The sequence below is a fragment of the Armigeres subalbatus genome, chromosome 3, assembly GCF_024139115.2.
Source record: "Armigeres subalbatus isolate Guangzhou_Male chromosome 3, GZ_Asu_2, whole genome shotgun sequence".
NCBI lineage: Eukaryota > Metazoa > Arthropoda > Insecta > Diptera > Culicidae > Armigeres > Armigeres subalbatus.
The window spans coordinates 43,210,562-43,354,740 of record NC_085141.1 but is presented as its reverse complement, the minus strand read 5'-3'; the positions used below and the strand labels follow the sequence as shown (position 1 = coordinate 43,354,740).

Sequence of the window (144,179 nt, the reverse complement as noted above, 5' to 3'; positions counted from 1 at the left end):
GACACATTTCTATAATTCTTGTATCGAAGTGGAATAAAAATAATTACCAATGGTTACAAGTCGAGTCAAGTACGAGACACTGAAGACGACCACACAGTTGTGGTCGAAATACGTATCCGCAAAGATATCGAAAATAATTGGTGGAATTAAATGGAGAATACTTAATTCGTCTTAGACGGTTGAATACATTCCACTAAAAGAGCTTAATATATTTTTCTGAATGGTTACAAATTAACATTCGGGGACATCCAGAAACCAACCCACTAAACCCACCCAAGTAACAGAGGGTTATTTGGGTTACCATCTCTTCTAATGCTCTGACCTCCCGGACCTACCTTCCAGTATTACTTCTGGTGGTAGCTACTCAGAAAGTTCCCGGCGGCGGATCTATCCTACTCCGACGAGGAGTTCCCCGATGTCGGAAGCTCCCCCGTAACCGACCCGTCTCAACGGGTGACCGGACGAGTGCCGAGGTCGATCCAAAGATTCCGGGTGGAGAGAACTTCCAGTTCAATGGTGCCCCGGCGACCCGAGGTCGGTGCATTCGCACGCCAACTCAGCTGGTCCCGGCGGTGGGCCTAGCCTACTCCGATAAATCAACTTTCGATGGCCTTGAGCCCTCGATGCCCTTGCCCTTATTCGTTGAGCCATTTAGCTCCCACCTAGGTTGCGATCGCGAACAACTCGGATAGTCCCCGACGGTGGATTTAAACTACTCCGACGAAAAGTTCAACGAAAGTGGGAGCTCCCCCGAAACCTACCATTTCGCCACGTTCTGCGGCTACGCTGTCGCTTATCGGTGGTAGTGTCCATTCCGCATGCCTCCAACATCGCACTCCTTTCCGTTTCGAACCGGGGACATGTAAACAGGATGTGCAGGTACCACCTGAAACATCCGTGGCCTATTAAGAGCTGGGTCAAGCCAAAGTTTAGCCCTCCCTGAGGTCTGCTAATCCACGCAGACACACTTGGGACTAGGCGATGGGTCCATCTTCCCTTAGCCGAGTTGTCCCACTCTTACTTACTTACTTATGGATCCTGTACACCTCCGGTGGTGCAAAGTGCCGACTTGAAAGATCTCCATCCTGAGCGTTTTCCATCTATCGCTTTAACCTGTTGCCAGGTTAGATTTCGGTTGACTTCTTTTATTCCTTTATTAAGGCTTTGCCGCCATGAGCCTCTGGATCTGCCTCTGCTGCGATGTCCCGCTGGGTTCCAGTCTAATGCTTGTTTACAGATTTCGTTTCCGCCCCTACATAGAGTGTGGCCGACCCAGCCCCACTTCCGATCCCGAATTTCTGTTGCTATCGTCCTCTGGAACTCGTTGTTTGAGATCCAGTTGTGAGGCCGCCAGGCCCGAATTATATACCGCAGGCATCTGTTGATGAACACCTGTAGCCGTTGAGTGTTCTCCACTGATACACACCATGTTTCACTAGCGTATAACAGCACAGATTTAACGTTTTCTGTTTTTCCAGATATTTCTTAAACTCGTAAGGGCAGCCCTTGCTTTCTTGATCCGTGCGCTTATGTCGATCTTGGTACCGCCGTCTGACGCCATTTGGCTACCAAGATATTGGAAGCTTTCAACATTCTCCCCTGGTTGCCCGGCTACTGTGAAACTGGAAGGAGTCACCGTGTTTACATCCAACGATTTGGTTTTGTTGACGATGATGACTAAACCTGCCAAAGAAGAGCGTTCGGCAAGATTGTTAAGCTTACTCTGCATATCAGAGCACCGTTGAGCGAGGAGTGCAACGTCATCAACCAATTCGAAGTCGTTTAGGTGCTCCATGGTTATAGGCTGCCATAACAACCCGCGGTTTGGCTCACGGTCAATCGCATCTACCTCGTCGATTACCAGCTACGACCCGTATAGGGTCGGACAAGACCCCATTGTGCAGCACTCTACACGAGAAGGCCTCGTACTGTGCCTCGATGAGGCCGATGATTTTCTCAGGAACCCCCTTGCGTCTCAGGGCGCCGCACATTCTCTCAATTGAGACGGTTAAAAGCTTTTTCGTAGTCTATGAATACCAAGTAAATGTACTCTTGGAATTCGTTGACCTACTCCAGAATGATACGGAGCGTGACAATATGGTCCACACAGGATCTCCCGGAATCCGGCCTGCTGCCACCGGAAAGTAGGATCGATCTTCCCCTGAATCCGGGCTAGGACAACTTTGCATAGAACTTTGAGAACGGTACACGGATACAAATTTCATCCATTTGCTTCAAAAATATACATGTTTATTTCCAAAATGGTAATATGTTTGAATCAAACATATTTATTTTTAAAACCAAATTAAATCGCTATTTGTTTTATACATTCACTAGTGGGCAGCCCCTCGCTCGCTCTTGCAAAAGTAAACAAACACTCGAGTTCGGATCGGATTCGATCGGAAGCAGCAGAGGAGTAGAAGCAAGAGTAGAAGCAGATGTTTTCTTGCTTCCAAATTAATGATAAGGATGTTTTTCAGGTACAGAAAGGTAAGTAAATGAAATATGAACGTTTGGAATTGTGAAATCTGGTAGTCAAATGCTACCAGAATATGAAAATTGGTAGAATTGATATCAAAATATTATGAGTGGTCGAACCAAAACAATAATATCCATGTTTGCTTCAAACATTTAGCTGGTTGAAACAACTTGAAACGCACATTTGATTCAAAAAAAGTTTTCGTTCGCTTCTAATGCAACAATATGTTTGATCCAAACATATTTATTTTTGATGCCAGAACAAACTGAATTTATGTTTGGATTTACCTAGAATATGTTTGTTTTTAACGTAGTTTTTTCTGCGTGTACACATCAACATAATGCCTCGCCAGTTATCGCATACAATCAGGTCACCCTTTTTGGTCACCTTCACTAAGACGATCCCCACCGATGTGTATCCAAATGAGTGTCTAGTATAGGAACGAAATGCGTTCATATTTTATTTATGCACTTGTTCTCGCACCGGTTGTTTCTATCAAGGTTGTTGAAGTGCAATCATGCTTCGCACCGGTGGTGAATATCCGGTTGCTATTGAGGCAAACACGGAAATAAATAAAATCAGGAAAAAAATATTATTTATTTTCAAATCTTTCAGAACGCGCTCCATCTTTTGTAATATAAATATGTGCGTAATGCGTGATTATCAGATTAGCTAGACACACATCTGGCGCTAGCTTATATGCAATAATTTAGTGAGGTGGAGATCTATATCTCGAGATCTATAAGACTTAGAAAGATTTTGTCTTCTACAAAGTTGTTCGGGTAGCCATAACATTTATGATGGAGACTAGTTTAGTTCGGAATTCATACGCATAGCGGCGCTAGTGTATAAGAAATAACCTGTTAGGTTAAATATTTCTCAATCCGTTAGAGTTAGAAAGTGGCCATCTTCTACAAAGTTATCCGAATTATCTGTTAGCACAGACAAACAGACATAAAACTCGTCAAATTTCCATCGTTCACTGATTTACTGGTCAATTCAAATAATCATTAGTTGGCCAATCGGTCACTAGTGGGGCGCGCATCGGATTTGCTCGAGTTTGACATATGCTCATTACCGCCATCTGGTTTATGATTTGCCCAACTAACTGAAATCAACAGATGTCGTTAGTGTTTAAATGACGATTAATTTTATGATTGAACTAGCTTTATGTACCCGGCCTTGCTCGGAATTGCCAGTTTGATTCGCAGTTTTTTTTTTCACAATCGGAAAATGAATAAACCAATTGGTCAACAGGATAATTGCGTTATCTTATCGATACTTCATCATTTGATCAAAAGAAGGCAGATTTCATTTGAAAACATTGACTGATTTTGGAAAAGGGAGCGAACCCATAATCGCCATATTCCGGGCAAACGTCTATTTCTAAAGAAGGACAAACATCCACCGATGCCTTATTCCGAGCAAACGTCTATTTTAAAGAAGGGATCACATTCACCATCCAGAAGGAAACACATTAATCATTGCTTTTACGTTGGGCAAACCATGATTTCGATAAATGGTTGAATTGATCGATAACTAAACAATACAATAATGGGTTCAGAAGTTAGGCTGGAGCACACACACAAACATACAAACATTGAGTTTTATATATCTCGGCAACTTATTCAAAACGACGTATGTGATTTTGTAAACAAAGATGCATACGTCGATTTGTCAAATATGATGACACTCCCACGCAAACCAATACAACGAACATGTAGCCGAAACCTCCCCTACCTGTATGTGGCGATAGTTTGCGTGGGAGTGCTATCAGATTGCAGAAATCAACGTTTAAATTTTTGTTTACAAAATCACATACGTCACATACGTTGAATAAGTATCCGAGATATATAGATAGCTAATAGCTATATGTATCCGGCTTTGCTAGGGACTGAAAAGTAAATTATAGAATTAAAATGTCCAATGCTGTAGCACGAAACCCACAGAGGTAGATCTACCGCTCATAGAATTGAACCTTTGTATCAATATATTTTTATATCTTTGTTTGGCCCTACCTTTTCAATAAACATCTTCCAAAATAGAGAATAAGTGTACCAAATCTGGTTGGAATTTATCCTGGGAGTTACACTGAATTGCTCATTTTTAAAGACAACCTTCCCCAATAACTTTCCCTTTTCCAAAATGACCCTCCCACCTTCTTTGTTATCTTCTCCTTAGAATAGAAAATGTGTGCACCAAATTTGGCTGAAATTGGTCCTGGGAGTTGGGTGTTACACTGAATTGCTCTTTTTCTAAAGACAACCCTTCCCCCTTACCCTCCCCTTTTCCCAATGATCATCCCACCCCTTTGTTATTTTCTCCTTAGGATAGAGAATGTGTGTACCAAATTTGGATGAAAGCGGTCCAGGGGTTCAAAAGAAACACTGAATTGCCTGTTTTCTGAACAATACCCCTCCCCCCAGACCCCTCCCCTCTTTCCCAAATTACACTTCCATGTGATCGACTTCTCTTAGTGAATATGTGTACAATATTTGGTTGATATGGGTACTGGAAGTTGGGAGTAACACTGAATTGCTCGTTTTATAAAGACAACCCCTCCCCCCATACCCTCCCCTTTTCCAATGATCGCCCCACCCCCTTTGTTATCTTTTCTTTATTGTAGAGAATGTGTGTATCACATTTGGTTGAAATCGGTGCAGGGGTTCAGAATTTACTCTAAATTACCCGTTTTCTGAACAATACCCTCCCTCCAGACCCCTCCCCTTTCCCAAAATCTCTCATATGATTGTTTCCTTATAGTGAATATGTGTACAAAATTTGGTTGAAATCGGTCCTGGGAGATGAAAGTTACACATAATTGTTCGTTTTCTAAACAAAACCCCTCCCCCTTTCCTAAATGACCCTCCCACCCCCTTTGTTAACTTCCCCTGAGGATAGAGAACGTGTGTACCAAATTTGGGTGGATTCGGCCTAGTGGTTCAGAAGTAGTTAGCGAACATACATACATAGATTGGTTTTTATATATAAGAAGAAGATAGATGTTCAATGTGTTATGTCTGTTTGTCTGTGCTGTTAGGTTGGTTATTATGTAAGATTTAAAAGGGTAGTCAAAACCAGAAGTTTAGTTTGAAACCGCAATACTCGTTGGCGCTCGAGTTGAGTCGAATCGAGTCAAGTGCGAGACACTGAAGATGGCCTTACTGTAGAAGTCGAAATAAGTATCTGTCAAAAGTACAACCAAGTGGTGGAATTAAATGGAATTATACGAACTCGTCTTATGGCAAGTTACTTTGTAGAATACGGCAATATTCTGAAAATTCCAGATTTTGAGATATTTACCCTATCAGTTTATTTCTTATACACTAGCGCCACTAAGCGATTGTGTTTAAAACTAAAATTGCTTGCATCATGACGGTTTTCACCACCCGAACAACTTTGTGGAATACGCCAATATTCTAAAAATTTCAATATTCTAAAAATATCTAACCTAGCAGGTTATTTCTTATACACTAGCGCCACCAAGCGGTTATATCTTAATCTAAACCTGCGTTGGTCATAATGGTTTTGACCACCCGAACAACTTTGCTGAAGGCGACAATATTCTAAAAATTACATATTTTGAGATACCTGACCTATCAGGTTATTTCCAATACACTAGCGCCGCCAAGCGGTTGTATTATTAACTAAACTTGCTTTCGTCATGATGGTTTTAATCATCCGAAAAACTTTGTAGAAGACGGCAATATTCTTAAGATTTCAACTATCGAAATATCTAACCTTTTAGGTTATTTCCAATTCACTAGCGCCGCCAAGCAGTTGTATTTCAAATTAAACTTGCTTTCGTCATAATGGTTTTGACCTCCCGAACAACTTTGTAGAAGACGCCAATATTCTAAAAATTCCAGATTTCGTGATATCTAACCTATCAGGTTATTTCATATGCACTAGCGCCGCCAATCAGTTGAAATCCAAACTAAACAGACCTCCATCACAAAGGTTTTGATGATGAATAACCGAACAATTTTTCAGAAGGCGGCACATTTTTTATTTATGCGTTACTCTTTATTTCCGTGTGATGGTTTGGCAACGGTTGGAGCGGGTCGCCAAATTTGCCAACTCGCTATTCACCGCAGGTTGCGTTTACATTTCCCAAACCCGTTTACCAACGACCGGTGCGAGTTCGCGTCATGATAGAGGTTGCTATTTTGGCTTTATTTACGCACTGGTGGGGATCGTCTAAGATACCTTGCCTCCAGTCGACAGGGAAAGTTGCGGTGTCCCAGATATTACGAAACGATGCAGTAGTTGAGCGGATGTCATGGGGTCAGCTTTGAGCATCTCGGCTGATATGCGATCGACCCCTGGGGCTTTATTCGATTTCATGCTTTGAATGGCTGTTTGAATCTCTAGCAGTGATGGAGCTTCGGTATTGACGCGTGTTATACGTCGGATCCTAGGCAGATCATGCCGAGGTGGTGATGGCCTTGCTGGCACTTGAAATGACGATTAATCGATGGAATTCTAATATCTACATGACACCCGGTTTGAACACAGAAATCCTGAACCGGTTGAAGTCAAGGACAGAAAATTTCACTAAGAAAGAGAAGGCCGTTACAATTTGTATTGACGGAATGTCCGTAACCGGTATTGAATATTACGTCGAAACTCCTTTTATTGCAATGAACGTGGCACAAGCTTGTAATTCTGTGGCAGCCGGTATTGAATATTATGTCGAAACTGATAAACTACCGTTGTCAGCATTGATAACCGCGGTTTTCTGTAATTTCACTCTATTGTAAGAGTGAAATCAGTAGTGATTCAGTTTGGTTGCAAATTTTCGAATACTATTCTAGTTTGAATATGAGCCAAAATAGAACAAACTCACAGGCTTCCCCAGTGGATTTATTGGCAACATAAATGCAATAAAATGGTTGTACCAATTGTGAACAAGGTTGCCATTATGGTAGATATATCTGGCACTGTATTACCAACAACTTTGGAACAATGGTTCGATCCAATATCGAATACTTTAAGGCTAGATTTGTTAGATTCAATTTCAAACTATGTATTTGAAGAAATTGTTGTAAATATTACTTAATTAGTATAGGTTAGCAAGACACTAAATATAATGTTACCAAATTGAATTTATAGAACAAACTTAACAAACAAATTGAACGATAAACTCAAAATACTGTATCCCCTTAATCACCTAATTGACAATCGGATGTCGTAAAGGTTGGCATCGATTCCTGCACGGAACCGCGAAACAACTCACTTTATGGTTCCTTTCACTCAAATCCGCCCTTGCGTGGAAGAAGTCAAAAATAAGTTAAATGCGAAAAAATCCGGTGAGTAATTTGCCTTTACTCCCGTATTGAATTTTCACCCACTATGAAGTTTCGCAAACTCAAATTTATGTTATTTTCACTCACTCAAGACTATGATGAAAACAACTCAAATTTAGCTTCTTCCACGGAACAGCACACGTTGGGTCGATGCAGCTCTCTTTGTTTATAATATCATTCATGAGAGGGAGTGGGAAAACTACCTACTATTGAGTTAAAAATTTGAACTTCGAACTCAAAGTTGAGTTCTTTAAACTTTTTTTAGATTCTTTATTTTTTCTGTGTGGAAAAAGAGATAGACAGGAGAGCAAAAGGGAAAAGGAGAGCAAATGTGAAGGTCTGGAGGAAGGGAGAAAAAAAGAAGAAAGGACGGAGGCACGTTAGTTTTCGTGGTGCAAAAATATAGGAGTTCTTCCGAAGAATTCCCGCCAAGAATAGGGAATTCGATTGGAGTTGGCCGTATAAATCGTAGGAGTAATCGTGTTTTATCAAGCCCCCATATGGAATGTTCAGTACAGTATAAGGAGTAGTATTGAATCCCGAACGGACGAACTACCACCCCCCCCCCTCTCTCGATAGATCGGCGAGTCTTGTGCTGGTGGTTACTGAGCCGCCGTAATTGCCACACCACACGCCCCGGAAAGCAGTAGCCAAAGCTATGGAGGTGAGGGTTCAGCAAGGCCCGGTGGGTTCGCCCCCGCTTGTTGCCACCCAATATCCGATGTGCCACTGCGCCGGTTGCTAGCACGCGGAACGTCGACATGAAGCTTCGGACGAAACAAGGGCCAACAGTTCGGCTACAATACCACATCAAGCCATCATCAAGGTAAACCGCCAATAATGCCTCTCTCGCCTATCATGCATGCACCAACCTGAGACTCATTACGAGACTTATAGACGTATCCTGAACGGCCACAACGTTAAAACGTTGTCTACAGGCCTGGTAGCGGGTCACTTTTTAGTGACTTGGTCACTTTTTAGTGACTTGGTCACTTTTTTCGGGCTAGTCACTAAAAAGTCTCTTTTTTCGACCTCAAGTCACTAAAGTCACTTTTTCTCGCAAAAAGTCACTATTTTCAACTATTTTTAAACTATTGACAAAGATTTTATATAAATAAACCTTCGTGTATCCGTCGGATGATGCTTTGTTCTTGGCGTAAATGAAATTACGGATCTTGGAAAAATGATCCCTCTGAAACTTCGCCAGCCATTTTAACCGCTGCTCTTGTTGGCATTTGGCTAGTAGCTAATTGTAGATGTTTTACGTCACAATATTTGAAATTGGTATATAGTCATACAAGCAGGAGACCTGCCGATTTCTAACTCAAGTTTTATACAGTACGGAAAGGTGGGAATGCTTGATTACTTGGGAGACTTATCCGTTTGGAGACTTGATCCTCCCCTGTTTTACCGAGAACTGAAGTAGTATTGTTATAGCGTATTTTTTTAAATGGATCCTCTAAACAAATGATCGCTATGTGACGAGTTATTTTTTTATTGACAACCTTATTTACTCTATTATTTACTGTGTTTTGACCCTCCTAAAGATTTTTTTAGTGGCCACGCAAAATTTGAACAACTTCTCCCAATAATGACCAAATGCCAGGCCAAATGCTGTCATTTTTCCACAGCACTAGGGATCCTATATTAAGAGATGTGCGAATACTTTTCCAGACGATTTAGCAACGCTGTTACCTTCGTAAACAAACGCTGCCAGCACTTGCCGTGGCGCAAAATGTTGGAGCTCGAACATGACTTTGCGTATAATGCCGTTTTCAGATTTCGTTATCTAACGTCCAACAGTGCATTATCACTAAAATAAAAGTGCAATACAAATGAACAAAGTACCATGCATAAACTAGGCTACTTCAACTTGCCAATATAAAACAAATTGTTTATTCGACAAAACTTTTCGTAAAATCTTTTTCGTTACAATCGCAATACCTTTCAATCCGCAACAATAACAATGTTCATTTGGCTCAGATTCTGACAGCTCTCAATGCTCGATTGGCTCAAGATGGCCGCTTTCGCATATCTCTGAATGTAGGATCCCTACACAGCACAATGCTAAATGATCTGTATTAATAAAAATGCCAACAATCCACCACAATTTCAGGATATTTGGATTTTGAGTTGTTGCCTCAATATAAGGAGTCTTGATTCCTCACTAGTCATCCATACAAAAATTTAGCGAAAAATTTAAGAAAATCTATATTGTCCTCATGCGATGTAGAATTGACAGATGTAATGAAGGGTTTGCTCTAAAAAAATATTTATTGAGTAATTATCATGGAAAGGGGATCAAGTCTCTCCAATTGTGGAGATTGTATGCGCTCTCGAATTCAATAGCAAAAATCGTTCATGAAAACGCGCAGCAAGTCGGAAAATCTGCGTATTTTAGAGGAAAAATATTTAAAAGTTCAGAGAGCATGGTTCTGAATTATAAGCAGGAGATCGAGCGCTCCTAGGTTCATTGTACCAGAATCTTCATAATTGTTGTTCCGTTTACTACCAAAACAATCCGTACTGTTGTTCCTTTCGCACTAACAATTTCTTAAACTTCCGTGGCACCTATGACAAATCGTAGAGTTCTCTGCATCTTTCTTAAGTAAGTGTTCAGCTAATCCTGTGGTCGAAATTCACACTCATTCTCACGAGAGGAGAATGCTCATTTTTCTGAGTCCATTTTAAGAGAAAATATTAATTAGTGAAAGATGTTTTCCGCCACAAATTACGAAAAAAAAATTTCCTTTGACCCGAAATTAATTGATTTCGTCTCATCAAACTTGCAATTGAAACTGGAAGTCACTATTTGGTCACTTTTTTCATCAGCTTTGGTCACTAAGATCACTATTTTGAGCGGCATCGGTCGCTACCAGCCCTGTGTCTAAAACAAGTGTGCTACTCGGGATGCTACAGCTAATCAGTTATACAGAGTGCATTAGCAAAAATGACCGGAACTTCATCTCGCTTCCAAAAATTCATTTTTGAATCAATTTCAATCTTTCATCATCAAAATGAAGGCATGATTTCCGCGGATTGCAGTTTGGCTGGTTCCCAGAAATCGGTTTTGAAGGAATTTTCTTGCGTTTCGAGTTCTGGAAATGCTTACATCGTTCTGTAACAATGATCCCAAAAAAAATGATTGGCCACCGGAGGTCCTACGGAATATTCGAGGCATACGTAATAGTGAAAAGTACATAAAACTCATTCGTCTCTGAATAACAAATGATTTACGTGGTCCGTTCTCATGAATCTGAGTGGCCACCGGAATTCCTTCGTAAAATCCGTAAAAGTGGTCAATTCATGATACTCATTACGATATACGATATGATACGCAATTTTGAAAAAAATTTTCATTATCGTACTCTGAGTAATAAATGATTCTCGTAACCCCTTCTCATTGACTTGTTACGCCCCGGAAGATCATTTCATAAAAAATAATGATGGCACTATTTTTTTTTTAAAAATCAATTATTAACTATGTTTATCAAAATTCTTTTTGGAATACCTATGGGCTTACGGGTATCGAAGACCATTTTTAATGAATATTTTTTAGTTTGAGCTCTGTTTTTGTTAATCGATCAAATTAAAATTGGTTTAAACGTCATTTAGTGATACATAGAAATTCAAAATAAAAGCGAACCCTGTCATTCTGAATAAAGTTAAGTTTCACAAACAAATATTTATATTCTTTTCATAACTTTCAGATATTTCAGAGCTTAGATTTCATTCAATTTTCGCAAATATCTAATTGCTTTAACGAATATCTTAGGCGGAAGAAGATATTCTTTTTAAGCATAAATTTTGGAAAACATGATCAAAAGCAAAAAATGATAAATTAATTCCCGAGTAGCACAACTCACACTGATTTGGTTGCAGTAACTCAAATGTGACCAAATTTGGTTGAATATGAGTTACTGTAACTTCTCTACAACATGTATGATCCAATCCAAGACCACTCGTACCAGTTATGCAGGAAGTTAATCAGTTTCTCAACCCACTCTCGTGTACAACTTCTACCGACTCACTCGAAAGCTCATCTAATATTCTTCGAGTCTACTACCAAAATGTGCGTGGACTAAGGACAAAAATTGATACCTTCTTTTTGTCTGTATCGGAGGCAGTGTACGATTTGATCGTCCTGACAGAAACCTGGCTTGACGATCGTATTTACTCTACTCAACTTTTCGGTTCACTCTACACCGTCTACAGGACCGACCGATCTAACCTGAACAGTAACAAGTCACGTGGTGGAGGAGTATTGATTGCTGTCTCCAATAAAATGGCCAGCTACATCGACCCGACGCCTATCTCCAAATCGCTCGAGCAGCTGTGGGTTGTTGTTGAAATTCCTCAAAAAAACACTAAGTGCCGGTGTAGTTTACCTGCCTCCCGGCCGAAAGAACGATTGCAAGATTATCAACTCGCACATCGAATCGAATCCATCTCATCTCGAATAAGTTTCCAGTCTCCTGCTCTTCTGTTCGATGACTATAATCAAGCAGGTCTTCATTGGTGCTTTCCCAACAATGGTACACCTTTCATCGACCCAATGCTATCGCACATGCCCGCAGCCTGCTGTGCTGTGTGTGTGTGTTGACGGATTCAACTTGCACGGATTCTTCCAAATCAATACCAACTTGAATCGCAACTAGATCTCGTCTTAGTGAACGTCTACGCTTTGCCGAGCTCAACTGTTTCCTTGCCGCTTGAGTCTTTTGTTGATCTTGACGCTGACCACCCCGCCCTAACTTTGTCATTAAGTTTGCCTTCGCCTGTAGTGTTCTCCCGGAAACTATTCATTGGATTTTCGGCGGACCGACTACAGTGCACTGAGCATCGCGCTTTCCGAAATCGATTGGCAAGTTATTGAAACATCCAGTCATATCAACGACGCTGTGGATTACTTCTGTAACAAGGTAGAAGGGCATTTTTCCATGTTACACCAGCTCGCAGATCTCCATAAAAACTGCCATGGTCTAACTCTCGTTTACGGACACTAAAGCGAGAACGATCAGCTGCTCTCCGAAAATACAGTAATTCACGATCAACTTATTACAAACGACTTTTCAATGTTGCTAGGCAGCGCTACCGTAACTATAACCATTGCCTGTACAATCGGTACGTGAAGCGAACGGAAGCTAGTCTGCGTGCTAATCCAAGGAGATTCTGTTCATTCGTGAACGAGAAGAGGAAAGAATCAGGGGTGGCATTGTGCATCTCGATTCGAACGTAATTCTATCGAGTCGAACATGTTTGGCATTACGGCTTTCGATTCGATCTCGAAAACGACTCATCGTTCGAGTATGCTCGAGGAGGTACAAGAATAACGAGATGTTTTGGCATTATGGAGACTCGATAGCACACTGAAAAACGACTCAAGTCGAATGAAAATCACTCGTCACCTTTATAGCTTTCGAATGTTGTTCGAGAGTCATTTCTTGCTGAAAGTTTTTCATTATATTTGTTATTTTTTCTCTACAGGAAGAGTATAAATGTTTCATTATTGTATCTTGAAGGAAAAAATGTCATTAGTATACCTACTTTTATAGTTTCCAGACAATATGCAATCTCTAATTATCCCGAAATCCTCGTAAAAATGACTTCAACTTAAATCGTTTTTTTTTTGCAGTTTTCACGTATTTCTTGACAATTTCGATAAACCGCGTGCAAAATCTATGGGGAAAATCTGCGTAAAAACGTATATATTCCAAAATCTACGTAAAATAGTTGAGTTAAATAAAAAAAACGCGCAAGAGATGACCCAAGTGCATCTAACTAAAACACATGGAAACATCAAAGTAATTTACTGCCCATGATCGCATATTTGTAACATTTACATTTTGGTTGATTTTGTAAATCGTTTGCCAATCCTCCCCACAAACTCAATCATTTCCAGCTTACCACAGATAAGCAAGATAGTAAAGCCTATTTTACTGTTGTGGGATAAAATGCAGTGAATTGCGTTTTTTTGGACGATTTACATGCTTTTTACAAAATGATCAAAAATGCGAGTGTTACAAATATGCGATCATGGGCAGTTTATTATCGAATCCTTTTTTAGCTTTAAATTATTTAGCTCAAAATTGGATATGTGGCATAAACTCGAATAAATATAATAAATGCTAAAGTATTTGATGAGTTTGATTGCTCTACGCATGCGGTCGCGTGTACTCAGACGACTAATGACAGTGGAAGACTGACACTTGATTACATTAGAGCGACATTTAACAAAAACAAAATGGTTTTCGTACGGCCGAGAATTGCTTATAATTTATTATAACTTATAATTTGTGTCGTAACTATATCTCAATTTATTAAACATGTCGTATCGGCATAATGTTTTAATCGGTTTCACCTGCTCAATAAATAATATTGCTTTTATAGTCACTGAGCACGATTTGCTTGTTTATAAATTATCTGCCAATTCATGCCATGGAGGATGCCTTTCCAACAGGCAACATGCTACCACCCCCCTGAAATGAGATGTAGTTCTTGAAGCCGTCTACCGATTGGGTGGCGCTAGTGTTGCCTTTCCTATTTTAAGCTCCGTTCATACCGCCGCGAGAGCATTGGCGCTTTGATGTTGCATGAAGAAGAAGAAGCAGAAAGATGATAATCAAAAATATTCGCACGGGAAAACATGCGAAGAAATTTTTGAAACACTAGAACAATTTCTAGAAGCAATTTAATTAAAAACGGTAAGCAGTACGGGGTTAGTCTTGTTTACTACTATACAATAAACACAATATTTCAATTGCAATTTTTATTCTGTGATATCATACTTAATACACAGTATAAGAAAAGTCCAACCCCGTACTGTTTACCGTTTTAATTAAATTGCCTCTAGAATATCAGAGAAGAGTTTCATAAATATCCTCGTACTAGTCGACCCGGCAGACGTTGTCCTGCATAGTAGGCGAAAATGCGCGTTGTGAACTGCCCTTGCGAAATTCCCATACAAATCTTTGTTTTAGTTATTTATAATTTACTCGACCTTATTCTTGATTTTCGCAAGAGGAAATATCATATAAACCCGTTGGAAACGATAACCATCATACCTATTGAAGGAATGAAAAAAATTTATCGAGCCGTTTTTGAGTTATGCTGATACGAACACAGACCATTTCATTTTTATTATATAGGGGGGAAATGACGGCTTTGGCAGGTTTTGTTCTATTATTGGCAGGGGGTTTTCTATATCCAATTATGCTCAAATTTGACCTAAACATTCTTTGCATATCATAAAGAAATTTCATAAAATTTGGTCAACAAAAACCCCCCTGACAATAATAGAACAAAACCTGTCAAAGCCGTCATTCCCCCTAGATGTTTTCTCGTGCGAAATTTTTTAAATATTATCTTTCTGCTTCTTCTTCTCGTCAAAAATCACGCAACAATGCAATACATCTCGTTGAATATAATTTAACAATGCAACACATGCCGCTTACACCGCTTACGCATCCGACTGACTTCGTGTGTTTATTGCTTAACCGGCAATGTTTACATCCAGCACCATGTTGCAGCACCATGTTTTTGGCTTCAGGCGAGTTGTTCGTGGATGACAGCCGTTTCATAGGGGTGCATGCTACACGCAAATGAAATTACTCTTATTCTCTTTGTTTACTCACATTCGCAATGCGCTGAAGGTTGTCTCTCCAGCGGGCGGCATGATAAACACGGAGACAGCTATCTCTTATTCTCTCTGTTTACATTTCGTTTGACAGAACATACTCGATTGAGCTGGTACAAGACCATTCGAAATCTTGTACTTCGACTGAATGAAGTCGAACGAAATACATAATGCCGCAATTTTTACGAAACGAATGCAAAAACGTACGAATCGAGTGATTCGATTCGAGATGCGCAATGTCACCCCAGGACTGCCATGCTCAATGTTTCTAGGAGACACGACGGCCAACAATGAACGCGAGAAATGCAATCTATTTGAACGTCATTTCCAACGCGTTTTCAACGAATTTTCCGCATCTGAAGTGCAAGTGGACGATGCAATCATTGATATGCCAGGCGATGTCTTCAACTTCGAACTTCCCCGCATTACAGCTGGCATGGTGATAGCAGCAACGCAGAAATTGAAGCTATCGTTCGCTCCAGGTCCCGACGGAATACCCGCATCCGTGCTAAAGCTATGCAAAGACGTTTTGAGCCACCCATTAGCAATGCTATTTAACCTGTCAGTTCAGCGTAGTGAGTTCCCGACACACTGGAAATTTTCCTTCATGTTTCCGGTTCGCAAAAAAAGGAGACAAACGCGATATTGCAAACTATCGGGGCATGACTTCATTGTGCTTTTGCTCCAAGTCATTTGAAATGATAATGGATGATTGCCTATTTAGGTGTTGCAAAAACTACATCGACAAAGAACAGCATGGATTATACCCGAAGCGTTCTGTACCACGAATTTGATACAGTTTACTTCCTCCTGCTTACGGAGCATGGACTTAGGTTGGCAGGTTGATGCTGCATACATGGATTTGAAGGCAGCGTTCGACACAGTTGACCACGGAATTCTGCTTGCCAAACTGGAGAGACTCGGAACATCCTCAAGGAGCGTAGACTGGTTTAGATCCTACTTGCGAAACCGTTCAGTCAGCGTAAAAATAGGTTGTTCGGAATCCCAACTGTTTGCCAATAATTCTGGAGTCCCGCAAGGCAGCAATCTTGGGCCACTTCTATTTTCTATTTTCATAAATGACGCCTCCCTGTTGCTGCCTCCTGGATGCCGCTACTTATTCGCAGACGACACAAAAATAGTCAAAATAGTAAAATGTTACTCGGACTGCTATTATTTACAAAACATGGTAAACATCTTTGCTGAGTGGTGCTCAAGAAACTTGCCAAGACTAAGTATCGAAAAATGCAACATTATTTCGTTTCATCGGAAAATCAGCCATTCACATTCGACTACGTCCTCAACGGACAGCCTTTTCTTCGGGTTCAGCTAGTTAAGGACCTTGGTGTTATTCTGGACTGTGCCCTCACATTCCGTGTCCACTATAACGATATCGTGACCCGAGCTTATCGTCAACTTAGCTTTATGTTCAAAATCGCTGATGAGTTCAGGGTTCCGATGTACCTCAGGTCTCTCTATTGCTCGATTGTGAGATCTTTATTGGAATCGAATGCTGTTGTATGGTGTCCTTTTCAAGCCAATTGGATTGCTCGAATAGAAGCCGTTCAAAAAAAAATTGTGCGGTATGCACTACGCTTTATTGGTTGGCGTGACCAATGGAATTTGCCACCGTACGAGGAGCGATGTCGTCTTTTGAGAATCGAACCACTTGACGTGAGAAAAAGATTCGCTCAAGCAACGTTTGCAGGAAAATTGCTCACAGGTGACATCGATTGTCCACCATTGCTGGCCCAAATTCAAATATACGCACCAGAAAGACCTCCTCGTCATCGTAACTTTCTTTTTCTGGAATCGAGGAACAGCAATCATGCTTTGAACGAGCTCGTCCGTGCAATCTGCCATCAATTAAAATTTAATGATTTAATCATTTTTTTTTCATACTTTGACTACAATGTTTCTGCTGACGTATTTTGATAACGATTACTAGAAGTTTTCCGTACCGCCGGACGTTACCAAATAGATTTAGAATAGAATAAGTCATATTCATTGAGACAATCATTGTCAGTTGGATAATAAACAAACAAATAACAAATAACATGTGTGTTGATTGGGGCCCTCCTTAGCCGTGCGGTAAGACGCGCGGCTACAAAGCAAGACCATGCTGAGGGTGGCTGGGTTCGATTCCCGGTGCCGGTCTAGGCAACTTTCGGCTTGGAAATTGTCTCGACTTCCCTGGGCATAAAAGTATCATCGTGTTAGCCTCATGATATACGAATGCAAAAATGGTAACTTGGCTTAGAAACCTCGCAGTTAATAACTGTGGAAGTGCTTAATGAACACTAAGCTGCGAGGTGGCTTCGTCCCAGTGTGGGGATGTAATGCCAATAAGAAGAAGAAGAAGAAGAATGTGTGTTGTTTGGGTGTTATAAATTTAAAAAAAAACACCTAAATAAAGACTAAGAAAAAATGATAAAGACTAATTTCTTCGCCAGATTTTGCCAGATTTTTAATTTGTAGCATGCCAGACTTTTCCCAAAACGTAGTGGCAACCCTGATTGTGAACCAAATAAGGCGATGCCTTTATGTGACGAAAACGACATGGTGAATGAAGAAGAAACTGTTAATCGCAACTTACAAGAAACATTCCGACATAAGTTACCACCTCTAAAAAAACGATACCAAGCAACACATAGAGAAACAAATGGTCTAGCTTATATTTTGGGAGCAGCTATTCGTAAACTTAAACACGAAAAATGTCGTAAGCAACTTACTATAAGACACAGTGAATTCAAATTCGGTTCTGATTCTATTCATAGTTTCTGTAAAATCAAGAACGTGAATTGTTTCCCAGGAGCACAGGCTTTTGATATCAGTTTATTGGCTTTTAAACCATACAAGCCATTTTTTCAAAGGTTTTGCACAAAAACCGGCGAAATGTTAAGACTAGACTCAAACAATATCTCAAGTACGAACCATTCATTGAAATCATTTGCAATAACAGTTTCCAGCTTCTTGTCGATAAAATATTTAACACTCTTTTCCAATGTTTCTTGCGTGACGCCAAAAACAAGTTACAAAATTCAATTAAAACGAAACGCATGCAGGCCAAAGGCAAACGAAATAGGAAAGCGATCCGAATGAATTTGGCATTGTGATGGGTATTTTGATTATTTTTATGAAGCATTTTATATTTATCTCGTTCATGGACCATCCCTCTAGTAGCAGCAAAGGTTACAAGTCGCAGACCATTATCATTGGTAGCGGAATGAAGGCTTTCCGTACCAATGACAGAGAGAAAGAAACTTCCTCTGCCGATCTGCGCATTTGCATCCCCGATGACAATCTCAACATCGTGTGTTGGACACTCTCCGTAGGCCTTATCAAGGCTCTGAGTTCTATCATTCTTCACGTCATCTGGCTTATCATTCGTTGGGGCATAGATGCTGATCAAGCTATAGTTGAAGAACTTGCCCTTCATTCTCAACACGCAAATGCGGTCGCTTATCGGGTTCCACCGGATAACAAGCATATGGCTTCCCGATCACCATGAAGCCAACTCCTCGTTCTCCTCTGTCACCGCCACTTTAGTAAATGTGGTACTTGAATGAAGTGTTCGCTATGGGATCCACCGCCCGGAATTCACGTTCTCCAGTTCTGGATAACTGTCACTCTCACGCCGACCTTCTGCAGCTCACGAGCCAAAGTTCTCACGTTCCAAGATCCGACTTTCCAATCGTTGTTCTTTATTCGTTGCCGTTGAATCAATCCGTTTGCTCTACTTTTGCCTTTCTTGGTAACTCTTCAGTAGGCTACCTTACCTACATCGCGTTGAAGGGCCGCCTTCTCGAAGCTGACACGGTGCAGCATGATGTGCACAGTTTTATTTAGAGTCCCTCCCTGGCACTCGGACGATGATCAGCCGCTTCTAACATGGGGAACAAACGCTGTTGTAAGCCGCTCCTAACGTTTGTTACATACTGCATTCCAAAATTCTTTGTGGAAATTATGAATAAGGTCTTAATCGTTTAACTTTTTTGGATAGAAATAGTATCTAAAGATGCGCTTTGCGTTCATTGATTTATTGATGTGTACTTCAGACCGCATCGTGCTTTCGTGCTGTGCGGTTCTTTCTCTCTTTGCGGAAGGAAGTTTTTAATACTACCCGAAGCTATTTAATTTCAACGGTGCTTCTTAGCGCTATTTGTACCCACTGATCCCGTTACGATCTTTGCAAGGACCCGTGCCTTCGTTTTACGTTGGACCCGTTTGCGGAAGTAAAATTCCGACAAGCGGTGGTAATCCTGCAGGGACACCGTTCTGGGAAAAAACCTCTTAGAAGGTCACGTCTCCACGCTCAGCCATGAGCATTAATAAAAACAAGAGGAAGGGGGAGTCTCTGAATTCTCCACTTCCTTCAAAGAAACAAGGTTTCAAGACCGTCCTGCCCAAGCGCGGAAAAAATAGAAGGAAGCTGGAGAATTCAGATATTCCTTCTAACTCTAATATCGGAAATAATGCTTCTCCAATCGAACTGCGCAATCAGTTCGATTTGATTAATGATGATATTGAGCAAATCGAATCTACCTCTAGCCCAGGTGATTCGATTCATGCGAAAAAGCAAAGGATTCCGCCAATTGTGGTATCTGTTGCCGAGTTTTCTGGCTTCCGGAATGAGATTTTGAGTAACCTTCAGGGGATCAAGGTTTCATTTCAGATTGCTAGGAAGGGTGACTGCCGCGTTTTGCCGGGATCCTTTGACGATCGCAAACGTCTTCTTCACTATTTAACTGAGAAGCGCCATAAATTCTTCACATACGACGACAAAACTGAGCGATTGTTCAAAGTCGTCTTGAAAGGTCTCCCAGTGATGACAAATCACTGGATGAGATTAAAATTGAAATTTCTCAATTACTTGGATTTTCACCAGTCCAAGTAATTAAGATGAAAAGAAATCTCACTCTGGTACTTCCCAGAGGGCATTTCTCAAGAATTTTATTTAGTTCATTTTAACAAAAGTGAACTAAATGAAAAAGTTTGGAAAAGGCCTGTATTATGTCCCATGTCCGTGTTACATGGGAACATTTCCGCAGGCCTGGGGGAAATTTCAAAACCCTACCCAGTGCCGTAAGTGCCAAAAGTGGGGTCATGGAACCAAACATTGTCACATGGATGCTAAATGCATGATTTGTGGTGGAACCTCTCACGCCAAGGACGCATGTCCTGTGAGAGAAGATTCCAATAAATTTAAGTGCGCAAACTGTGGGGGCAATCACAAATCCAATTTCTGGGAATGCCCTTCACGCAAAAAAGTTTTGAATTCCCGTGCAAAATTGATGACGGGAAATTCCAATCGGATCCCAGATTCGAGAAATTTTTCAAACGCTCAAATTTCGAAACCGGTTACCGGTCGAGCAATTCATACCCACCACAATTCACAAACAAATTTTGCCGCTCGTCAACGGGTAGCAAGCACTTCAGTAAATTCCAATTTTTCCAATGTACCTACGTATGCAAACATCGCTGCTGGTAGACCAAATTTCTCTTCTCAAAATGAGGTTTATACCCATGTCCCAACGGAAAATAACGGTCATGTTGCCGATTCAGGTAGCATGACTGCTTCCGATTTTGATTTTTAACTGAACAATTGCATCACATGATTGATGCAATGTTCAAAGCAAATACCATACCAGAAGCTGTTCAGGTTGGTATAAAGTACACACAAAAAATTGTTATCGGACTCCGTTTCAATGGATCCAAATAATTGTGTGAAAGTTCTAAATTGGAATGCCCGCTCTCTAAAGGGTAAGGAAGATGAATTATTCAACTTCCTTTCAGTTCATAATGTGCATATTGCCATTATAACTGAAACATATTTAAAACCAGGACTCTCCATTAAAAGAGATCCAAACTATTTTATCTACAGAAATGATCGTCTTGACAGCGCCTGTGGTGGGGTCGCCATTGTCATTAATAGACGTATCAAACATAAATTATTTTCTTCGTTTGAAACCAAAGTTTTTGAAACCTTGGGAGTTTCTGTTGAAACAAATTTTGGACAATTTTCCTTCATTGCAGCCTACTTGCCTTTTCAATGCAATGGGCAGCAAAAGAATTTGTTGAAAGCTGATCTTCAAATTCTGAATCGCAACAAATCAAAATTCTTCGTAATTGGTGACTTCAATGCCAAACACCGTTCATGGAATAATGCTCAAAGCAATTCCAATGGTAAAATTTTATTTGAAGATTGTTCTGCGGGATATTATACTATTCAATATCCCAATGGACCAACTTGTTTTTCTTCCAGTCGAAATCCTTCTACAATTGATTTAGTTTTAACGGATTCAAGTCAGCTGTGTGGCCAATTGGTAACTCATGCTGACTTTGACTCTGATCACCTTCCTGTGACGTTTGAAATCTCACAAGAAGCCATTTATAATCCAATCAGCTCTACTTTTAATTATCATAGAGCTGATTGGGATTCTCTCAAAACATATATCGATAGGAATTTTGATGTTGATATTCCTCTCGATACCAAAAGTGATATTGACAATGCGCTCGTATCTTTGACAAATTTAATTGTCGAAGCCAGAGGCATTGCAATTCCGAAATGTGAAGTTAAATTCAACTCCATTATTATTGACGACGATCTTCAGCTACTGATCCGTCTTAAAATGTGAGAAGAAGGCAATACCAAAGAACTCGCGATCCCGCGTTGAAAGTTATTTGGCGAGATTTGCAAAATGAAATTAAAAAACGTTTCGCTATTCTGAGAAATACCAACTTTGAGAATAATGTCTCGAAGTTGGATCCCAGTTCGAAACCCTTTTGGAAATTAACAAAAATTCTTAAAAACCTCAAAAGCCAATTCCAGCGCTTAAAGAGGGAAATAAAATTTTATTAACAAATGGCGAAAAGGCTCAAAAACTTGCTCAGCAGTTCGAGAGTGCCCATAATTTTAGTCTAGGTCTCACTAGTCCAATTGAGGATCAGGTTACACGGAGCTTCGAAGACATTCTCAATCAAGATAATGTTTTGATCCTTCGTTGGGAACTAATTTGGATGAAGTGAGATCTATTACTAGAAAATTTAAAAATATGAAAGCCCAGGTGATGATGGTATTTTCTACATACTTATTAAAAAACTCCCTGAGAGCTCTTTATCCTTTTTGGCTGATTTATTTAATAAATGTTTTCAATTGGCATACTTTCCAGATAAATGGAAAAACGCCAAAAGTGTTCCAATTTTGAAGCCGGACAAAAATCCAGCTGAGGCTTCTAGTTATCGCCCAATCAGTTTGCTTTCTTCAATAAGCAAACTGTTTGAAAAGATTATTTTAAATAGAATGATGGTTCATATTAATGACAATTCTATTTTTGCTGATGAGCAATTTGGTTTTCGCCATGGGCATTCAACCACTCATCAGTTATTAAGAGTTACGAACTTAATTCGGCTCAACAAATCTGAAGGATATTCGACTGGAGTTGCTCTTCTTGATATAGAGAAAGCATTTGACAGTGTTTGGCATGAAGGTTTGATTGTAAAATTGATGAATTTTAATTTTCCTCTGTACATTATTAAACTGATCCAAAATTATTTATCAGATCGCTCACTGCAGGTAAACTATCAGAATACTAAATCTGATAGATTACCTGTAAGGGCTGGTGTTCCCCAAGGCAGCATACTGGGGCCCATATTGTTTAATAGTTTTACATACTTCTGACTTACCTGATTTACCATCAGGGTGTCGAAAATCGTTATTAGCAGATGACACGGGCCTCTCAGCCTAAGGACGAAGCCTTCGTGTCGCTTGTAGTAGATTGCAAAAAAGTTTAGAAAATTTTCTCCACTTACTTGCAAAAATGGAAAATTTCCCCGAATGCTTCCAAAACTCAGCTTATAATTTTCCCACATAAGCCGAGAGCTTCTTATTTGAAACCTTCTAGCAGACATATTGTCACTATGAATGGGGTTCCAATTAATTGGTCTAGCGAAGCTAAATATTTAGGACTTCTGCTAGATCAAAAATTAACTTTAAAAATCACATTGAAGGCCTTCAAGCCAAATGTAACAAATATATTAAGTGTCTATATCCAATTATAAACAGAAAATCAAAACTTTGTCTTAAGAACAAACTTTTGATTTACAAACAAATTTTAGACCTGCCATGTTGTATGCTGTGCCAATATGGACTAGTTGCTGCAATACCAGAAAGAAGGCACTCCAGAGGATTCAAAATAAAATTTTGAAAATGATTCTGAAGTTGCCTCCGTGGTATAGTACCAATGAACTTCATAGAATTTCTAATATTGAGACATTGCAACAAATGTCCTACAAAATAATTTCCAATTTTAGACAAAAATCGTTGCAATCTTCTATTGCAACGATTAACTCCTTGTACTCTTAGTATAAAATAGGTTAAGTTTAGTTTAAGTTGAAAACATTGTAATTCCTACATGGTTCAATTCAACCAGAGGAAAAATTCTAACTGCCAGAGGCAATTGAAATGTATTAATAATAACTAAAAGCGTAACATAGCAAATAAGGATGATAGTGTTAAGAAAACACGGAACACCTAGTCTAAGAGATGAATGCATGTATTAGATAATTAGCAAATAAAATTAGTTAAAAAAAAAAAAAAAAAAAAAAAAAAAAAAAAAATTGATGTGTACTTTTCACACCGCTTTTGTAATTCACCAAGTTTTCGCGTAAAAAAAATAAATTTAAAAAACCACGTTGTTCGGGAGCTAACCCCTCCTCCCCAATGGTGCTTATCGTGATCCAGATTAAATGCGCGAGCAAGGCTGCTCGACCCATCGAGCAAGATTGCTTGATGACCCATTGCTGCTCGATCCATCGAGCAAGATTGCTCGAAAGCCCAAGCAAGTGAAGTTGCTGATAGGGCATCTTGCTATACGAATTGTGCCGCTGAATAAAAAACTATACCACCCACCGCTGCCAGCATCCAGCCGCCAACAAAAAATATGCGCAAACAGCAGCATGAAACAATGCAATGGCTTGTTTTCATTTCGCTAATCATATCGGACAATGCACTATCCGATAAAATTGTTGTGAAATAAACATAATGTAAACGGTTATTAGCATGTGAAAAATCCTGTTTACATTATGCTAATGTCGCGCTAGTATTGTTCGATAGTGCATTGTCCGCTAGAACCAGCGAATATGACCACCAACCAATTGAACGGCGGAGAAAAGTAAACGCTTGTTTTCTTTGACACATAATTCATATGGACCAATGCAGGAAATTTGCTGAATAAAATACAGCAATGATACAACTATTCAAGCACTTCTTTCTCAAAACCCCTGGCCTAGCCAAACATATGACACCCGTAGGCACCATCATTGGGGTGTCTTTTGCTGCCTCTGTGAATTCCAGGAGGGTGTTTTTCCAAAAATTGAACTTTTCAATAGTTCGAGCACTGACGATTTCGGTGGAAATCATGAGGAAAATTAGCAAATATTTAAACACTTTTTTCTCAAAACCCCTGGCCTAGCCAAACATATGACACCCGTAGGCACCATCATTGGGGTGTCCTTTGCTGCCTCTGTGAATTCCAGGAGGGTGTTTTTCCAAAAATTGAACTTTTCAATAGTTCGAGCAAAGACGATTTCAGTGGAAATCACAAGGAAAACATGGCAAATATTTAAACACTTTTTTCTCAAAACTCCTAGCCTAGCCAAACATATGGCACCCGTAGGCACCATCACTGGGGTGTGCTTTGCTGCCTCTGTGAATTCCAGGAGGGTGTTTTCCAAAAATTGAACTTTTCAATAGTTCGAGCACTGACGATTTCAGTGGAAATCATGAGGAAAAATAGCAAATATTTGAACACTTTTTTTTCTCAAAACTCCTGGCCTAGCCAAACATATGGCACCCGCAGGCACCATCATTGAGGTGTGCTTTGCTGCCTCTGTGAATTCCAGGAGGGTGTTTTTCCAAAAATTGAACTTTTCAATAGTTCGAGCACTGTCGGTTGCAGTGGAAATCGTGAGGAAAAATATCAAATATTTAAACACTTTTGTTTCAAAACCCCTGGCCTAGCCAAACATATGACACCCGTAGGCACCATCATTGGGGTGTCCTTTGCTGCCTCTGTGAATTCCAGGAGGTGTTTTTCCAAAATTGAACTTTTCAATAGTTCGAGCAAAGACGATTTCAGTGGAAATCATAAGGAAAACATGGCAAATATTTAAATACTTTTTTCTCAAAACCCCTGGCCTAGCCAAACATATGACACCCGTAGGCACCATCATTGGGGTGTCCTTTGCTGCCTCTGTGAATTCCAGGAGGGTGTTTTTCCAAAAATTGAACTTTTCAATAGTTCGAGCACTGACGATTTCGGTGGAAATCATGAGGAAAATTAGCAAATATTTAAACACTTTTTTCTCAAAACCCCTGGCCTAGCCAAACATATGACACCCGTAGGCACCATCATTGGGGTGTCCTTTGCTGCCTCTGTGAATTCCAGGAGGATGTTTTTCCAAAAATTGAACTTTTCAATAGTTCGAGCAAAGACGATTTCAGTGGAAATCATGAGAAAAATAGCAAATATTTAAACACTTTTTCTCAAAACTCCTGGCCTAGCCAAACATATGACACCCGTAGGCACCATCATTGGGGTGTCCTTTGCTGCCTCTGTGAATTCCAGGAGGGTGTTTTTCCAAAATTGAACTTTTCAATAGTTCGAGAAAAGACGATTTCTGTGGAAATCATGAGAAAAATAGCAAATATTTAAACACTTTTTCTCAAAACCCTGGCCTAGCCAAACATATGACACCCGTAGGCACCATCATTGGGGTGTCCTTTGCTGCCTCTGTGAATTCCAGGAGGGTGTTTTTCCAAAAATTGAACTTTTCAATAGTTGGAGCACTGCCGATTTCGGTGGAAAACATGAGAAAAATTGGACACTATTTAAACACTTTTTTCTCAAACCGCCTGGCGTAGCCGAACATACGACACCCGTAGGCACCCTCATTGGGGTGTCCTTTGCTGCCTCTGTGAATTCCAGGAGGGTGCTTTTCCAAAAATTGAACTTTTCAATAGTTCGAGCACTGACGATTTCGGTGGAAATCATGAGGAAAATTAGCAAATATTTAAACACTTTTTTCTCAAAACCCCTGGCCTAGCCAAACATATGACACCCGTAGGCACCATCATTGGGGTGTCCTTTGCTGCCTCTGTGAATTCCAGGAGGATGTTTTTCCAAAAATTGAACTTTTCAATAGTTCGAGCAAAGACGATTTCAGTGGAAATCATGAGAAAAAATAGCAAATATTTAAACCCTTTCTTCTCAAAACCCCTGGCCTAGCCAAACATATGACACCCGTAGGCACCATCATTGGGGTGTCCTTTGCTGCCTCTGTGAATTCCAGGAGGGTGTTTTTCCAAAAATTGAACTTTTCAATAGTTCGAGCAAAGACGACTTCAGTGGAAATCATAAGGAAAACATGGCAAATATTTAAATACTTTTTCTCAAAACCCCTGGCCTAGCCAAACATATGACACCCGTAGGCACCATCATTGGGGTGTCCTCTGCTGCTTCTGTGAATTCCAGGAGGGTGTTTTTCCAAAATTGAACTTTTCAATAGTTCGAGCACTGACGATTTCGGTGGAAATCATGAGGAAAATTAGCAAATATTTAAACACTTTTTTCTCAAAACCCCTGGCCTAGCCAAACATATGACACCCGTAGGCACCATCATTGGGGTGTCCTTTGCTGCCTCTGTGAATTCCAGGAGGGTGTTTTTCCAAAAATTGAACTTTTCAATAGTTCGAGCACTGACGATTTCGGTGGAAATCATGAGGAAAATTAGCAAATATTTAAACACTTTTTTCTCAAAACCCCTGGCCTAGCCAAACATATGACACCCGTAGGCACCATCATTGGGGTGTCCTTTGCTGCCTCTGTGAATTCCAGGAGGGTGTTTTTCCAAAAATTGAACTTTTCAATAGTTCGAGCAAAGACGATTTCAGTGGAAATCATAAGGAAAACATGGCAAATATTTAAATACTTTTTTCTCAAAACCCCTGGCCTAGCCAAACATATGACACCCGTAGGCACCATCATTGGGGTGTCCTTTGCTGCCTCTGTGAATTCCAGGAGGGTGTTTTTCCAAAAATTGAACTTTTCAATAGTTCGAGCACTGACGATTTCGGTGGAAATCATGAGGAAAATTAGCAAATATTTAAACACTTTTTCTCAAAACCCCTGGCCTAGCCAAACATATGACACCCGTAGGCACCATCATTGGGGTGTCCTTTGCTGCCTCTGTGAATTCCAGGAGGGTGTTTTTCCAAAAATTGAACTTTTCAATAGTTCGAGCACTGACGATTTCGGTGGAAATCATGAGGAAAATTAGCAAATATTTAAACACTTTTTTCTCAAAACCCCTGGCCTAGCCAAACATATGACACCCGTAGGCACCATCATTGGGGTGTCCTTTGCTGCCTCTGTGAATTCCAGGAGGGTGTTTTTCCAAAAATTGAACTTTTCAATAGTTCGAGCAAAGACGATTTCAGTGGAAATCATGAGAAAAAATAGCAAATATTTAAACACTTTTTTCTCAAAACCCCTGGCCTAGCCAAACATATGACACCCGTAGGCACCATCATTGGGGTGTCCTCTGCTGCCTCTGTGAATTCCAGGAGGGTGTTTTTCCAAAAATTGAACTTTTCAATAGTTCGAGCAAAGACGATTTCAGTGGAAATCATAAGGAAAACATGGCAAATATTTAAATACTTTTTTCTCAAAACCCTGGCCTAGCCAAACATATGACACCCGTAGGCACCATCATTGGGGTGTCCTTTGCTGCCTCTGTGAATTCCAGGAGGGTGTTTTTCCAAAATTGAACTTTTCAATAGTTCGAGCACTGACGATTTCGGTGGAAATCATGAGGAAAATTAGCAAATATTTAAACACTTTTTCTCAAAACCCTGGCCTAGCCAAACATATGACACCCGTAGGCACCATCATTGGGGTGTCCTTTGCTGCCTCTGTGACTTCCAGGAGGGTGTTTTTCCACAAATTGAACTTTTTAATAGTTCGAGCACTGACGATTTCGGTGGAAATCATGAGGAAAATTAGCAAATATTTAAACACTTTTTCGCAAAACCCCTGGCCTAGCCAAACATATGACACCCGTAGGCACCATCATTGGGGTGTCCTTTGCTGCCTCTGTGAATTCCAGGAGGGTGTTTTTCCAAAAATTGAACTTTTCAATAGTTCGAGCACTGACGATTTCGGTGGAAATCATGAGGAAAATTAGCAAATATTTAAACACTTTTTTCTCAAAACCCCTGGCCTAGCCAAACATATGACACCCGTAGGCACCATCATTGGGGTGTCCTTTGCTGCCTCTGTGAATTCCAGGAGGGTGTTTTTCCAAAAATTGAACTTTTCAATAGTTCGAGCAAAGACGATTTCAGTGGAAATCATGAGAGAAAATAGCAAATATTTAAACACTTTTTTCTCAAAACCCCTGGCCTAGCCAAACATATGACACCCGTAGGCACCATCATTGGGGTGTCCTTTGCTGCCTCTGTGAATTCCAGGAGGGTGTTTTTCCAAAATTGAACTTTTCAATAGTTCGAGCAAAGACGATTTCAGTGGAAATCATGAGAGAAAATAGCAAATATTTAAACACTTTTTCTCAAAACCCTGGCCTAGCCAAACATATGACACCCGTAGGCACCATCATTGGGGTGTCCTTTGCTGCCTCTGTGAATTCCAGGAGGGTGTTTTTCCAAAATTGAACTTTTCAATAGTTCGAGCACTGACGATTTCGGTGGAAATCATGAGGAAAATTAGCAAATATTTAAACACTTTTTTCTCAAAACCCTGGCCTAGCCAAACATATGACACCCGTAGGCACCATCATTGGGGTGTCCTTTGCTGCCTCTGTGAATTCCAGGAGGGTGTTTTTCCAAAATTGAACTTTTCAATAGTTCGAGCACTGACGATTTCGGTGGAAATCATGAAGGAAAATTAGCAAATATTTAAACACTTTTTCTCAAAACCCTGGCCTAGCCAAACATATGACACCCGTAGGCACCATCATTGGGGTGTCCTTTGCTGCCTCTGTGAATTCCAGGAGGGTGTTTTTCCAAAAATTGAACTTTTCAATGGTTCGAGCAAAGACGATTTCAGTGGAAATCATGAGGAAAATTAGCAAATATTTAAACACTTTTTTCTCAAAACCCCTGGCCTAGCCAAACATATGACACCCGTAGGCACCATCATTGGGGTGTCCTTTGCTGCCTCTGTGAATTCCAGGAGGGTGTTTTTCCAAAAATTGAACTTTTCAATAGTTCGAGCACTGACGATTTCGGTGGAAATCATGAGGAAAATTAGCAAATATTTAAACACTTTTTTCTCAAAACCCCTGGCCTAGCCAAACATATGACACCCGTAGGCACCATCATTGGGGTGTCCTTTGCTGCCTCTGTGAATTCCAGGAGGGTGTTTTTCCAAAAATTGAACTTTTCAATAGTTCGAGCACTGACGATTTCAGTGGAAATCATGAGGAAAATTAGCAAATATTCAAACACTTTTTTCTCAAAACCCCTGGCCTAGCCAAACATATGACACCCGTGGGCACCATCATTGGAGTGTCCTTTGCTGCCTCTGTGAATTCCAAAAATTGAACTTTCCAATAGTTCGAGCCAAGACGATTTCAGTGGAAATCATGAGGAAAAATAGCAAATATTTAAACACTTTTTCTCAAAACTCCTAGCCTAGCCAAACATATGATACCTGTAGGCACCAGTATTGGGGTGTGCTTTGCTGCCTCTGTGAATTCCAGGAGGGTGTTTTCCAAAAATTGAACTTTTCAATAGTTCGAGCACTGTCGGTTGCAGTGGAAATCGTGAGGAAAAATATCAAATATTTAAACACTTTTGTTTCAAAACCCCTGACCTAGCCAAACATATGACACCCATAGGCACCATCACTGGGGTGTGCTTTGCTGCCTCTGTGAATTCCAGGAGGGTGTTTTCCAAAAATTGAACTTTTCAATAGTTCGAGCACTGACGATTTCAGTGGAAATCATGAGGAAAATTAACAAATATTCAAACACTTTTTTCTCAAAACCCCTGGCCTAGCCAAACATATGACACCCGTAGGCACCATCATTGGGGTGTCCTTTGCTGCCTCTGTGAATTCCAGGAGGGTGTTTTTCCAAAAATTGAACTTTTCAATAGTTCGAGCACTGACGATTTCAGTGGAAATCATGAGGAAAATTAGCAAATATTCAAACACTTTTTTCTCAAAACCCCTGGCCTAGCCAAACATATGACACCCGTAGGCACCATCATTGGGGTGTCCTTTGCTGCCTCTGTGAATTCCAGGAGGGTGTTTTTCCAAAAATTGAACTTTTCAATAGTTCGAGCAAAGACGATTTCAGTGGAAATCATGAGGAAAAATAGCAAATATTTAAACACTTTTTTCTCAAAACCCCTGGCCTAGCCAAACATATGACACCCGTAGGCACCATCATTGGGGTGTCCTTTGCTGCCTCTGTGAATTCCAGGAGGGTGTTTTTCCAAAAATTGAACTTTTCAATAGTTCGAGCAAAGACGATTTCAGTGGAAATCATGAGGAAAATTAGCAAATATTTAAACACTTTTTTCTCAAAACCCCTGGCCTAGCCAAACATATGACACCCGTAGGCACCATCATTGGGGTGTCCTTTGCTGCCTCTGTGAATTCCAGGAGGGTGTTTTTCCAAAAATTGAACTTTTCAATAGTTCGAGCAAAGACGATTTCAGTGGAAATCATGAGGAAAATTAGCAAATATTTAAACACTTTTCTCAAAACTCCTGGCCTAGCCAAACATATGACACCCGTAGGCACCATCATTGGGGTGTCCTTTGCTGCCTCTGTGAATTCCAGGAGGGTGTTTTTCCAAAAATTGAACTTTTCAATAGTTCGAGCAAAGACGATTTCAGTGGAAATCATGAGGAAAATTAGCAAATATTCAAACACTTTTTTCTCAAAACCCCTGGCCTAGCCAAACATATGACACCCGTAGGCACCATCATTGGGGTGTCCTTTGCTGCCTCTGTGAATTCCAGGAGGGTGTTTTTCCAAAAATTGAACTTTTCAATAGTTCGAGCAAAGACGATTTCAGTGGAAATCATGAGGAATATTAGCAAATTTTTAAACCATTTTTTCTCAAAACCCCTGGCCTAGCCAAACATATGACACCCGTAGGCACCATCATTGGGGTGTCCTTTGCTGCCTCTGAGAATTCCAGGAGGGTGTTGTACCCAAATTAAAACTTTTCAATAGCTGGTGCAAAGACGATTTCAGTGGAAAATCATGAGGAAAATTAGCAAATATTCAAACGCTTTTTTCTCAAAACCCCTGGCCTAGCCAAACATATGACACCCGTAGGCACCATCATTGGGGTGTCCTTTGCTGCCTCTGTGAATTCCAGGAGGGTGTTTTTCCAAAAATTGAACTTTTCAATAGTTCGAGCAAAGACGATTTCAGTGGAAATCATGAGGAAAATTAGCAAATATTCAAACACTTTTTCTCAAAACCCTGGCCTAGCCAAACATATGACACCCGTAGGCACCATCATTGGGGTGTCCTTTGCTGCCTCTGTGAATTCCAGGAGGGTGTTTTTCCAAAATTGAACTTTTCAATAGTTCGAGCAAAGACGATTTCAGTGGAAATCATGAGGAAAATTAGCAAATATTCAAACGCTTTTTCTCAAAACCCTGGCCTAGCCAAACATATGACACCCGTAGGCACCATCATTGGGGTGTCCTTTGTTGCCTCTGTGAATTCCAGGAGGGTGTTTTTCCAAAAATTGAACTTTTCAATGGTTCGAGCAAAGACGATTTCAGTGGAAATCATGAGGAAAATTAGCAAATATTCAAACGCTTTTTTCTCAAAACCCCTGGCCTAGCCAAACATATGACACCCGTAGGCACCATCATTGGGGTGTCCTTTGCTGCCTCTGTGAATTCCAGGAGGGTGTTTTTCCAAAAATTGAACTTTTCAATAGTTCGAGCAAAGACGATTTCAGTGGAAATCATGAGGAAAATTAGCAAATATTCAAACACTTTTTTCTCAAAACCCCTGGCCTAGCCAAACATATGACACCCGTAGGCACCATCATTGGGGTGTCCTTTGCTGCCTCTGTGAATTCCAGGAGGGTGTTTTTCCAAAAATTGAACTTTTCAATAGTTCGAGCAAAGACGATTTCAGTGGAAAATATGAGGAAAATTAGCAAATATTCAAACACTTTTTTCTCGAAACCCCTGGCCTAGCCAAATATATGACACCCGTAGGCACCATCATTGGGGTGTCCTTTGCTGCCTCTGTGAATTCCAGGAGGGTGTTTTTCCAAAAAGTGAACTTGGCAATAGTTCGAGCAAAGACGATATCTCTCGAAAATATCAGGAAAATTAGCAAATATTCAAACGCTGTTTTCTCAAAACCCCTGGCCTAGGCAGACATCTGGCGCCCGTAGGCAACATCATTGGGGTGTCCTTTGCTGCCTCTGTGAATTCCAGGAGGGTGTTTTTCCAAAATTGAACTTTTCAATAGTTCGAGCAAAGACGATTTCAGTGGAAAATATGAGGAAAATTAGCAAATATTCAAACACTTTTTCTCAAAACCCCTGGCCTAGCCAAACATATGACACCCGTAGGCACCATCATTGGGGTGTCCTTTGCTGCCTCTGTGAATTCCAGGAGGTGTTTTTCCAAAATTGAACTTTTCAATAGTTCGAGCAAAGACGGTTTCAGTGGAAAATATGAGGAAAATTTGCAAATATTCAAACACTTTTTTCTCAAAACCCCTGGCCTAGCCAAACATATGACACCCGTAGGCACCATCATTGGGGTGTCCTTTGCTGCCTCTGTGAATTCCAGGAGGGTGTTTTTCCAAAAATTGAACTTTTCAATAGTTCGAGCAAAGACGATTTCAGTGGAAAATATGAGGAAAATTAGCAAATATTCAAACACTTTTTCTTATCTCTCCTGGCCCAGCCAAACATATGACCCCCGTAGGCACCATCATTGGGGTGTCCTTTGCTGCCTCTGTGAATTCCAGGAGGGTGTTTTTCCAAAATTGAACTTTTCAATGGTTCGAGCAAAGACGATTTCAGTGGAAAATATGAGGAAAAATAGCAAATATTCAAACACTTTTTCTCAAAACTCCTGGCCTAGCCAAACATATGACACCCGTAGGCACCATCATTGGGGTGTCCTTTGCTGCCTCTGTGAATTCCAGGAGGTGTTTTTCCAAAATTGAACTTTTCAATAGTTCGAGCAAAGACGATTTCAGTGGAAAATATGAGGAAAATTTGCAAATATTCAAACACTTTTTTCTCAAAACCCCTGGCCTAGCCAAACATATGAAACCCGTAGGCACCATCATTGGGGTGTCCTTTGCTGCCTCTGTGAATTCCAGGAGGGTGTTTTTCCAAAAATTGAACTTTTCAATGGTTCGAGCAAAGACGATTTCAGTGGAAAATATGACGAAAATTAGCAAATATTCAAACGCTTTTTTCTCAAAACCCCTGGCCTAGCCAAACATATGACACCCGTAGGCACCATCATTGGGGTGTCCTTTGCTGCCTCTGTGAATTCCAGGAGGGTGTTTTTCCAAAAATTGAACTTTTCAATAGTTCGAGCAAAGACGGTTTCAGTGGAAAATATGAGGAAAATTTGCAAATATTCAAACACTTTTTTCTCAAAACCCCTGGCCTAGCCAAACATATGACACCCGTAGGCTCCATCATTGGGGTATCCTTTGCTGCCTCTGTGAATTCCAGGAGGGTGTTTTTCCAAAAATTGAACTTTTCAATAGTTCGAGCAAAGACGATTTCAGTAGAAAATATGAGGAAAATTTGCAAATATTCAAACACTTTTTTCTCAAAACCCCTGGCCTAGCCAAACATATGAAACCCGTAGGCACCATCATTGGGGTGTCCTTTGCTGCCTCTGTGAATTCCAGGAGGGTGTTTTTCCAAAAATTGAACTTTTCAATGGTTCGAGCAAAGACGATTTCAGTGGAAAATATGACGAAAATTAGCAAATATTCAAACGCTTTTTTCTCAAAACCCCTGGCCTAGCCAAACATATGACACCCGTAGGCACCATCATTGGGGTGTCCTTTGCTGCCTCTGTGAATTCCAGGAGGGTGTTTTTCCAAAAATTGAACTTTTCAATAGTTCGAGCAAAGACGATTTCAGTGGAAAATATGAGGAAAATTAGCAAATATTCAAACGCTTTTTTCTCAAAACCCCTGGCCTAGCCAAACATATGACACCCGTAGGCACCATCATTGGGGTGTCCTTTGCTGCCTCTGTGAATTCCAGGAGGGTGTTTTTCCAAAAATTGAACTTTTCAATAGTTCGAGCAAAGACGATTTCAGTGGAAAATATGACGAAAATTAGCAAATATTCAAACACTTTTTTCTCAAAACCCCTGGCCTAGCCAAACATATGACACCCGTAGGCACCATCATTGGGGTGTCCTTTGCTGCCTCTGTGAATTCCAGGAGGGTGTTTTTCCAAAAATTGAACTTTTCAATAGTTCGAGCAAAGACGATTTCAGTGGAAATCATGAGGAAAATTAGCAAATATTCAAACGCTTTTTTCTCAAAACCCCTGGCCTAGCCAAACATATGACACCCGTAGGCACCATCATTGGGGTGTCCTTTGCTGCCTCTGTGAATTCCAGGAGGGTGTTTTTCCAAAAATTGAACTTTTCAATAGTTCGAGCAAAGACGATTTCAGTGGAAATCATGAGGAAAATTAGCAAATATTCAAACGCTTTTCTCAAAACCCTGGCCTAGCCAAACATATGAAACCCGTAGGCACCATCATTGGGGTGTCCTTTGCTGCCTCTGTGAATTCCAGGAGGGTGTTTTTCCAAAAATTGAACTTTTCAATGGTTCGAGCAAAGACGATTTCAGTGGAAAATATGACGAAAATTAGCAAATATTCAAACGCTTTTTCTCAAAACCCTGGCCTAGCCAAACATATGACACCCGTAGGCACCATCATTGGGGTGTCCTTTGCTGCCTCTGTGAATTCCAGGAGGGTGTTTTTCCAAAATTGAACTTTTCAATAGTTCGAGCAAAGACGATTTCAGTGGAAAATATGAGGAAAATTTGCAAATATTCAAACACTTTTTCTCAAAACCCTGGACTAGCCAAACATACGACACCCGTAGGCACCATCATTGGGGTGTCCTTTGCTGCCTCTGTGAATTCCAGGAGGGTGTTTTTCCAAAATTGAACTTTTCAATAGTTCGAGCAAAGACGGTTTCAGTGGAAAATATGAGGAAAATTTGCAAATATTCAAACACTTTTTCTCAAAACCCTGGCCTAGCCAAACATATGACACCCGTAGGCACCATCATTGGGGTGTCCTTTGCTGCCTCTGTGAATTCCAGGAGGGTGTTTTTCCAAAATTGAACTTTTCAATAGTTCGAGCAAAGACGATTTCGGTGGAAAATGTGAGGAAAAAGGGCAAATGTTCAAACGCTTTGTTCTCAAAACCCCTGGCCTAGCCAAACATATGATACCCGTAGGCACCATCATTGGGGTGTCCTTTGCTGCCTCTGTGAATTCCAGGAGGGTGTTTTTCCAAAAATTGAACTTTTCAATGGTTCGAGCAAAGACGATTTCAGTGGAAATCATGAGGAAAAATAGCAAAAATTTAAACACTTTTTTCTCAAAACTCCTGGCCTAGCCAAACATATGACACCCGTAGGCTCCATCATTGGGGTATCCTTTGCTGCCTCTGTGAATTCCAGGAGGGTGTTTTTCCAAAAATTGAACTTTTCAATAGTTCGAGCAAAGACGATTTCAGTAGAAAATATGAGGAAAATTTGCAAATATTCAAACACTTTTTTCTCAAAACCCCTGGCCTAGCCAAACATATGAAACCCGTAGGCACCATCATTGGGGTTTCCTTTGCTGCCTCTGAGAATTCCAGGAGGGTGTTTTTCCAAAAATTGAACTTTTCAATAGTTCGAGCAAAGACGATTTCAGTGGAAATCATGAGGAAAATTAGCAAATATTCAAACGCTTTTTTCTCAAAACCCCTGGCCTAGCCAAACATATGAAACCCGTAGGCACCATCATTGGGGTGTCCTTTGCTGCCTCTGTGAATTCCAGGAGGGTGTTTTTCCAAAAATTGAACTTTTCAATGGTTCGAGCAAAGACGATTTCAGTGGAAAATATGACGAAAATTAGCAAATATTCAAACGCTTTTTTCTCAAAACCCCTGGCCTAGCCAAACATATGACACCCGTAGGCACCATCATTGGGGTGTCCTTTGCTGCCTCTGTGAATTCCAGGAGGGTGTTTTTCCAAAATTGAACTTTTCAATGGTTCGAGCAAAGACGATTTCAGTGGAAATCATGAGGAAAATTAGCAAATATTCAAACGCTTTTTCTCAAAACCCTGGCCTAGCCAAACATATGACACCCGTAGGCACCATCATTGGGGTGTCCTTTGCTGCCTCTGTGAATTCCAGGAGGGTGTTTTTCCAAAATTGAACTTTTCAATGGTTCGAGCAAAGACGATTTCAGTGGAAAATATGACGAAAATTAGCAAATATTCAAACGCTTTTTTCTCAAAACCCTGGCCTAGCCAAACATATGACACCCGTAGGCACCATCATTGGGGTGTCCTTGGCTGCCTCGGTGAATTCCAGGAGGGTGTTTTTCCAAAATTGAACTTTTCAATAGTTCGAGCAAAGACGATTTCAGTGGAAAATATGAGGAAAATTTGCAAATATTCAAACACTTTTTCTCAAAACCCTGGACTAGCCAAACATACGACACCCGTAGGCACCATCATTGGGGTGTCCTTTGCTGCCTCTGTGAATTCCAGGAGGTGTTTTTCCAAAATTGAACTTTTCAATAGTTCGAGCAAAGACGGTTTCAGTGGAAAATATGAGGAAAATTTGCAAATATTCAAACACTTTTTTCTCAAAACCCCTGGCCTAGCCAAACATATGACACCCGTAGGCACCATCATTGGGGTGTCCTTTGCTGCCTCTGTGAATTCCAGGAGGGTGTTTTTCCAAAAATTGAACTTTTCAATAGTTCGAGCAAAGACGATTTCAGTGGAAAATATGAGGAAAAATAGCAAATATTCAAACACTTTTTTCTCAAAACCCCTGGCCTAGCCAAACATATGACACCCGTAGGCACCATCATTGGGGTGTCCTTTGCTGCCTCTGTGAATTCCAGGAGGGTGTTTTTCCAAAAATTGAACTTTTCAATAGTTCGAGCAAAGACGATTTCAGTGGAAAATATGAGGAAAAATAGCAAATATTCAAACACTTTTTTCTCAAAACCCCTGGCCTAGCCAAACATATGACACCCGTAGGCACCATCATTGGGGTGTCCTTTGCTGCCTCTGTGAATTCCAGGAGGGTGTTTTTCCAAAAATTGAACTTTTCAATGGTTCGAGCAAAGACGATTTCAGTGGAAATCATGAGGAAAAATAGCAAAAATTTAAACACTTTTTTCTCAAAACTCCTGGCCTAGCCAAACATATGACACCCGTAGGCTCCATCATTGGGGTATCCTTTGCTGCCTCTGTGAATTCCAGGAGGGTGTTTTTCCAAAAATTGAACTTTTCAATAGTTCGAGCAAAGACGATTTCAGTAGAAAATATGAGGAAAATTAGCAAATATTCAAACACTTTTTTCTCAAAACCCCTGGCCTAGCCAAACATATGAAACCCGTAGGCACCATCATTGGGGTGTCCTTTGCTGCCTCTGAGAATTCCAGGAGGGTGTTTTTCCAAAAATTGAACTTTTCAATAGTTCGAGCAAAGACGATTTCAGTGGAAATCATAAGGAAAACATAGCAAATATTTAAATACTTTTTTCTCAAAACCCCTGGCCTAGCCAAACATATGACACCCGTAGGCACCATCATTGGGGTGTCCTTTGCTGCCTCTGTGAATTCCAGGAGGGTATTTTTCCAAAAATTGAACTTTTCAACAGTTTATAAGGTCAGTGCAAAATTCGATACATTGAGTTTGTCTGAAACCGCAGAATAGAAAAAGTTTGCTAGCGCAATTCAGCGGCACCATGTAGCAACATATCAGGAACATCAAATTGCATATATTTAGGCTCAAACGTAAATGACTGCACATTGTATTAACACGTTTTTCCGAATTTTCATCATTATTCTTGTCTCGATTGCGGAATGCATTTTCGCAATACACATATAGGTTAATTGGATACCCTTCCTAATAGCTGACTTTCTTGCGTAATCGCAGTTTCAATGGATGATATGAATGCATGATATATTTTATGAATAGTCGGAAGAAGCTCACAAATCTTCAAACAATCACTTTTGCTAAAAAAAACTTCTGGCCAAGCCGGGCATATGATAGCCGTAGGCACCAGTAGTCTTCAGTAGCCCTGCGAGCAACGGCGGAGGATTGCCAATCCGGAGATGGCGAGTTCAATTCTTGGTTCGGTCTAGGATATTTTGGGTTGGAAACATTCTCGACTCCTTGGGCATAGAGTATCCATTGTACTAGCCACATTACATACTCATGCAATGGCGAATATAGAAAAGCTTTTAATTAATAACTTTAATTAAAAACTAATCACCACCCACCAATCGTTGAGTTTCTGGCGCCATTTTTTTCGTGTAGAACATTATACCACCAAAAGTATCCGTGTTTTAGATACAACCTGCAAATCATGAAGTGGAAATAAGCGGAATTTAAATCGAAGGGATCGCTTCTCAAGGTGCGTATTGAACTATTTACAGTGGTAGTTTAGTTAATCAGTCTGTTTCACATTTATTATTTAGTTAAAAAAAATGCTGTACGGATTTTGATCCTTGGTTCGAAATCCGTCCACGGTGGACGTATCGCGATTCAGGATTTGGTTCATTAGTTTACCTTGTTTTTCGTAGTTTTTAATGTGTAAATGTTGTACACTTCAGAACTAGAGGCCTTTGTGCATTGATACAGATGAAAATCGTTTCATTTGGATTTGATTCCAATTTTGCGCAAGCATTTTCATACTGATGAGCTTAAGTGTACGGATTTTGATGCCCCAGAAGTTCCAGTTGGAATGTAAAGCCACTGAAGAAAAAATTATAAGGGTTGTGTACAAGACACGACCGCCCGACGTTAAGGTCACTCCTGACAGAATCCAAGTTTTAAAGTGCTCGCGTTTTCGGGGGCACACCACTCGATACGGAAGCAACGCACAACTGTCATTTTTATTTTTTCACGCATGCTGAATCAACAAAAATTACGCCTCCGTATCAAGTGGTGTGCCCCCGAAAACGCGAGCACTTTGAAACTTGGATTCTGTCAGGAGTGACCTTAACTACGTAAAACAGTTTGGCGAAATGAAGAACCTAGCAAAAGTCCCATTATTCATGAATATTACAAATTTTTTCTTTTGATTCCTTTTGAGACAACACTGGTTTCGAGCAATATTCAAAACATGAAATTTGTTGGATACGACTATTAAAACCTCGAATTTACATTTTGAAAGTAACTGATATTATGTAATTAAGTCAAAATTGTTAAATTCTCGAGTTTTGTATAATATGAGAAGTTTAGTTTTGTTTGTTTAATTTGTTAGGGTTTTCACTTAAAAAATTCAATTTCATTGTTGACGGAATCCTTCACCTACCTATTGATGGTGTTGGTTTGCGTGGGGGAGCTATCAGATTCGTCAAATCGTCGTTTGAATCTTTGTTTACAAAAGCAGATAAGTCGTTTTGAAAATTTTGTCTTGAATTTGTCATTTGCACTTTCAATCGCCGTGGGAGGTTGAGTAGTTTTATCTCGTTTTAAATACTGGAGTCTGAAAATATTTCCTTTTAATTAAGGAAGGGTCAAAATCTCACTGTTGGTGGATTAATCTGTTTTTTTTTATTTTTCGAAAAATCTTCTAAATGAGCTTAACTTAATTTTGGTATTTCTATTGCAAATAACAATTTGTCAGGTTAAATTGCAATTTTTACTGTTTTTAACCATTAAAATGTCAGTAATCAAGGATAATTACCGTCAAATCGCTGAAGGCGCACCTCGCACTTTCGCAAAGCGCACTCGCGATTTCGCTACTGACGGCATCGTTTTGATTGAACTGTCGCCATCCCCATTTGCACTTTGAATAAATATAGTTTCGGATAAATATTCTCTTGTATAAAATTTTGGTTATAAAAAGAACCGATTAACCTTGGATTATGCACAATTTCAATCCCCAACAGCAAAAATGAAAATTTTAGTTGACTGCTACTGATATCATCCATGCAATTGAATTTTTTAACTAACCGAAGTTCTGCGTAACTAATCGAAGTTTGTCTCCAATTGACCAATTTTATATTGTTATTTATCTCAATGGTACGCATTGAAAATCACTAACAGAACATAACCAAATTCAGAATCTTGCTAGATGATTTTACTGAGCTCCAAGAGTGTGCTGGTCACTAGTTGTTGCACTTCGGAAAAATCCTCTCAGCTTAACAACATTTTTCCAAGGTAATGATGGTAATCAAAAGAATCGATTTACTCCATTTACTATCAACAATTACCGCAGCTCCACCATTGACGACGCGACCAACATCAACGCGGTTTTCACTCCAGTGAGGCTGGCCGACCGTCGCTCCACCATCGTTAACTGCCGCCTATCGCCCAACGTGAAGCAACAAAAGTTGGACTGGTGGTGAATGCGTCAAAGACAAAGTACATGCTTGTGGGCGGAACCGAGCGCGACAAGGCCCGCCTGGGAAGCAGTGTTACGATAGACGGGGATACCTTCGAGGTGATCGAGGAATTCGTCTATCTCGGATCCTTGCTAACGGCTGATAACAATGTTAGTCGTGAAATACGAAGGCGCATCATTTGTGGAAGTCGGGCCTACTACGGGCTCCAGAAGAAACTGCGGACAAAAAGATTCGGCACCGCACCTAATGTGTCATGTACAGAACGCTAATAAGACCGGTTTTCCTCTACGGACATGAAACATGGACAATGCTCGAGAAGGACTTGCAAGCACTCGGTGTATTCGAGAGACGGGTGCTTAGGACCATCTTTGGCGGTGTGCAAGAAGATGGTGTGTGGCGGCGAAGAATGAACCACGAGCTCGCCCAGCTCTACGGCGATCCCAGTATCCAGAAGGTAGCTAAAGCCGGAAAGGTACGATGGGCAGGACATGTTGCAAGAATGCCGGACAGCAACCCTGCAAAGATGGTGTTCGCTTGCAATCCGGCAGGTACGAGACGGCGTAGAGCGCAGCGAGTGAGATGGGCAGACCAGGTGCAAAACTTGGCGAGCGTGGGGAGTCTCCCCCGGTCTGGGGCAGCTGAGAGCTCTCAGCCTTCCATAACCCCTTACCACCGTCTTTCCTGGGTGGACAGACCTTTCCAGGTCCTTCCTCCCCCGGTTTTGGAGGTACCTGGCCGGGGTTCAGCTTCCCAGCCCCTCTACCCGTGTTCGGGGTAATAACCCTCCACGTTTTGGAGCGGCCCCCAGGGAGCTCATCCCTGGAGACTGTCTCCCCGTTTTTGTGTCTGCTCCGTTGGAGCAGTCACCCCTGACGTGCCCGTGAATACTTGAGCCTCAGTCTGGGTAGACTTTGGCACCACCGTCTTCGTTGGCACGCCCTCGGTCGATTCGACCTTGCCCAATTCCGCGAATTCTTGGGCCTCAGTCTGGGTAAATCTCGACTCCACAGATTTCACGGGTTCGCACTTGGCCGCGATCGCCTTTTCCTGCTTAGCGTCCAACATCGAATTTCGAAGTTTCAGCAAGATCCTCTTGAGGTCCTTACTGATATTATGCTTCGATGACGCAAAGTCGATGATGGCGTCCAGCTGTTCCGTCGCCACCTCGAAGGCCGAAAGCCCATCGCGTTTGCGGTTCGTCGCCTCCACAAGCCATGTGCCGTCCATAACCACTACCGGCGTAGCCGGGGAGAAAGTGAAGTGACCCACGCTGGCGCTGCGCACCGAGCTGCCGACTATTGCCTTTGACCTCCTAGGCGGAGACCTGAACAACTCACCTCTTGCGAAGGGGTTGTCACCTACACTACTATCACTAATTGAAGAAGAATTGACTTGGTTTTCCATTTTGATCCCACGAGTTGCTCGTGAAAAGAGGTCCACCATGCCAGAGCCCAGCATGACGCGGTAAGGGACAATTACTGTGGAGGGTGCCCAGGTACCCCACAGGGTGCCTAGCTCATTATTCTCGGCGCGGGTCGCTTAACGCCTTGGGATTAGGGGTTAGGGACGATGATCCCCTTGGTCGCACCCTCTCACTCTAGCTGATGTCACAAGGACAACAGTGCCCAGGCTGCACTACTAGTTAAGTACAAAATCCTTAGCTGGCGGTCGATTGTCATCGGAAGACCCGTGAAAGCGTGAGATTGGAACTTGTGAGGACCTGAGCTGTGTAGGTCGCTCCTTCCCAGATGTCAGCTCACCATTTCGCAGCCCGTGTGTGTATGTGTGTGCGCAAAATAATCTCACTCATTTTTCAGGCACTTATCCGATTGACCGATTTACTCGCAACAAGTTACATTCGACGCGGAATCTTGTTTCGTATTGAAAATTGGCCCAATCGGACAATGGGCTTCGGAATTATGGCCAAAATATATTTTTTCATGAGAAAAATTCTCACTCACTTTTTCTCACTTAGTCTTAGCTGATTTACTCGCAACAGGTTTCATTCGACGTAGAATCTTGTCCAATTGTTTCGTATTGAAAATTGGACAGATCGGACGATAAGTTTCGAAATTATGGCCAAAATTCATTTTTTACATAAGAAACACATACAAAATTCTCACTAATTTTTCAGGCACTTATCTTTAACGCAACAAGTTGCATTCGACGCGGAATCTTGTCCCATTATTTCGCATTGAAAATTGGCGGAATCGGACTATGGGATTCGGAGTTATGGCCAAAATACATTTTTTTACAAAAAAAATCTCACTCATTTTTAGGCACTTACCCTTGGCCGATTTGCTCGCAAGTTACATTCGATGCAGAATCCGGCCTCATTGTTTCCTGTTGAATATTGGCCGGATCGGACTATGGGTTCAGAAGTTATGGCCAAAATACTTTTTTTTAACCAAAAGTGCGTAGAAATTACTTTCTCGAAAAAACGAGAAAGGCACCATCACCGCTAGGTGGATTAGTCTGGGTTTTATTTTCTTTATGGAAATTTTCTTATTTTTTTATTGCTCTTTATTGATCATTTTATGGAAAAAAATTATATTTTTATTGTAAAAATATATTTATTTGGTGGAAAATTTTGTATTTTTTTATTGCTAATATTACTTTATTTATGGAAATTTTGTTTTTTTTTTCGTGGAAAATTTTAATTTCTTTATGGAAAATTCTTCTTTTATAATTGCAAATTTTTGCTTTTCAAAGTGCTTATTTATTTTTGTTTTGTGGAAAATTCTTATTTGTTTATGGAATTTTTGTTTTATTTGTGGAAATTTTAAATTTATGTATTGGCTTATACCCTGATTTCTTCATGGCAATTTTCTATTTTTTTATGGGAATTTTCTAATTTTTTAGGGGGAGTTTTTATTTTAGTCTGTCTTAGATTAATCCTTTTAGGTTTCTACAATACTTTTTCCCGCAGATTTCTATTAATCCATTAAAACGAATAAAACGTTAACTCCCTAAAATTTGATTATATTATATATCAGACAGTATTGCAAAAAAAAATACCTGAATGATGTGCTCTCACTAGAATAATGGGTAACACAATACCTTGACTGTTCCACCCAGGAAAATTCGTGCGTAGGACATGTCCTGCTTGTCCTACCCACTCCCGGCGCCACTGAACAGAACTAAGAAAATAGCGTAGGGGTTAGAAATTGTCTATTTCTATCATTCCCAAAGAAATTGAATGAAATAATAAATTGAAAATTTCACTTATCTGCTCTTTTAGAGAAGTGCGTACGGCTCCGGTGTTATTCATAGAGGAGATCTTCCGTCATACTACGGCGCGCTTTATGCTTGAACCGCATCGTTGCCCGTCGGCAGAATTATAAGAAAACGTCGCACTAGGATCTTTTATGTCGTCGATCCTTCCGTCCTATTTTATTGTTGATTTGATCACTTTCTCTCCAGCAACTAAACTCCAGGTCTTCATATTTGATAAATCTATCGACTGACTTCACAGTGCTTTACCAGCTCTCAATGGCATTGGAAAGCTTAGAAAAATACGACGGGGCGAATATTCCGTTGCCGACCTATAGTAAAGAACCATCGGAAGAAAACCTTCTGATACACGGAGGCATCAAAGAGTACCCCAATCGATATGTACTAAAATATTATCAATTAAGTGCAAAACCGAATTATAACCGCTAACGAAGTTGGATTTTTCTCACAATCCATACGTTAAACCTAACTTCGGAAGTGGTGCGCTGTTTTTATTTGGTGATGTGCTATACAGCGCACTACTTCCGAAATTAGGTTTAACGTACGGATTGTGAGAAAAATCCAATTTTGATAGCGGCTATAATTCGGTTTTCTACTGAATTTATAATAACAAAAAATCTCACAAACGGATCATATCATGCACTTCTCATGCATTTCGCAATCGAAACAAGAATCATGATGGAAAATTCGGAAAAGCGTGCTAAAACGTGAAAAGCCATTTACATTTGGGCCTCAATATATGCAATTTGATGTTCATTAAATGTTGCTACATCGTGCCGCTGAATTGCGCTAGCAATTTTTTTCTATTCTGCGGTTTCAGACAAACTCAATGTATCGAATTTTGCACTGACCTTATAAACTGTTGAAAAGTTCAATTTTTGGAAAAACACCCTCCTGGAATTCACAGAGGCAGCAAAGGACACCCCAATGATGGTGCCTACGGGTGTCATATGTTTGGCTAGGCCAGAGGTTTTGAGAAAAAAGTGTTTGAATATTTGCTAATTTTCGTCATATTTTCCACTGAAACCGTCTTTGCTCGAACTATTGAAAAGTTCAATTTTTGGAAAAACACCCTCCTGGAATTCACAGAGGCAGCAAAGGACACCCCAATGATGGTGCCTACGGGTGTAATATGTTTGGCTAGGCCAGAGGTTTTGAGAAAAAAGTGTTTGAATATTTGCTAATTTTCGTCATATTTTCCACTGAAACCGTCTTTGCTCGAACTATTGAAAAGTTCAATTTTTGGAAAAACACCCTCCTGGAATTCACAGAGGCAGCAAAGGACACCCCAATGATGGTGCCTACGGGTGTCATATGTTTGGCTAGGCCAGGGGTTTTGAGAAAAAAGTGTTTGAATATTAGCTAATTTTCGTCATATTTTCCACTGAAACCGTCTTTGCTCGAACTATTGAAAAGTTCAATTTTTGGAAAAACACCCTCCTGGAATTCACAGAGGCAGCAAAGGACACCCCAATGATGGTGCCTACGGGTGTAATATGTTTGGCTAGGCCAGGGGTTTTGAGAAAAAAGTGTTTGAATATTTGCTAATTTTCCTCATGATTTCCACTGAAATCGTCTTTGCTCGAACCATTGAAAAGTTCAATTTTTGGAAAAACACCCTCCTGGAATTCACAGAGGCAGCAAAGGACACCCCAATGATGGTGCCTACGGGTGTCATATGTTTGGCTAGGCCAGGGGTTTTGAGAAAAAAGTGTTTGAATATTTGCTAATTTTCCTCATGATTTCCACTGAAATCGTCTTTGCTCGAACCATTGAAAAGTTCAATTTTTGGAAAAACACCCTCCTGGAATTCACAGAGGCAGCAAAGGACATCCCAATGATGGTGCCTACGGGTGTCATATGTTTGGCTAGGCCAGGAGTTTTGAGAAAAAAGCGTTTGAATATTAGCTAATATTCGTCATATTTTCCACTGAAACCGTCTTTGCTCGAACTATTGAAAAGTTCAATTTTGGAAAAACACCCTCCTGGAATTCACAGAGGCAGCAAAGGACACCCCAATGATGGTGCCTACGGGTGTAATATGTTTGGCTAGGCCAGGGTTTTGAGAAAAAGTGTTTGAATATTTGCTAATTTTCCTCATGATTTCCACTGAAATCGTCTTTGCTCGAACCATTGAAAAGTTCAATTTTTGGAAAAACACCCTCCTGGAATTCACAGAGGCAGCAAAGGACATCCCAATGATGGTGCCTACGGGTGTCATATGTTTGGCTAGGCCAGGAGTTTTGAGAAAAAAGTGTTTGAATATTTGCTAATTTTCGTCATATTTTCCACTGAAATCGTCTTTGCTCGAACTATTGAAAAGTTCAATTTTGGAAAAACACCTCCTGGAATTCACAGAGGCATCAAAGGACACCCCAATGATGGTGCCTACGGGTGTCATATGTCCGGCTAGGCCAGGAGTTTTGAGAAAGATGTGTTTGAATATTTGCTAATTTTAGTCATATTTTCCACTGAAATCGTCTTTGCTCGAACTATTGAAAAGTTCAATTTTTGGAAAAACACCCTCCTGGAATTCACAGAGGCAGCAAAGGACACCCCAATGATGGTGCCTACGGGTGTCATATGTTTGGCTAGGCCAGAGGTTTTGAGAAAAAAGTGTTTGAATATTTGCTAATTTTCCTCATGATTTCCACTGAAATCGTCTTTGCTCGAACCATTGAAAAGTTCAATTTTTGGAAAAACACCCTCCTGGAATTCACAGAGGCAGCAAAGGACACCCCAATGATGGTGCCTACGGGTGTCATATGTTTGGCTAGACCAGGGGTTTTGAGAAAAAAGCGTTTGAATATTTGCTAATTTTAGTCATATTTTCCACTGAAATCGTCTTTGCTCGAACTATTGAAAAGTTCAATTTTTGGAAAAACACCCTCCTGGAATTCACAGAGGCAGCAAAGGACACCCCAATGATGGTGCCTACGGGTGTCATATGTTTGGCTAGGCCAGAGGTTTTGAGAAAAAAGTGTTTGAATATTTGCAAATTTTCGTCATATTTTCCACTGAAACCGTCTTTGCTCGAACTATTGAAAAGTTCAATTTTTGGAAAAACACCCTCCTGGAATTCACAGAGGCAGCAAAGGACACCCCAATGATGGTGCCTACGGGTGTCATATGTTTGGCTAGGCCAGAGGTTTTGAGAAAGAGGGGTTTGATCGGTTGCTAATTTTCCTGATGTTTTCCACTGAAACCGTCTTTGCTCGACCTATTGGAAAGTTCAATTTCTGGAAAAACCTCCTCCTGGAATTCACAGAGGCAGCAAAGGACACCCCAATGATGGTGCCTACGGGTGTCATATGTTTGGCTAGGCCAGGGGTTTTGAGAAAAAGTGTTTGAATATTTGCTAATTTTCGTCATATTTTCCACTGAAATCGTCTTTGCTCGAACTATTGAAAAGTTCAATTTTGGAAAAACACCCTCCTGGAATTCACAGAGGCAGCAAAGGACACCCCAATGATGGTGCCTACGGGTGTCATAAGTTTGCCTAGGCCAGGGTTTTGAGAAAAAGCGTTTGAATATTTGCTAATTTTAGTCATATTTTCCACTGAAATCGTCTTTGCTCGAACTATTGAAAAGTTCAATTTTTGGAAAAACACCCTCCTGGAATTCACAGAGGCAGCAAAGGACACCCCAATGATGGTGCCTACGGGTGTAATATGTTTGGCTAGGCCAGAGGTTTTGAGAAAAAAGTGTTTGAATATTTGCTAATTTTCGTCATATTTTCCACTGAAATCGTCTTTGCTCGAACTATTGAAAAGTTCAATTTTTGGAAAAACACCCTCCTGGAATTCACAGAGGCAGCAAAGGACACCCCAATGATGGTGCCTACGGGTGTCATATGCTTGGCTAGGCCAGGGGTTTTGAGAAAAAAGTGTTTGAATATTTGCTAATTTTCGTCATATTTTCCACTGAAATCGTCTTTGCTCGAACTATTGAAAAGTTCAATTTTTGGAAAAACACCCTCCTGGAATTCACAGAGGCAGCAAAGGACACCCCAATGATGGTGCCTACGGGTGTCATATGCTTGGCTAGGCCAGGGGTTTTGAGAAAAAGCGTTTGAATATTTGCTAATTTTAGTCATATTTTCCACTGAAATCGTCTTTGCTCGAACTATTGAAAAGTTCAATTTTTGGAAAAACACCCTCCTGGAATTCACAGAGGCAGCAAAGGACACCCCAATGATGGTGCCTACGGGTGTAATATGTTTGGCTAGGCCAGAGGTTTTGAGAAAAAAGTGTTTGAATATTAGCTAATTTTCGTCATATTTTCCACTGAAACCGTCTTTGCTCGAACTATTGAAAAGTTCAATTTTTGGAAAAACACCCTCCTGGAATTCACAGAGGCAGCAAAGGACACCCCAATGATGGTGCCTACGGGTGTCATATGTTTGGCTAGGCCAGAGGTTTTGAGAAAAAAGTGTTTGAATATTTGCTAATTTTCGTCATATTTTCCACTGAAATCGTCTTTGCTCGAACTATTGAAAAGTTCAATTTTTGGAAAAACACCCTCCTGGAATTCACAGAGGCAGCAAAGGACATCCCAATGATGGTGCCTACGGGTGTCATATGTTTGGCTAGGCCAGGAGTTTTGAGGAAAAAGTGTTTGAATATTTGCTAATTTTCGTCATATTTTCCACTGAAATCGTCTTTGCTCGAACTATTGAAAAGTTCAATTTTTGGAAAAACACCCTCCTGGAATTCACAGAGGCAGCAAAGGACACCCCAATGATGGTGCCTACGGGTGTCATATGTTTGGCTAGGCCAGGAGTTTTGAGAAAAAAGTGTTTGAATATTTGCTAATTTTAGTCATATTTTCCACTGAAATCGTCTTTGCTCGAACTATTGAAAAGTTCAATTTTTGGAAAAACACCCTCCTGGAATTCACAGAGGCAGCAAAGGACATCCCAATGATGGTGCCTGCGGGTGTCATATGTTCGGCTAGGCCAGGAGTTTTGAGAAAAAAGTGTTTGAACATTTGCTAATTTTCGTCATATTTTCCACTGAAACCGTCTTTGCTCGAACTATTGAAAAGTTCAATTTTTGGAAAAACACCCTCCTGGAATTCACAGAGGCAGCAAAGGACACCCCAATGATGGTGCCTACGGGTGTCATATGTTTGGCTAGACCAGGGTTTTGAGAAAAAGCGTTTGAATATTTGCTAATTTTAGTCATATTTTCCACTGAAATCGTCTTTGCTCGAACTGTTGAAAAGTTCAATTTTTGGAGAAACACCCTCCTGGAATTCACAGAGGCAGCAGAGGACACCCCAATGATGGTGCCTACGGGTGTCATGTGTTTGGCTAGGCCAGGAGTTTTGAGAAAAAAGTGTTTGAATATTTGTTAATTTACCTCATATTTTCCACTGAAATCGTCTTTTGCTCGAACTATTGAAAAGTTCAATTTTGGAAAAACACCTCCTGGAATTCACAGAGGCAGCAAAAGGACACCCCAATGATGGTGCCTACGGGTGTCATATGTTTAGCTAGGCCAGAGTTTTGAGAAAAAAGTGTTTGAATATTTGCTAATTTTCCTCATATTTTCCACTGAAATCGTCTTTGCTCGAACTATTGAAAGTTCAATTTTGGAAAACACCTCCTGGAATTCACAGAGGCAGCAAGGACACCCCAATGATGGTGCTACGGGTGTCATATGTTTAGCTAGACCAGGGGTTTTGAGAAAAGTGTTTGAATATTTGCTAATTTTCCTCATATTTTCCACTGAAATCGTCTTTGCTCGAACTATTGAAAGTTCAATTTTTGGAAAAACACCCTCCTGGAATTCACAGAGGCAGCAAAGGACACTAATGATGGTGCCTACAGGTGTCATATGTTTGGCTAGGCCAGGGGTTTTGAGAAAAAGTGTTTGAATATTTGCTAATTTTCCTCATGATTTCCACTGAAATCGTCTTTGCTCGAACCATTGAAAAGTTCAATTTTTGGAAAAACACCCTCCTGGAATTCACAGAGGCAGCAAAGGACACCCCAATGATGGTGCCTACGGGTGTCATATGTTTGGCTAGGCCAGGGGTTTTGAGAAAAAAGTGTTTGAATATTTGCTAATTTTAGTCATATTTTCCACTGAAATCGTCTTTGCTCGAACTATTGGAAAGTTCAATTTTTGGAAAAACACCCTCCTGGAATTCACAGAGGCAGCAAAGGACATCCCAATGATGGTGCCTACGGGTGTCATATGTTTGGCTAGGCCAGGAGTTTTGAGAAAAAAGTGTTTGAATATTTGCTAATTTTCGTCATATTTTCCACTGAAACCGTCTTTGCTCGAACTATTGAAAAGTTCAATTTTTGGAAAAACACCCTCCTGGAATTCACAGAGGCAGCAAAGGACACCCCAATGATGGTGCCTACGGGTGTCATATGTTTGGCTAGGCCAGAGGTTTTGAGAAAAAAGTGTTTGAATATTTGCTAATTTTCCTCATGATTTCCACTGAAATCGTCTTTGCTCGAACCATTGAAAAGTTCAATTTTTGGAAAAACACCCTCCTGGAATTCACAGAGGCAGCAAAGGACACCCCAATGATGGTGCCTACGGGTGTCATATGTTTGGCTAGGCCAGGGGTTTGAGAAAAGCGTTTGAATATTTGCTAATTTTCGTCATGTTTTCCACTGAAACCGTCTTTGCTCGAACTATTGAAAAGTTCAATTTTGGAAAAACACCTCCTGGAATTCACAGAGGCAGCAAAGGACATCCCAATGATGGTGCCTACGGGGGTCATATGTTTGGCTGGGCCAGGAGTTTTAAGAAAAAGTGTTTGAATATTTGCTAATTTTCCTCATATTTTCCACTGAAACCGTCTTTGCTCGAACTATTGAAAAGTTCAATTTTTGGAAAAACACCCTCCTGGAATTCACAGAGGCAGCAAAGGACACCCCAATGATGGTGCCTACGGGTGTCATATGTTTGGCTAGGCCAGGGGTTTTGAGAAAAAAGCGTTTGAATATTTGCTAATTTTCCTCATGATTTCCACTGAAATCGTCTTTGCTCGAACTATTGAAAAGTTCAATTTTGGAAAAACACCTCCTGGAATTCACAGAGGCAGCAAAGGACACCCCAATGATGGTGCCTACGGGTGTCATATGTTTGGCTAGGCCAGGGGTTTTGAGAAAAAAGTGTTTGAATATTTGCTAATTTTCCTCATGATTTCCACTGAAATCGTCTTTGCTCGAACCATTGAAAAGTTCAATTTTTGGAAAAACACCCTCCTGGAATTCACAGAGGCAGCAAAGGACACCCCAATGATGGTGCCTACGGGTGTCATATGTTTGGCTAGGCCAGGAGTTTTGAGAAAAAAGTGTTTGAATATTTGCTAATTTTCGTCATATTTTCCACTGAAACCGTCTTTGCTCGAACTATTGAAAAGTTCAATTTTTGGAAAAACACCCTCCTGGAATTCACAGAGGCAGCAAAGGACATCCCAATGATGGTGCCTACGGGTGTCATATGTTTGGCTAGGCCAGGAGTTTTGAGAAAAAAGTGTTTGAATATTTGCTAATTTTCGTCATATTTTCCACTGAAACCGTCTTTGCTCGAACTATTGAAAAGTTCAATTTTTGGAAAAACACCCTCCTGGAATTCACAGAGGCAGCAAAGGACACCCCAATGATGGTGCCTACGGGTGTCATATGTTTGGCTAGGCCAGAGGTTTTGAGAAAAAAGTGTTTGAATATTTGCTAATTTTCGTCATATTTTCCACTGAAACCGTCTTTGCTCGAACCATTGAAACGTTCAATTTTGGAAAAACACCTCCTGGAATTCACAGAGGCAGCAAAGGACACCCCAATGATGGTGCCTATGGGTGTCATATGTTTGGCTAGGCCAGGAGTTTTGAGAAAAAAGTGTTTGAATATTTGCTAATTTTCCTCATATTTTCCACTGAAATCGTCTTTGCTCGAACTATTGAAAAGTTCAATTTTTGGAAAAACACCCTCCTGGAATTCACAGAGGCAGCAAAGGACACCCCAATGATGGTGCCTACGGGTGTCATATGTTTGGCTAGGCCAGAGGTTTTGAGAAAAAAGTGTTTGAATATTTGCTAATTTTCCTCATGATTTCCACTGAAATCGTCTTTGCTCGAACTATTGAAAAGTTCAATTTTTGGAAAATACCCTCCTGGAATTCACAGAGGCAGCAAAGGACACCCCAATGATGGTGCCTACGGGTGTCATATGTTTGGCTAGGCCAGAGGTTTTGAGAAAAAAGTGTTTGAATATTTGCTAATTTTCGTCATATTTTCCACTGAAACCGTCTTTGCTCGAACCATTGAAAAGTTCAATTTTTGGAAAAACACCCTCCTGGAATTCACAGAGGCAGCAAAGGACACCCCAATGATGGTGCCTACGGGTGTCATATGTTTGGCTAGGCCAGGGGTTTTGAGAAAAAAGCGTTTGAATATTTGCTAATTTTCGTCATATTTTCCATTGAAATCGTCTTTGCTCGAACTATTGAAAAGTTCAATTTTTGGAAAAACACCCTCCTGGAATTCACAGAGGCAGCAAAGGACACCCCAATGATGGTGCCTACGGGTGTCATATGTTTGGCTAGGCCAGAGGTTTTGAGAAAAAAGTGTTTGAATATTTGCTAATTTTCCTCATGATTTCCACTGAAATCGTCTTTGCGAACCATTGAAAAGTTCAATTTTTGGAAAAACACCCTCCTGGGATAGTGCATTTTCCGAAATAAATATGAAAACGATATATTTGAATATGAAAACGAGCCATTGTTTCATGCTGGTGTTTGTGCATATTCGTTGGCACCTGGTTGCTGGCAGGGGCGGCGGGTGGATTTGTTTTTCATTCAGCGGCACATTTTGTATATCAAGATGCCCTATCAGCAATTTCGCTTGCTTGGGCTTTCGAGCAATCTTGCTCGATGGATCGAGCAGCCTTGGGCCATCGAGCAACCCTGCTCGATGGATCGAGCAGCCTTGCTCGCGCATTTAATTGCGATCTTATCGTGGTTATTATTAAAACTCCCCCTCCTCCCATCTACAACCATGTGGTTTCTGGACGGAGATTATCGATACTGAAGTGCTTGCCTTATGGAACGTACACACGGTCAAGCAGTTCGACCAACATTGACTCCACCTCTCGTTTATTCAAACATTCATTAATTTTTATCAACACCGACACGAACAATCAATTTATTCGACCAACAATATCACACACGAACGACCGAAGCACCAACTCGAGCACCAACCATCAAAAAATATATGGGGGTTTGTGCAACTTCACTACAAATGCTCAAACATGTTCGGCGAACCTTGACTCCACCCCCGACAACTCAAACCAAAATCAAACCGTTTTAATTTTTTCCAACCGAGCCGCCAACTGTCAAATGGTTGTTCGAACAACTTCACACACGTTCCAACAAAGCAGCAACCGAAGCGTTTTCTTGGGGGTGGAGTCAATGTTCGTCGAACTGCTTGACTGGTGTGTACGTAGCATTATGGAACGTACACACGGTCAAGCAGTTTGACCAACATTGACTCCACCTCTCGTTTATTCAAACATCCATCAAGTTTTACCAACAGCGGCACGAACAATCAATTTATTCGACTAACAATATCACACACGAACGACCGAAGCGCCAACTTGAGCACCAACCATCAAAAAATATATGGGGGTTTGTGCAACTTCACTACAAATGCTCAAACATGTTCGGCGAACCTTGACTCCACCCCCGACAACTCAAACCAAAATCAAACCGTTTAAATTTTTTCCAACCGAGCCACCAACTGTCAAATGGTTGTTCGAACAACTTCACATACGTTCAAACAAAGCAGCAACCGAAGCGTTTTCTTGAGGGCGGAGTCAATGTTCGTCAAACTGCTTGACTGGTGTGTACGTTGCATTATGCATTGGAACAAACGATTTAACAGCAAACGTGCTGTTCCAGTTCTGTCCTCGTTAGTCGATACGATAAAAACTAATCCGACTGTTCACCCATTACAAAAAGATGCAACATCTGGAATTTTTGTATGGACCTTCTCGTGGATAAATTGTCAAAACGTACGCAAACGCGTCTATGTATTCATTTGCTGAATAGGTGCTTTCCCTATTAAACTACGAAGGAAAGGACCTCCGTCGCTAAAACCCCATCGAAGGAAAGTGATTACCGTCAATCTATTTTCCGAACTAAAATATCACATGATGTGCATGTGCACTTCGAGTTTCTAAACATTTGTAATTCATGTCAATGTCGGGTAGTCAACATCCGAAAAATCCGACAATATCCAGCAATCAACTTTGCACGAACTGAACTGTTTTTTGACATTTTTTCTTTTATGTAGTCTGTTCGAAACATTGCTAAGATGTTTACTACTGTTGTTACAATTATCAAGTAGTAGTATTTTTCTTCCAGAAGGAAATTAATCTCAAGCAAACAAACTAGATTTATATCACTTCTTTCCCCATTATCCTGGTCATCAGCACCATCATCATCGCGCGGCCATTCATGCTCGTCCTTTTGGGATATTCATTGTTCTACTGTGTGTGCAAACTCACTTACGCACTCATACACTACGAGTATAGTGGATACAATGGGCTATCCGACAAGTATGGGCTTTAGGGCTATAGGTTTTTCACCCTGCGTCGAATGAAACACGCTCGTCCTACTCTATTTCTAACCCCACTGACTGTGCCTTCACCCAGGAAATGGCATCATCGGGGATGCATAAATTTATTACGAAACAATAGCTACCCAGATATCCGTTGCATGCACCACCCGGTTTCATATATGCAAAACCAGTGAAATAAACTCGTCGGCAGCTCACCTCTGTAGAGCACTAAAACAAAGTCTGCAATCAAACAGAGAGAGAGTGTGTGTAGTTACAGTAAACGTTATTGTTTAATTCTGTCATGAACACCGCATGCAGCTACCAGCTAGTATGTTCCCTATCTGCTGCAAAGTTCACTCCAATCTGCAGTTTAACATTTTGATCTACGGAGCTCACGAAACGACCACCAATCATTTCGATACAATACACTTACCGTACCATCAACGATGCGTACTTTATAGTCAACCTTCAACCATAACATCAGTAGGATCTATTATTAATGTCTTCTACTTCTTTGGCTCTATATTCTAACTGGAACTTGACCTGCTGTTCGACATGAAGTTCTATCAGTATTTCCTCTGTTATTAATTGATAGCTTTTCTATACGCGAAACTGATTCGCTCGCCACAAGTGAGCACTTGGCCAAATAATGATTATTTAAATTGTTCGGTAAATCAGTGTACGACGAAAAGTTCCTGAGTGTTATGACTGTTTGTCTGTGATCGTAGCGTCTTGTAGAGTATGTACGACTTCGCCAGCCAAGAAGCAGCTCCGAACTTCTGTGCTGGTATCGTGTTTCGGCGGTCCGCAGTGTGACCAAGTACACGAATTCTCGATTTCGTCACCACCGATACAATCGTGCTCGGTGCTTCACGCTGTCTTCTCTTGAGCCTCTTCTAATCCTGTACTTCGTTTTTTACGTGTTGATGGCTGGTTCGATCCGCGTAGCTTCCCTCTTCAGTCTGATGTAGGCTTCCTCCATTTTCTCAAAGTTATAAGCCGAATTATGATTGTCGTCGGTGGAACCAAATAACTTGATGAACTTCGTGAAAATTGTATCACTTGTGTCAATCCCTGCCCTTCGTATTACTCCTTCCAAAATGCGATGCTGAATAGCAGGCACGAAAGACCATCACTTTGTCGTAGCTCGCTGCTCATTTCAAAGCGACTCGAGAATGCCTCTGAGACTCGAACTACGCACATCACTCATGTTGAAGCCATCGACAAGCCACCGGGGTGTTTCAAGCACACCGCACCAGTGGACGACATGCCATATGCCGAGGCCCTTACAAGTCATCATATCGCCACTTTAATTACATTAGAATACTTACCCTGGGGGCAGCGGAGACTATGTCCAAGGGCTTGACGACCTCTCTCCAGCTGTCTGCGAGTCAGGGAGAACTCCCTAGGATGTTGTGGGGTTTATCCGTTTATCAGTGGGCTCTGCTAAATCCCTCCCAAAAAACCACAAGTGTCCGTAAGCAGACTCTTTCAAAGCGACTGTGTGCCGCTTCAAAAGCACAAGCCCAGGGAGTGCCATTGGCACATCAGGATTGATACCAGTAAGATCCTGATTATGGCATACTGGCTGCATGTTACTGGACTCTGTTTTGAATATTGTAATACTGTGAAGCGAGGGCTGGTAGTTTGGAATTCTATTCTCTTAGTAAGGCCGGGTGGCACCGACCTGAAACGGCGAATGGGCTAATGGTCAGGCCTTCCGTCCCATAAAACCGTGGCGAGTTTTGTAGCACGCGGTACAATCCTGTCACCCAGTTGTCAAACTGCGTGGGGTAGGCTCAGATGCTCCTTCCAGACTTCCTGACTGATCTGGCTCTGAACACGCAAGTGTCAACCCTCGCATGGCCTTCCTGCATGCCATAGATAACCATGGGATCAATAAGGCGACTACACCAGCAGGATTCGACAGCAGCCGCAAGGAGTGTAGCAGGATTCGACAACAATGATCTAGTGGTAAGGAGGACCCTTTCGCTAGACGAAGTGGCCTTAATCGGTCACCCCAAAGATCGCCGGGGAGAGGCGATGGTGAAGGTCGTTGTGTGTCAGATGAGGTGCCGGTTGATGTAAAAATGGACGGTCCCACTCTGACCAAGGTCATAAACTCGGTGATGACCAACCACGAGGACAGTGGAGGCCAGACAATGGAGGTGATTACGGACGTTTCGGACGTAATCATGTCCTTTCTGGGTAACTGGGTCAATTATAGCAAGGATCTGAAACAGGCCGTACTGACCCTCTGCGCTCTAGTCGTGGAGGCGAAGTCGGAGTGGAAGACCCTGCTGAAGGCCAGTAAGAAGGGGTAGCACAAGATCCTCCCTTACTGAAGAGAAGGATTTGGCGGTGAACCAGGCGGTGAAGACCTCGAAGGAGGCCGAATCGAGGATTCGCCTCCTTACATAGAGGAAGCAGCTGGCGGAGAGCCAGACTGCAGAGCTTCAAAGGCGGATGACAATCAGCGGAGCAACTCTTAAGCTAAGTAAGGTCACGCAGGAGTCGGACCTGAAAGAATGCTAAAAAGACGCGATTCGGACAGCCGAGAGGGTCCGAGCGGATAGGACCGAGAGGAAAATGGTACCTCCACCCAGGGAGGTTACCAGAGGATCGCCGGGAGGAGGACCTGCTTCAAAAGCACAAGCCCAGGGAGTGCCATTGGCACATCAGGATTGATACCAGTAAGATCCTGATTATGGCATACTGGTTGCATGTTACTGGACTCTGTTTTGAATATTGTAATACTGTGAAGCGAGGGCTGGTAGTCTGGACATTCTATTCTCTTAGTAAGGCCGGGTGGCACCGACCTGAAACGGCGAATGGGCTAATGGTCAGTGGCGGGCCTTGTAGCACGCGGTACAATCCTGTCACCCAGTTGTCAAACTGCGTGGGGTAGGCTCAGATGCTCCTTCCAGACTTCCTGACTGATCTAGCTCCGAACACGCAAGTGTCAACCCTCGCATGGCCTTCCTGCATGCGTCAAGGTAAGCATAGATAACCATGGGATCAATAAGCCGACTACACCAGCAGGATTCGACAGCAGCCACAAGGGGTGTAGCAGGATTCGACAGCAATGATCTCTTCGAACAAACAAAAAAAATGGACGGTGGAGCGGTGTCTAGTGGTAAGGAGGACCCTTTCACTAGACGAAGTGAGCCAGGCGGTGAAGACCTCGAAGGAGGCCGAATCAAGGATTCACCTCCTTACAGAGAGGAGACAGCTGGCGGAGAGCCAGACTGCAGAGCTTCAAAGGCGGATGGCAATCAGCGGAGCAACTCCTAAGCTAAGTAATGTCACGCAGAAGGCGGACCTGAAAGTAGCTAAAAAAGACGCGATTCGGACAGCCGAGAGGGTCCGAGCGGATAGGACCGAGAGGAAAATGGTACCTCCACCCAGGGAGGTTACCAGAGGATCGCCGGGAGGAGGACCTGCCGTGGACGGAGGTCGGGAACCCAAAAAAGGCGAAACGGAGTCGTCAGCAGGTCGCAAGGAGTGCGACACAAGGAGCGGAGCAGGTCACTGCTAAGGGTAGAGCCCGTGAGAAAAAGGGTGCGCCTTTCAATGGCAGTGACAAGCGAAAAGACCGAGTTGAAGCGATTATCGTCAAGACTGACGATAAAAGCTACGCCGATGTCTTAAAGACTATGAGAGGCAACGAGAAGCTCTCTAGTCTAGGAAGGGATGTCAACTGCATCCAAAGAACGCTGAAAAGCGAGATGATTCTCGTCTTGAAGCGGGATGCTGCTCGGAGTATAAAAAGTTGACAGAAGAGGTCCTGGGTGATGGGGTTCAAGTTAGAGCCCTGTGCCCAGTTTTGAACATCCAGTGCAAAGGCATGGATGAGATAACCGAGACCGGAGACCTGGTAGACGCACTGAGAGATCAGTGCAATGTCGAGATCCAGGAATCCGCGATTCGGCTACGCAAAGGCTTTGCGGGAATGCAGCTTGACTCAATCCAAGTACCTATGGCCGAGGCCAAGAAGGTGCTGGATAAGGTAAAACTGAAGGTGTGCTGGTCTTACACTTATTTATTTATTACCAGACTAAGGCCGGAGTGGCCTGTGCAATACATAAAAGTCTTCTCCATTCAGCTCGGTCCATGGCTGCACTTTGCCAACCACGTCCTCCACCTGATCGATCCACCTCGCCCGCTGTTGCCTTCTTGTGCCCGTCGGATCGTTGTCGAGAACCATTTTCATCGGATTACTGTCCGACATTCTGGCTACGTGCCCGGCCCACTGCAGTCTTCCGATTTTCGCCATAATGCGTCTCCGAATTTCTTTGCGAGTGCGTGTTGGCTCTTGTTTCGGACGGCCGAACGATCGCGCGATTTGCCGAAATTTTGTGATTTGGATTCCGCGGCCGGTAGTAAAGTTAATTAGTTCAGTGCGTGTTGGCTCTTGTTTCTGTAGAGAATAAGACTTGATAAATAAAGATAAATAAATTCTACATTAATACAAACATATTCCTATTGTAACATCATTTCGTCCAACAATAAAGAAAAATGGAAATCCGCCAGTCTATGATATTTCTGGTGTTTGCATCACAACAGGCGGATTTCCATTTTTCTTTATTGTTGGACGAAATGATGTTACAATAGGAATATGTTTGTATTAATGTAGAATTTATTTATCTTTATTTATCAAGTCTTATTCTCTACAGTTTCGAGTCAGCGGATCGACCGGTCGTCAAAGTTTAGTTTTGCTTTGTGTGAGTGAGTAAATAAATCAGAAAGTGAAAGTTTGTTTCTTGTCCGGTCGTGTTTCTCCAGTCAGCGGATCGGCCGGTCGTCGAAGTTTAGTTTTGCTTTGTGTGGAAGGCAAAACGATCGGCTGGTCGCCGTAATTTTGCTCTGATTTGCGCGGGTGAGTAAATGAATCAGAAAGTGAAAGTTTGTTTCTTGTCCGGTCGTGTTTCTCCAGTAAGCGGATCGGCCGGTCGTCGAAGTTTAGTTTTGCTTTGTGCGGAAGGCAAAACGATCGGCCGGTCGTCGTAATTTTGTTCTGGTTTGCGCGGGTGAGTGAATAAATCAGAAAGTGAAAGTTTCAGACAGCGAGAGTGTTATTTCCCATCCCATAGATCGCATCACTTACCGAAGTGAATCCAGATAAATTATCCTTTGTAACTAAAACGATATCCTATCCCAAGACAATCGTGGAGATGCAGAGGTGTTCTCGGTCTCTAGTAGCAACGAGAGTCGGACTAACAATCCTCGCCTTCCTATATGACCGTAAGGACGTGGCCGGCGCCGTTATTGACTTTAGATATTTGAGCTCCCGAAACGTGTACATTGAGAATGGGTATCTAGTCCCAAGCCCCATTTATTGTGTTCTCTGTACAATTTCGCAAGTTCTAGTCAATCACGGAGTAGCAACTACGAATTGTGCGGTCATAATGCTCATGCTCATGCTCATGCTCATAATGCGTCTCCGAATTTCTTTGCTGGTATCATTATCGGCGGTCACTAGTGAGCCCAAGTTCACGAGTTCTTCAACCACCTCGATTTCGTCACCACCGATAGAAACTCGTAGTGGGTAGCTTATATTGACCTCTCTTGAGCCTCTTCCTATCCTGTAATTCCTATCAAATCATCCGGAAATCCGTTTTCGTGCATTAGCTGCCATAGCTGGTCCCGATCGATTGTATCATATGCGGCTTTGAAGTCGATAAATAGTTGATGTGTGGGCACGTTGTATTCGCGGCATTTCTGCAATACCTGACGTACGGCGAACACCTGCACTGTGGTAGAGCGTTCACCCATAAATCCCGCCTGGTACTGCCCCACGAACTCCCTTGCAATTGATGCTAGTCGACGGCATAAAATCTGGGAGAGTACCTTTTAGGCGGCGTTCAGCAATGTGATTGCGCGGTAGTTGCTACAATCCAGTTTATCGCCCTTTTTGTAGATGGGACACACGACACCTTCCATCCACTCCTGCGGCAGAACCTCATCCTCCCAAACCTAATCACCCAGTGCAGCGCTCTAGCCAGTATGCCTCACCTTCGTGTTTAAACAGCTCTCCTGGTAGTTGGTTCATTGCCTTACAGCCACCGTTGTCTGCCATATCGCCATTCAGGTGCTCTTCGTAGTGCTGCCGCCACCTTTGGATCACCTCACGCTCGTTTGTAAGAAGGTTCCCGTTTATGTCCTTACACATATCGGGCTGTGGCACGTGGCCCTTACGTGAACGGTTTAACTTCTCATAAAACCTCCGTGCATTATTAGCGCGGTACAGTTGCTCCGTTGGCACGGCGAATGCTGGTAAAGCGTACCATTGGTACTTCGCGTACCTGAAGGAATAAAATAGACCCCATCTCGCGGTCCTTAGCCTCTTACCCAGCAACTCCTATCCCTACCTCCCCGCGGTACTGGCCGGGATACGAGCAACCTTAGGGAAGATCGGGTAACCAACCCCGGTGGGAACTATGGTCGTATGCTGACAGGGAAGGGGGGGTTTGCTCCTCTCCGGAGGTGGAAATCTTATTGAGCGTCTGTTCTCCATGTCAGGATCGGCTCACAACAGCGTCTGTTCTCAATGTTAGGGGCGGCTGATCATCGTCCGAGTGCCAGCGAGGGACTCTAAGTGAAACTGTGCACCATTGTCCACCGGGAATAAGGAGGAATGGTCCTCCAGAAGCTTAGGGGTTTGGTGTCAGGCCCTGCAAGCCAGCCAAAAAAAACTCACGCAACGAACAATCAACCAGAGAGTACGTACCGGAACCATCGGCGAACACCACAGCGTCGAAAAGGGACTAGCTACTGGAAACTAGGCCCGTGGAACTGCAAATCTGTAAACTTCATCGGGAGCACACGCATACTCGCCGATGTGCTTAAGGACCGTGGATTCGGCATCGTAGCGCTGCAGGAGGTTTGTTGGAAGAGATCAATGGTGCGAAAGTTTAGAGGTAATCATACCATCTACCAGAGCTGCGGCAACACACACGAGCTGGGAACAGCTTTCGTAGTGATGGGCGATATGCAAAGGCGCGTGATCGGGTGGTGGCCGATCAATGAAAGAATGTGCAGGTTGAGGATCAAAGGCCGGTTCTTCAACTTCAGCATGATCAACGTCCATAGCCCACACTCCGGAAGCACTGATGATGATAAGGACGCATTCTACGCGCAGCTGGAACGTGAGTACGACAGCTGCCCAAGCCACGACGTCAAAATCATCATAGGAGATTTGAACGCTCAGGTTGGCCAAGAGGAGGAGTTTAGACCGACTATTGGGAAGATCAGCGCTCACCGGCTGACGAACGAAAACGGCCTACGACTAATTGATTTCGCCGTCTCCAAGAATATGGCCATTCGCAGCACCTACTTCCAACACAGCCTTCCGTATAGGTACACCTGGAGATCACCACTGCAGACAGAATCACAAATCGACCACGTTCTGATTGATGGACGGCACTTCTCCGACATTATCGACGTCAGGACATATCGTGGCGCTAACATCGACTCTGACCACTATCTGGTGATGGTTAAACTGCGCCCAAAACTATCCGTCATCAACAATGTTCGGTACCGACGACCGCCGCGGTACGACCTAGAGCGACTGAAGCAACCTGATGTCGCCACTGCATACGCGCAGCATCTCGAGGCAGCGTTGCCGGGAGAGGGTGAGCTCGATGGGGCCCCTCTTGAGGACTGCTGGAATACAGTCAAAGCAGCCACTAACGATGCAGCGGAGAACAACGTCGGGTATATGGGTCGAAGTCGACGGAACGATTGGTTCGACGAAGAGTGCAGACAGATTCTGGAGGAGAAGGACGCAGCGCGGGCGGTCGCGCTGCAACAAGGTACCCGGCAGAACGTGGAACGTTATAGACGGAAGCGGAGACAGCAGACCCGCCTTTTTCAGGAGAAGAAACGCCGCCTGGAAGAAGCGGAGTGCGAGGAGATGGAACAGCTGTGCCGTTCTCAAGATACACGCAAGTTCTATCAGAAGCTCAACGCATCCCGCAAAGGCTTCGGGCCGCGAGCCGAAATGTGCCGGGATAAGGATGGGAGCATCTTGACGGACGAACGTGTGGTGATCGAAAGGTGGAAGCAGCACTACGAGGAACATCTGAATGGCGCTGAGAGTACAGACAGTGAAAGTCAAGGCAGCGGAGGAGATGACTACGTCAGTTCAGCGGATGATGGAAGCCAACCAGCCCCCACCTTGAGGGAAGTTTAGAATGCCATTCAACAGCTAAAGACCAATAAAGCAGCTGGTAAGGATGGTATCGGAGCTGAGCTCATCAAGATGGCCCCGGAAAAGCTGGCCACCTCCCTGCACAAACTGATAGTCAGAATCTGGGAAACCGAACAGCTACCGGAGGAGTGGAAGGAAGGGGTTATATGCCCCATCTACAAGAAAGGCGACAAGCTGGAGTGTGAGAGCTTTCGAGCGATCACCATCCTTAATGCCGCTTACAAAGTGATATCCCAGATCATCTTCCGTCGTCTGTCACCATTAGTGAATGAGTTCGTGGGAAGTTATCAAGCCGGCTTCGTTGACGGCCGCTCGACAACGGACCAGATCTTTACTGTATTGCAAATCCTTCAAAAATGCCGTGAATACCAGGTCCCAACGCAGCATCTGTTCGTTGATTTCAAGGCGGCATACGACAGTATAGACCGCGTAGAGCTATGGAAAATTATGGACGAGAACAGCTTCCCTGGGAAGCTTACCAGACTGATTAAAGCAACGGTGGATGGTGTGCAAAACTGTGTGAAGATTTCGGGCGAACACTCCAGTTCGTTCGAATCGCGCCGGGGACTAAGACAAGGTGATGGACTTTCGTGCCTGTTGTTCAACATTGCGCTAGAAGGTGTCATGCGGAGAGCCGGGTGTAACAGCCGGGGTTCGATTTTCAACAGATCCAGTCAATTTATTTGTTTCGCGATTGACATGGACATTGTCGGCCGAACATTTGCAAAGGTGGCAGAACTGTACACCCGCCTGAAACGTGAAGCAACAAAAGTTGGACTGGTGGTGAATGCGTCAAAGACAAAGTACATGCTGTCGTGACTATACGTCCGTACATCAACGCAACCGTTTCAAAACTGACTTGATTCGTACTCCTCTCTGCATACACGCTCAAGTACGAATACTTAGTTCAATCATTCAGACCTATCCAGATCAACTTTCGAAATAAGCTGCATACATTTTTTTGCTCTACATCATACAATCTCTACATTCACCTTCTCCTCTACTCCTGCCAATTTCCGCAATCTAAAGGAAACAAACATCATTCCAGCATTAAAATCAGAAAATCTTGAAAATTTTTCGCGCGCAGAGTGTATTGAACTTCTTGCATCCTTATTTACACATTCTGACTCCCGATGACTAACAGTTGCCGATTCTGGTCATGCCTTCTTGGGTCGAGTGTGCCAAGCTCAAAATATCCTTCCAGCATCAAAATCACAGTTGCCTATTTTGGTTGACATTTTGGTTGAGGGCGGAACCGAGCGCGACAGGGTCCGCCTGGGAAGCAGTGTTACGATAGACGGGGATACCTTCGAGGTGGTCGAGGAATTCGTCTACCTCGGATCCTTGTTAACGGCTGACAACAACGTTAGTCGTGAAATACGAAGGCGCATCATCTGTGGAAGTCGGGCCTACTACGGGCTCCAGAAGAAACTGCGGTCGAAAAATATTCGCCACCGCACCAAATGTGTCATGTACAAGACGCTAATGAGACCGGTTGTCCTCTACGGACATGAAACATGGACAATGCTCGAGGAGGACTTGCAAGCACTCGGAGTATTCTTTGGCGGTGTGCAAGAAGACGGTGTGTGGCGGCGAAGAATGAATCACGAGCTCGCCCAACTCTACGGCGAACCCAGTATCCAGAAGGTAGCTAAAGCCGGAAGGGTACGATGGGCAGGACATGTTGCAAGAATGCCGGACAGCAACCCTGCAAAGATGGTGTTCGCTTCCGATCCGTCAGGTACGAGACGACGTGGAGCGCAGCGAGCGAGATGGGCAGACCAGGTGCAGAACGACTTGGCGAGCGTGGGGCGTATTCGAGGATGGAGAGATGCGGCCTCGAACCGTGTATTGTGGCGTCAAATTGTTGATTCAGTGTTATCTGTTTAGATGTAAACTAAATAAATTAATGAGTTGCTCCGTCTCTTCACGATCTCGATCTTCCTGCTGGCGATTTTTCCTCCGAAAAATCGAGTTCTGTCTGTTCCGCGCACGTTTGTATCGTGCCTCGTTTGCCCTTGCAGCAATCTCGCCCATGCTGCATTCTTCTCCTCAACTAACTGCTCACATTCGCCGTCATACCAGTCGTTTCTCTGATCCGAAGCCACCGTGCCTAGTGCAGCGGTTGCGGTGCTTCCAATGGCGGATCGAATATCTCTCCAGCCATCTTCAAGAGATGCTGCGCCTAGCTGCTCTTCCGTTGCGAGTGCCACTTACAGCTGCTGCGCTAGTCTTGGGCTAGTCTGCCGTCAAGTAGCCGCCCAATGTTTAGCCGCGGCGCGAGAGGTATCATGATCCGGGAGTACTCGGAGAATTACCAACTCGAACGAAATTCTTTTTTAATTGCTTCAATGTATTTATTTTACGAAATCTTAAGGTTTGACACGTTGCAAGTGGGTCTCCAGTAGCCTTGCGAGCAAAGGCGTAGGATTGCCAATCCGGAGATGGCGAGTTCGATTCTCGGTCCGGTCTAGGATGTTTTCGGGTTGGAAACATTCTCGACACCCTGGGCATAGTGTATCCATTGTACTTGCCACACAAGATACATACTCATGCAATGGCGGGCATAGAAAAGCTTTCAATTAATAACTGAGGAAATGCTAATAGAATACTAAGTTGAAAAGCTAGGCCAAGTTCCAGTTGGAATGTAGAGCCATTGAAGAAGAAGAAGAAGAAGACGTTGCAAGTAGTGAAGAGGGAAGGAAATTGTAAGGAAGGTAACCACAGTTCTTCCTGAATATATCTGAAACTAAGGGCCTACGGAACACAAAATTGGCTGAGCACCAAAATTATAAAATTTGATTTTCTCACTGAAATGGGGGTTGAGGACGTACTTGTAACCAATGACTTGAAACGCGGCAAATAAGAAAGGTCAATACAATCGGCTTCTAGAACATTTTATTTTCAATATGCATTAATGAATGATACATGTCATATTAAGATAGAAAGAGAAACTATTGGTTGCCAGCTTGCCTTTACGGTTTGGTTTATTCTGATCCACTTCCCGACCGTTGTTCACTTCCGGAACGACTACCAGAGCGACTGCGGGACCCTCTTCTGGAAGCCGGTGAACCCGAGCGGCTTCTCGAGCCAGAACGCGATCTCGAGCCTGCTGACTGCGATCGAGACCCGGATCTGGAGCGGGATCCTGATCTAGAACGTGAACGCGATCGGGACCGAGATACAGATCGGCTGCGCGAACCCGATCGAGATCTCGTGCCCGCTGAACGAGATCTGGAGCGAGAAGCGCTGCGACTACGGCTGCCAGACTTGGAGCGACTGCGACTATGCGAGCGACTTCCCGAGCGTGACCGACTACGTGACACAGAACGGGACCGCGATCCAGATCCCGAGCGGGAACCAGAGCGCTCGGATCCGCTGCGAGAACGAGACCTGGAACGGCCTCGTGCTTCTTCATCCTTGTCCTCTTCGCCTTCTCCGTCGTTTTCTTTATCTTCGTCCTGATCTTGAGTTTCCTGAATCTCTTCCTCCATGTCCTCTTCCTCCTCCTCCTCTTCTTCAATATCCTCATCATCCTCTTCACCGGGCGGTTCCAATTGACGCTCTCGATAGCGCTGCATACGATGCTCCGAAGCATTCAATGGACGATGCTTCACAACCAACTTCGTGTTATTTGGCTGTTGACCAACCTTCTGACGACGTTTGCTCAGACGAACACGAGTTTCCAGCTCATTGTAAAACATTCCATCCTGGCGAAGCACCAAGAAGTAGTTTTCTTCGTAACCCTTAGAAGCCTTACTCTTAACGTTCCAATTGTACTCACGAGCCATCTTATACTCGTACTCTTCCTCGTCTTCATACAAAGTTTCATTAACAAGATCACGACGTCTTTTCTCAAGCGTGTCCTCCGTGGGCAAGAAGTATGCAACGAACTGCTCGCCACTTTCGTCCATGACACCACGAATCATAGCCTGGGACATTTCTTCCATCTGTGCCGGAACGTTCTTGCCCGCCGGAGCCGGATCAAAATCGAATATGACCTGAGCACAAGGATATTTCCAATTTGCGAAATCAGGGAAAACAGGAAGGATCTCCACCGCTGTAACTCCCGGCTTGCTGTAGTGAGCAGTAATTTCCTTCGTGTTGTCATCGAACGTCTTCTCGATGGCCTTGATCTGGGCCTCCCTATCCATGTACAGGGTTTCCTCGCGCAAGCTCTGCTTCACGTTAAAACCCACCTTGGCTTCAACTTTCTCCATCGTTTGCGGCTGGAAGCGAGTTTGTTCAGTTGAAATGTATTCCGATTTTCGCAACCATGAAACGGATTTGGCATGCCGACTGCTACGGAGCGAATCCTGTGGCGTGTGAATATCTTCTTCCAGCAGCTTTTCATCGGCCGGATCCAACTGCGCCAGATGGTCAATCTGATACAGTTCCCGATTGATCAAATCGATAGTCACTCCCAGATCGTGCTCCGTCAAAACCTCGTAGCGATAGTTCCGCTCCAGCGAGGTCGGCTTGTACTGGATGAAACGATCATTTTCAAATGGATACGTGATGAACTTCAGATCGAACGGAATATCGGGCAGAGTGTTGCAGTACTTGACCCGGCTGATCAGCTCGGACCTAATGGAGGTCAGAAAATTAATATTCAAAATGAAACAGCCAAAACCATTGCCTACCTTCTTTCCTGCGGACGAGCCACGGCACCGCGTTTATCTGCCCCATTAGTGCCGTTCTGGATTGTTGGTGCCATCGTGTTTGGTGGCGCAATAACCACGATCACATTCACACTCCAAAACTGAAGAAAAGCTAACGCAAAGTTAGTACAAATTCAATAAAGTAAAATTCAGACGCGCGATTGAAGGTAAATTTTTGCTTGCGTTGTTGTTTATGGAAAACTGTCACCTGTCAACACGCTTCATGACATCTCAAAGGATCGTCAGGCATCAAATGACATTTACGAACACGGCAAGAAATAGGAAACGAAATTTAAATAAATCTCGGGTACTTTTTCAAAACGGCGTATGTCGCAAATTGTAAACAAACCCGTTTTTAACAGCATATGGCATTAAATTCATCTAAAAATGTGTATATCTTCAAAGCTACATGAAAATGTGTTTTTAAAAATGTAAATCAATTTTTTTCAAAACGGTGTAACATCATTGTTGAAAATATTGCACATACACCGCTTAGCAGAAAATGTACTTTAAAAAGTTTTTTCGTACAACTAAATAGTTTAAAACATGCGTCTGCTTGTACTTTTTCATCACTGATTTCAAAATTAAACATGTTGCTTGAATATTCTGATTTTCGTTAGGAAAAACATTTTACGTTGTTTTTCTGCAGCAAATGTTGTTACGTCGTGTTGTAAGTGTTGCAATTTTTTTGTCGCATGTGCGTGAAACGTTTCAACTTGACGCAACATTTCGACGTATCAACAATGCAGCGTACGGAGCAGCGTAACATTTCGACGAAAGTAGCATGACCTCGGTCATGCTGACGTATCAAAACGACGTATGTGATTTATCTGTTGCAGAACGTTGTAACATATATTTTTATCAAAATAACTGAAATGTTCACACGCAGTGCAGATTTCAGGGTCAGTGACGATGAACCTTTTCATAATGTATCGTTGAGGTGTATTCAATTGCAATAAACATGTTTAGTTTCTAAATAGGAATAAAAATAAAATCTGAAAACTTCCAAGCTCATTTTCTCAGCTTGATCAAAATGTTACATACGCCGATTTGAAAAAGTTCCCGAGAAATAGGCCTTTTCATGAGACGTTTGAAAACAGCTGATTTTACCGTCAGTTGACAGTTTTTCTATAAAAGTGACAGCTTAGGACCTGAGACGAGACCTGCAAAGAGGAAAAAATGTAACTTCAGCTGCTGCCAGTCAACTGCTGTCACGAACTGTCAGGTGCAACCAGCAGCTTTTTGAGTGAAAGTATTGGTATCCCAAATAAAATATTCCACATCATTTTTGCTTTACCATGACTTTTTTACTTTAACGAGTATTCCAAACCTTCCGTTTAGCTTGTTAATAATCAGTAATAAACCTGTGTTTTGTTCCCGGTATAAAAATCCTTATGAAAATGAATTAACATATTTCGTGAATTGGATACACTTTTATTGTGCTCAGAAGGGTCCACCTGGGGCTTAGGTGAAACAGTCAAGTAAACAGTTGAAACTCGATGGTCAACTGTGATGAAAAGAAGAACAAGTGTCAAAACAAGAGAAAAGAAGCAGCGTCTTTGCAGGTCTCGTCTCAGCTTAGGACAGTTCAATAGGTACACTGATAAAAATCCACACATTTTTATTGGCAAAAATCTAAAGAAATTTACAAATAAATTTTATGTGTGCGTTAATAACCACCCGCTATTGGAAAATCCACATAAAAGTTATTACACTGAAAAAAATTCCGTGGTAGAAACTACTATTTCGTAGACTACACTCTGTTTTCAAAACAACCATGGAATTTCAGTAAATTTTACCATGGTTTCAGACAAATTCACCACTGTTTCAGTTCAAGTGACAACATTCCACTGGGGCCACAGTTGATTTTTACTGCGCGCATGGTAAAATCAAACGGGTTTGTTTTCTGCTGAAAATCGTCGGTGCATATTCTTAAAATAACCCTCGGAATGGTAGTTTCGACTGCGATATTTTTTTGCGTGTAGTTAATAAGGGTTATGTGTGTTTCCACATATATGCTATGCAAATTCATATAGCCGTTATGTGGAAAATGCTATAGTGAAAATTTATGTGTGCCACACATAATGGATATGATTGGATTTTTGTTAGTGTAGATTTGGATTCACTCTTTTCGTAAGGGTCTGTTCAAATATTACGTAACGCGAAAAACGTTGTTTTTAAGAACCCCCCATTCCCTCGTAACAATCTGTAACAAAATGTACACACTTATTTATATTCACCGGGCTCGGTAAGTGAATTACCGATTTCTCAACAGCTGAGCTCTCGGTAGTCACCTCGGTAATCGAATTCAATTACCGAGCTCTCAGTTCAGTATTCATGATAGCGAAGTGTCAAAAAATACCGAGCAGATTTGTAAGAAATGCTGAGCAGTCGGTAAAACAATACTGATGAATCTGTAAAAAATATTACCGGCTTCAGCAGTTCATAGTACCGAAATACAATGTTATTGAATTTTTACTTTTTTCACTTCACATCGATAAATAAAAAGCACATTCAATCTCAGGCCTACACAAGGGCCTACATATTTATTCCGTTTTTTTCATCAGAAATCATATTAAAATATTTTTCTGCTGCTGGCTTCCGCCAGTATCACAGGACTAGCGCTCGTCCTTTCACGCCCAGGAAGTTATCACAAAGATGGCAGCAGGGAACCTTATTCCATTCAATCATCTAAAAATTTATAAATAAGTTGTAGAGAGTAATTTATTGAAGAAAAAAGCCTGTTGGTAAACAGTTTGCATACCTGAAGTTATTTTAGTTTAAGATCCACGAGTTCTAACCACAAAATATACTGGGAGTAGCGACGTCGTACCGTTATGTTACAGTTTATTGTCTGAAAGTTAAAAATAAACGCTCAAATCTTTAGCAAACTAACATAAATACCGTGGCACAAGATGGTAAACATATTTGGACTTACTGAATATTGAAATAGACCAGAATTTCTACCGGTAGCTATAATTACTTGCTAAACAAATTCGTGCAACACAATCAGATATCTTAGAAGCTCCAATATGCAAAAAAATATGGCGTCAATTCATGCGGCATCTAGTTGAAAACTGGGAGCATGGTACTTATTTTACCGGTTGCTCAGTAAAGTGATTTTATTTTTGCTGAGTAATAGGCTTATTTTTTGACAAATGCAGAGTATTAGCTTAAAACAGAGTTGATCGGTAATACATATTACCGAAGCTCAGTATTTCATTTTTTACAACTGAGACATCGGTAAAAATAATTGCAGAAGTAGTTAAATCTTTTAAATAAACCGAGCTCTCGTTTCAAATTTTCTTTTACCGAATAAAATCAGTAAAAAAAATTGCCGAGCTGAAATTCTCGATTTGAGTGTGTAGAACTATATATAATAGTTTTAACTATACACGCTTACTTCAGTTCACCCAAATATAGGTGAAGAGTACCTAAAATCCCCAAAAAGTGCACATACGTATTTATGGGTGAAATGGCGGCTACCTATACATGGGTAGTGGGTGATTTTTTCAGCTTTAATTTCAGACAATATTTTTATTTTGTTCACAATATTATTAATATATAATTGAATTCATTTTAAATCAATTTAATTTTATTAATGACATCATCGTTATTTGAATTTACATAAACTGTTGGCATCAACTAACATAAGTATAAAGGAAGTTAATAATACGATAAATATTGTCTGTTTCCTTGGTAACAAAACGCGCCGACCATTTTTTAGGCACTATCAAAATCGTCGCCAACATCTTTATTCTAAAATTATGTTAGTTTTATTAGAAAATAATGTCAATCTGCATTAAAAACAGGGCTCAATTTTGGGAAATAATGTGATTATTGAGTATATAAAATTTTGTTCACAGTTGATTTGACAGATCTTATGGTCATTTCTGCTGGCGACGATTTTGGCGTCAATTTGTTTTGCGACGATTTCAAATCGTCGCGGCCGATAAGGTGGGAAATTGATAATAACATACATATTAACAAAATCCCCGCAAAGTTGTGGCTGGAACCGAGTAATGGTGGTCGGAGTGGAATCAATCCGGGTATTAACAGTATATTCGGCATATCGGGTGGCGAATTCCAAAATGCACTTGCTATCAAAATGTCAGCAATAATCAGGAGTCGCTGAACAAGTTTTCCAAAAGCGCACACCATGGCAGATGAATCATCCAAATGGAGGAAAATATTCCGTGGCTGACAGGTGACAATACATCGGAGATTTAGTTCAGATCTCGGGCTAGGCATTCTCTCCAAATGATTGTTTTTGATGTATGAGAGCGCCAAGACAACGCTGTTGTGCTGTTTCCATGAATGTCGAATTTTCGTCCTGCAGTAGAAATGATGGCAAACAATTCTGAACACCGTGCGCTAATAAATGCCGTCATAGATATATTCTCAATCCAGTTGAAAACCGGAATTGGGGGATAGCGAAGTTGGATTTTCCTCATAATCCGTACGTTGAACTTAACTTCGGAAGTGGTGCGTTGTTTTCATATCGCGAAGCGCTATTCAGCGCACCACTTCCGAAGTTAGGTTTAACGTATGGATTGTGAGAAAAATCCAACTTCACTAGCACCCAATTTCGGGTTCCAACTGGATTGAGTATATCAAACTTACTGTTCAGCGTCACCGGAAGCAATGCAAAATATTGACCGTCCTTCTGGCGTTAAGCAGTTTAGATCCAACAGTCCGATTTCAAACATCCTTTGAACCAGTAACAACAGAATCCATTCCTGATACCAGCCAGAACCGTTGTAGACATCCTTCTGGGCATTTTTGGTTGCTCAGAGCCTAAGCGGAATTCTTTCTCCTATGATGATGATGATGATCATATGACTATCTGTAAAGTATAACATTACGTAATGGAGTGATGAAAAATAATACTCATCTTATAACAAGAACAAACTTTCTTATTATTAGAACAAGTACAGTGGCTGGCGGTGAGTTGAGCTTCGAGAACGAAAGAGCAAACCAGAGTCCGGATGCGCAGCTGGGTTATAGCCTTCTGCTGTTAAAGTTCCTTGGGAGCTTAGTCGGGATCAGGGATATGACGGTTTTCCCATTACCTAGATGAATGTCTCGATGAATGTATTTTATGCAATCGTTTTTTAAGGTGACTCGGGGAGGCACTACACACCGTGTTATTTTTCCTATCTTTTGTCTCTTTCTAGCATTGCCACCTCGTAATTTTGTAGCGGCGTATTTCGGTTTTCAGTTGTTTGGTGTAACTGTAAATGTATCAGCATGTACATTGCGAGTAAGCACACGCCGGTGATACTTTTTCAAAATCATATTTGTTGTAGAAAAAAAATTAAGCATTCAATGATGATAAATGATGACGATTTGATGATTGTTTGTGCTTCCCGTGTCACCTTAATCAACCAGGCTACCTCTGTTCAATCAAAGTTAATTGCCTATTTCCGGGGATTAAACCACCCGACTTGGACGTTAATTTACAATGTTATGGAAACTCATATGTGAATATGTACGTTATGTGGAAGATATTGATTTGAAAAATGTATTGGAGGTAACCACTTTCCCTTCGATGGGACTCGAACCCATGACCCTACAGTACGCTAGACTGGTGCTTTAACCAACTAAGCTACGAAGGACCTCCGTCGGCCTTCGCAACCTAGCGCAGGCTTCCAAAAATCTCACGCATACACGAATGTGACCGTGAGCGATGCGACAACTCAGCTCATTTTTGTTTTGTTTTGGAGAGGCGCAACAACAGAGCATACACAATTTTACTTATACGAATGTGCCTTGTCTCATGCACTTTGTTTTACGATGTGCCACATGGAAGCAAATCTCATCGCATCTCCTGCTCACCGTGCTTGTTTTTGAGATAGCTGTGAGACAAGCTCATGTGCAACAGCGCATTGAGATATCTCATGTGCTTCTCTACTTTGCTTTGCCATCTTCGTTATGAACTACCTACTAGAATACTACATCGATGAATGGGAGAATGTTGGAGTAGCTTCAATCATACACACAATTCGTTCCGTCGCACTTTCGTTCGGATTAAGTCCTGATTTGCAAAATTGGCAATTGGTATTTTGAAAAACAATTCCACAGAACATTGTACCTACCTACTATGATTAAATGAACATTTTTTTAGTTTTCGGCTGATTTATTTGAAGCTGGATTATGTACTTTGAAATTCATTGATTTGATTTCGCGCGCGTTTTAATATATGAGACCCCGTCGGGGAACCGGGTTCCGCAAAACCGCATCAAGCGCCTTTTTGACCATATCAATTCAAGCGCACTTTATTGATGTAAAGGGTGGTCACTAAAAACGGGAATTTCAATACATCAATACTTATTTATGAGAACATTAATGCTGAGAGAGTTGTGTTTTCTTATATTTTTCGGTTAAAAACCCCATATAAAAATCAAATCAAATGCGCTACCTTATGCCACAGAGAACAGACGTTGAAGCTGAACTCGCTATGTTGTGATAACTTTTTACTGTTCATTTTGAATAACTTTGGAATGTCGACGTTATCCCGTGCATAATCACCGCTAGCGCCATCAAAAATGCCACTGTGCGCTAGTGTCGTTATGCATGCAAGAGCATACCAGCGCCATCGTGTTGTCAAAATGAGATTGTGAGTTGCAATGTCGACGTCGGTGGCGTTGAGGTTCGGTGTGTTTGTTTACACATGTTTTGCAAGAAATTTTGTTCGAGCCTCCATGTCTGTTCTCTGTGCTTATGCATCAACCGATTACGCTAAAATTTTCTGAGATTGATTTTCTCAACCAACGACAAAATTCTGGGGGGTCCCGTAGAATTCTAAAACTGTTTTGTATCCTCGGCTGATCATGTTTCAGGTTAAAATTTGGATTCCAAGTGATAACATTGGGTTTAAGTTTCGAGTAGAGTCGATAACAAAACACCGAAGAAGTTTTCAAGTAGAAAACGAAATACGTATCTGTTGCTAATTACATCAAAATTCTCCAAAGGCAGGGTAATCTTACTTTCTATGGTTTGTCGGGCTATCCAGCTTTCCACGTTCGCCATAATGGCGGATGCTATAAATTTTTTGACATTAACTGCTTCCCGACACTGAACTGAAATTTTGGTCTAAGCAAACATTGATGTTTGCCGTTACCACTAACAACCAATGCGTTGTTTGTTTACCGTCAACAAGGAAAAATTTGGTGATCAATATATCTTTCGAAAAATACTCTTTTTATTTCTAATACTACTAACATTATTATTTGTCTTTTATTCTAGATCTATAGAAAACCTAATAACGCTATATTATGAGGCCTACAAATTTATTACTTGAACGAAATAGCATACCCTCAGGAACGGCAATTGATGAATCAGTACATTTCCAGTGTAAAGTGGATGCTATTCAAATGCCAAAAAGATAAATACACCACTTCCGTAGAATTTGAATGAAGATTGTACCTTTTAATATGAAGCAAGACACGAGCAAGTTGCAGAGAGTCAAATCATTATGAACCTCCAAAAGACCCATTTTTCGGTGTGCGGAGCCTTTCACACTTTCGTAAATTTATTTGATCCACGTCGAAATTCATTTGCTCTTCGTTACTTAGGCAGTGGCCGGAGCTCCGTAGAAAAAAGCTCTAATAATTTCATACACACAGCAAAACTTGTTTAAATTCATATCCTATGTGCGCAATATATTTTTGAAGCATTAAAATGAAAGATACCCGCTATTCCTTCTTAAAGGTCAAGATTAGATAGTTAGCCAATTCATTTACTGTTTAAACTTGCCCTTTTCGTCACGTAACATATATGTTTAGTTTATCACTCATAAAACAATAAAATATTTTACCTCATTCTACAAAACCTTTTCCCTGTCTGAGTAGAAATATCTGGCCTGGATTGTTGAAACATTTCATTGCTAAAGATTAAATCTGATTTTGGGCATATCTTTGATACCCTAATCACATACACCACTCGTGAGAGGCAAAACCTATTATGTATCGGAAGGACCCAGTTTTCAAATAAAGAAAAGACCTTTGTGATGGGAGAACTGGTGTCGTTCTTTTCAACGCTTAAAAATTTGAATGCACACATAGGATATAAATTTATAAAATATTTAGCTGTGTGAATGAAGTAGTGAGAGCTTCACCTACTAAGTCCCAGTTGTATTCCAAGCCACGGAGAGCGAAAGACCTCCGATGTAGGACAAATAAAATAATAATGAGCAATGGTTCAGTACTCCAAAATCTGGGTCTTTTTGAGGTCCATTTTAATTCTGTTCAGTGTAATTTTTAAGTAACATTGCATTGACATCAAAGAATCTCTCCAATTCCTGCATGACCGGCATATTCTTTTTTAAAGACTATCTGTAATCTCTATAAATAGAGAACTGTCCTGGAAGTAAATATCATGTAACAATACGAGCTAGCGGGAACTATTTGGACGACCATTCTATAAATGTGTAGGCATCATAAGCAGGGTATCTCAATAACTAGAACGGAACAAAAGTTAGTAAAAAAGATAGTATTTGTCAGAAGACTTTCATCGCCAATTTTTTTCTTGTTGACGATAAACAAACAAAGCATTGGCTTCTAATGGTAACGACAAACATCAATGTTTACTTAGACTAAAATTCCAGTTCAGTGTCGGGAAGCAGATAATGTCAAAATTTTTATAGCATCCGCCATTATGGCGAGCGTGGAAAGCTGGATGCAATATGGCACGATAACGTGGAATATGAATGTTTTCTGCAAACATGATTTTTCAGCAAGAATGACCATGTGAAGTAAATCAGATTAGACCGTTTTGGTCCAAATTTATCATATTCACTCGGCAGGCATCGTTGGATAAATGTACAACTCGTGCTGAAAAAATAATCTTTTTGCAACTAGTTGCACAAACTACTATTAATTGAGAAACAGACGCTCAAAAATAATCAATCATTTAAATTTCAGTTTTATATCTTCTGAAGTAAAATGCGAGCATTGTGTGTATGGATTTACTTATAGTTATTTCCTCCTGAAATGAGCAAGAGCGATCAAAATGCATACAAATTACTTCCCAAGGAACACAACTTGTCGTTGTTCAGTAGCTGCAATTTATTCATAACTTTACAAAGAGGCACAATATTGTTGTCAACATCATATATCCGTCTACAATAGAACGAAAAAAGCGCAAGAGATGGAGTTATTATGTAACATCTTCTATGTTTAATTCGATCTATTACTGAAGCAAAAAAAATAAACGTCTTCATAACACCTGATTTAGCTAATAGAAATCTAGCTGTCAATATTAATTTCAGTTTATTTATCTTTTTTCTCCATAAAATATGTTCATGAAAACACCATGAAGATTCTATGGTGGAAGTAGCTAAAGAAAATACTTTTTTTCTCATTAAAGGTGACCAATCACTAGCTTCATAATGTTCCTCGACATGCCATTCTGGATTTATGGTGAAACTTATATTGCTACTTCTTGAAATTCCATGCGCCATGAAAAAACGGTAAAATTGAAAACAAGTTCATCAAAAATTGAAAATTGATATCATAAATTTTGTAGCTCGAGATTACAATTTTATCTATATAGTTTATTACCTCTATTGGAAAAGCCACATGTCCAAAAACATGTGAACATTAAACCACATCCTAGATTTTTTTATGTTCCACTCGGGATGTGTGGTATATACGACGTCGACGTAAAATATCCCGATTACTCACATTTTGCGCCTAATGGAAATGTTGGCCACGAAACCAATCAGTATATGGGTCTATCAAAACGATCAAAACGTGTTCTGAGGACATTGATGATGTTAAATTAAATAAAAATCGACAATTGTAGTCCTATGTTAAGCAATTATGTTGATTCATCAATAATATTCAGTGATCATACATTGTAAAATAAAATACTGCGGTAATGAACAAGCTTGTAAAATAGAATATCATTTGGTCGGGGTTCAGCCAAACCGCACCAAGCGGTTTTTCAACTGACTTGTGATAATTTGTTCTTAAAAGGACAACGAAAATAGTTTCATACCGATTTAAACGTACATTTGCAGAAGGATATTCTCAGTTATACGATAAAATACATAAACATAATAATATGCTAATAAACTTAATATAAATTGATCTTGATAATATTTTAAATCCAAGCTCATCTAATTGACAATCGAATGCTTATTTGTTTGTATTCTCAGTTGTTTATATATGTTCATGTTGCTAAATTTCCAATACTTTTTGCTGTGTATCATAGTTTGATCCATTTTGAAGTCAGTCAAAATTAGTAAGTATTTTTTTGGTAGAGAATAACCCAAAAACAGTATGAATAGCAAATTCAGAAACACAGGAAGCGATAAGGTTCATTTAAACATTTCATTTTAATCATAGATGTGAATCTGTTTTCCTTAACAGATATGACCTAAACAGATTGAAAAAGTACCACGCGTACCAAAAGTGCCATTTACAGAGTTACACCAAAAAAACAGAAACCCGAAATTCTTAATTCCAGAATTACGAGGTGAAAAGTTAGAATGAGACGAAAGATAGGAAAAATAACACGGTATGTAGTGCCTCCCCGAGTCACCTTAATTTTTATTGCTTAAATCCAGCTTTCCACGCTCGGTAATGGCGGCTTGTCGGTGTGCAAAAATCAATCGGTCACTGTACTTTTTGACACTAGCTGGAGGAAAGCTCACTGGCATTCCTGGGTGAGGGGAAGGGAAAAAAGGCCTTTTCGCCAGTGAGTTTTCCTCCAGCTAGTGTCAAATGCTACAGTGACCGATTGATTTTTTCACACCGACAAGCCGCGGGGGCAGCAGGGACCATGTCCAAGGGCTTGACGACCCCTCCCCAGCTGTCTGCGAGTCAGGGAGAACTGCCTAGGGCGTGGTGGGATTTAGCAGTGGGCTCTGCTAAAATCCCTCCCAAAAAACCACAAGTGCCCGTAAGCGGACTCTATCAAAGCGACTGTGTGCCGCTTCAAAGCACAAGCCCAGGGAGGGAGTGCCAACTGGCATGTGGAGTGTCCCTACTTCGGTAGGGTAGTGCGTGAGCTGCTTTGGCAGGGAGTGAGTGATCTGTTTGTGCTGAGGCAGGAGTGTCATAGCGAGTCGCCGCCGCTATGGCAGCCTCGAAGCGCAGCAGAAGTCTGAGTATGGACTGCACATGCTAAGGTAAGAGTGTCGTAGCGTTGCTACCGCTATCGACACCTCGAGGCATGGCAGTGGAGTGTTAGAATAAGTTGTGGAGTGTACCTACTTCGGTAGGGTAGCGCGTGAGCTGCTTCGGCAGGGAGTGAGTGATCTGGTTGTGCTGAGGCAGGAGTGTCATAGCGTGTCTCCGCCGCTATTGTCACCTCAAAGCGCAGCAGAAGTCTGAGTATGGACTGCACATGCTGAGGCAGGAGTCGAGGTATCCCATCGACACCTCGAGGCATTGCAGTGGAGTGTTAGAGTGAGCACCTGAAAAGGGTCACATGGAGCGAATGGTCTTTGGAGAAGCTGCTTCGGCGGCAGGGTAGCAGTGGGTTGTACCCACACACCTACAGTTGTGCACATGTGGTGCATGGGGAGTGTCCCTGCTTCGGCAGGGTAGCGTATGGTCTGCTTCGGCAGTGGTGTGATTGATCTGCTCGTGCTGAGGCAGAGTGTCGTAGCGCAATATCTGTAGGCCCAGGCAGTTACCGCTATTGACACCTCGAGGCATGGCAGCGGAGCGTCCGGGAGAGCATCCAAGTAAGACTCAAATGGAGTGAATGGGGTGCGAGTCAGTCTCGCGTGGGACGAGTGCCTGTGTGAGCGATAATGAGTGAGTACGCTTAGTACTGCCGTCCCCCCAGAAGTAGTACTGCGAGGTAGTTCCTGGGGGAAACGATGGTGGAGCCCAAGGGAGTTTAGTCGGTATTACCGGTATGGTCGAGTCCGACACTCCAGTACACTTCCGTGTGGTAGTTTGGCAACTACAATGCACGTGTACTGGGTTAGTGTGTAAATGCATTCTCCCTTGTAAAAAAAAAAAAAACACCGACAAGCCGCCATTACCAAGCGTGGAAAGCTGGATAGTAAAGTTAAGTGATCCAATCACGTACTGAATTTGCACCAGTCCCCCTCCGCCAATGGCACAATTTCAAAAGGCTAGTAAGGGAACGTCCACAAATTACGTAGCGCTTAGAGGGGGGAGGGGGAGTGAAATGTGATGAACCATACAAAAATTTCAGATGCTTCATACAAAAAGTGCGACATAAGGGGGATATAGGGGCAAGAAAATGCTCATTTTTTGCGTTACGTAATAAATGGATCTTCCGTAATGGTCGAAATCATAACACAGGAGTAAATTCAGTATATCAGAAGAAAGCCATTTTTATCTCGAATCGATTGACCTGATCGTAGAATCGAAAAATAATTTATAAAAGAGTAAAATTGTAACTTTTATGCAAGGAGAAAACTGATCATGAGTTGAACTAAAATATACCGTGGTTTGAACTTGATATTGCCGCCAAATACTATTATTGTCCGTATTGCAAGCGCCCGGCGGAAATAATTTGTTAACATTTTGAATATAAAAATATCGATAGTTAGGGCGATTTTCACACAATTCGAGTTACTAATCCAATGCAAGATGATGCACAGGTAACCAAATTTGCTTTCTTATTGAATTTTACAGATTTTCATACATGAACTTAGTTATATAATTAATAGGCTTTTCAAAGAGATTAATCATAATAGAGTAATTCTAAGATGTTTTCAGGTTTGCTACAATAAAATGTTTCAATGCCTAATTATGATAATTATAACTAGGGGTGGTGGAAATTCGAAATTAATCCGCGAAATTTAATGTTAGCCGCGAAATTTTCGCCAAATCAACCTATCCCGTCAATAATTTTATTCCATTCTATTGCCTCAGTCGATTTCTTGACCTAGCCAATACCAACTCGACAAAAAACGCATTTTTTGACGTCTCGATTTTTTTTCAAGTAGAAAGTACGAAGTTGGTCGAATGTTGAGCCAAAATTAAATTGAAGAACAATTTTGTTTTTATTTCATATTTTAAAAATAGTTGAAGACGTAAAAAATTTGGATTCTTATGGAAAGTTTATCCTAAAATTTAATAAGAGAATTAATCGATTGCCCCAATAAACGCAACAATTTAAATAAATATGGAATCTACATTGTCTGTTTTAATTTTTTGTACCGAAATTAATTTACCGCGAAAGGGCCGCGAATTTTCAGATTTTCTGAATTGGAATTTTGAAAATTTTGCCGCGAATTTCCACCACCCCTATTATAACCAACGACACGCCAAGCGCCTACATTTTGGTTCAAAACATGGTTGGATAGCCTACACTCACCATATTCCACCACCACACCGCTCGCGTTCAGTTCTCTTCCGTTCACTTCAACGCGAATTGAGTAGGTAGGAATAAACAAAGCTGGTCGACAGTTGTACGGCTCAAGGCAGCACATGTGACTGCCTCATGAGCTGTGTCTCATGATATGTCGCATGCGAAACGGTAGCATGATGCACACTCTTCGTAGAATGCGATGCGTAAATCAATCGCATAGCACTCAGAATGCCATGTACGTGAGATGCGACGGAGAGAATTACAAAGAGACAGCAAAAATCTCATCTCACCTACACGAACTAACTGTGATCGTGCAACAAATTTTGATGTAACTCACGATGCGCAATGTGCGCTCTGGAAGCCTGACCTAGCGGCTACTGAACGAGCTCGAGATTCCCAAATTGGACGCATAGTCAAATCACTCGCAATCCATTTCTCAAGCCAATACTTCCACATGTGTATTGTACACGTCCACATTAGAGGAGCGTGAGTATTTAGAATGTCTGGCGGCTATACACATTCTTCATCAGCAACGGTACTGATCAAGTGAGGTTGTGTAAGCATTTGCCAGTCGGTCGTCAAGCTCAGACCCGACCGCATTGCGTAGGCAAGAGCACGCAACTCAGGTTCAGTTCAATCAAAGTTAATTGCCTATTTCCGGGGATTAAAGCACCAGTCTAGCGTACTGTAGGGTCATGGGTTCGAGTCCCATCGAAGGGAAAGTGGTTACCTCCAATACATTTTTCAAATCAATATCTTCCACATAACGTACATATTCACATATGAGTTTCCATAACATTGTAAATTAACGTCCAAGTCGGGTGGTTTAATCCCCGGAAATAGGCAATTAACTTTGATTGAACTGAACCTGAGTTGCGTGCTCTTGCCTACGCAATGCGGTCGGGTCTGAGCTTGACGACCGACTGGCAAATGCTTACACAACCTCACTTGATCAGTACCGTTGCTGATGAAGAATGTGTATAGCCGCCAGACATTCTAAATACTCACGCTCCTCTAATGTGGACGTGTACAATACACATGTGGAAGTATTGGCTTGAGAAATGGATTGCGAGTGATTTGACTATGCGTCCAATTTGGGAATCTCGAGCTCGTTCAGTAGCCGCTAGGTTGCGAAGGCCGACGGAGGTCCTTCGTAGCTTAGTTGGTTAAAGCACCAGTCTAGCGTACTGTAGGGTCATGGGTTCGAGTCCCATCGAAGGGAAAGTGGTTACCTCCAATACATTTTTCAAATCAATATCTTCCACATAACGTACATATTCACATATGAGTTTCCATAACATTGTAAACAGGTTACGTCTGTTCTATGTGCTTTTATCGAAACTGTCTCGTAAAAGGCGTATTCCTTAGTTTTTAAACGTCTCATGAAAAGGCCTTTCGACAGAAAACTGTTGATGTAGCACGCAGCCTAATATTGGTAATTAATCATATTAACACCGTAAAATTTGATAGTCGTGTAATTTTGAGCGTGACAACAAAGCCAAGTGTCAAAGCTTTTCACATCGCAGCATATATTTTGTAGCCCGCAAAAGTTTCAAAAATAACCGAGTTTTTCTGTTAAATTCATTCCATTTTATTCAAATATTGATATTGACAAAACCAGCTGAATAGGTAAGTTGCACATTTGTTGTATCCGGTTTAAACTATTACGTTATTATTGCCCTTTTTTCCTCGATGTAGATTCCATCAAAATGTCAGCCAAAGAGGAAATGAAGGAGGCGGCAGCGTCTGTATCGACTGTACCGAATGGAGGATCCAGTGAGGAAAAATCGGATACTATTGAAGTGAAAACCGATCTCGTGAAGAAAGAACCGTCGGTTTCGGACAATGTCGATGAAGAAACCGAGGAGTTTGAAATGGCGCCGGACGACTTGGACGATTTCGTTGTGCTGGATGAAGCGGAAATCTCCGACAACGAGGCGGAAGATGGTCGGAAATGGATTGACGAGGACGATGGGAAGCAGTGGGACTGTCCAGTGCATCGATTAGCACCACGCACCTACACCCGGAGCCAACTGGAGCCATCGGAATTGGACCCCCGTTGCAAACCTGATTGGCCATTGGCCGGGTATTATCCGGTTTATGTCGGAAATTTCTATTTGCCCAAAAAGACCTCAGACTACAATTTTATATTTGCTGTTCACAAATATTTTGCGTCTAAAGGTCTGCCTGCGTTTATGGTATTCCGGTTGAAGGATTCATTTTTTGAAAACTACCAAAAACGCATAGGAATGTATGACATGTTGGTGTACTTCATAAATAAGAAGGATGCGACCCGAGCCATCAACACCTGCCACCGGGATTTGTACTATGGGCATCGATTGAAAGTGTATTGTGGTCGTACTTCGTCCCACGCAGCTAGCCGTGACAAGTCCAAGTTCTTTAAGGTTAAACATTTGAAGGCAGAAGACAAACTGGAGACGGAGACTAATCTGGAGAAGGCCATGCGCCGTTATGGACAAGTTCTTTTCCTCAGTAAGCATAATCTGGATTATTTCACGGTTTTATTAGCTCAAAAACCGGATAGAGCAGAATCAATCAAACAGAACGCTCGCTATGAAGCTACCATCAACAAAGGCACGGTACGAAAACAGCGCTTCATTGAGGAAGATGTTTTGGAAAATCTAACAAAAGAGATTTCCGATAATCCGAAATTTATGCGGACTCGTGTGCGCCATCTTTATCTTAAGTACATTGCGCATGGAGTCATTCCTGAAATGTATAAGCAATGGAATGCACGAGACTTGAAGGAGGTGAAGCCTCAATCTCATTCTCAACCGAATACTCGCCAGCACTATGAAAAAGTGAGTCATCTTGTTGTTTGGGGTTTAATTCATACGCTAATTCCAATTCCGTTTCCAGGAACAGTTCGCGTACAAACGCAGGTACGATGACGATGGCTACGGAGGAAACGGTGCTTCACTGCCGAAGAGCAGACGGCAACTGCTAAGAGAAGCCAGATCGCTGGAAGTGCAGTTGAGGGCCGTGCAGTCGAAAATACACCAAAGGAAGATTTTTCAAGTGAGCCATTTCCGTAAGTTTTTTCTTCTCACCAGGGGCTCATTTTTTTCATGCATTCTGACTGGTCATTTTTTTTTCCTATGAAAAACTGATCGTAATTGTGTTCATTTAACCTTAAGGCTGAAACCGGCTTAAGATCTTTTAGAACGGGTAGAGGTACATTGATACGTACCGCGTAAATAGGGTAAAATGCCCAATAGTGGACCCCCTAGTAGCGGAATTTTGCTCTTCCTGTCATGAGTCTTAGAAATGTTCAACATATTAACCCTGCTTGATATCTAACAACAAGCTCTGCATTCCCTCTTCACGATACATACATAAAACACCCAAATACACGACGTTATTCGTTGAAATTAACATTTTAAAGTCTAACTGAATTCGCCCTATAATAGACCCCCTGGGGGTCCATAATAGGAAATTGCTTCCCTATAGTCGACACTTCATTTGATTTTCATGTCCCGTTTCGGGACGTTCTTCTTCCCTATTATGGACCCCCCAAAATATTCCTATAATGGACACTCTCGTGTTTATTTTTTATAGAATTGTAAAAAATCATCTAATTTGACTTTCCATAGCATTTCCAATGCATGTAATCAAATCATAGGACTGTAAGGTAGGTTTTCCCGATAGAATTTCATAGCAAAATGTTGACATTGTGCAGTAATAATGCAAAAATGGCTGGAGTGTCCACTATTGGTTGGGGGTCCACTATTGGTCACTTTACCCTACCAAAATTCGAGTTGATAAACTGCGTAGTTTCTAAATCCCCCTAAAAAACTACCGCAGCTTTGTTTTGTAGCCGCGTATGTGATTACTTGACTGCAAAAAATTTCGGTGTCCTTCATTAGATTGTCCTTCATTGAGCATAGCCAGGAATAGCAGTCCTCGAGCCCACGCGCCACCTTCTGTGTAGCTCCGAGACGATTAGGACGATAGCCGATAAAACGGCGTTCCAGCAAACTTCATCTTTACACATCCTCCGGACTAGGTTGGCCGGAGTAGTGTGCAGACCACATGTGGTCACGCATTGTGGGAAAACGTGGGCACACGAACAACACGCGTTCCGCAGTTTCCTCTAAACGTCCGCCTCCGCGAGGCCGAGTGTCCGAACCGGTGTAGATACTGTCTGAAGTAACCATGACCTGTAAGGACCTGGGTCACGTGGAAAGTGATTTCCCCATGGCGCCTCTTGATCCGGTATCAACCTATGTGTCCATCTACCCTTAGTGGAACTGTCCCACGCACGCTGCCATTTGACCATTGAGGCCAACCTGACAGTCCTACGGATGCCTCTCGTGCCGCGCATTTCGAAGCCCTCTATGTCTTCACCGATAACGATGTCAATAGGCATCATACCGGTGATGACGCAAAGTGCATCGTGCGACACGGTACGGTACGCGCTCGCAACTCTTAGGCACATAAGCCTATACGTACTTTCTATCTTCGTTCTGTAGCAGTTAATACGCAGGGCCCCATACCTCAGTATGGACACAGCGACAGAAGCTTGCTGGCATAAACCACAAAGCTATTGGACATCATCAGGGACAATGCCACTATAGATGTGGAGGCACGCTTGCGTAATTGACGTGGCTACCAAAGGTGAGCTTATCGTCGATCATTACCCCCAAGTGTTTGTTGAAACGTTTATATGTGACCGCGAAGTTGCCTGCCCTTATCACCGCTTGTTGCTTCGACTTTCGGTTGTTTAAAACAACCACCTCAGTCTTGTGGTGAGCCAGTTCTAACGTCCTGGAACTCATCCACCCCTCCACAATTGCGGGCTGCAGTCAACTCCACCTCTTCGATAGATTCGCCGTAGACGTCCAGCGTAATATCGTCAGCGAAGCCGACGATTACCACGCCGACCGGGAAGTTTAACCTCAAGACACCGTCGTACATGACGTTCCATAACATCGGACCCAGTATGGAACCATGCGGAACCCCTGAGGTTATGTCAACGCACTTCCGACCCGCCTCCGTGTCGTATACCAGTACTCGATTTTGGAAGTAGCTGGCACTATTGAATGCATTCCTCATGTCGAGATTCACTACTGCACAATAGCGAACTCCCCTCCTCTTACGCTGGATAGCTATCTCCGCGGATTTGGTAACCGACAAGATAACGTCTACGGTCGCCTTACCCTTTCGGAAGCCAAACTGGTTACTCATTCGCACCATCCGTGCGTATCAACAACCTGTTGAGGATGATCTTCTCGAGCACCTTTCCCGCCGTATCAAGCAGGCATAATGGTCTATATGCCGACGGCATCTCCAGGCATCTCTGCATGACAGATCTAAACATCTCGGGAGCCTCATCAATGGCCGCTTTGATGGCCAGGTTCGGAATACCACCCGGTCCTGGCGCCTTACCCACACTAAGGGACTGTGCAATCCCCGCAAGTTCCTCTACGGTTACCCTCCCCTAGTCGGCCACCTTGGCCCCTGGCAGCTCCACAAAGTGAGGCCAGGGACTTGGGTCATGACGTGGGAAGAGCCCCGCGATGATCCTTTCCAGCATCTCTGGAGACCGCTCTGTGGGGCCATTGCCCCACGTGTCTTGGCCATTACGACCCTATAGGCAGTCGGCACTTTGACACAGGCCCTCAAAGCAGGCTTTTTTGCTTGATCTAATCTCAGTCTTCAGAGCGGCTCTAGCAGCCACGAACGACACCCGTCGTTCAACACGCTCCTCTTCTGTGCGTGCCCTCTGCATCCGCCTCCGTGCCCGTAGGCAGGCGCAGCGCAGGTTCGCAATTGCTTGAGTCCACCAGTAAGCCGGTGGCCTCCCATTCCTAGAGTGGACTTTCCTAGGCATGGTGGCATCGCATGCACGCGAGAGTACTGTTACCAGCTGCTCGCCGCTCAGACCGAGAGTATTGTGTGTAGTGGCTCGAATCTTCCTCAATCCTCCAGCTAGATTCGTCAGTCGCATACCGTCGAAGCTTGGCACGATGTTGCGGAACAGGAGCGGAACCTGATTTGGACGATCCACGCCGGAAGTTGGATGGAGAATCTCCCGATGGGAGAATGCTGAACTCGACGGGAGTCTCGTCACCGGAACCCCTCCAATATACTGACGCCATCTTCGGAGGCATCCGAATTGTTCAGCTCCATTTGAGTAATTAAAAGACACTTGGCTTGCCGTGTTCAAATATCACTCAAGACTGAATTTATTATTAGAAATAATTTGTCTTTAACTACTCCGATGCCTGTGTCTCCTAATGCCTTGTTCAGATTACAGCTGAATAACATGTTATTCGAAGGTGTTACTTCTGAATAACAAAACCGTTCGCACTAGCATTTTAGGTAATACTATTTGACAGCTGACAGCATGTGTCAAGCGCCAAATTTTTTCGAGCAGTTTGTTGTTTGTTTTCAAATATGCAGCGAGATTCTTCAAATTAGAATTCAATTATTATTAAACAATTAATCTGTTTGCGATTAAAGAACTTCAGCGGTAATGAGATTTATTAATTTGATATTTTCTGCGTAATTGCAAGAAGCGGACCAAACTCCGAAGGCGTGAGTTCAGTATGGGATGAAACTGATAGTGATTAGTGTGCGCTAAAAAGCCAGAAGTATTTGTGTTCTTCGTTTAAATTTTATTTTGCTCATTTTTCCTTCGGAAATCGGCTAGGAACTGTGGTTACAAGTAGGTAATTTCATTAGCTTGTTTACTTATGTTGCTTTCTATATAAAATAGTGTGTATTGTTTTCTTAGGTTTCGTCACCGGTGAACAGAATGTGAAGTCGAGGATTCCATAAATATTACACAGGCAGAAAGCATCAATGGAGCCTGGAAGGTCAAGATGGATCAGAAATAATACAATGTTTAGCAGCTGCAAGACGAGCCAACGTGAATTCAAGTTAAACAAAATTGTATGGAAATCATGGAACAACTTCAGCGCGAGAAAACAGGATTCCTGGAACCCGAACTAACTCGAGAACTATACGGTGGAAATTCCAAAAATATTCAGTGCTATCGTTTGGAGCGACCGACGGCTTTTTACTGGGGTAAGTCCGAAACAGTTTATTATGCAATATATTTTTGGAATTTTCGAAATAATGTTACTGACGATAATAATTTTATGTATTTAGATGCGTCTAGTCCTTGGACCCAATGGGAAGTGTCATCAGTGTTGGTTGTCCTCCCCTATTTGGTTGTATCGTTGATCGGATTATTCTGCACCTATTTTGTGGATCCAGTTTTGCTCAAAAGGTCATCAATCGGAAAACCACAAGTTGCCGGTAGTGATAGTATTATAATTGGTTTTAAGAGTAAGAGACCCACCGTCGTTTCACCGACAAGAGGATGTACGAAGTAACTTCCAATTTTTATAATAAAATATCAATTAAACAACGCAGGATGATATCGCACGTAATCATCATCAGAGGAGATGGTATTAGTTGCCAAAATCAGCTAAAACCATTCATCACATTCCATTTATATCTCAACTTAGGTGAACGAGGCCAGGCACGGAACTACGTTGTTGTGTTTCGCTAGGAAGGGATCGTGGAGTACTACTAACTAAAATAGATACTAGAGTAAAATGATTCAAACGAAATAAAGATATTCAAACGCATTCACTTCTACTTCTTCTTTTTCTTCTTCTACGGGTCTACATTCCAAGTGAAACCTGGCGCGCTTTTCAACTTGGTATCCTTCACCATTTTCTCAGTTAAAATTTGAAAGCTTTTCTATGCCCGCCATTGCATAAGTGTATGTCCTGTTTGGCAAGTACAATGGATACATTATGCCCAAGCAATCGAGATTGTTTTCCACCCGAAAACATACTAGACTTAACCGAAAATCAAACTTGTTAACTCTGGATTCGCAGTCCTACGCATTCAGTTGAAGGCAGATAGCTTAAGGGCTAAATATATTCAAGTTAATATGAATTAGACGGTTCAAATAAAATGTAAGCAACCTGAAAATCTATTCTTGTTTTTATTAACTATGGATTCAATTCACTTTTAATCTAGCTTTATTTTTTATGAATTTTAAAATTATTTATGAAAGTTTCCCAAGTAATACCGAATTTAAAAATTGATGTATAACGTGTTTGAAGTAAGTTGTGAAAAGGTTTCTGTTAAACATACAGCTTATTGATTGATAGAAGATGTTTTGTATTACATTCTCACGACTTTCTGATAACATGTAATTTTTTGATATTTGTTTGGTTTTTCAAAATGTTTTGTTTTACACATGTTGCCAGGATGATTTCTCGAACTTACAATTAACATGTTCATTTTTTGACATTTGTTTAGAGGTCGTACACTAATTACGTAAGCACTTATGGGGGGAAAGGGGGTGGGCTGCTATTTTCTTACGCTCCATATAAATATAAAATGATTTATCTTGGAAAAATCTTATATAGAAGAAGATATGTAGTTATGATCCACATGTATGTGTATTTTAATTTATTTTATCAAAATGGAATTCTAAAAAATGTATGCATGTATTATTTTCATCCAATCCTGTAAATATTTTTATTTGAAATGAGACATTTGTCAACAGCTTTTGTTGTATTAAATTTACAGATCATATTATGTTGAGCGAATGAACATTTAATATTTAATATTGAATATTTAGTATTTAAAATTTAATATTTAATTTTCAATATTTTATATTAAATATTTAATATTTATTAATTAACATTTAATATTAATTACATATTTAATATTAATTATTTAACATTCAATATTAACATTTAATATCAATTATTTAATATTTAATATTTAATATTTAATATTCAATATTTAATATTTAATATTTAATATTTAATATTTAATATTTAATATTTAATATTTAATATTTAATATTTAATATTTAATATTTAATATTTAATATTTAATATTTAATATTTAATATTTAATATTTAATATTTAATATTTAATATTTAATATTTAATATTTAATATTTAATATTTAATATTTAATATTTAATATTTAATATTTAATATTTAATATTTAATATTTAATATTTAATATTTAATATTTAATATTTAATATTTAATATTTAATATTCAATATTTAATATTTAATATTTAATATTTAATACTTCAAATTTGATACTTAATATTTAGTATTTAATATTTAATATTTAATATTTAAAATTTAATATTCAATATTTAAAATTTAATATTCAATTTTTAATTTTCAATATTTTATATTTAATATTTATAAATATTAAATTTTGAGTATAAAATATTAAATATTGAATATTAAATATTAAACATTAAATATTAAATATTGAATATTAAATATTAAATGCGACAGTCCATCATGAAGTATACCTTGCCAATTTTCAGCTCCGTTGTACTACACAGCTGATTGAAGAATCCGATAGAAAACGAATAGGAAATCAAAAATGACATTGCCGTATAATCCAATTGGACACGTGAAATGACCAACCACTTGAATGCAAGAAAACATGCGCAGGGCCTTCGGCCTTCAGTCGAGCAGCAAATTCGATCAGTTGTATCATGTTATTCGCAATAACATGTTATTCAAAGGTGTTATTCGGCTGTCAGAAATGTATGGGAATATTACCTTCGAAAAACATGTTATTGGCCGAATAACACCAAAGCGCGAATAACATGTTATTCGATCGTAGTGCGGATATAGCATAAGTTAATTTTTTTTCTTAAACATATTTTTAATCATACTCATTTGTACACTACATTGTGCTCGCGGCGGAGCGCTTCCTTAGGGGCCGATGCCCACGTAGCGTTTTTTCAACGCTGCGTGCACGTGGTGTTGAAAAAACGAAGATGTGCATCGGTGCGGTGACGCTGCGTTACCGCTTTTACCCGATTCACATCTGCGTCCTTTTAACGCCGTGTGCACGCAGCGTGAACGTGTGCACGACTACATTTGATGCTGGGTACCTTGCGTGGACGCGGCGTGCACGCAGCTTAAAAGAACGCTTCGTGGGCATCGGCCCTTAAACACCTCGTCGTCGAAGTACGATGTCTTTCACATTCGAGGGCTAGGCCTCGCCCCTCCTTCCATCCGCTGAATGCTGGTCGTATAGTCGATACTGTAGCGAACCGCCAGGTGATCGCTGTGAGTGTAGCCATCATCTACCCTCCAGTTCAAACTATTCGTTTGGCCAGGGCTCCAGAACGTTACGTCGATAATCGACTCGGCCCCATTCCAGCTGTAGGTACTTTTGGTACCGATATTGGCCAAGTCCACATCCAACATGGCCAGTGATTCCAGCAGTAGCAGAGTATTTTTTTTTTTAAATTCCTTTTCTATGTTAACCAGGAATGTTGAATGTCTACGTCGATGATGAACGCTGTGATTTTGTGCACGAACTTTATAAGGAGATTTTAATAACAGTATGTGACAAAAAAAATTCCAGGATTTTGTATGTAACTCCATCACCATCATTTCAAAACTTGAATTTCAAACTCAAACCCTCAATTTTTCCATACAATTTATTTAATTTCATTTTTTGTTTCAATTTCAGCCTAATTCGCTACCGCCGAAGATATCATCTAAGCCGGTGACAATCCAAAATGCTACCCCGGGTGAAACGAAACCTAAACGACAGAGAAGCGATGCTCAAATCATGAGGCAGCGTGTTCGAGGCGCTCGACGTCGTCGTTGGCCAAAGGTCGATAAGATTAAACCGGAAGTGGATGCGTCAGTATGATGATGAAACATAAAAGAATATGGCATTATTATTCCCACATTGTGACAACATTATATAAATTAATAAACTTTCCTTTTGATGCATTAGAAAATAAGAACCTTGAAGATCAATAAATCAATGCGAAATGAATCAGTTCATGTATAGTTTTTGACTTTCTCGGGTATGTGTATACTATAGACTTATAAGAATAGTCGGCCCTTTGCACCACCGGAGGTGTACAGAACCCATAAGTAATGACACACTAGTGGTATAAGTACCATGGTACAAGAATCTTGAAATGAGTACCATACCAATTATTGTCTTTATCAACGATAGTCTTGGAATAATTTTCTTGTCCTCTTGTACCATGGTACAAGTACCACAAGTGTGTCCTTAGCATAAGTAAGGCTACCTTTACCTCGGGAAAATTTTCCGCCGGAATTTGGTCCCCGTGTATTTTAAGGCTACCTACACCTCGGGAAAATTTTCCGCCGGATTTTTGCCCCCGTGTATTTTAAAGGATTTTGATTTTCCGTGCCCAAATCCCGAAAACATCGCATATGCAAAAATACATGGGGAAAAATCCGCGGACCAAATTCCCGAGGTGTAAAGGTAGCCCACAGATAATCTGTGGGTAGCCTCACACCTCGGGCATTTGGATCGCGGATTTTTTCCCCATGCATTTTTGCATATGCGATGTTTTCGGGATTTGGGCACGGAAAATCAAAATCCCGGCCCCATTTAAAATGCACGGGGATCAAAATCCGGCGGAAATTTTTCCCGAGGTGTAAGGCAGCCTTAAAGGTAGCCTCACACCTCGGGAATTTGGTTCGCGGATTTTTTCCCCATGCATTTTTGCATATGCGATGTTTTCGGAATTTGGACACGGAAAATCAAAATCCCGGCCCCATTTAAAATACACGGGGCTCAAAATCCGCTGGAAAATTTTCCCGAGGTGTGAGTCAGCCTTAAGGTGGCCTTAAGGCATCGGGAAAATTTTTCGCCGGATTTTGGTCCCCGTGCATTTCAAATGGGGCCGGGATTTTGATTTTCCGTGCCCATATCCCGAAAACATCGCATATGCTATTTTTAAGGTTATCTTATTGTGCTTCCAGTTGAAAACCGAAGTGAGCTCTCGCGACGATTGAGTTTTTCCTTATTTTCTGATGTCGCAACTGCATCGCGAGTAGTGCGTATCTATGCCACCGCCGTGCGCCATGATGCGCACTAGTCGCCACGTAATTGCGACAAAAAGAAACGGGAGAAAACTCGATTGTCGCGAGAGCTCACTTCGGTTTTCAACTGGAAGTACAATACACCTCGGGAATTTGGTCCGCTGATTTTTTCCCCATGTTTATATTTATATGCGATGTTTTCGGGATTTGGGCACGGAAAATCAAAATCCCGGCCCCATTTAAAATTTAAATTCCGCGGACCCAATTCCCGAGGTGTAAGGCTACCTTCAGCCCTCTTCAGCCTAGCGGTAAGATGCGCAGCTACAAAGCAAGACCATGCTGAAGATGGCTGATGGCTTCGTTTCCCGGTGCCGATAAGTCGTATTGAAAATTTGGTATTGAAATGCACGTATGAGAGCACTTTGATTGAAAGTTTAGATTATTTTCAGTGTAGAGTGCACAACGAGTGTCCGTTCAAGTACGCAGCCTTTTTTTCTGATAAGAAAATTAAAACATCGTATAAAAAGCATCAACTTTGTGTCAAGCTGCACAACAGAGTAGCTGTAAACGTTGTACTTGTAGCGTTGGACAGATCCAGTTTAAAATAAAAACAACTGAAAATAGTTAAAACTAACATATTCTCTTTTTCGAAGACTTCTGAAGTTATCCAGGTAAGTGATACTCCTAATTAGGCTAAGGAAAGTTTAATTTTCGTTGTGTTGAACCGTCATCCGGAGATCGGTAAACAAAGTGAAAAAACCGGTCTGATAGAGGGCACTCTTTCTAATCATTTTCGATTTCGTTTCCTCTAATGACGTGTATGCCGCCAGCACTGCTGATTACCAATCGTCACCACAAGCAGGCGTAAGATAAGTACCGTACGGGCGAAGGAACCTATTGGCCTTGACGAGAGGTATGTTTGAGGTCTAAACATTTGGGAATCCCCTTTCAACATATTAATTATTTGAACAGTTTGGTCATAAATTGTGAGGTTGTGTCGAATAGGAAAAAAAAAGCAGTTACGTGTTATAGGATAAAGTTGGATTAGTCATCAGAAATGCGAGCCCTAATTCTTGTCGGTGGATATGGAACGCGGTTGCGTCCGCTGACACTCAGCACGCCAAAACCGTTGGTAGAATTTGCCAACAAACCAATCTTGATGCATCAAATTGAAGCCCTGGTGGAAGCAGGAGTGAAGGAGGTGATCCTAGCGGTTTCTTACCGAGCTGAACAGATGGAAGCCGAATTGAAGCAGAAAGTGGATAAGCTTGGTGTAAAGCTGACGTTTTCGCACGAGACAGAACCATTGGGAACCGCGGGACCACTAGCGCTGGCCAAAGATATCCTTTTGAAGAGCTCAGAACCATTCTATGTGCTCAATTCGGATGTCATCTGTGATTTTCCATTCAAAGAGCTGGAACAGTTCCATCGTTTTCACGGCAAGGAAGGAACAATCGTGGTAACCAAAGTAGAGGAACCCTCCAAGTATGGAGTGGTGCTATACGCGGATAATGGCTGCATCAAAAGTTTCATAGAGAAGCCTCAGGAGTTCATTAGCAATAAAATAAACGCCGGGCTGTACATTTTGAATCCGTCGGTGCTGTCCAGAATCCAATTGAAACCAACCTCAATAGAAAAGGAAGTTTTCCCAATCATGTCCCGCGAGCAGGAGCTTTACGCTTTCGAACTGAATGGTTTCTGGATGGACATTGGCCAACCGCGGGACTTCTTGACAGGGATGTGTTTGTATTTGAATTCTCTTCGGCAGCGCCAACCAGATGCTTTATACGATGGACCAGCTGGATATGTGGGCAATGTGCTCATCGACCCAAGTGCTAAAATCGGTGCTGGCTGCCGAATAGGACCAAACGTAACAATCGGACCGGACGTGGTGATAGAAGACGGCGTATGCATCAAACGGTGCACTATCTTGCGAGGCGCAGTCGTCAAGTCCCACTCGTGGTTGGAAAGCTGCATCATCGGTTGGCGCTGCATGGTCGGTCGGTGGGTACGATTGGAGGGCACCACCGTTCTGGGCGAGGACGTCATCGTGCAGGATGAAATTTACATCAACGGCGGTCAGGTGCTACCACACAAGAGCATAGCTCTAAGTGTCCCGGAACCACAGATTATCATGTAGGACTGATGCCAGTTCATTCGCCCAAAGCCATAGATATGATTGTATCGGGAAACGAAATAAGCACTTGCGTTATTGTGTTAGGCCAGAGGAAAATATGGACGAATGGTAGAGAGTCTATTGCAATTATAATTATACTTCTACCGAAGTGCATTTTTGCATTAGGATGTTTATGTCAGGAAACCTATTTTGCAATTATTATTTTAATTGGAATACCTTAGTGTACTTTACGGGAAAATTAGTTTTATTTTGTGCATTCCAGCCCTATACGAATAAATTGATCAGTAAACATGTCTTGTCCGTTTCGATAATTGCTCAGTGAAATATTACATCCAATATAGAGCATAAAATGTCTCCAAAGTTGACTATTTTCCATGGAGACATAATATGAGAATCTCAAATGTGTCAATATGGCCCCGTAGCCGTCCTGTTCCGCAATTCTTAATTTTGTTAAACTTTTAGGAAATTCCTTTTCGTACGGTTGTCGGTACCGGAAACACGTCCATTGGGGGGGACCAATTGTTTATAAAATATTTAAGCTGACCCCCGGCGAACTTTGTCTCGCCCAAAACTAATCAATTTCCTGATAATTTTTGACGTAGGACTTACGTCTTTCTTTACTATACTGGGTGTCATTCAGATTTTTGGAAATCGAGAGCGTTACGCTGAAAGGGAAGATTTCGAACGTTACTCGAACGCCTTTAGCTTTCGATGGATTTTTAAGATTTTTATATCAATCCACTCGGACACTCTCCAGCAATTTGCCTTTTTAATTGAAACTTCAGATTATGAACGATATGCTATTGAAAATTTCAATTCTTGTCAAAGGCAGCAAAAATTTCATATGTAAATAATCCCGTGCATTCCTAACACGGACATCAGAATGCGGTATGTCACCGGCCTTCGGGTCCACTGCAAGAATTTCTTTGCGAGTCATTACAATTTGTGATAGCAGCGCGTACTGACGAGCTTTTTACTCGCGCATTTTTCGTTTCGTTCGTTCGTTCGCTGTGTTACACAGCATGCAGTCGTCAGCGGTAGAACTGCCGGTGGGTCTGCGAATATGCATGAAAGAAGTGGGCGCATTTTTTTGTCATTCTGTGCTTGATGATGATGATGTAGTGGTGTCGGTTGCAATGAATGCAATCGCCCATCGCATCGCTCGGAGAGGCCGATGATGACTGAGGCAGAATAAGAATAAAATTAGAGAGATTTGTTCTGCTCATCCGCGGAAAGTGATTGGTTTCATAATCCACATGATCCCGGGATGGGTACGAGTCATGGTATATGACTGACCATATGTTAAGTTATGCTTGTAACCAGTGTTTCAAGAGCATCCTTTCACTCTGAGATTTAATCAAGCATGCTTTGAAATCATCCCTGTTTTCAAGATCGATCGAAATCCTATTTTTTTTTCAATCTCAGCATGCATGATTGATGCCGGGATTTAAGCCTGGAAATCAATCTTTATAAAAATATGTAGTTTCACACATAACATAAGTCCTACGTCTACTCGCGGTTATGTTAGAAACATTATCTATTGCTCGTTTTTTCTACTGCGATTTTCAAGTGCGATAGTTTTGTTTTCATGGCTTGTTATGATTAGAAGAGGGTTTTGCCTCTCTTTTATCGTTTTTCGTTATCTATTGAAAGCGATTTCTGCAATCCCTGCCCCGGTTGATTGTATTTATGAATTTCACCAAACAGCATTAACTAGCTGCGGTCGAAGAGTTTATTCACGAACAGGTAGGTGCTTTAATCTTCTGATATCTGCAACCGATTAATCAGGTTCTTATCATCCACACAGATATCCAAGAAATTGTTCCATTCCAAGAATTGGTGTCGCTGAACGTGATCGCTTCGGTGCTGATGCCTACCAGCGGGAAACCGTCACGAAGTACGTACGTCGTAAAGAGTAGTCGGAAGAAACCGGTATTGAGGATTCGTCTTCGCCGTATCAGTAAATATCATGTCATCCTCTTTATTGATACTCCGCAGAAGCAGGAAGGGGACATGCAATACATTAAAAAAAGTACCAAATATACTGTTAAATTGTTATAACCAACGATCGTTCTTTCGTTCTACAACTTGCTGTAGTGTTGTCTTACACTCAGGGCAAAAAAATCTGCTTTTTGATTTTACTTCATCTAAACGATTTTATAGTCTGAACTAAGTAAGTTCATGTTGAGAAATCAATTTTTCTTGAACTGTATAAAAACTTTCCTTCTTCACTGTGTACAAATTATCGTATGCCTTTCTGTATCATAATGTCATGTTTCAATCTTTCAATTGATCAATTATAAAACCATCGCCAATGTACAATGTAGCTTCAGGGTGAATACCGATTGTAATGCAGGAGATAGGTATCAGTTTCATTTCTCTGCTGGCTAAAGCAGGAATAAATAAAGAAGGCGGTTAGCCTAATTCAATAGGTTATGGGCCCAGGATCCCATTCCCAACGAGATACCAAGGACGATAGACCAGAAGGACGATTTGGCTGTGGGTAGCAGCCAGGATGGAGTGGCCGCGAGTAGCAGCCAAGGACGAAAGACTGGAGCAATTCGAAAGACAGCGGCTGGTGGAACCGTAACCGGGACGAATCGGCTGGTGGAAGCCGTAACCAAAGCGAACCCAAGCAACCAGAAGTTCAGATTTTACTTAAATTTACTCTTAACCGAACTAATTGGTTCACTATGGTTCACATCAAGTTCCAAGCATACTTAACGGAACTTTAAAGTTCACTTAAAGTTCCGTTACATACAAAAAAATACTTAAAATGAGAGCTGATTAAGCCAAAATAGCCCTTCTTATCCGAACTTCTGGTTGCTTGGGAAGCAGCTGGTGGAAGCCGTAACCGAAGCGAGGCGGCTGGTGGAAGCCGCAACCAAAGCGAAGCGGCTGGTGGAAGCCGTAATCAGGACGAAGCAGCTGGCAGAAGCCGCACTCGGGACGAAGCGTTCGATGAAAGCCGCAGACGAGACGAAGTGGCTGGTGGGAGTCACAGTCGTGACGAAGGTTTAAGATGCAGCCGTGACAGAGCGACTGGAATAAGTCGCAGCAGAGGCGAAACTATGACTGCAGATCGCAGCAGAAATAGAGTGGCAAATGGAAGCCTCGACCAGAACAGTAACGTTGATGGAAGTTTTAATCGATACCAAGCGGTTGGTGGCAGGATCGGGAAAGTAGCGACGATGAACAAAATGAAGTGTCCGGAAGGAATTGGTTCAGCAAAGCGTCCAGTGGCAATCGGTTCGCAGGAGTAACTGGAAGTGGAAGTGAGTGAAACGAGACAAACCGAAATAGCGGACCAGTTATGTCCCATCCATAAAAGTGACCGCACGAAATGGTTCTCGTGTCGCAGAGCCAACAAATAGGATGACAGATCCTATGGTGCCAAATGCATCCACAGTGATGCTTATAGAAAGACGGAGTCAGATGGTTGGGATATTCGAGGGAGATGAGCGGGAGTTTACTGCGTACTCCTAGACAGGAGCCATACGGATAGGCAGATCCCAATGCATCGCCACAAGAAGAAGCACACCGACAAGTGTTGTACTAGAAACGCTGCGAAGCCGAGAGACGAGGCAATCGATGAAATTATTTCCACGATTGGAAATAAACCTCTTCAGAAACTAATGCATTGCCAATACGCCAAAAAGTGTATGGATGCACTGTCAAATGCATACCAAAGAGGTGGAACACTGGTGGCCATTTCCCTTCGTCGTCAGCTGTTCAGATTGGGAGATCGCCAATTTCGCTCCTTGGATGAACTATTCAAAGAACACTCAAGACTCTGTATGGAACTGGAGTATGCAGACCCTCAAGAAACACACATGGAGAAGATTCAAACGCTACTTGGCGCAATCCCTGGACGCATGCAGCATGTGGTAGCAGCCATACTCATGATCCCGGAGGCGATCCTGAAGAAGAAACCACTTGATGACCTTCACCGTATGCTTCTGGATGCCGAATCTCTCCAGAGACTTCCATTGAATGTGGCTATGGTAGCCAATCCGAAATCCAATCCGAAAGTCTATCCGAAAGAAGTTCAGCCAGCCAAACCTAGATAGAAAGGAAAGAGAACACGCGTTAATGGTAACCACAAGTATGGTGAACAAGAGGCGATTCGTGACTGATTCTGGTGCTTCCAATCACATGATTAACAATGATTCCATCATGAGTGATGTTGAAAATTTTGATGTGGAAATGGTTGTTACTACTGCAAAGAAGGGTGAACATTTGAAGGCTACTAAGAAAGGGTCAGTAGCGCTCAAATCAGTTGTTGGAGTAAATAAAATCAAAAAGTTGAAACTGTATAACTGCCTTTTCATTCCTGGGCTGCAGGAAAATCTGATTTCCGTAAAAAGAGTTGTTTCTCAAGGAAAGGAGGTTCATTTCTTCAACAAGACTGTCGTTATTCAAGAGAAATCTGGTGAGGTTATCGCTACACGGAAGAAATAAACTACCCAATAATGAGTTTTATTCACCCAACCTCGAACATCCGTACGAGAAGCCAAAATTGAGTAAGTAGGGTCGAAGTAGTTTGTCTTTACTCCCATGTTAAAAAAGTATCAAACGGAAAATTTATTTACTCAAATGTAAGTTTAATTCACTCAATTTCGACCTCAGGTAATAAAACTCAAAATTGGCTTCCCGTATAGGGTAAAATGCCCAATAGTGGACCCTCTAGTAGCGGAATTTTGCTCTTCCTGTCATACGACTTAGAAATTTTCAAAATATTAACTCTGCTTGATATCTAACAACAAGCTCTGCATCCCCTCTTCACGATACATACATAAAACACCCATATACACGACGTTATTCGTAGAAATTTACATTTTAAAGTCTAACTGAATTCGCCCTATAGTAGACCCCTGGGGTCCATAATAGGAAATTGCTTACCAACAATTGACACTTCATTTGATTTTCATGTCCCGTTTCGGGACGTTCTTCTTCCCTATTATGGACCCCCTAAAATATTCCTATAATGGACACTCTCGTGTTTATTTTTTATAGAATTGTAAAAAATCATCTAAATTGACTTTCCATCGCATTTCCAATGCATGTAGTCAAATCATAGGACTGTAAGGTAGGTTCTCCCGATAGAATTTCATAGCGAAATGTTGACATTGTGCAGTAATAATGCAAAAATGGCTGGAGGGTCCACTATTAGTTGGGGGTCCACTATTGGTCACTTTACCCTAGATAGTGGAATACATAGATGAGTGAAGATAAATCCTCTGTCTCCAAACGAACTGTCAAACGTGTTTCCAAACGAGCATGACGTCACGATTTCAATGGAAATGTTAAGGGCTGTGACGTCATATACGCGTGTGCACGGTCAAAAAAATCGACTCAGCGATGCTTTCGCTCATCTATAGATTCTACTATCTATAGCTTCCCGTATTGAACTGGCGTCGTTGAATTGTTTGGCTCTTTTGTTTTTGACAACAAAAGAAAGTGTGGATGAAAGAGAAGAGAAAAAATAACTCAAAAGTAAGTTTAAAAATACTCAATTTTGGGTACTTTTTTTCTTCCGTGTACACGGAGTACTGTCTCCAAATTTCTAATATGACATCAGCATTTAGTCGAATAGGATTTTTATTGCACAGTTTGTTCTGTTTTCTCATTGCGTCCGTCTCGTCGCAACCAACTTGGCTGCCTCGGAGAGAACAAAGCAGAGAAAGGCACTGCTGCTGTACCGTCGACCAATAACAGCTGGATTGATGGATGCCCCCACCAAGGGTAGTACACTAAATTAATGATTTCGTGTGTGTTACTTCGCACGGACTCGAGACGGACGCAATGAGAAAACAGAACTGTGCAATAAAAATCCTATTCGACTAAATGCTGATGTCATATTAGAAATTTGGAGACAGTACTCGTCGATAGCAAATCCTTCCGCACGCGATGGCATATGAGCAAGTCAAACCACCTTCCTTTTGCCAGTGGAGATACATCAGCTTCCACACTGATATTCTTCCCTCCCCCTTCATACGGGAGCTTGGCAGAAGGAAGGTCGTGCGATATGTGCCATCACAAATATTGCCCTCCGCTCGCTTTCAAATCGACTTCTATAAAAACATTCTTCATGCCTGCCGTATTCTATACTTTCGCCTCTAATGCTATCATGAACATGTACGTCCAAGTTTGGAAGATGATATTAGCATTTCCATATCATTGTAAATCGTTTAACTTCACGTAGAAGTAACACACACGAAATCATTAATTTAGTGTATCTAGAGATTGTTTATAAACCAAGTAATGATCAACCAGCAGATGCGCCAACGAAACCATTATCAAAAGTTGAACATGAAAAGTTATTCGAATTGCTAAACATAAAAATTGAAGGGAGGTGTTGAGAAATCATTTGTTCTTGTACTGTATGAATACTTTCCTTCTTCACTGTGTACAAATTATCGTATGCCTTTCTGTACCATAATGTCATGTTAAAAGATATTTTAGTTAGGGCCCATTCACAAATTACATAACGCATTAGGGGGTGGGAGGGTATCTGTCTGAGCGTTACGGCCTATACAAATTTTGAATCCCTTCAATACAAAAAACGTTACGAGGGGGTGGGTGGGGGATGAAAATTGTCAATTTTAGCGTTATGTAATTTGTGAATGAACCCTTATTTACTAGATAAAGATTGTCGCTTCGGTTCCCTTTGTTCTGCTGTCCGAAACATGTGTGGTACATACCTGTCAAATCGTATGGATTTTCCTTCTTTGACATTTAGCTCCCCTATCCTCGCCAGCAAAAGATGTTCCGGACAGCGATGACAGCGACAATCTTTATCTAGTAACTAAAATATCTTTTGTCATGTTTCAATCTTTCAATTGATTACTTATAAAACCATCGCTAATGTACAATGTAGCTTCCCAACTAACAATGTTGGTGCTAAAAGCTTCAACTTCTAGCCTAAGGCTGTATAATATTTAAATAAAAGCAGCCAATCTTCTTCTTCTATATACATAAAAATGAATTTTTGTCTGTCTGAACCTTATAGACTCGGAAACTACTGAACCAATCGGCGTGAAAATTTGTATACTGGGGTTTTTGGGGCCGGGGAAGGTTCTTAAGATAGTTCAAGACCCCTCCCCGCTTTGGATAGGGGGGCTCCCATACAAATGAAACAGGAATTTCTGCATAACTCAAGAACTAATCTGAGAATAAATCAATTTTAGGCGAAACGAAGTTTGTCGGGTCTGCTAGTGCTAAATAAAAGAAAAGCCTTCGCAAATAATCCCTTAAACTTCAACTCGACTATTACCCAAATATCTATCAGCTAGTCAGTTTGTGCCGAACATATTTATCTTTTATCGTTTATGCAGCTTTCATATAGTCATAAAACAGCTCTGTCTGAATTAACAACAAAGCTTATCGGTTAAGAGCTCATGTATGTAATTGAGTTGCTTGTTAGCAACTTCCCATATTACGGCGAGTAGCATTCACAATGAAAACGTTTTCGCTGTTATTATAGCACTAACAATATAGCGTAATGGTGCTATAAATGATGTAACGAACCATTTAGGTAACTTCTGTATTTTTGAAGATTACACAACGTTTAAGTAAACCTTATACTACTTCTTTTAATAGCTTATCAGTATGGAACGTCAAAACCGCAATGTTTACATTTGATTTTTGTTGCCGGAGCTGTGTATGAGCTATTGATTTCTGTAAAGCAGCTACAAAGGTATTCACCTGCTCTTATAGCAACTGACAAAGCGCTGTCATTAATGCTAGCAGTTAGTGTAAGAAAACAAGCCATTTAGAAGCGAAATTTCTGTTGACGGCTACTGTTAAACGATTAGCAACAGAGTAGCATCTATACAGATCGAGAAAATGTTGCCTAAAAACAATTTCAGCGATTGATGGTGCATAAAAGTTAGCCAACAGAACATGCTGATAGATGTTTGAATAGGGGAAAATACCTATTCTTGGCAGTCTAAGACATTCGCCAAATTGAATGATAAAAATAATGAATAATTACACTAAAACACAGGTATCGTTCAACTGGTATACATTCGTATGCTCTTCCTTTGATGATTGGTGTTCACTTAATATAATATCTTTTACCACAAACTTAGTAAATTTAATATAAAGTGACAGGTAAACGTTTCTTCTATTGGCATAGCAATTTCTATTATCAGCAATGATTTTGCTCCCTTCAGCAACTAGACATGGAAGTAAAAAACTAGTAATGTATTGGTGCCAGATGCTGGTTGCTCTAGTAGTAAAATTCATTCATAATAATCGGCCGCACGCTCATCTCGCTTCACTCAATTTTGGAAGAAATTTTATTAATTATCAAAACTGGCTTAAAACAAAACATGCATTTTAGCCTTGGCATCAATTTTATGTCACGTGGAAGATAGGCAAAAACATTTAAACACATTGTAAAACAAATTTTACCCCTTATGCGGCCAACAAAAAACAGACGTGAATGGCAGATAGGGTACCCGTGTACCCAGATATTGACAATTTCATAACTTTTACCATTTTTAACCTATTTGAATAATGTTGGCCATTTTGGAGAAGGGAACTTACATACTTTTCGTCCGCTGCCAAGATTTACATCTTTTGTCTTTTGTAATGCCTTAGAGTCTTCACGCGTAAGCAAGTCTATCAACCAGTTTCAAATATACAACTTGCTCTTTACGGTCCTTAGATTTGAAGGTCCGTACATGATATGTTTGTTTCATCAAAATAATCATGGGGATTGTGTACAGCGACGTAAACTACGTAAAACCAAATCTATACACATAAGATTGAGCTGGAGCCACCTCATTCGTACACTACGTTTCACAGTTGAATAATTGATAATACCCTAAAAGTAGGCAATTATTTATGGTTGAAATGCGCTATGTAGGAACGGGAATGGTTATGATTTTTTTGATGAGCTTGGAAAGTATTAAAGTTGCAAAGGAAAATGGTTCTGTCAGCCACATAAGGCTTAAAATACTACGGTGTGGCTATCACTTTTGATATAATTCATGGTCTGAGTAAAAATCTGAATAGAAGCATTTGTATTCTAACACTTTTTTAAAATAAATGCCAACGCCGGATATTTTGTTCGTAGTTTTGTTAAAATCAAATCACATGGAATTGTGCGTGGTATTTTTTTAGCGTGTGTTTGATATGCTCACAAACACATTCTCTCGCTCTATTCCGAAGTGCGCTGCTGCCAAAGAAAACGAACAGTCCCAATTTTATTTAGTGAAACATAGAGCAAATATTGGATAAATTTGCTATTTGTGGTGATAATCAAGTGGTAATAAAGTGTAAAAAGTAGTTTACGTATCTAATTTGTCGTATCATACACGATAAAGAGAAGAAACGGGCGATCCAAAAAAGTAAGTAACAGTTTGCTTTTCGTCTGCTGCTTTCTTGGGCGATGCAATAATGGCAAGGATTTCGTAGGTGCAAATTTGTTAATCACCGTAACAATTCGTCAAATCTTGCTACTTTTACACAAACAACTTAGTCAAATGAAAGCCTAGACTTGAAATTGTGTGATTGAATCAAATTTATGTTCATAAATAGTGTATGTTTGCTGGAAAACGCAAATATTGTTGAGGGTCCCAACAAATGTCGCACCCTGCCAAAGCCGTATTCTACCCTACCTAATTTAACTTCAATTTTATTAGCATATCGGTCTCGATGCTGCTCGTATAGAGGATGGGAGCAGCGCAAGGAGCAGCGTGTGTGCGAAAGCAGATGGGAAAGAAACGGAGTCCGAATGTTATCGCTAGGCAGCGACAAGTGTGAAAATTGTTTAAAAGGTGTTGAAGTATGCGAGGGCCATCGAGCAGCATCGAGACCGATATGCCAATAAAATTGAATTTAAACTGATTACGGTCGTACAGCTTCTGTCTAATAAGAAATGATTTGGCGCGTAAATAAGAATTGTGGTTCCAATAGCATCATATGGTGGCATCGGGAGAGACTCGGTGCAATGTGTACAAACCATACACGACCATCGATGATTCTCCAAATGATGAACATCGATCGCTAGAACTAATTAAGTATTAGCCGAATAAATAAATATGCGTATCGTTGCCTCCGTTTTTGCCAGTCTCGGTAACAGTGACTTTCATTCACTGCCCGAGCCATCCCCAGAAAGGATGTACGGCAAAGACGGACGCTTCGATAATTTAATTATTCTCAAATGGCCCTCGCATACTTCAACACCTTTCAAACAATTTTCACACTTGTCGCTGCCTAGCGATAACATTCGGACTCCGTTTCTTTCCCATCTGCTTTCGCACACACGCTGCTCCCTTCCTCTATACGAGCAGCATCGAGACCGATATGCCAATAAAATTGAATTTAAACTGATTACGGTCGTACAGCTTCTGTCTAATAAGAAATGTTTGAATAATAGTTGAAATAATGCTGCAAGTGTAATTTTCAAGCTTATGTGCTAAAAGCAGCATGTAGGCTTCTTTCTAACTTTTATCAGCATGAATCTGAAAATAGCGTTAGTAAAACAACCTATAGGGTATGCGAAGAAGCGCATCCATAATTTTCTATGTTGTTACATGTGTCAAAGCGATGTTGAATAGCTCCGATCGAATAGAGTTCGCCGCCGTACCAAACAGACTATCTACAAAACGCTTATAAGACCGGTAGTTCTCTACGGACACGAGACCTGGACGATGCTCGTGGAGGACCAACGCGCACTGGGAGTTTTCGAAAGGAAAGTGTTGCGTACCATCTATGGTGGGGTGCAGATGGCGGACGGTACGTGGAGGAGGCGAATGAACCACGAGTTGCATCAGCTGTTGGGAGAACCATCCATCGTTCATACCGCGAAAATCGGAAGACTGCGGTGGGCCGGATACGTAGCCAAAATGTCGGACAGTTATCCGGTGAAAATGGTTCTCGACAACGATCCGACGGGAATAAGAAGGCGAGGTGCACAGCGGGCAAGGTGGATCGATCAGGTGGAGGACGACTTGCGGACCCTCCGCAGACTGCGTGGTTGGCGAAGTGCAGCCATGGACCGAGCTGAATGGAGAAATCTTTTATGTGCAGCACAGGCCACTCCGGCCTTAGTCTGATGATAAATAAACATGTGTCAAAGTGACGGTGATGACAGAGCAGCAGCCATTGAATCAGGAGATCAGGAGTTCGAATCTAGGTAGCAACAAAATTGATATTTCAGTTTTTACAAAAAAAAAACATTGAATAAACTCCGAAATTTACCTCAAATTTAAATTTAAATAATATTTAATCAAATTGAAATCAGTGGCTGTATAAAACTTATTTAACAGATTCAAAAAATCTGAATAAGCGCCATTGAAACGAATTATATTACTAAATGGTTTAGTAAAGATTGAGAAAAAATTGTGTAACATGCTGTAAAGTAGTTGTACAGGCACGTCAAAAACAGCTGCACAAATTAGCCAGATTTGCTGGTAAAAGCATTGAATAGAAGTTCTTGATCATATGTATAGCACGCATATTCAGCTTGAAGCCGTATAGACGAGTTGAAATAACATTTACATTGACATTAAATGTTAGTTGGGTTCAGGGTGAATACCGATTGTAATGCAGGAGATATGTATCAGTTTCATTCCTTTGCTGGCTAAAGCAGGAATAAATAAAGAAGGCGGTTAACCTAATTCAACAGTTCAACTAATAGAAGGATATTTGAATTTTCTAAATGTCTTGTGAAAAGTCAGTGAAAACACTCCAGTGTATTTTCAGTGCGCGCGCTTCTGTGGCTCTGGAGTGCATTTTTTTGACAGTTTGCCATGACATTTAGAAAATTCAAATATCCTTCTATTAGTTTAATTCTCCAAATGAGACAGACCCTTAATTGAGACTATAAAATCGTTTAGATGGAGTAAAATCAAAGAGCATAATTTTTTGCCCTGAGCGTAGGACAACACTGACTTGCTGTCAGTACTGATAATTTAATTTTACTAAATACTTATTTAACAAATACATATAACATTCATCTCACTGCACAAAGCTCAACCAGACGACGAACCACTGGGCACCACTTCCCACAAGTCCTTCAGGGTGTAGCCTTCCTTGATGCCTTCCATGGCAAACCCCAATTCTTTGCAATAAAACGGCTTACGCCGTAGCCCGCCCGGATCGGATTCGGCGAGGTAAGCGGTGAATTTGCTGTTGATTTCAGCACCGGCGGTCATGTCCAATTCTTCAATATCGTCAATCGACTCCGGCGGCGGCCGCTCGATGTCCGGCTTTTGTTCGTAGAACACCCCAAAGATTGGTGTCTCAGTGTAGACACTATGCAGCGATAGTAGCTCCTTGTACACATCCGTCAGTTTGTCCTGTGGATCTATGCGAAATCCCAGCACGTAGGAGCCTGCCGTTTCCAACGTTTGGATGACAAGTGCAGGACCATATTTCGACTCACGAATACGAATGTTGGATATTTGCATGTACGGCAACGATATGTTGAAACTGTTGTTCATTTCGGCGAACCATACCAGTCTGACGTTTGTCAAAATGAAAATTCCAAGATTGCCTTGGTCACTGGACAAATTCCACACGCCGTTTATTGTGTTGAAAACCTGTTCCTGCAATAACACATTCAGCTGTCCGCTGTTGACAATCGCAGATCGTAGCTTGAGTTCTCGATACAGGAATGAGGCCTGATACAGGCGATAGATGTCAAAGATTGTGGAGAAATGTTTTGTGTTGTTAGCGGTAAGATTGGTGAAAATGAACTCAAACCGAGAGTTGTTGCCTACGCTGAGTATGTGTAAGGCCTGTGTTGTTCCCCGCACCTTAGAGACCACCGTTTTGGTGTTCATGGTGAGAACACAGGTGAATCCGATTGATAGACTGAATCGATTGGATGTTACCGAGTACCAAATGATCCGAAGATTTGTGACCAACAGCCTTCCCCGATCGCCAAGGTTACCCTTGGTATCTTCTATTGAGTCCAATATTTCAAGCGTTTGTTCCCCGCTGCGGATGGTCTTGCAACTATCGAGAAAAACAACGGCACTTGAACAAGGAACGTGTGTAATTAATTTGATAAATTTACATATTGGTTATGTCGAACTTGATCTCCCGATCTTCCCAAACTGGTTTTTGATTCATGGTTGGTATTTTAATAACACAATTAGGTACATGATCCACGAAATAATCTAACACGAATGTTTGTGGTGCCCTCGGTTACCACAGCAATGTAGGGATCTGAACGTGGTCATGCGCATTATTCATCTCTAGGCAACTGTATAGCTTATGGAATTTATCATAATAGGATAGTGCTTTCCAAGGGGTTGGGGAATTACCTCGGCAATTTCGCGTCAACTGGAGGTAGCGAAGCCAACTCGACCACTGGTAGGATAGGATAGGTTTCAATATAAGTTTAAGTGGAGAATTCATGAATCACAATAGATCATCTATATTTTATAGACATTCAAATTTAAGAATATTTCAACCGAGTTCAAGTAGAAGTGGAGAATTATTTAGATTTATCAAAATAAGTATCAGGTTGGAAAGTTCAAAATAGTAATGCCGATGCAATTAAATGAATCGAAAACAGCTTATGATAGCAATATAAATTTCATATTTCAGCATAACAATAAATATTTTTTACATTTTTACATTACATGGATTCTGGTGATAAGTCTCAGTCTCAGATAGGATGGACCAGATCCTGCTTTGGGAGGCTCCGTACTTGCGACTGTAGCAGGTATTGTTACTGCGGTTGAGGGCGTCACTGTTTGTGATCGTTGTGCAGCAAAGCGTGGTGCTTGAGCTGACACCCATTCTTCCCGCAGAGTTTATCTTGGCATACGCCATCGTGATGGCATGAACAACGACAGCAAAGAGTGTACTCGCTTACGATGGCCCAGCGTTAATCCTGGGAAAAATCTTTAGAGCGTTTGCATTGTTCGACGGCTTTGCAAGCTTCTTTGCACACACGGCACTGGCCGTTGGCGATGTGGCTTTTCCGATAAGGAAGCTGTAATACGCGAGTTTCAAATGGAGTATTTTTTTAATGCGCTTTCACGAAGGCATTTCCCTTCTTTGTTCCTCTCATTCCACAGTGGTCGTGTATTGGAGATATTCGGAATAGTAACTGTGCTAGCGACTTCGGCAAGGCAACAGATCCAGTTGCTAAAAGCTACTAAGTTTACTCCTGGCAAAGACACTCTGCACTAAGCCCAGTTCAGCTTAACTGTTGAATCAGGGTGTCTACTACCTGTTAAAACCTGGAAAACCTGGAATTATCAGGAAATTTCTCTCCACCTGGAAAATACCTGGAGATATCAGGGAATTCCTGACATAATCAGGGAAATTTCAATACCCGGTGATCATAAGTGAAATTCTCTCAAAAGATGAAAAAATCCTTAAAAATATTTGAATAAATATACTAATCAAATCTATTGAAAATGTAGTGAACGTTAATGGATCGTTGTTCCGCAAAAAACGTTTTGCCATCTTCTAAAGAATTCCTGGAGAATTTCCGAAGTTATTCTTGGTGAAATCTAGGAATTTATTCGGGAAATCAATTAGGGATTGCTTTGTAAATTCTTTTGAGTATTCCCTCGGAAATTATTTAGGAATATATTAAAAAATACTAAATTAGTTAGGATTTTCCAAAGCAATTCTTGGAGGAATTTCCAAAGAAATTCCGGGATTCCGGGAATTATTCAAAGAAATCACTAAAAGAGTGTCCATAAAAATGATTAGCAATTTTTTAAATTAGTTCTGAAGGAATTTCCAAGATAAAAATCGAAAAGAACTCCCGGAGGAATTTCAAAACGAATTTCCTAACGATTTTTCGTATGGTTTCTTTAAGAAACTCCCGAAAGGGAACCTGAAGGGATTTAAAAAAATGTGAAGAGTGATTTGTGAAGGATTTTTGCTAAAGGAACTCTTGGAAGAATAACCGAAGGATTCCCGAATGGATTTTTCAAAGGAGTTTCTAAAGGTATTCTCGAAGTATTTCTAAAGAATTCTTAAAAGCAAAATATCCGGAAAAACTCCTTCAGGTGTTTTCTAAAGTTTTCCTTAAGATACTTTTGAATGAGTTCCTAAAAAATCCCAAGGAATTAAAAAAAAAATATCCGAAGCATTTTCCGAAGGTTTTTACAGTAAAGCAGTAATATAACGCTAGTGGCGCTGTAACCATTGAAATTATTCTGCCAAAATATGCTTAAATAAGCTTAATAGCCTATTCAGATTACGATTAGATTATTTATCGTAATACATATCGTGTTAAAGCGGAAAATTGAATGTATCGAGATGGCATCAGGTTGTTGTTTATCATGATATTTATGATCATAAATGGCGTAGCCTGAATAGGCTATAACTTAGCCGTTTGACACTTATAGTACCTACCGGCTGCTAGGTCCAAGCAAACTAGATATTGGTCCCAAACTAGACCAAACTAGATGTTGGTCACGCGAACAGGTATAAGGACTTAAGGCCCGAGTACGTTAGGCATAAAGGATGTTAAGCATAAAATGCCCCAAAAACAGCCCACGACATAAAGAAGGTATTATGCCTAACGTCATGGACCCACCAATCTCATATTTTTGCATCAACACATTTCCTGAAGGAATTTTCGTAAGAAGTTCTGAAGGATTTCCTGAAGAAATTCCCAAACATATTTCCGGAACATTTCTTTAAGAAGTTTTGTAAAGCTTCTTTAAAAAAACAGCTGAAGTAAAATTCAAAGAAATTTCCGAAAGAATTCTTAATCAAATTTCCAAAGATATTCCTAAAAAAATTAAAAGAATATTGGAAGAAACCTGTAGTATTTTATAAAGGTATTTCCGAGGCATTTTCACAATACATTTTCGAACAAACACTACGGGAATTTAAAAAAATCGTTAAGGAATCGCCAAATATTTCTCTAAAAGAATTTCCCGAACAATTCCTTTAGATGTTTTCTAAAGACTAGCAAAAAACAAATTAAATCTTGGAGGAAGTTTTGAAGTGATTCCTAAAATCCGGAGGAATTTCCGATGAAATCTATGGAGAAATTTTCAAAGGAATACCTGGAGGAATTCCCTATGTGATTCCTGAAGGAATTTTGATTCAATGGCTGAAGCAATTTCTTGGTGAACTTGCGAATGAATTCCTGGAGGAATTTCTTAAGTAAGTTACAACATTGTTTAATTCTTTAAAAACATATTTAAGCAATATTTACTTTTTTTTTAATTGATTATTTTGGTCACGCGAACATGTATAAGGACTTAAGGCCCGAGTACGTTAGGCATAAAGGATGGAAATGCCCCAAAAACAGCCCACGACATAAAGAACGTCATGGACCCACCAATCTCATATTTTTGCATCGACACATTTCCTGAAGGAGTTTTCGTAAGAAGTTCTGAAGGATTTCCTGAAGAAATTCCCAAACATATTTCCGGAACATTTCTTTGAGAAGTTTTGTAAAGCTTCATTAAAAAAACAGCTGAAGTAAAATTCAAAGAAATTTCCGAAATAATTCTTAACCCTTTTGTTACCGACAAAAAAAACACCCTTACGTTACCGACAGGGTACCCGGGTACCCACGGACTTAAAATGATCATAACATTGTCAGTTATTCACCGATTTCGACGATTTTGGTTGCTACGGATGCAGGAACTTACCCGCTATTCGATACATGTTACAGAGAACCGATTCGGATTACCTGGTAACTGGAATTCCGGATTAACTGGGCCAAGTCCCAAAGTATGTGTGAATTGAAGATATATTTTCAACCAAATGAAGATTTCTTGCGTCATGACTAATAAACTTCGTTGGAAATTTAAAGAATATAACTTAACTACGGTACAGGACCATTTTATGAATTAATCCCGGAACGGTTATTCCGGAAACAGGTTCCCGTGGGGCCTAAAGTGGCCACAAACTCATTCTGAAGAAACCCTGGCAATATGGGTATCAAAATTCATGAAATTGTTTCGGAAGCATGATCTGATAAGTAATTGGACCATTGGATGGTTTGACAACGGACCGGTCATCCTGGAACAGGTTCCCGTGGGGCCTAAAGTGACCACTAACTTATTCTGAAGAAACCCTGGCAATATGGGTATCAAAATTCATGAAATTGTTTCGGAAGCATGATCTGATAAGTAATTGGACCATTGGATGGTTTGACAACGGGCCGGTCATCCTGGAACAGGTTCCTGTGGGGCCTAAAGTGGCCACAAACTCATTTTGAAGAAAACCAGGCAATGTGGGTATCAAACTTCATGAAATTGTCTCGGAAGCATGATCTTTTGGGTTATTAGGCCATAAGATGGTTTGACAATGGACCGGTCATTCTCAAACAGGTTTCCGAGGGGACCCTCATTTAGAAGAAACACTTGCTATCTTCTTTTCCCCTTATTTCTTGTCAAAAAGACTTAAAAATTCTTGACTCAGAAATGATTTATAATGAACCACAGACGCTGTAAGTTTATTGATGTTTGCTGAATAATTTACAAAAATAAAAAGAACGACTGAAATTTTCAATTTTTTTTGTGGATGCAAAATGGGCAAAAACGTGACAAAAGCGGAACGTGATGAAATCGGGTCGAAAATGTGATAAAGTCGGAGGTAGATAAAATCGGGGAGTGACAAAATCGGGTCAACACTGTGTAACTTTTCACTTCTCTCTTCTCATTTCTCTCATTTCACTTTTCACTTTTTACTTTCAACTTCTCACTGCTCACTATTCACTCCTCACTTCTCATTCGACCCAATAACCATTCGGCCTAACAGCCATTCAGCCTGATGACCCAACATCAGTCCCATCTTCTTGGAAAAACATGTTTCCAAAAATATTTCAAGAATTTTGATGCCAGGGTAACTTCTAAATGAGTTTGTGGCCACTATATCCATCCTATGGTCTAAACTACATGGAAACGTGTTTCCGGAACAATTCCAAGAATTTTGATACCCATATTGCCAGGGATTCTCCCAAATGAATTTACGGTCACTGTAGGCCCTCCGGGAACCTGTTCCAGAATGACCATTCCGGTTAATATCCATCCTATGGTCTCAACTACATGGAAAACATGTTTCCGGAACAATTCCAAGAATATTGATACCCATATTGCCAGGGATTCTATCAAATGAATTAATGATCACTTCAGGCCCTCCCTTCCGGGAACCTGTTCCAGAATGACCGTTCCGGGTCATATCCAATCTATGGTCTCAAGTACACGAAAAACATGTTTCCAGAACAATTCCAAAAATTTTGATACCCATATTGCCAGGGTTTATTCAAAATGAGTGTTTGGCCCCTACGGACCCTCGGGGAACCTATTCCAGAATGACCGTTCCGGTTGATATCCATCCTATGGTCTTAACTACATGGAAAATATGTTTCCAGAACAATTCCAAGAATTTTGATACCCATATTGTTGGGGTTTATTCAAAATGAGTTTTTGGCCACTACGGGCTCTCCGGGAACCTGTTCCAGAACAACCGTTCCTGTTCATATCCATCCTATGGTCTCAACTATATGGAAAACATGTTTCCCGAACAATTCCAAGAATGTTGATACCCATATTGCCAGGGTTTATTCTAAATAAACCCTGGCAATATGGGTATCAAAATTTTTCGGTGGCAACTACGGGCCCTCCGGGAACCTGTTCTAGAATGACCATTCCGGTTCATATCCATCCTATGGTCTGAACTACATGGAAAACATGTTTCCGGAACAATTCCAAGAATTTTGATACCCATATTGCTAGGGTTTATTCAAAATGAGTTCTTGGTCACTACGGGCCCTCCGGGAACCTGTTCCAGAATGACCGTTCCGGTTCATATCCATCCTATGGTTTCAACTATATGAATAACATGTTCCCGAAACAATTTCAAGAATGTTGATACCCATATTGCCAGGAATGAATTTGCGGCCACTATAGGGCCCACGGGAACCTATTCCGGGATGTCCGTTCCAAGTCCATATGATCACGTGGTCCTAATACGTTGGGAAGTCATAATCCTCGAATTTTCTGCGAAACTGGTGATTCAGGATACAAGAAACCATCATTTGGATTCTATAAGATCAACTTCTCCATTTTTGAGACATGGTCTAGCAAATCCGGAACTCCGGTAACCAGGTAATCCGGATCAGTCTTATGTGCCATGGATCGGATAGAGGATGAATTTCTTAATCCATAGCAAACGGAATCGTCCAAATCGGTTGAAAACTGACGAAGTTATGGTCATACCAAAACGTGGGTACCCGGGTACCCTGTCGGTACGTTACGGGGTAAAAATATTCAGAAGCCCCTCCCCAAGCCCCCCCTTATTGGATTTTCATTTTCGTACCACCCAAACCTTAATTTTGCCGAGTTTGAAGATGTCACGGAGTTTCAATTTACTGCGATGTTTAGAACCCTAAAAAAATTTCACTTGAAAACGAAAAAGGTACCCGGGTACCCTGTCGGTAACAAAAGGGTTAATCAAATTTCCAAAGATATTCCTAAAAAAATTAAAAGAATATTGAATTTTTAATTAATAATTAAAAGAATATTGAATTTAACTATCATCCTTATTTGCTATGTCATATTTTTAGTTATTATTAATACATTTCAATTGCCTCTGGCAGTTAGAATTTTTTCCTCTGGTTGAATTGAACCATGTAGGAATTACAATGTTTTCAACTTAAACTAAACTTAACCTATTTTTAGTATAAAGGTACAAGGAGTACAAGGAGTTAATCGTTGCAATAGAAGATTGCAACGATTTTTGTCTAAAATTGGAAATTATTTTGTTGGACATTTGTTGCAATGTCTCAATATTAAAAATTCTATGAAGTTCATTGGTACTATACCACGGAGGCAACTTCAGAATCATTTTCAAAATTTTATTTTGAATCCTCTGAAGTGCCTTCTTTCTGGTATTGCAGCAACTAGTCCATATTGGCACAGCATACAACATGGCAGGTCTAAAAATTTGTTTGTAAATCAAAAGTTTGCTCTTAAGACAAAGTTTTGATTTTCTGTTTATAAGTGGATATAGACACTTAATATATTTGTTACATTTGGCTTGAAGGCCTTCAATGTGATTTTTAAAAGTTAATTTTTGATCTAGCAGAAGTCCTAAATATTTAGCTTCGCTAGACCCATTCATAGTGACAATATGTCTGCTAGAAGGTTTCAAATAAGAAGCTCTCGGCTTATGTGGGAAAATTATAAGCTGAGTCTTGGAAGCATTCGGGGAAATTTTTCATTTTTGCAAGTAAGTGGAGAAAATATCCAAACTTTTTTGCAATCTACTACAAATGACACGAAGGCTTCGCCCTTTGGCTGAGAGACCTGTGTCATCTGCAAACAAAGATTTTTGACACCTTGGTGGTAAATCAGGTAAGTCAGAAGTAAAAATGTTATACAAAATGGGCCCCAGTATGCTGCCTTGGGGAACACCAGCTCTTACAGGTAATCTATCAGATTTAGAATTCTGATAGTTTACCTGCAGTGAGTTATCTGATAAATAATTTTGGATCAGTTTAATAATGTACAGAGGAAAATTAAAAGTCATCAATTTTACAATCAAACCTTCATGCCAAACACTGTCAAATGCTTTCTCTATATCAAGAATATCTCGAATATCCTTCAGATTTGTTGAGCCGAATTAAATTCGTTACTCTTAATAACTGATGGGTGGTTGAATGCCCATGGCGAAAACCAAATTGCTCATCAGCAAAAATAGAATTGTCATTAATATAAACCATCATTCTATTTAAAATAATCTTTTCAAACAGTTTACTTATTGAAGAAAGCAAACTGATTGGGCGGTAACTAGAAGCCTCAGCTGGATTTTTGTCCGGCTTCAAAATAGGAACAACTTTGGCGTTTTTCCATTTATCTGGGAAGTATGCCAATTGAAAACATTTGTTAAATAAATTAACCAAAAAGGATAAAGAGCTCTCAGGAAGTTTTTTGATAAGTATGTAGAAAATACCATCATCACCCGGGGCTTTCATATTTTTAAATTTTCTAGTAATAGATCTCACTTCATCCAAATTAGTTCCCAACGAAGGATCAAAAACATTTTCTTGATTGAGAATGTCTTCAAAGCTCCGTGTAACCTGACCTGATCCTCAATTGGACTAGTGAGACCTAGACTAAAATTATGGGCACTCTCGAACTGTTGAGCAAGTTTTTGAGCCTTTTCGCCATTTGTTAATAAAATTTTATTTCCCTCTTTAAGCGCTGGAATTGGCTTTTGAGGTTTTTTAAGAATTTTTGTTAATTTCCAAAAGGGTTTCGAGCTGGGATCCAACTTCGAGACATTATTCTCAAAGTTGGTATTTCTCAGAATAGCGAAACGTTTTTTAATTTCATTTTGCAAATCTCGCCAAATAACTTTCAACGCGGGATCGCGAGTTCTTTGGTATTGCCTTCTTCTCACATTTTTAAGACGGATCAGTAGCTGAAGATCGTCGTCAATAATAATGGAGTTGAATTTAACTTCACATTTCGGAATTGCAATGCCTCTGGCTTCAACAATTAAATTTGTCAAAGATACGAGAACATTATCAATATCACTTTTGGTATCGAGAGGAATATCAACATCAAAATTCCTATCGATATACGTTTTATATAAATCCCAATCAGCTCTGTGATAATTAAAAGTAGAGCTGATTGGATTATAAATGGCTTCTTGTGAAATTTCAAACGTCACAGGAAGGTGATCAGAGTCAAAGTCAGCATGAGTTACCAATTGGCCACACAGCTGACTCGAATCCGTTAAAACTAAATCAATTGTAGAAGGATTTCGACTGGAAGAAAAACAAGTTGGTCCATTGGGATATTGAATAGTATAATATCCCGCAGAACAATCAAATAAAATGTTTCCATTGGAATTGCTTTGAGCATTATTCCGTGAACGGTGTTTGGCATTGAAGTCACCAATTACGAAGAATTTTGATTTGTTGCGAGTCAGAATTTAAAGATCAGCTTTCAACAAATTCTTTTGCTGCCCATTGCATTGAAAAGGCAAGTAGGCTGCAATGAAGGAAAATTGTCCAAAATTTGTTTCAACAGAAACTCCCAAGGTTTCAAAAACTTTGGTTTCGAACGAAGAAAATAATTTATGTTTGATACGTCTATTGATGACAATAGCGACCCCACCACAGGCGCTGTCAAGACGATCATTTCTGTAGATAAATTAATTTGGATCCCTTTTAATGGAGAGTCCTGGTTTTAAATAAGTTTCTGTTATAATGGCAATATGCACATTATGAGCTGTTAGGAAGTTGAATAATTCATCTTAATCCTTACCCTTAAGAGAGCGGGCATTCCAATTTAGAACTTTACACAATTATTTGGATCCATTGAAACGGAGTCCGATAACAATTTTTTGTGTGTACTTTATACCAACCTGAACAGCTTCAGGAATGGTATTTGCTTTGAACATTGCATCAATCATGTGATGCAATTGTTCAGCTAAAAAATCAAAGTCGGAAGCAGTCATGCTACCTGAATCGGCAACATGACCGTTATTTTCCGTTGGGACATGGGTATAAACCTCATTTTGAGAAGAGAAATTTCGTCTACCAGCAGCGATGTTTGCATACGTAGGTACATTGAAAAAATTGGAATTTACTGAAGTGCTTGCTACCCGTTGACGAGCGGCAAAATTTGTTTGTGAATTGTGGTGGGTATATGAATTGCTCGACCGGTAACCGGTTTCGAAATTTGAGCGTTTGAAAAATTTCTACCCGTCGAATCTGGGATCCGATTGGAATTTCCCGTCATCAATTTTGCACGGGAATTCAAAACTTTTTTGCGTGAAGGGCATTCCCAGAAATTGGATTTATGATTGCCCCCACAATTTGCGCACTTAAATTTATTGGAATCATGCATTTAGCATCCATGTGACAATGTTTGGTTCCATGACCCCACTTTTGGCACTTACGGCACTGGGTGGGGTTTTGGAAATTTCCCCCAGGCCTGCGGAATGTTCCCATGTGACACGGACATGGGACATAATACAGGCCTTTTCTAAACTTTTCATATTATTTAGTTCACTTTTGTTAAAATGAACTAAATAAAATTCTTGAGAAATGCCCCTCTGGGAAGTACCAGAGTGGGATTTCTTTTTCATCTTAATTACTTGGACTGGTGAAAATCCAAGTAATTGAGAAATTTCAATTTTAATCTCATCCAGTGATTTATCATCACTGGGGAGACCTTTCAAGACGACTTTGAACAATCGCTCAGTTTTGTCGTCGTATGTGAAGAATTTATGGTGCTTCTCAGTTAAATACTGAAGAAGACGTTTGCGATCGTCGAAGGATCCCGGCAAAACGCGGCAGTCACCCTTCCTAGCAATCTGAAATGAAACCTTGATCCCCTGAAGGTTACTCAAAATCTCATTCCGGAAGCCAGAAAACTCGGCAACAGATACCACAATTGGCGGAATCCTTTGCTTTTTCGCATGAATCGAATCACCTGGGCTAGAGGTATATTCGATTTGCTCAATTTCATCATTAATCAAATCGAACTGATTGCTCAGTTCGATTGGAGAAGAATTATTTCCGATATTAGAGTTAGAAGGAATATCTGAATTCTCCAGCTTCCTTCTATTTTTCCGCGCTTAGGCAGGACGGTCTTGAAACCTTGTTTCTTTGAAGGAAGTGGAGAATTCAGAGACTCCTCCTTCCTCTTGTTTATATTAATGCTCATGGCTGAGCGTGGAGACGTGACCTTCTAAGAGGTTTTTTCCCAGAACGGTGTCCCTGCAGGATTACCACCGCTTGTCGGAATTTTACTTCCGCAAACGGGTCCAACGTAAAACGAAGGCACGGGTTCTTGCAAAGATCGTAACGGGATCAGTGGGTACAAATAGCGCTAAGAAGCACCGTTGAAATTAAAATAGCTTCGGGTAGTATTAAAAACTTCCTTCCGCAAAGAGAAAAAGAACCGCACAGCACGAAAGCACGATGCGGTCTATTGCTCACACGCTGTTAGTAATTGCAAAGGCGCACAATTTCAAGAATCGGTCCTTTGTCAGGACCACTTACTATGCAAAGAGAAGGATTTGATTTGCCGTGTCTGAATTTGATGCTTGAATTTGCGAAAACAAACGATAGCGCGGCAAATATTTTTGACGTAAAGGATTTTTCAAAAGAGCAACCGCTAGTGACCGGAGAATTCTTGGAATCCAGTAAAAGTTTCTAGCATGATTTGAGTTTGGATAGCTGATTTAAAAGGCATATTATTGAGAAATTATATAATATTATCAAAGGAAAATTGACCCGAGACGAACTGCTTTCTAAGTACCAAACATAATCGCTTGGCGTCGGTAAAGAAATCATGGCGTTAGTACTCGAGCAAACAAAAATAGCTCAGTAATATCAAATCTTGATTAGACAGCAAAGTTAGATATGGATATGATTGATATAAGAGATGAAAGATCAGTCCATAATATCAATATTTTTTGCATTAAAATATCATGAGGAGATCAAGTTATGTTATTTATAAGATGTGATTAATTTATTTATCATCAGACTAAGGCCGGAGTGGCCTGTGCTGCACATAAAAGACTTCTCCATTCAGCTCGGTTCATGGCTGCACTTCGCCAACCACGCAGTCTGCGGAGGGTCCGCAAGTCGTCCTCCACCTGATCGATCCACCTTGCCCGCTGTGCACCTCGCCTTCTTGTTCCCGTCGGATCGTTGTCGAGAACCATTTTCACCGGATTATTGTCCGACATTCTGGCTACGTGCCCGGCCCACCGCAGTCTTCCGATTTGCGCGGTGTGAACGATGGATGGTTCTCCCAACAGCTGATGCAACTCGTGGTTCATTCGCCTCCTCCACGTACCGTCCGCCATCTGCAACCCACCATAGATGGTACGCAACACTTTCCTTTCGAAAACTCCCAGTGCGCGTTGGTCCTCCACGAGCATCGTCCAGGTCTCGTGTCCGTAGAGAACTACCGGTCTTATAAGCGTTTTGTAGATAGTCAGTTTGGTACGGCGGCGAACTCTATTCGATCTAAGCGTCTTGCGGAGTCCAAAGTACGTACGATTTCCAGCCACTATGCGTCTCCGAATTTCTCTGCTGGTATCGTTATCGGCGGTCACCAGTGAGCCCAAGTACACGAATTCTTCAACCACCTCGATTTCGTCACCACCGATAGAAACTCGTGATGGGTGGCTCACATTGACCTCTCTTGAGCCTCTTCCTATCATGTACTTCGTCTTCGACGTGTTGATGACTAGTCCAATCCGTTTAGCTTCGCTTTTCAGTCTGATGTAGGCTTCCTCCATCCTCTCAAAGTTACGTGCCATGATATCAATGTCGTCGGCGAAACCAAATAACTGGACGGACTTCGTGAAAATCGTACCACTCGTGTCAATCCCTGCCCTTCGTATTACTCCCTCCAAAGCGATGTTGAATAGCAGACACGAAAGACCATCACCTTGCCGTAGCCCTCTACGGGTTTCGAAGGGACTCGAGAATGCCCCTGAAACTCGAACTACGCACATCACCCGATCCATCGTCGCTTTGATCAACCGTGTCAGTTTATCCGGAAATCCGTTTTCGTGCATTAGCTGCCATAGCTGGTCCCGATCGATTGTATCATATGCGGCTTTTAAGTCGATAAATAGATGATGTGTGGGCACGTTGTATTCGCGGCATTTCTGCAATACCTGACGTATGGCGAACACCTGGTCTGTGGTAGAGCGTTCACCCATAAATCCCGCCTGGTACTGCCCCACGAACTCTCTTGCAATTGGTGTTAGTCGGCGGCATAAAATTTGGGAGAGTACCTTGTAGGCGGCGTTCAGCAATGTGATTGCGCGGTAGTTGCTACAATCCAGCTTATCGCCCTTTTTGTAGATGGGACACACCACACCTTCCATCCACTCCTGCGGCAGAACCTCATCCTCCCAAACCTTGGTAATCACCCAGTGCAGCGCTCCAGCCAGTGCTTTACCACCGTGTTTAAACAGCTCTCCTGGTAGTTGGTCAACTCCAGGGGCTTTGTTGTTTTTCAGCCGGCCGATCTCCTCCTGGATTTCTTGGAGATTCGGAGCCGGAAGTCGCATGTCCTGCGCGCGTGCTCCTGGGTTAATTACCATACCGCCACCGTTGTCTGCCATATCGCCATTCAGGTGCTCTTCGTAGTGCTGCCGCCACCTTTGGATCACCTCACGCTCGTTCGTAAGAAGGTTCCCGTTTATACCCTTACACATATCGGGCTGTGGCACGTGGCCCTTACGTGAACGGTTCAACTTCTCATAGAACTTTCGTGCGTTATTAGCGCGGTACAGTTCCTCCGTCTCTTCACGGTCTCGATCTTCCTGCTGGCGCTTTTTCCTCCGGAAAATCGAGTTTTGTCTGTTCCGCGCCCGTTTGTATCGTGCCTCGTTCGCCCTCGTGCGGTGTTGCAGCAATCTCGCCCATGCTGCATTCTTCTCCTCAACTAACTGCTCACATTCGCCGTCATACCAGTCGTTTCTCTGATCCGGAGCCAGCCCTGCACCTAGTGCAGCGGTTGCGGTGCTTCCAATGGCGGATCGAATATCTCTCCAGCCATCTTCAAGAGATGCTGCGCCTAGCTGCTCTTCCGTAGGGAGTGCCACTTCCAGCTGCTGCGCGTAGTCTTGGGCTAGTCTACCGTCTTGTAGCCGCCCAATGTTAAGCCGCGGCGGACGACTCCGACGCGTGTTGTACACCGTCGAGAGTTTTGAACGCAGACATACTGCGACGAGGTAGTGGTCGGATTCAATATTCGCACTGCGGTAAGTGCGTACGTTCGTGATGTCGGAGAAGAATTTACCGTCGATTAGAACGTGGTCGATTTGGTTTTCCGTTACTTGATTAGGTGATTTCCATGTGGCCTTGTGGATATTCTTACGGGGGAAGAAAGTGCTTCGGACTACCATTCCGCGGGAGGCTGCAAAGTTTATGCATCGTTGGCCGTTGTAGTTCGATACGGTATGCAGACTATCCGGTCCGATGACCGGTCTATACATTTCCTCCCTTCCTACCTGAGCGTTCATGTCACCGATGACGATTTTGACGTCCCGCAGTGGGCATCCATCGTATGTCTGCTCCAGCTGCGCATAGAACGCTTCTTTCTCGTCGTCGGATCTCCCTTCGTGTGGGCAGTGCACGTTGATGATGCTATACTTGAAGAAACGGCCTTTTATCCTCAGCTTGCACATCCTTGCGTTGATTGGCTGCCACCCAATCACGCGTTGGCGCATCTTTCCCAGCACTATGAAGCCGGTTCCCAGCTCGTTGGTGGTGCCACAGCTTTGGTAGAAGGTAGCCGCTCGATGCCCGCTTTTCCACACTTTCTGTCCTGTCCAGCAGATTTCCTGCAGCGCTACGACATCGAAGTTGCGGGGATGTAATTCATCGTAGATTATCCTATCGCAACCTGCGAAGCCTAGCGACTTGCAGTTCCATGTTCCAAGCTTCCAATCGTGATCCTTTATTCGTCGCCTAGGTCGTTGCCGATTGTATCGAGTCGTATTATCTTCTATGTCGTTCGTAATAGTTGGTTTTAAAGGCGGCTTATTGGGCCTGCGCAAACCTCCTGTCTCGTCGGAGGGCCGTCGTGTCAGGGCTGTTTAGCGTCCCACCTAACACCAGGACTTGGGCTTGTGCGCTTTGAGCGGCACACGGTCGCTTTGGCGGAGCCTACTTGCGGATACATGCAGCTTTTTATAGAGGTTTAACAGGGCCCACTGTCAAACCCCACCACATCCTAGGCAGGCACCACAACTCGCAGATGGCCTGGGGAGGGATCGTCAAGCCCTTGGACATAGTCCCTGCTGCCCCCTGCTGCCAAGATGTGATTAATATCATGTGCGATTAGCTTGTTCTTATCCATAGCACATTTTGATATTTAAATCATATTTCGCTGCAAATTTGTTGCCTGCTATTTTGTATCTTATATCAATCAATTCCATATCATGTTTTGCAATTCTGTTCATGGCTTCTGCCCTGGTATCGGTTCGAGCGGCGGTCATCGGCAGGTTGTAGCTGCAGAAAATTTGTACACTTTTATGCTATAAAACCACGATAAACGTAAGGCTGACATCTCACTCCCTCTTTTTTCTCGATCAACCTCCTTTTTTCTTGGGAACGTTTTCGGTGGCCCTAAAAAGGGCCGTTGGATTATTGTCGGTGTGGACGGACGCGCTTCACCTCCGGAGCCGTACAGCATGACAGGTGACAGCGTCCCGTACAATACTTATCAAGAACAAAACTCAGCATATCACAAGTTTCCTAGTAGATGAGTCCGGAAATATGCTTGGCCCCTCCTTTGTCGAGTCCCTTGCTACGACCGGTTATTGTAATGGTAGTGGATGGGTGGATGTGTTTGATCTGTCTCTCACACTGCCTGTCGTCCGCACGGAACGCGAGTTTGAACCGAAATAGCGCGCGTGCAAGACAGCAGCTTTCTTGTAAACAATAAAGTAAAACCATTAGCCCCGCCCCTTTAGAAATAACTGTGCACATTTCATTTATGCATTTCCACATTTACTTTAAGGGCGGAGCCCACTTTTTCATTTTCTCTATGCATAAAAAGACCCGTGTTTCGGCCGCGTGTGTCACATTCACAGAGAGCGGACACGATGGTGTGACTGTGAGCCAGCATAGGAAGCGATCGTCGGGCGGATAGTCGTTTGTGGCGTCATCGATGGTCGAGCTGCGGTGATTGCCCAGCCAACACCAAATCGTATAAGATGTAACATAATGTGTAAAGTGGAAGCGATATACGTACGTCTTGTATGGGGAAGTACTTGTATCGCCTCCACTTTACTTTAAATCGGTTCTTTTGAGGACTATTACATTGGGAAGGAAGTTGCTAGTCTAAAAGGATTCAAATTCTTGGCGTCCTGTGAAATGTTCTAGCAAAATTCTGAGTTTGAATATGTGCTGTTAGTGATTCAAAGTGCATATCATTGAGATCATTAACAATAGAAAATTCACCCGAAACGAACTTCTATGTAAGTACCAAACATAATCGCTTGGCTTCGGTAGTGGAATCTGATGCCATTATCGGTCTGAGCAGGTAGCTGCAGACAAATTTCTTCACTATATGTTATAAAACATCAATAAAAAGAAAAGCTGCATGCAAGTTTTTGAAACGGACTTGCATGGAATATTTTTAAATTAAATTCACTGAACTTAAATTCAAGGAAAACCGAATAGAAAACAATTGTAACTTGCAAATCTGATGAAAATTCATTAAATCAGATGGGCTTATACCGTTTCGGGTATTCATTGACCTTAAATTATGTTTATATACTCTATATACTACAAGAAAGTAATTCGAAAAAATGCCAATTTCTTCAAATTAGCGGTATTAATCTAGCTATATCTCATAATTTGAACGTGTTAGAGCATATCTGAGGACAGATTCGGATTCAGCGAGCCAAACTCTACTTGAGGCACATCAATTGGTTAACTCGCAAACCGAGGACCCGCAAAAGGTTAAATTTTGTTCCCCTGTGTTATTCATGGGTATCGGGCCTTAAAAGGTTTCATACATTGCAATAAATATATCAGATCGCACTTATTTTCCAGAAACGATGGTTACAAACTACGATTATAGCTTCAGAGTGCTGATGCTGAGAAATAGGGAATTCCACAAACGCAATATCTCAATAGAGCGAGAGATCTATTGTTATCGAGAGTAAGAATTTTGCACGAGACCATCACATTTGCACTTATTTATTTACCTATTTTATCATTTTTTGTTACTAGGAAATATCCACAAAAGAAGCCACTGATTCTGATTGACTTAATGCATCTTGACAAATTGAGAACCGGTGACAAAGAGGAATCTAATCTACGCAACATTTGTGGACCTGATTTAAGTCGATTGAGCAAATTCGAATCATTGCTACGATTCCTACGAAACCAATGTAAAGCCGAGCTCGTATTTTTCGTTGACGGTCCCCATTCTGGCGATGTCTATGAGGAATGTTTCCGCAGTGTTAAAGTGGATAGGAAAGATGAAAGATACGCAAACGATATTGAATTGATCGATATAATTGAACGAGGTGAATACCATGGTCAAAGGCATGCTCCGACTGATCGCATCCTTTTCCATTCTATAAAGACGATGGCCGAAAGGTATGGTACTTTATGGTACGCATTGACCAATTCAAGGAAATTGGAAATCGCAAAATATGCTGTAGAGCATGCTGCATTGGCCATCATAGCAAAATCGAGCGATTATCTACTCTACGTTGGTAAGTATTGTGGAACATTTTTTCCCAAAAGGGGAAATCGACGATTTACTCTCAAGCTCTCTTATATGCTCTTTTTTACTTCCTTCTTACGTTTGATCCTTTCTTATTCCTTCTTTACTCTTATTTCATCTTTCTCTCTTATTTGCATATTCTTTCTCTTTTCTACTTCCTTCTTATTTTAGATTCCTCCTTATTCCTTTCTTTTTCCTTCTTTCTTCATTCTTCTGTTTTCTTTCTTCTTCCTCCTTTCTAACCTTTTCCTTCTCACTTCTCCTCTCCTCTCCTCCTTCCACCTCTTACTTCCCACTTCTCACTATTCTCGGTTCACACTTCTCACTACTCACTTTTTACTTTTCATTTTTATTACTCACTTCTCACTACTCATTTCTCACTTTCATCTATTAACTTCCCACTTCTCACTACTTATCTCTCACTTCTCACTATCCATTTCTTACTCCCCACTTCCACTTCTCATTACTCAGTTCTCACTATCAATTCTCACTTCTCATTATTCTCTGCTCACTTGTCACTTTCCATTTCTCCCTTTTCAATTTTCACTGCTCACTTCTAATTATCACTTTTCACTACTCATTTTCTTTCTCGCTTTTCAATTCTCACTTCTCTTTATCACTTATAATTGTTTACTTCTCACTTATCACTACTCATTTCTCACTTTCAACTTCTCACTTTTTCACTTTCCACTTACTCACTTCTTCCTTCTCATTTTTCACTTCTCACTTCTGATTAATTATTTCTTACTTATCACTGCTCAATTCTCACTATTCATTTGTCTCTTATCATTATGCACTTCTCATCTTTCACTTCTCATATGTCATTACTCACGATTCGCTTTTCGATTCTCACTTCTCACTGAGTTATTTTCATGATGAATAAGTTCCGTCAGAATCCGCCCTTCCCGCTATTTCCCCACGCACGGGGGTCACCAGTTAGTCTGCTGCCCTGCCCTTCGCTGCCTCGAAGAGAATGGTTACGTTGTTCAACAACGTTTCCCATGCAGCCGTGTCTTATCTACAACCTTCCCATATATTCATCGTACTGTCAAATTTCAAATAAACTAATCGGTGAATTAGGTCAAAGTTTAACTATGACAAACAGACAAACAGAATTATTGCTCATTCACAAATTACATAACGCTCTAAGGGGTGGGTGGGTACCCAATATTCCGTTACAAAATGTTACGACTTGTCTAGGGGGTGGGTGGGTTTGTTCAGTTCTGGTACGGTAACGAATGATATAAAAAATAAAATCACTAATTATATTCAAATTTGACAGCATTATTATTTACTATGTAGAAAGTTAAGGTAGAGTTCATTAAAAATATCAATTAATATTTTTCTGTGAATTTTTAGTCCGACGTTACGCGTCACCGATGGAGGTGGGTGGGTATAGAGGAAATGTTACAAACAAGTCACATAGGGGTGGGTGGGGGTTCAAATCGGTGTTTTTTTGCGTTATGTAATTTGTGAATGAGCCCATAGTTCATTTTTTCTCTTTCCTTTAACTATCTCTATCCTTTATTGCAATTACGAAGGTTTTTTTTTATTTTTTCCGTCAATATGTTTAACTGTATCATTTGTAACTAAAATACCAGCACAGCCTGCCTGTAGAATTAATGAGCTGCTTGAAAGGGAGTCCATAACTCAGCTTAGGATAATAACTGCACCAATGTAATGCTAAAAAACCCAGATTAATCCACCTAGCAGTGATGATGCCTTTCTCGTGCATTATAAAATATATTGAAAAAATCACATTAGAAAGGTCAAAAAAAAGCTCTTTAGGGAATAGATCACATTTTTCGATCATTTTTAATATTTTTGCCTTGCCACCATTCAAAAAAATTGTTCTTTGGATTTTCAAGGGGACCTTTGGGGAAAAACAATGTTTTTCAATAATTCCGAAAAGCAATGATCAGGCCCATTTCCAATAGCAAACAATTCCCCGTCGAATGCAACTTGTTGCGAGTAAATCGGATAATTCTAAGTTCTAAAAAGTGTGCCTACAAAATTTGTACACATACACAAAAAAACAGACGTCACCTCAGTTTGTCGAGCTGAGTCGATCGGTATATAACACTATGGGTTTCCGGGCCTTCTATCAAGTTTTTTAGCAATCATATAGCCTTTCGGTACAACTTTGTTGTACGAGAAAGGAAAAAATGCATATGTTACAAATATGCGATCGTGCGGTAGTACAATGATTAGCGATAGTAAATACAATGATTAGCGCAACGGCGCGTTTTGAAAAATACATATGGATTAAAATTCGATATGTTTCCAACTTTCCTGATTCCCACGTAGTGTTTTTTCACCAATGTAATATTAAAGTTCAATCATACTACATAGTTGTATGTCATACATTGATTTTGCATCCCTTTGTGTAATAATTGTACAAGTACATTTGTGAAAATGAAACCAACAATTCACATAAATATAAATGAAAAAAAGCCGCATAATATGGAAATAAGGAGGTGTATGAAAACGAACGTTAAGTTCAAATCACCCATATGCCCAAACTACACCATCATTCCACCCAAACAAAAAGCAGTTAGCCTTAATGACACGCCTCTTCTTTCCTTCCAAAGCATGAAACAAAATGGCAGCAAACGTAACGAGCGCACGAGAAAGCATGTACGTAGGTATGCGATTTTTATTTCCAACGACGAAACTTTTACAGCTGTGTTGAGGCGGATGAAGTCATCGGCTTCGGGTCTCTAGCGCGTGTGTGTTCGTCCATTAGTTTTCGTGTTCCACATTTGAAGCTTTGGAAAACTTTGCTTGAGAGGTTAGCATCATCAATAAAGCACGAAAGAAGCAACACAAACATTCATGCTGTCAGTTATATACACGGTGCGAAATTTATTCACCGCATGCAGAAATGCTACACCCTTAATTTGTTTTACTCAATATTGTGCGGTTACATGCTAAGTTTTTTTAAACTTTATTAAGTGTTATTTTAATCTCCAGATTATGTTCAACACCGTACTTGCTAAATGGACACGGTCGGTTAAAGTAGCTGTTCCTTAAATAGTTCGTTAAAGTAGTCGCTAGATTATTCGCTGTTGGTTTGAGCGAGACAGAGTATATGTCAAAAAAAAAAAATTAACCAGCAATCTGCGGTGTATTGTTCGAAATGAACGTTTATCAGCAATGGACTTTCTGCTGTACTATAGATCTCGCATAATTTATCAAAAGGACCTAAGTAACATTTTTTTCATGAATTAATTTGAGTACTGCAATCAACAGAACAACATGAAAGCTATTGCGATTCTTTTCTAAAATTAGCATACTGGCTCACCAGTTACGCGCCGGGTCCCATGCGCCGAGTTGTGCGCCATGCAAAAAGTAAATAAACCAATGTCAAATAGATGTGAGCTTTCGGTAAGCTTTTCCACATTCGCTTGTAAGGTATGTAGCATATTGTCGTCCCTTTACGAAAAGATATTTTAAGTGAAATTGTTCGAGGTTTAGTAGTTTTTGCTTTTCTTTCGCCTGTGTTGCGTTCAGGATATTGTTTAAGTGGATATTAGTAGTGCAATTATGTTTAATTTGTGATGTAATATTCTACACTTAAATTGAGTAAAGTACCATAATATGACACAATACCTTAGCGGCGCACAACTAAGCGAGGCAGAGGTGAATGAGCAAAATGCTATAATATCTCGAGAATCACAATATTGATTGCAGTATTCAAATTAATTCATGAAAAAAATGTTACTTACGTCCTTTTGAAAAGTTAAGCGAGAATTCATGAAAAAAGTTTACTTAGGTCCTTTTGAAAAGTTATGCGGGAAATGTAATAAAATGCGTAAAGCCAAAATAGAGCTTTTTGGGAACTTGCAAGTGTTCTGATTGTTTAAGTTGACTTTTTGTAAATTTATTGGTCAATATTTAAGAAATGCAGTTAAAAGAAAAGTGCATACTTAGTTTATTCAAATTTGATTCAGACTATCTTTTGAAAAGGGTCAAACTTGTTTTTACTGATTTTTTCAAATGGATATAATCGAAAAACGACCCTTCCTACAAAAAAGTGTTGTATGGGTGACTATCGCAAAATCAGTCAAACTTTCTAATAAAACTTTTTGAAAAACTCAAAATTGAACCCTACACTAAAAAAAATCGATTTAAAAAATTAAAAGTCGATTTGCAAAAAAACGCCCTTTTCGATTTGGACGAAATTTTGTCTCAAGATAGGTGATTATGTTCCCTACCAACCGTCCATACATCGCAAGCTGGGCACTTTGAAGGGAAAAAATTTTTTCTAACAAAAACTTTTTCTTGACGGAATTGATTTTTTCAGTGTCTTTAAGGGGTGGATTTAACATATGTATACATAATATACTCATATTAAGTATTCCTGTACAGTCAGGCAGAGTACAATGTTTTGGTCGTAACTGGTCGCAACTAAAGAAGCTAATAATGGAATATAATATTTTTTTGAAGATATAAACCCCTTCTTAATATTACTCTTAATTTAAAAACAAACTATATTTAGTGACTAAATTAGACAATGTATCATAAAAATAGATTTGCTTGGGGTTCTATAACGATGGCTTTCATTGGTTTAATTTCAGATGAAAATACACTGAAAATAATTCCGACAAGAAAAAGTTTTTGTTAGAAAAACTTTTTTCCTTAAGAGTGCCCAGCTTGCGATGTATGGACGGTTGGTAGGGAACATAATCACCTATCTTGAGACAAAATTTCATTTAAATAAAAAGGGCGTTTTTCGCAAATCGACTTTAAAATTTTCAAACTGATTTTTTTTCAGTGTATGTCACAATTTGGATTGTTTGCGATATTTTCACTAGAAAGTTTGACTGATTTTGCGATGGTCACCCATACAACACTTTTTGTGGGATGCGTCGTTTTTCTATTATATCCATTTGAAAATATTAGCAAAAAAATTTCAGCTCTTTTCAAAGGATAGTCTAGATTAAATTTGGAAAAACATTTTTGTTTTCATTTCGGATCATCTGGTGATTTTTCATTTCTTATTTTTCATTTCTTACTTCTTACTTTTCACTCCTCACTTCGCACTTCTCACGTCTCACTTTTCACTTCTCACTGCTCACATCGGCCCATAGGGGAAAGAAATGGCAAAAATGACGCTTAACTTTTAAAAAGAACATATGTCACCTTTTATTCATGAATTAATTTGGGTACTGCAATCAAAAGCTATCATATTGGTCTGTTGATCGCAATATTAAAATTCATTCATGAAAATATGTTTCTTAGGTCATTTTGAAAAAATAAACGAGAATTTTCAGTGTATACATGAAATCTTAAAATAGGTACTTTTTAACTCATTAATGGGTTTCTATGTTTCTTTGTGAAGTTTTTCTTCCGTGTAAGCTGTGTATTCTATGCTGTCAGTGTGCCGGTTTCGAATAAATTGTGTCTTGGGAGAACATAACCTAGAAAATCGATAGCTTATTTGTTACGAAATAATGATGTCTCATAACTCTTTGAATATTTACTATTTTTTGAGAAGTGCCATCATTATGAAACTCAATAGTGAACAAGAAGAAAACATTCCCCATCGAATGCAATTTGTTGTAGCAAAATCGATTCAGGTTTAGTACTAGAAAAATTGGCTAATGTTTCAATGTGCACACACATACGCACACACACACACGGACACACACACGGACAGACAGACATTTGCTCAGTTTGTCGAGCTGAATCGAATGGTATATAATACTATGGGTCTACAAGCGCTCTATAAAAAGTACGTTTTGGGAGTGAAATGAAAGCCTTTCTGGTACAACTTTGTTGTACGAGAAAGGCAAAAAAGAAAATAAATTGAATTGAAAAAAACAGATCTATGTGAAAAAGGATTCAGAAGGAATTTGAATTTTTGCATCCAAGAACTCATTTAGTCTTTCTATGAGTGGGATGAGAGGATGTCGATTATTTTCACGTGTATTGACCATGTAATTCAAATGGGAGCGATTAACAAATTTAACCTAACTCCACTTCCTAAAATTCGTGAAGCGGTGAGGAGCTGCATTTGTGTACAATCACAGAATAGACATGCTCTTCTTAGCCGTGCGGTAAGATGCACGGCTACAAAGCAAGACCATGCTGAGGGTGGCTGGGTTCGATTCCCGGTGCCGGTCTAGGCAATTTTCGGATTGAAAATTGTCTCGACTTCCCTGGGCATAAAAGTATCATCGTGTTAGCCTCATGATATACGAATGCAAAAATGGTAACCTGACTTAGAAACTTCGCAGTTAATAACTGTGGAAGTGGTTAATGAACACTAAGCTGCGAGGCGGCTCTATCCCAGTGTGGCGATGTAATACCAGTAAGAAGAAGAAGAAGAAGAACATGCTCTGTATTTCGTAACGTATTTTCCTAAGAGGCTTCCATTTTATTCCAGATAAAATTCAAATCAAAATATGGGACATGGCATTTCTGGATGTGAATACAATGACGGTGTCAGAGATGGATCATCTTACAGTATGCCGCAGGATGGGACTAATAACGGCTGAAAAACGACGCCTCATGGCAGCTTTACTCCCAGGCTCTGTAATGGGATTGCATGTTCTTGGTGATGACGTCACCAGAGTGTACGACCTAGTTCAGGCTACGCCAGAGAAGATTACTGCAGACGTTTATCGCGATATTGCCAACAGACTGTTTGGTTCAGAAGATAAGGCCAATGAATTACAGAAAGCTTGCGAAGTTATTTACGATACGGTTAGTTAGGATATTTTTTGTTTGTGATTGATTCATGAAGTTTTCTGTACTTACAGGGAAAGATGCAACTGTCTGTCCAAGAGAAAAATATTGATTACTCGTACGATGTATTGGCCAATCGCACAACAACGTTTACGCTGATGTTGAATGATCTGCGCTATTGGGAGTCGAGAGACATCGATTTGTATAAGCTTGTGGTCGACTGCCATGGCAGAATGGCTGGGTTGGTGTTGAAGCGTGCTGGCTTGCCTTGTGAGCCGGATACTATGCGTCGAATGAGAATCAAGCGAAACCATGAAGAAATATTTGGGTATCACTTGATCAAAGTTGTTTATCCATCGTTCGAGGTGAACGTTAGATCAGATGATTCAACAGAATCAATCAGTGAATCAAACATAGAGTGCCTTAAATTTGTGCTAGATTTGGCTTATTTGTCGATGGATCGCTTAATTCTTCTGGTAGATAATCGGCCTGATGATAAGCAGTCGAAACTACTGGACTATGTTACGGTTTATTTTATGGTACAAGTAAGAATTCAATTTGTTTTTATTTTTCAAATATTGATGATAAATACTAATTTTTATTTACCATTCTGAACAGAAAAATCTGGTCACATCGGACATGGCGGATGTAATTTTGTTGACCATCGAACAATATTCCAGCGATGACGAGGGCTTGAAGCGCACACCCTCAAACATTAACATGGAGGCGTTTCATGCAACTTTCATGTATGTCCGTTGGAGGTTTTACATCCACAATATACTGAACATCTGCGAATTTCCATCGTTCTGTATTGTAAGTATTGTTCTTTTGATCTACATTTTCATACCCCAACTAAGAGGTGATACACATGTATCAAGTAACATGTAACAAGTATTACGCTCAACCCTCTTTTTACCTCATTTATTGGGGGGACGTAAACCGAATGTAAAAAGAATTTTTGCTAAAATTTTTTGGTATTTCACTTAATTTATTTATCGTTGGATACTTTTAAATACATCCACTTGCGTCTTACATGAGGTATTGTAAGATCTCTCCAAATCCATCCATATGAGATGTTATAACATCTCCAAATTGTCCTGGAGTTTGAATCAAATGGTCTACCGAATCAACCAAGGCTTCGATGATGTCCCCATCCGCGTCAACCCAATTTTGTCTTCTGAGTATTAGTCTTTCACTTACGTCTCAAATACAAGCATATGAGATGTTGTAAGATGTCCAAATTGCCCTGGAGTTTAAATCAAATGGTCTATTGCAGAGGTTCTCAAACTTTTGGATATGCGACCCACCTAGCAGAATCCCATATTGCTAGCGACCCACCAGTTACCAAATGCATTGATTTTGTGAAATTAGATAAAAATAAGTTCTCGTTAGAATCGACAAATTATAATAAATTGCTTTTTATCCCATCATTGTATTTGTCAAAATTTCGTCAATTTTTTTAATTGGATTTGAATTGGATTTGGATGGGATTTGAATTGAATTTGGGTTGGATTTGGATTGGATTTGAAATTTATTCAGATTGGATTTCGATTTGATTAGAATTAGATTTGGATTGGAGTTCAATTAGATTTGGATTGGATTTTAAATAGATTTAGATTGGATTCGAATTGGATTAGGATTGGTTTTGGATTGGGTTCGGGGCTTAGATTTGGATTGTATATGACTTCTTTCTACTTGCCCAAATATCGTATAACAAAAGAAAAGGCCGTTGATCTCGTCAGGTTTGTTGTTCTTCAATCATCCAATCATTACTTAGATCCTAATTCAAAATATGTAATAGATTTGTGGGACAAATTAGTAACAAAATTATTAATTAAGATTTGTGTTTCGTGACCCACCACTGAACAGCCCACGACTCCCCTGGGGGTCGCGACCCACAGTTTGGGAACCCCTGGTCTATTGAATCAACCAAAGCCTTCATGATGTCCCAAGCCGTGGTATCAACTCAATTATGTCCTCCGAGGAGTTGTCTTTCATTTGCATCTTAAAACAAGACATATGAGGTGTTGCAAGATCTGGGGACATCATGGAAGCCTTGGTTGATTCGGCAGACCATTTGATTCAAACTCCAGGACGATTTGGAGATTTTACTTCATCTCATATGTCTGCATTTGAGACGCAAGTGAAAGAATACTCGGAGGACATAATTGGGTTGATTCGGCAGAACATTTGATTTAAACTCATTTTGGAGGTCTTACAACATCTCATATGCCTGGATTTGAGACACAAGTGAAAGAAAAATACTCGGAAGACATAATTGGGTTGATACCGCGGCTGGAGACATCATGGAAGCCTTGGTTGATTCGGTAGACCATTTCATTCAAACTCCAGGACGATTTGGAGATCTTACTACATCTCATATGTCTGGATTTGAGACGCAAGTGAAAGAAAAGCAGTGTTACGATAGACGGGGATACCTTCGAGGTGGTCGAGGAATTCGTCTACCTCGGATAACAATCTTAGTCGTGAAATACGATGGCGCATCATCTGTGGAAGTCGGGCCTGCTACGGGCTCCAGAAGAAACTGCGGTCAAAAAAGATTCGCCACCGCACCAAATGTGTCATATATGAGACGCTTATAAGACCGGTTGTCCTCTACGGACATGAAACATGGACAATGGACTTGCAAGCACTCGGAGTATTCGAGAGATGGGTGCTTAGGACCATTGTTGGCGGTGTGCAAGAAGACGGAGTGTGACCACGAGCTCGCCCAACTCTACGGCGAACCCAGTATCCAGAAGGTAGCTAAAGCCGGAAGGGTACGATGGGCAGGACATGTTGCAAGAAAAATAATATACAATACAATAAGGAAATTCGAAGATCTAAAAGGATAAACTGGAGGCACCAGAGTGTAAAATAATCGAAATTTTTTGGTAAACTTCATCTTCCTTCACTTGCTTCATGAAGTTGAATATTTCATGCTCCGGGAGGCACACTTGTGAGAACATTGAAAGTACTCCAGTAGCTGCTAGATTGCAGAAAGTCCTTGCTAAAGATCACACAAATGGTCTTGGGACTATTAAAAAAGACAACGGGTCTTTTACCAAGACAAGTTATGAAGCATTAGAAGTAATGATGCAAACACTCTTCATCATTAACACACATGAAGACCAGAATGCATTTGTTATGCAAACTAGTGTAAATGAAGCCAGGAGAGATATTCAACAAACGAATAATGACACTGGGATGAATTACACCAGGAGCAATGCTGGCGCTCTGGCCAATGAAATATGTATTTACTGAACAGAAAGTTGAATGGGCGATTGATTCTTTTGAATCCTTCCAAGCGCCAGGTAGGGATGGAATCTTTCCTGTAGTGCCTCTGAAGGGAAAGCAATCTTAATCATTATAATAAAAATAAAGAAAAAACTGATGGATGAGTATATAAAATCATTTTATTTAACGAAAACTCCTCTAAGCAAAAATCAGTTTGCATATCAGGAGGGCAAATCTTCAGTAACAGCGCTTCACAAGCTAGTTACAAAGTTGGAAAGATCTTTAGAAGCGAAAGAAATCTCACTTGCAGCGTTCCTTGACATTGAAGGAGCATTCGATAACACATCTCACAGTTCAATGAAGAATGCTATGTTGAAACGAGGTTTCGATTAGCGAGATGTTATCAAAAAGAGAAATATCAGCCAACCTTCGAAGGTCATCAATTAGTGTAAGAGCAGTAAAAGGGTGTCCCCAAGGAGGCGTACTATAACCACTATTGTCGTCTTTAATTGTTGATGATTCTCTCAAACAACTGGAGGCTCGATGCTGCGAAATAGTTGGCTTCGCGGATGTTATAGTTATATTGTTGAGAGGAAAATATGACTGTGTTATTTCTAACCGAATGCAAATTGCCCTAAATTCCATCACACTAGGCTAGATGTACCAGTTGTGGCTATAGCACCAGTTGTCGCACTAGTGCTTTATATGCCAAATGGCCATTCAAATCACCGCAAACCAAGTTCATATCGATAAAGCATATTCATATGATACGATAACACCTTTGATTTCCTCCAAAACAAGCAAAGCATAATTGTAAAAATTGATTTTGCTTAATTTTCGACGTCCTTTGCACCAGTTGTCGCACTAGTGGTCCCTATTTGGCCTATCCCATAAGAAAACAAAGGAATTTGCCAAATAAGGAACCAAAATTAAGAATAGTGCCACAACTGGTGCATGCGTTCTTATTATAGATTAATCAATTTTGAGGATAATAACAAATTGTATTGTGGTTTTCACAGTTGTTCTAAGGAACAAGAAGTAAAACCTTTCGCTTGATATATAAAGTCCACCCACATGCCTTCTACTTATTTTTTAAAAAATAGTTGTTCTTATGTATGGCGACACCCACCATATGTGTGAAAAAGAAGGATTAAACATATCCTTCAAAGGCCACATTGGTGGCATTTACAAGGAGAAGAAATCATTCTTTTCCTACTTTAAATTTGAAAGGAGCAGATTTGAAACTTTCAAACTTAGTCAAGCACCTTGGAGTTAGACTTGACATTCAGCTGATCAAATGCGGCATATATCACAATAGATCTAACAAATGGTCGCAGTGATTAGAATATCCAACAAGGGAAAAAATGAAGAGTGCTTTTACATCGGTCCCCTTTTCGGTCACGTACTGACGGATAAATCTGTTTAGCTGTTTGGTGTGTTGTAAACTTCTCCAAAGAGTTATCAAAAGTTTAAAACAAACCAATACCGAAAGAAAAAGAAGGACTGATGACTTTGGGAAGATCCATTAATTACGTAAACCAAAAATTGAGCATTTTCAACCCCCCTCCCCCTGTCACACTTTTTGTATAGAACATCTAAAAATTTTGTATAAATCGTCACACTTCGTTTAACCCCTCTTCCTTCTCTAAACATTACGTAATTTGTGGATGCTCCCTTTTCTGGGGAGCAGAAAATAGCCCACACATGACATTTCTTTATCGAAAACCAGGAAAATATCAACACTTTTAACAGGATTAATCTGTTTTTTTTACAGGATAATGAAGCTCATCTTGATGGGGTCATGATGCAAAATCTGTACCAGTCGTTCGTAAGAAACCCACAATCGCTCCAGGAGTACAACATTGAAGCGGTTCGCGCTAACCGCCTCCATGATTGAATAACGCTTGTTTCTGTTTCATCAGTGTTATGCTTCTGTACAATCTATATTTTAACAATAAAATATAACAAAATGAGTTTGATGTGTGGTTCTTTCCAAATGTAGTAGTCAGGTTGAAATATTCAATAGCCAACGCCGGTGTGCTTCTTAGTACTGATAAGTTTGTTCTGATCCTTCTCTTTTCTGGCCTGATATCGAACCACGTTGTAATTGTAGAAGAAGTTTTTGCCGTACTCGAACGAGGCGATCATAATGGCGCAAGCGGGGGCGACCTTCACCAATCGCGGTGTCAATCCAGCAAACAGACCTTTGATTCCGTTTCTGACATACACGTTGCGCATCGTTTCAAACGTCCCTGCGCTTCTCTGTGGTTTTAATTTTTCGCCATTCTCCGCGTATAGGAACTTCTCACCAAACTCGATTTGCTGGTGGGTCTTTACCACATCGAACGGCACAGTGAGAAATGCCGCGACGCCGCCGGATACAGCGCCGCCAGCGAAGCTGAACCAAAACGTGGGTTGTGTTACGTTCCATTGCTTTTTTATCGTTTCATACGTTGTCCAGTAGATGGCACTAAATGGAACGTCCCTTAGAATTGTAGGAAAGTATCCATTCCACAGTCCCAAAATTCCCTGCATTCTAAGCATACTGCGAAAGCCTCGCCCAACCTCTGTGTAGCTTATTTTCTCAGACTGCATCTTTGTGCGGATGAGCTCCAAGGGGTTTACAATAGTAACGGCCATTACCCGTGCCGATGCTCCAGCAATCAGTGGAAGCCAAAAAGGTAGCTCTGTGGATTTATCTCTGTTTCGGAGGTACAGTTCCTTCAGCCGCAAACGAAACTGCTCATAGGCGACAAAATAGATTACGGTTGTCGGCAACGCTAGTACCAGTGTTGGGCTCAACCCGGACCATAATGACTTCACACCCTCGTGGTGACTGATTTTGACGAACGCATCCACCGTACCGGTGAAATGGAGCTTCGGTTTGGCAAATGTAGTTCCGTTTGGACCACAGGGACATAGATGGTCCATCAGACCATTGCAGTACAGGTAACATTTGTTTGAAATCATCAACTTTTGCTGTGTTTGTAGCCGAGTTTTAACAACATCCAGCGGGGTCACTGAAATACACAAATCAAACTCTTAGTTTACTCTTTCTCTTGGATATTGATTTTATGGGCGATAGTACAGATGCGTGTGAAAGGCAATAAAGACTTTACTCACACCAACTGCGGCCATACTAAATTACTATCATGCACTCTTTTTTATTATCATCGGGAAACAATTTCATCATTCGACAGTTAAATTTCAAATTAATTATTTTCTACTACATCGCGTAATTGTTCAAATTATTGCATACATGCTGCGCACTACTCATAATATTATTCAAATACATGGTAATTGGTGCTTTATTATATTACATTTCTATAGAAATAAAAACTAATCAACTACATTCGAGCATGGTTGGCCCTGAACGCAACTAATACTAGGTAGGTGCATATCATGAATGGTTAGAAGCACGTCAATAACATCAAAATACTTACTGAACAGCGAAGTAACCAGTGCTCCACTGCAGGAGGACATAATTTGTTGGTACGGCCGGATCCGGAAACGACTATCATCCATGTCGACTCCCGGTGCCGGCAGAGGAGATTCGGTACGAGAACCCATATCGGTCATCGTTATTTTGCGGTATATAGGTGGTTTATAGTCGTCAAGAAGTTGACTCAACAAAATATCAACTATCAAAATACGCGACTCCGCACAAAAACTAACAGAAACTGACAGTCATTTTAAGTTTTCTTCTGAATTATTGTGCTGTTGCTAGACGGTTCAGTTTCTCACGACTGATAAGTGAGCGATCTTCTTCGCCACAATGCGGTGATAAAAACTAACACAGCTTATCACGCACGCTCATTGCACAAAATGCATGCGTAACAACAAAGCACTCAGCACTTCACAGCCCAGCAGTCAAAATTATAAACGCGTGTCGATGAAGAAGAAAACAAAAAACCCAGATTAATCCACCTAGCGGTGATGGTGCCTTTCTCGCGCAAAAAGATAATTCGCGAAGTCGAAGCAAAATTCTTCACACAAACAATGACAGTTCTTTATGGGTTTTTACAGTAGAGCAACAGAGAGGAGGAGATGGCGGCCATGTTTCACTCAAACTCTGACAGATAGCAATGGGATTTCCCATAGGAGGGAAGAGCAGAATTTGCTTCGACTTCGCGAATTAATGTAGCCTTTACGCTTACACCTCGATGATGTACAAGAAAGGCAAAACAGTTACACCGTCTAATGTTATGATAGAAAATTTACACTAGTAGACGACAGATGGCGCTGCCAAAAGTTTCTCGAATTTCCTCACATACACGGACAGACAGACATTTGTTCAGCTCATTGAGCTGAGTAGAATGGTATATAACACTATGTGTCTCCGGGACTTCTATCAAAATTTCGAATTTGGAGTGAAATGATAGCCTTTCGGTACTACTTAGTTGTACGAGAAAGGCAAAAACGAAAAAACAAAACCTGACGTATTAACACGTTAAGATAAATTTGCTAATTAAGGGTACTTTCTCAATCAACGCTGAGGGGCATTGTTAGAGGCTAAAATTAGGTAAACTTTTCTCGTGATTGAGTAAAATTTACCTAATCATATGTTATTCGGCTATCTTGATACACTTCCTTTTGTTGGTAATTTAAAAAAAAATATCTTTTTAGGTCGTGTGCGTTTAAATAATAATAGGCCCTTTAAAATGTTTTATCATTTTTGACAGCGACATTACCTTGTTTGAACATGTATTTTGTTCCTTGTTTACTTTTTCACTCTTTTTCATTCGCGATTGAATTTTGGGCAATGAATAGATACTAGGGTAAAGGATGTATTTTGGACCACCCTTACGGGAGCTCTTATTTTGGACCACCAAGAGGAATTTGCACTCAGTGGTCCAAAATATGAGCCGTCGAACTGGTGGTCCAAAATACCTCCCTTACCCTAAGGTGAGGAAGAACGCCAAATGCATGAATGTGGAATTATCCAGATTTCCACGCTCGGTAATGGCGGCTTGTCGGTGTACAAAAATCAATCGGTCACTGTACTGTTTGACACTAGCTGGAGGAAAAGTCACTGCCGAAAAGGCCTTTTTTCCCTTCCCCTCACCCAGGAACGCCAGTGGGCTTTCCTCCAGCTAGTGTCAAACAGTACAGTGACCAATTGATTTTTACCCACCGATAAGCCGCCATTACCGAGCGTGGAAAGCTGGATACTAATGACACACTGGTGGTACAAGTACCATGGTACAAGAATCTTGAAATGAGTACCATACCAATTATTGTCTTTATTAAAGATAGTCTTGAAATAATTTTCTTGTTCTCTTGTACCATGGTACAAGTACCACGGGTGTGTCCTTAGTATTAGGTGGCTCAAAAAACACTTTTTCGGATTTTTGATGTGCCGCCTTCTTATTTGGTTTTATTTGCTGCCCTAATGCTGTGGACAAAATTTGCGCCAAATCGGTCACGGTTTGGGCAATGCTAAAGTCGTTGAAAGTGTATATAGAAAAATCATAAGGGTTGTGTACAAGACACGACCGCCCGACGTAAACTACGTAAAACAGTTTCGTGAAAAGAAGAATCTACCCAAGTAACCATGAAGCTGTATATGCTTGTAAAAAGCACAGCCCTAAAAGTTGACTTAAAGTGGAAAAGGGCAATTATAAGACCGAATTAATGGTTCATTACTTTGACATGTTGAAATAAAGCATCAGTAATGCATCGCTGCATTCGTATTGCTGAATTAGAGTATCGTTGTCTGACAGTTGATAAATAAATGCAACTTCACATCGTTAAAACTGATCTAATGCAATTCGCATTTAGCATGCCGATTTGTGATTGACATATGTGCAATATTGTAATGCTTGGTGTTACTTGGGTAGTGCCAGTGCAAGAATACATCCCAAGTAACACCAAGCATTACAATATTGCACATATATCAATCACAAATCGGCATTCCAAATGCTAATTGCATTAGATCTGTTTTAACAATGTGTTGTTGCATTTATTTATCAACTGTCAGACAACGATACCCTAAATCAGCAGTACGAATGCAGCGATGCATTACTGGTGCTTTATTTCAACATGCCAAAGTAATGAACCATTAATTCGATCTTATAATTGCCCTTTTCCACTTTAAGTCAACTTTTAGGGCTGTGTTTTTTACAAGTATATATAGCTTCATGGTTACTTGGGATATTTGCAGCAGCTCTCTACAATACGCGCTCGTTATTCTGCTACGAACGGCAAAGTAGTTCTGCTACGACGTCGTACTTTGAACAAATTCGTCTTGCCTCAATCTTCCTATGTTTAAAATGGTGTCCATGAGAAGAATCGATTAATTCCCAATAATGCATATTTCGAATCACTAACGACCACACGACCCACGCCATAGGCTGGAATAACAAAACCAAATAAGAATCTTGAAAGAATTAAACTTGACTGCCACTGAAGCCATCCATGCGAATACATATTTGTAGCATCTCCCTCCGACGCGCGCTCGTGATTCTGCTACGGACGCCAGGCAACTTTTTTGCGGATAATTTGCACTTTAAAAAAAGTTCGCCTCGCCTCAATCTTCCTTTGTACAGAATAGAAGCCCTGAAAAGAACCGATTTTTCCAATATCCCATATGTATTTGGAATTAAATTTGCTCAGCAACTCCGCCGATGCTTAGAGATGTCGTAAAATCTCGATTAATCGATTAGTAACTAATCGATTACTCTCGATTCTTGACGATTATTGAATCGATTCATCGTTGAGTAGTAATCGAATCAAAATTAATCGATTATCATAACGATGAATCGATTAATTGAAGTAATCGAAATCTAATAGTTGTCGTAAAATCCCGATTAATCGATTACTCTCGATTCTTGTCGATTATTGAATCGATTAATCGTTGGGAAGTAATCAGTTATCACAACAAATAATCGATTAATCGAAGTAATCGATTAATTTGCGACATCTCTACCGATGCTGGGACCGCTATTCGCGATATTTCAAATGAAATGCCACGCGCGCGGGGGAAAGCAGTTTTCTTATAATCAATAAAGATGGCTCATTAGTCCCGCCTCTTTGTTGTTCGGTATGGCTGCAAATATTGTGTAACCGTCACACACTCACCAAAGGGGCGTGGCTACAGGTTCAACTTTATTGATTACAAGAAAGCAGCTCTTTCGCGCGCGCGACGCATTTCGTTCGAGATATCGCGGAGAGCAGACCGTGATACCACCTTCGGCATCGGCGGAGCTCCTACCGGAAATTTTATTTCCGGCGATGGTGTGGGTCGCGCGATCGTCGTCGTCAGCATCAACAACACTGAGATGGAATTTTCTTGCGTGTTTCTCTACGATGGCGGCTATGGTGGTGTATATTTCTGCAACGGTGGCGTCTGAAGTACCATCGATTAGCTGTCATCAGTGAAAGCAGCTCTTAAGCCATAATTTGAGGCGAGACGAATTTTGATCAAAGTTCATATTAATCTGATATTTTCCTGATAGTTTTCGTCGGTGGCGGAATCACGACCGTGCGTCAGGGACGCTACAAACATTTATTCGCATGGATAGCATCAATACCAGTGAAATTTCCCGTCAAGATTATAATTTTAGTAGATAGACTGTTACTTGTTTCAGGTTTAATTTCCATCCATGCGAATACATTTTCGCAGCTTCTCCTTCTGACGCACGCTCTTTGTTCCCACTGATGGCGTAGGTAGCGCTCGTAACAGGATCGTCGCGACAGAGAATCCAACGATGGCAATATGTTGCAGTGTAGCGGTAAAATCATAGAGCCAGCATCTGCATTTAAGTGAAATACTCTTGTGATATTCTGACTATCGAATGGTTGCTGTTGTGTTGGTGATTAGAAATCCGCATGATCTGAAATCTGTCCTTTTCAGGGCATTAAATTTTTCATTGGAGGAATTTGGTTTGATTGAGAGTAAATTCATGAGATGGTTGCGTTAAATCGGCAGCAGTTACGCAAAAATTCATTAGATTCAATCCATCATTTTACTTCTGCAGAGTTAGTGATTAAAAATCCATCGAAAGATAAAGACGCTAATAGTTTGGAATCTATCCTAATTTCGTGACGATCTCGAATTTGAAAATTTCCGTTTGACACCCCGTATCTGAGTCTTGCCCTTAGACGTAGTTTACGTCAAAATTATTTCAACTTAACCTTCCTCCCAAACATAACGGTGGTCCTGAAAAGATCCGATTCATTTTCACTTATGTGCCTAATCAACAGCACGACGTTGATTGCCAGATTCAACGATGCTGTTGGGAACACGGATGAAAAGATGCACTGCTGTTGCCACGACCGCCACCACCACCCAACGAAAAATTTCATCCGCATCATCACTCATAAATTTTAATCAACGAGCCCTCCCGTGCGAACGAAATCATCTGTGGAATGCATCATCAGGAATGCATCACGCTTGAATTTGTAATGCTAAAACGCATCATTCCGCTCATTTGCCAAAACATCATTTTGGTTTAAAACGCATTCGAAATTAATTTGGGGGCAATTTATTGCTTATAGTGTCTAATATTTTATGCGAGAAACGTCAATTCACTGTTTTTAACAAAGGAGAACAAAAGAAATCATACGATGATTCAACTCATCCAGGAGTTTTAAGGTGCTGAGTTGGGTGCGTTACAACTCACGCTTGATTAGAATCGTCCATGAGTTTTGAGTTTTTACCACCACAGACCAAACCACAGGCGTTATCGCTTGAACCGCCCTGGTCCGTTCTCCGTGACATCCAGAATGAAAATGACGCGCGCACGCGAAACACGGGGCTTTATATACACAGGGAAAACGAAGCAGTGGATCAAAAGGCCCGTACCTTACTGCAATCTTATGTCCGTGTTGAAGATTTATGAACGGAATTGAATTTTTCACCCGATTTGGAAAGAAATAACATTTTCAATAGTTTAACGTTGATAATCAATAGTATCAATAGAATTGGCAAATTGCTGGAGAGTTTCCGAATCTATTGATAAGCAAATCTCGAAAATC

General features: G+C 41.0%; 5 protein-coding genes and 1 long non-coding RNA gene across 14 annotated transcripts; 3 read left to right on the top strand and 3 right to left on the bottom strand.

The window, feature by feature from the left end:
• Nucleotides 1-66,001: 66,001 nt before the first annotated feature.
• LOC134219146 (RNA polymerase II-associated factor 1 homolog) lies at nt 66,002-67,999 on the bottom strand. The gene is made up of 2 exons (XM_062697842.1): nt 67,764-67,999; nt 66,002-67,707 (listed from the first exon to the last, which is right to left on the bottom strand). Exons 1-2 carry the CDS (start codon nt 67,835-67,837, stop codon nt 66,108-66,110), a joined length of 1,674 nt encoding a protein of 557 aa, XP_062553826.1. The 5' UTR covers nt 67,838-67,999; the 3' UTR covers nt 66,002-66,107.
• Nucleotides 68,000-82,556: 14,557 nt separating this feature from the next.
• Nucleotides 82,557-91,917, top strand: LOC134227760 (uncharacterized). 2 transcript variants are annotated; one of them, XM_062709437.1, is made up of 4 exons: nt 82,557-82,715; nt 82,785-83,908; nt 83,967-84,125; nt 91,603-91,917. In XM_062709437.1, the coding sequence occupies exons 2-4, from the start codon at nt 82,796-82,798 to the stop codon at nt 91,786-91,788; spliced, it is 1,458 nt and encodes a 485-aa protein (XP_062565421.1). In that variant the 5' UTR covers nt 82,557-82,715; nt 82,785-82,795; the 3' UTR covers nt 91,789-91,917. The 2 variants fall into 2 exon arrangements, with proteins under 2 accessions (XP_062565421.1, XP_062565422.1); XM_062709438.1 differs by having other exon boundaries at nt 83,967-84,138; nt 91,603-91,821.
• On the top strand, nt 87,438-89,325 carry LOC134227761 (uncharacterized). 2 transcript variants are annotated; one of them, XR_009983749.1, is made up of 3 exons: nt 87,438-87,777; nt 87,847-88,139; nt 88,224-89,325. It is a non-coding gene; the product is annotated as an uncharacterized LOC134227761 (long non-coding RNA). The 2 variants fall into 2 exon arrangements; XR_009983748.1 differs by having other exon boundaries at nt 87,438-87,781.
• Nucleotides 91,918-93,451: 1,534 nt separating the features above from the next.
• LOC134225361 (mannose-1-phosphate guanyltransferase beta-like) lies at nt 93,452-137,174 on the top strand. 7 transcript variants are annotated; one of them, XM_062705356.1, is made up of 8 exons: nt 93,452-93,613; nt 93,773-93,855; nt 124,589-124,697; nt 124,769-125,259; nt 131,662-131,981; nt 132,038-132,508; nt 132,582-132,776; nt 136,975-137,174. In XM_062705356.1, exons 3-8 carry the CDS (start codon nt 124,594-124,596, stop codon nt 137,095-137,097), a joined length of 1,704 nt encoding a protein of 567 aa, XP_062561340.1. In that variant the 5' UTR covers nt 93,452-93,613; nt 93,773-93,855; nt 124,589-124,593; the 3' UTR covers nt 137,098-137,174. The 7 variants fall into 7 exon arrangements, with proteins under 7 accessions (XP_062561340.1, XP_062561341.1, XP_062561346.1 ...); XM_062705357.1 differs by lacking the exon at nt 93,773-93,855; XM_062705358.1 differs by lacking the exons at nt 93,452-93,613; nt 93,773-93,855 and adding an exon at nt 124,349-124,494.
• Nucleotides 106,919-108,234, bottom strand: LOC134220802 (Bardet-Biedl syndrome 5 protein homolog). Its single transcript, XM_062699897.1, has 2 exons — nt 108,116-108,234; nt 106,919-108,054 (listed from the first exon to the last, which is right to left on the bottom strand). The coding sequence occupies exons 1-2, from the start codon at nt 108,169-108,171 to the stop codon at nt 107,067-107,069; spliced, it is 1,044 nt and encodes a 347-aa protein (XP_062555881.1). The 5' UTR covers nt 108,172-108,234; the 3' UTR covers nt 106,919-107,066.
• LOC134225362 (probable mitochondrial glutathione transporter SLC25A40) lies at nt 137,105-139,100 on the bottom strand. The gene is made up of 2 exons (XM_062705364.1): nt 138,644-139,100; nt 137,105-138,220 (listed from the first exon to the last, which is right to left on the bottom strand). Exons 1-2 carry the CDS (start codon nt 138,777-138,779, stop codon nt 137,220-137,222), a joined length of 1,137 nt encoding a protein of 378 aa, XP_062561348.1. The 5' UTR covers nt 138,780-139,100; the 3' UTR covers nt 137,105-137,219.
• Nucleotides 139,101-144,179: the final 5,079 nt, after the last annotated feature.

Coding starts and splice junctions, on each gene's coding strand:
- LOC134219146 (XM_062697842.1), bottom strand. CDS start 67,837: ATGGCACCAACAATCCAGAACGGCACTAATGGGGCAGATAAACGCGGT. Junction 67,708..67,763: donor GCTCGTCCGCAGGAAAGAAG/GTAGGCAATGGT, acceptor GACCTCCATTAG/GTCCGAGCTGATCAGCCGGG.
- LOC134227760 (XM_062709437.1), top strand. CDS start 82,796: ATGTCAGCCAAAGAGGAAATGAAGGAGGCGGCAGCGTCTGTATCGACT. Junction 83,909..83,966: donor CTCGCCAGCACTATGAAAAA/GTGAGTCATCTT, acceptor TTCCGTTTCCAG/GAACAGTTCGCGTACAAACG. Junction 84,126..91,602: donor ACCAAAGGAAGATTTTTCAA/GTGAGCCATTTC, acceptor TTTCAATTTCAG/CCTAATTCGCTACCGCCGAA.
- LOC134220802 (XM_062699897.1), bottom strand. CDS start 108,171: ATGAATCAAAAACCAGTTTGGGAAGATCGGGAGATCAAGTTCGACATA. Junction 108,055..108,115: donor AAGTTCGACATAACCAATAT/GTAAATTTATCA, acceptor TTTTCTCGATAG/TTGCAAGACCATCCGCAGCG.
- LOC134225361 (XM_062705357.1), top strand. CDS start 124,594: ATGGTTACAAACTACGATTATAGCTTCAGAGTGCTGATGCTGAGAAAT. Junction 125,260..131,661: donor CGATTATCTACTCTACGTTG/GTAAGTATTGTG, acceptor ATTTTATTCCAG/ATAAAATTCAAATCAAAATA. Junction 132,509..132,581: donor CGGTTTATTTTATGGTACAA/GTAAGAATTCAA, acceptor CATTCTGAACAG/AAAAATCTGGTCACATCGGA.
- LOC134225362 (XM_062705364.1), bottom strand. CDS start 138,779: ATGACCGATATGGGTTCTCGTACCGAATCTCCTCTGCCGGCACCGGGA. Junction 138,221..138,643: donor ACTGGTTACTTCGCTGTTCA/GTAAGTATTTTG, acceptor TGTGTATTTCAG/TGACCCCGCTGGATGTTGTT.